Genomic DNA, 144,179 nt, shown 5'->3' with positions numbered 1-144,179 from the left:
CATGAAATTGCTTTAATGAGGAAACTCTTTCCAGTTCCCGCTTCTCCACTCACGTACAGTCGGACAGGCTTCAACGACGTACATGAGCACTCTTTCTTCTCATGACTTAATCCATGATCAATTTGCTTGGTAACTTCGTCATATATTTTCCTCTGCTCAACGTTGAGTTGTCTTTCCAAGTCTTCTAAGTTAACCGCATCCTCCTGAGCATGTGCCATGGCTCTTTCCACTTCATTCATGGCAGTGGCAGCTTCATTTTCGAAAACAGGTCCTCCTAGTGGATCCTGACTCAATGAAACAGAACTCTGACTGTCCTGAGAACTGTCTCTGGCAATCTCGGCTGCAATCGTTGCTTCCTGCTCGATTTCCGCATTCAACATTTCTACATATTTGGGAAAAGCAGGACATTCTATGGTCTCCTTGGCGGCAGTGAAAGAGTCTTCGTAACAGAGGAAATCTCCAAGCAGTTCCTCTTCTGCACGCCAAGGCTTGAAAAGTTGCAAAAGTGCTAAATAGAAAAACTCCTTTTTTTCAGGAGATTCGCCACTCAATTTTCGATGGTTTACCAAGTGGCATTTTCTTTGCTTGACCAGACATCCCTCACTTCCAATTACAGCATACACTCCTTTATCAATATCTTCTTTGATGTTCCTCTTGAATATGTAATTTTGTAGAATCTCATACAGACACACATTCTCAAGGTGACTGCTTCGATTTGGATAATATGTATCCAACATGTTGGTCTTCAAAATGTCAGTACTGTTTGGCTCCTTTTCTGCCAAATACTCAATTTCCCGCACAGGTTTCAGAACTCGATTACGCGTTGCAGCAAGACCAAGACTCGCCCAAACGATACTCCTAGATTTGGCATAGAGACTTGCTGAAGACAACCGGTCAGAACATTCGTAAGCTCCGATTTCTCGATGCGACAACATCTTCAGACTGAAACTGTACAACTTCTTACTGAGGCTCTTTTCATGGGAAATGTCCTCCCACATATCCTTAAATTCTGTCTTTTCTTTTTTGGTGATGTAAGATGTCACATACCGAGCCACAGCCATACAGTTATCAGCCACAAACTGTATATCCATGTTAGCATTCCACATGGACAAAATCACTGGGTTGTAGTCGTTGATGTACTTGGACTCTTCATTACTCTTCAAATTGTATGTGTTTTTAGGTGATTTCTTCATCACATTATTTCGCAGCGAAGACATCAAACTGTTCACTCTTCCATTAGAAATCACCGGTCGTGGAAAGGCGAAACGACATTTGGTGTAGAACTTGTCCTTGTTTCTGAATTTACGACGACAGTACTTTCCGCAACGATGGCTTTGGAAGCGTAGAACTTGTTCTCTTAGGCTTTTGTCCTCCTTTGCGTTTGGAACAGCACATGTAGAATACTGTTCTATGAAACTCATCACTAAGTCTTCTGGATCTGTTCCAAATTTAGGTGCATCCTTGATCCACAGCAGCATATGTATATGAGGAGCACCTCTTGCTTGGTACTCGTTTCTCCAGAAGAAATCCAACACCTCTCCAAGAGGTGGATTCTTCTTATTCATGATGAAAGACATCATAGCTTCAAATCTATGATTAAAGTACCTGCATACATTCACTGGATCCAAAGAGCACAGTTCTCCGGGTGTCTTGAATTCGATGTTTTCGATGTTTCCATTTGCCTCTCGTAGAAATTCAAGTAAGTCTTCCCAGCCATACTCGGCACAGCTCAGAGTGAGGAACCATGTGGGAGTTCCTAAGTTCCTCAGCATACATTTTAAATCACCATGACAACGGTACCAGTACTCATTAGTACCACGCTGACACGCCATGAGATTAATCAGGTGACAATCCAAAATACTGTCTTGGACATTGACTTTATCCATAAAGTCACTTGCCGAGATGTTTTGCATCTGTATACCACTTTTCAAGATGTGGTTCACTGCATATGACAGTCCAGACAGATCGCTTTCAAACAGGAGATGAAACAAATAGGGAATGCATTGTCGAAACCTAGCATCTTCTGCATACAATCGTAAAGTCCGGTATTCAGAAGCAGGAATTTGATGAGGTCGCTCATCATATCTTCCTCCTTGACCTGTTGGAAATAGCTGTGGGAAACACCGAGCTTCCAAACTTTCCTCCCAGACACTAATGGGACTCCCTTTGGCTTGTTTCATTTGAAACAACTCAATAGCATTCCCCATGACTTCCTTGGAATGCAAAGGATGAACACTATAATGTTCATATATTTCTTCACTTTTAGAGGGTTCTACTTTCTCAATTTGACCAGCACACAAATCGCTATCCTCTTCCTCACTTACTTCCTCTTCTGCAACATATACATTCTTATAGTACTTATTATTTTTTTTCAAATACAATGTTGCCTTTTTCACTTTCCTAACATCTACTAAATCTTGCCATATTTTCTTATTCTTTGTCGGAACCCCATTAACTAAGATAACCAGAGGTTCCTCTTCCACTTTTTCTACTCCAATTGTGTTAATGTTTTTCTTCAAATCTAGAGGCAAATAAACAACTCTTCCCTTTAATCCTCCCTGTAAATCTGATGGAGGCAATTTCCCTGTCTTTGGCTCCATTCTTACAATAGCCTGAAAGGGATGGATACTTTGAATCAAAATAGATTCATAAGTATTTAAATCCTTCAATTCAGAAGGAATCTCAACCAATTCCAGATTATTATGAACCGCTCAAGCAGTCATCTGGTTTTGATTTAATTTATTACAACAATAAGTACACACACGTTGATCCGATCCCAAATCAAAACAATTTTCTACCATCAAGTATGTTGCGAAATCCTTCCATTCACTATTATTTTCCCTTTCACTTTTTGCATATAAATCCACTAACTTAGTCTGATTCTTATAATAAGTGCGTCGACAACACACACAAGTGAAATTAGGCCTCTCACTTGATTTCACCTGAAACGTGGCAATTTCCTTCTGAAAATTATCTGTACTGGAAACCTGTACACTATCTTCCACATTACCCTCTTCTTCTGGGTCAATTTCAACATTCTCCTCTTTACTTCCAAAGTAACAAAACTCAATTTCTTCACACATATTCTTCACATCTATTTCAGAACCATGCAAAAGAGCAGCGCATAATTGTTTAAGCATAACTGCTGGACTCTTAGCATAATACAACATTCTAACTAATTTCCTCACTTTATTATGATGCACTGCTAGCATCCTGAAATGATGAAAAACACTCTGGCATACTCTCCTGGAAAGACAAGCCAGTGAATGACCATGCAAACCTGTCACTTCTCTCACTCTGCAAGGATCTAATTCTTGCAACAACTTCATTTTCTGCTTCAAACTTTTCTTATTAAATGTCCGTACAAAATCACAAAGCAAATTGATGGAATCCTGTCGCACACTGCAAATACTACTACACTTCCAGGTGTACACAGGTCCCTTAGGACGTCTTCCTAAAACCTCATTACCTAACATCTCTTCTGCCTCTGTTGTCACAAGTTTTTCTTTTTCAACTGGACAACCATCTTTCACCTCATAAGCTCGACCGCTGGTGTCAACTGCATGCACCAAATCATTATCCTGGAAATAACTCTCCTCATTGAAAAATGCCTCACAACTTGAACTATGCATCCATTCTCCGGAAAAAACGTCACAAAAATTACTACGATTAACTGTTCTCTTCCATCTACTATTTCTTTTGAAATCATAAATTTCCTTGTTTAGCTTTCTAATTCTATTGATTATCAAAATAAATAACTTTCGTTTAATTTCAAATGCCTGATCAATAACTTTCTCAACTTTTTTTTTCTCTTATAAAAAACAACTTTCTGTTGACCTTTCTTAATATTTTTTAACAAATTGCCAATTATCCTGTTGCGGAACATTCGTTTACGAATGTCCCTAAACTGTTGTTTCCTTCTACTATCATGCACAGAGTTATCTCTTGCTCTAGCAGTAACATTTTTGACTGGCCGTTCCTTTCCGTTTAAATTGCTTCTCTTTTTCTGGACAAAAACATTTTCTGTAGTACTACTTTTTTTTCTAGAAATGTTTCTTATGAATGTTTTCGTGGTCTTACCCGGTGCTTTCTTGGTGACTTGACGATTTTTTATTGTAGAGGACTGCTGCAGTAAATGATGGACCTGCTGTCTTTGACGTTTTGTAGCCTTTGTCATTCTATCCTTAGTTGGCATTCTCAAAATTTGAAATGATCTGCAGTTGAATCTGTGGTAAAATATAATAAAAAATGTTATTAACCACTATTACCAAACAGTAAATCAATAACAGTCATCAAAAACTAAACACACTACATGACATTTTTACATAGAATATTTTTTAGTGCTTTGGCAAATTTAGAATACACAAATATCAGAAAAGAAATGGAATTCTTATTCATTTTACCTGTCCTGTTTTATATGTGAATCTGATCTAATTTTATGAGCATATTTTAATATTTTATTGAAGACACTACACATAACCTGTTTTTGAAGGTGTGTTTAATTTTAAATGAAACGGTTTACATTTTTATTTTTCATTTATTGTAAATTTTAAAAATAAATGTTTATAGTTCCATAGGCTCAAGCAAGTCAGCTTCCCACCCTATGTCATACAATTCTGACAAATCGGCATCCTCATCATGTTCTTCATCATCCTCAGGATTTAAATCATCCAAGGGATCTACTTCCACTGACATTTCAATTACAAGTTCAATGATGAGGTCGAGATCAACTGATTGCTGATTGTCACTCATGGTTGATGCTGTCGTTATCTTTAAAGAAAGAGAACAACAATGAGATGTTGCAGAGTAAGAGACAAATCTCAGAGATTATAATAGTAAAATTGTTTAACAAGAGTAACATTTTGCAGCTATTATTTAGCCATGTCCAGCGATGCTGAGGAGGTGAGGCCTATGTCCAACTTTTCAGTGAACAGGACTCATCTCTTCTTAACCTTGGATAAGCCTCACCGACTCTGTGTCCCCTGCTCATACTTAAATGTACAGGGGCAGATTTATGCTAAGTGGCGCCTCCCCACGGATGCACCAGTTAATGTGCACCGCTGCACTGCCACCCATAGTGTGCCGCATTTACAATGTGGAGCACCATTGAGCAAAAACAGCACAGATGCGTCACACATCTGTGCCGCAAAAGCAGCACATTGCAGGAATCTTGCATAAGCGCGACTTGTCTACTGCAATGCACAGGAGGAAGCCTCACATTGCATGGTGCATCACTTCTTATGCCTGTTTCAAACAGGCGTAAGGATTTGATTCAGCAATGCTATAAAGCTGAGTCAGTGAAATCTTGTAAATTTCACTGTGTTAGTTTTACAGGGCTTTCATGCAAATTAATGCATACCTTGCAACAAAACACCTATATGAAAACTGACGCAGGTTTCATGTGGCACAGGACTTTACAGCATGACACATCTGCCTAGATGCATCAAGTTATAAATATGTCGCCACATAGCAAATCTTTTGCACCGCCGCTGCGTCACAAAAGTGACGCAAAAGAGACATACACCTATCATAAATCTGTCCCTAACATTTTAAATGATTGATTCAAGATTACGATAAAGTGTGGCCTATCCAGAGATTTGTTTGAGGTGAGGCCTACTCAGGGTTGCAGATGAAATGTACGCTTGTTGAAGAGTACAGAGGAGATAATACATGTGAAGGCCTACCAATGAAGTAAGTCATATCCACTTCACTCTTGAACAAAGGCGAGATCTCTTCTGTGTCCGTGGACAGGCCTAAACCTCATCTGCACAATTTCATTCGTAAACTTAGGAAACACAGGTGATGTAATTGAAAAATGTGGAGTTTCTTTTCCTCATTTCACAATCACATCACCTGTGTTTCCTTTGCTTAGGTATCTCATAGTGCAGATGGAGTCTAGCATATCAAAGAGTACACAGAAGTTCAGCAGTGTATACAACAATTTTGACATTTACAGAAGATTCAGCTTCTTATCTTGTTGGAGATGAAGTGAGACCTGTCTTGCAACATGATGCATCTTTTGCATCACTGCTGCATCGGTTTCATGTGGCACGGGACTTTACAGCATGACACATCTGCCTAGATGCATCAAGTTGTAAATATGTCGTCACATAGCAAATCTTTTGCATCGCCGCTGCGTCACAAAAGTGACGCACAGTGACGCAAAAGAGGCATTCACCTATCATAAATCTGTCCCTAACATTTTAAATGATTGATTCAGGATGACGATAAGGTGTGGCCTATCCAGAGGTTTGTTTAAGGTGAGGCCTACTCGGGGTTGCAGATGAAATTTACGCTTGTTGAAGAGTACAGAGGAGATAATACATGTGAAGGCCTACCAATGAAGTAAGTCATGTCCACTTCACTCTTGAACAAAGGCCAGACCTCTTCTGTGTCCGTGGACAGACCTAAACCTCATCTGCACAATGTCATTTGTAAACTTAGGAAACACAGGTGATGTAATTGAAAAATGTGGAGTTTCTTTTCCTCATTTCACAATCACATCACCTGTGTTTCCTTTGCTTAGGTATCTCATAGTGCAGATGGACTCTAGCATATCAAAGAGTACACATAAGTTGAGCAGTCTATACAACAATTTTGACATTTACAGAGGATTCAGCTTCTTATCTTGTTGGAGATGAAATGAGGCCTGTCTTGCAACATGGTGCATGTTTTGCATCACTGCTGCATCGGTTTCATGTGGCACGGGACTTTACAGCATGACACATCTGCCTAGATGCATCAAGTTGTAAATATGTCGCCACATAGCAAATATTTTGCACCGCCGCTGCGTCATAAAAGTCACACACAGTGACGCAAAATAAGCTTACACCTATCATAAATCTGTCCCTAACATTTTAAATGATTGATTCAGGATGACGATAAGGTGTGGCCTATCCAGAGGTTTGTTTGAGGTGAGGCCTACTCAGGGTTTCAGATGAAATTTACGCTTGTTGAAGAGTACAGAGGAGATAATACATGTGAAGGCCTACCAATGAAGTAAGTCATGTCCACTTCACTCTTGAACAAAGGCCAGACCTTTTCTGTGTCCGTGGACAGACCTAAACCTCATCTGCACAATGTCATTCGTAAACTTAGGAAACACAGGTGATGTAATTGAAAAATGTGGAGTTTCTTTTCCTCATTTCACAATCACATCACCTGTGTTTCCTTTGCTTAGGTATCTCATAGTGCAGATGGACTCTAGCATATCAAAGAGTACACATAAGTTGAGCAGTGTATACAACAATTTTGACATTTACAGAAGATTCAGCTTCTTATCTTGTTGGAGATGAAATGAGGCCTGTCTTGCAACATGGTGCATGTTTTGCATCACTGCTGCATCGGTTTCATGTGGCACGGGACTTTACAGCATGACACATCTGCCTAGATGCATCAAGTTGTAAATATGTCGCCACATAGCAAATATTTTGCACCGCCACTGCGTCATAAAAGTCACACACAGTGACGCAAAATAAGCTTACACCTATCATAAATCTGTCCCTAACATTTTAAATGATTGATTCAGGATGACGATAAAGTGTGGCCTATCCAGAGGTTTGTTTGAGGTGAGGCCTACTCAGGGTTTCAGATGAAATTTACGCTTGTTGAAGACTACAGAGGAGATAATACATGTGAAGGCCTACCAATGAAGTAAGTCATGTCCACTTCACTCTTGAACAAAGGCCAGACCTCTTCTGTGTCCGTGGACAGACCTAAACCTCATCTGCACAATGTCATTCGTAAACTTAGGAAACACAGGTGATGTAATTTAAAAATGTGGAGTTTCTTTTCCTCATTTCACAATCACATCACCTGTGTTTCCTTTGCTTAGGTATCTCATAGTGCAGATGGACTCTAGCATATCAAAGAGTACACATAAGTTGAGCAGTGTATACAACAATTTTGACATTTACAGAAGATTCAGCTTCTTATCTTGTTGGAGATGAAATGAGGCCTGTCTTGCAACATGGTGCATGTTTTGCATCACTGCTGCATCGGTTTTATGTGGCACGGGACTTTACAGCATGACACATCTGCCTAGATGCATCAAGTTGTAAATATGTCGCCACATAGCAAATATTTTGCACCGTCGCTGCGTCATAAAAGTCACACACAGTGACGCAAAATAAGCTTACACCTATCATAAATCTGTCCCTAACATTTTAAATGATTGATTCAGGATGACGATAAAGTGTGGCCTATCCAGAGGTTTGTTTGAGGTGAGGCCTACTCAGGGTTTCAGATGAAATTTACGCTTGTTGAAGACTACAGAGGAGATAATACATGTGAAGGCCTACCAATGAAGTAAGTCATGTCCACTTCACTCTTGAACAAAGGCCAGACCTCTTCTGTGTCCGTGGACAGACCTAAACCTCATCTGCACAATGTCATTCGTAAACTTAGGAAACACAGGTGATGTAATTGAAAAATGTGGAGTTTCTTTTCCTCATTTCACAATCACATCACCTGTGTTTCCTTTGCTTAGGTATCTCATAGTGCAGATGGACTCTAGCATATCAAAGAGTACACATAAGTTGAGCAGTGTATACAACAATTTTGACATTTACAGAAGATTCAGCTTCTTATCTTGTTGGAGATGAAATGAGGCCTGTCTTGCAACATGGTGCATCTTTTGCATCACTGCTGCATCGGTTTCATGTGCCACGGGACTTTACAGCATGACACATCTGCCTAAATGCATCAAGTTGTAAATATGTCACCACATAGCAAATCTTTTGCACCGCCGCTGCGTCACAAAAGTGACGCACAGTGACGCAAAAGAGGCATACACCTATCATAAATCGTTTTTTTTTAAGCCCTTGCTCCATTTTTAGATCACTTTTAACATGGCTATGTAAGTCAAATAATCAAGATCTAAATTTGCCAAGCACAGATGGGGGATGTATGTACAAGGACCTTGCACCACAGGGAAAGGTCTTAAATTAAAATGGGAAAAATAACATCAGAGAGACTCAAAGGCCTTTTAAATATGCCCCAAGCAACCTATGAACCTCTAGCATTACATATCAACAAACCTAATTGATTTCAAAAAACGTTTTTAAACACAACTTGAAAAGCAATTATATTCATACATTCATGGGGAAGTTACTTAAAATACCCTAAGACACATGAAACCGTTTTTTTAAGCCCTTGCTCCATTTTTAGATCACTTTTAACATGGCTATGTAAGTCAAATAATCAAGATCTAAATTTGCCAAGCATAGATGGGGGCGTATTTATAAGGACCTTGCACCACAGGGAAAGGTCTTAAATTAAAATGGGAAAAATAACATCAGAGAGACACAAAGGCCTTATAAATATGCCCCAAGCAACCTATGAAGCTCTAGCAGTACATATCAAGAAACCTAATTTTTTTCATAAATCGTTTTTAAACACATCAACTAAATCAATTAGATACCTACATTCAAGGGGAAATGACTTAAAATGGCCTAAGACACATGAAAGCGTTTTTTTTAAGTCCCTTGCAACATTTTTGGGTCACTTTTAACATGGCTATGTTAGTCAACGAATTAAAATCTAAATTTGCCAAGCACAGATGGGGGCATATTTACAAGGACCTTGCACCACGGGGAAAGGTCTTAAATTAAAATGGGAAAAATTACATCAAAGGAAGTCAAAAGCCTTGAAAATATGCCCCAAGCAACCTATGAAACTCTAGCAGTACATATCAAGAAACCTAATTGATTTCAAAAAACGTTTTTAAACACATCTTGTAAATCAATTATATTCATACATACATGGGGAAGTGAGTTAAAATACCCTAAGACACCTGAAAGCATTTTTGTAAGACCCTTGCACTTTTTTTGCATCACTTTTAACATGGCTATGTAACACAAAGAAACAAAATCTATTTGTAAAACACTTGACACAAAGCAACATTTTAAATACACAACTTTCTTCATAATTTTCTCCCTAAACCATACTATTCTCTACCTAAATTAAATGAATCTTTTCTCACCTTAGCAAATACTTTATGAGTTTCAAAACAGTCTCAGAAACACACCAAATTGTCTTTAGCAGAGCAAAAGGTATGCACTCCAGAGTCTGCAGCTATGAAAAGCACAGAAATGCTGTAACTCATCACACATATCTCTCATGTCACCCAATCAAAACTCTTCCCTCACTTTTTTCAAATCAACACCCTTCCCCCCTCTGGCCTTTCTGCCTTTTTTGCATAGCAACCACCTCCTGAAAGACCTCTCATGTTTGCAAGTTCACACAACAATGTTTCAATTGAACTCTGCACTCTCAGTGCACCTGCGTATCCAGTGCAATCTTTCATTAAATGATTTTTTCTTAACCATTCAAATTACATCTTTCAAACAACACATCCATGCACCCTAACTTTCTGTTTTCAGCAATCAAAATCCACCAATCACTGCTACTGCTTCCTTAACACAGAAACTCCACAGTTTTTTTCATTTTAAACTCTTATTTTTCCAACTACCATTTCATTGCCACACTTCATCTGACTGCAGCAGAACCTTCTCTCACCATGTTTTCTGTCTGGATTGTTGGACATAGTTACATCTACTGGGCTCAAAGGTATGCTGAGAACAGAAATTTACCTAACCTCAATTTACAAGATGTGGAAATTAAGTGCTTTGGCCACAGAGGATTAAAATGTCACCAATTGATACCATTGGTGAAAACCTTTATGCATTTGCCAAAACCTGACCTGTTAATTGTGCACTGTGGAGGTAATGACTTGGGCACTTTGACTGGTGTAGGTCTGGAAATGCTTTTAAAGGACACCTTTGAGCAATTGATGGCACTTTTTCCTCAAACTGCCTTGGTATATTCAAATATATGCCAAAGACAGAAATGGAGGTGGTCGAACCAATTTTGTCCACAAATTGAGAAGTCGAGGAAGCATGTAAACAAATCTTTTTCAGCTTACATGAGAGACCATGGAATGGGCTCCATGTACAACAATAACTTGCGTTACTACATGCAAGATATCTACAGAGGAGATGGAGTTCACTTCTCAGATGAGGGCAACAGAGTTTTCATTTTGAATTTAAGACTGTGCATTGGTACCTACTTATAAGTACCTAAATGTACCATAAACCCAAAAGCTCTTCTCAGAGCTACCCTACATCTGATCACTCACAATTATTATTTTACTCCAACTTTTTTCACAAATTTTCAACAAAGTACGCTCCCCGGAGCGCTACCCGGTACGCGAACCGGAAGCTAACCGCGCGAAATTAAAAAAAAAAAAGTTTTTTCTCCGCACATATGGGCCTCCTCAGTCACCCTCAGAAAACCTAGGGGGTCAAGATACGTCTACCGTGCCCCCTTCTACCTATTCTGAACATTATTTGCCCTCCATCTTGTATTTTAATTCGACCGAAACACAAAATGGTGGACTCCCGTAACGCTGCAGGTTCGCGTACCGGGGCGCTCACCGGGAAGCGCTCCATCAAAAAAGGTGGGAAAGTAATTTACAGAAGAAACCCTGGAGACACTTTCACCAAATATAGATTTGCTCATACTACATACCAATCCCTACCATTTTCAAAAATTTGGTTGGAATTCCATTCAGCCATTTAGCCTGTAGACCTCTCTAAATACCCTGAGGTAAATTACTTCACAAAACACATCTGAAGTGTTGGAATTCACAACCAATTAAAATGTTACTTTCATTTTCTATTTTTTTTACCTGACATTTGATTGGTTATGTACCTGAATATATATAAAGGAAGAGAAGGAAACACAGCCATTTTGACTACTACTTCCTGGTGTACATTTCAATAGGATTTTCACTAATAACTTCAACTTCTTTGTAAAGGTAAGTTGTTATTTTAAAAACTGAAGTATATTGTGCACTTTAAGTTAATATGGTAAACTTTTTCTGATAGTTATATAGTATCCCTCTGTAGTAGTTATAGATTTAGATAGACTTCTCTGTTATAGTTATGGATGGAGTTACGCTTCTCTTTTATAATTATGAATTTACTTACGTTAAATTACATACACTTTTTTATATTCCTACTTCCACTCTGATACTATACACTGCCCAAAGATAAATTCACTGTTAAAAACTGCCTATCTAAAATTAATCCTAACAGGCCCTATCTCTACTAATATATATTTTTTTAATGCAAATTTCAGACAAAATGGAAGGCGAACAGAAAGTTTCATTTGAAATTGTCCTTGCAGAGACCAACCAAGAAATCATTGATCCAAATGACATTGAATTTATGGATGAAACTTGGGACCAAGAACTACTGCAATGTGTGCAATCAGTAGATGTCCTCCTTGAAAATGAGGACATTTTACACACTCAAACATTACAAGCTATGTTCAATGAAAATAACGACATTTCAGACAGTGAAATATTAGACATTTTAATAAATTTTGAAACACAATGACAATAATAAATAATTGCTTAAAAAATAAAGAAATAAAAAAAAATCAACAAAACAAACAATCAATTAACATACAATATTTGAAAAGTCTATCATTCTTTTTTCCTTATAGTACGCTCCCCAGAGCGCTTCCCGGTGCGCGTACCGGGCGCTCCCCACGCAAAAAAAACAAAAAAAAATTATTCTTTTTTTTTGCCCCGCGGGGCCCTTTTAAAGCCTCCACATCAAACCTAGGGGGTCAGGGAGGATCTACTATGCCCCCTTATGGTCATTTCCCCCTTTGTTTTGGCCTCCTCTTGTCTCTCGATCCTACCGAGAGACAAGATGGCGGCCGCTCCGGACTGTTTAGAATGTTGACAGACACCGGAGAGCCAATCAGCTTCGCTACGCGAAGTTCCGTTACGCGTCAAGTACGCGAACCGGAGCGCTGCCCGGAACGCGCTTACAGATATATATCTTTTTTTGAACGTTAATTTCTCAAAATCCACTGGATCACATATATTGAGACCTAGCAAAGGCACATCGGGCTACCAGTCCCTACAATTTTGCCAAGTTTCGTGCAAATCCATTCAGCCGTTCGGGCTAAAAGTGAGGCCAACCGCCCTATGGAAATTAACATGGGAAAAACACGTTTTGGGACCCCCCTTTTTTCTCAGCCCCCCCTTGACAAACCCCCCCCCCAAATTTTCAGTATCTGCTCAGAAACAAAATGTTCCATTTTCCTGAAAATTTCAGCCAATTCCGTCCACAAACGCCAAAGTTATTAGACATAGAATTTTCAAAAATCCCATAGAGAAAAAATCCTAACTATATATACCTACTGGCGACCGCCAGTAGGTATATATAGTTAGGATTTTTTCTCTATGGGATTTTTGAAAATTCTATGTCTAATAACTTTGGCGTTTGTGGACGGAATTGGCTGAAATTTTCAGGAAAATGGAACATTTTGTTTCTGAGCAGCCCCTGAAAATTTGGGGGGGTTTCGTCAAGGGGGGGCCGAGGAAAAAGGGGGGTCCCAAAACATGTTTTTAACATTGAGTTTCCCATAGGGCGGTTGGCCTCACTTTTAGCCCGAACGGCTGAATGGATTTGCACGAAACTTGGCAAAATTGTAGGGACTGGTAGCCCGATGTGCCTTTGCTAGGTCTCAATATATGTGCTTCAGTGGATTTTGAGAAATTAACGTTCAAAAAAGATATATATCTGTAACAGCGGACCGGGCAGCGCTCCGGTTCGCGGACTTTTCGCGGTACGGAGCTTTGTGAAGCGAAGCTGATTGGTTCTCCGGCGTCTGTGAACATTCCAAACAGTCCGTAGCGGCCGCCATCTTGTCTGTCGGTAGGATCGAGAGACAAGAGGAGGCCAAAGCGAAGGGACAAATGACCATAAGGGGGCATAGTAGATCCTCGCTGACCCCCTAGGTTTCATGTAGAGGTTTTAAAAGGGCCCCGCGTGGCAAAAAAAAAAAATAATAATAATAATCGAACGGCTGAATGGATTTGCACGAAACTTGGCAAAATATTAGGGACTGGTAGCCCGATGTGCCTTTGCTAGGTCTCAATATATGTGCTCCAGTGGATTTTGAGAAAATAACGTTCAAAAAAAGATATATATCTGTAACAGCGCTCCGCTTCGCGTACTTTTCGCGTTACAGAGCTTTGCGAAGCTGATTGGTTCTCCGGCGTCTGTAAACATTCCAAACAGTCCGTAGCGGCCGCCATCTTGTCTCTCGGTAGGATCGAGAGACAAGAGGAGGCCAAAGCGAAGGGGCAAATGACCATAAGGGGGCATAGTAGATCCTTCCTGACCTCTTAGGTTTGATGTACCATTTTGCCAAGTTTGGTGTAATTCCGTTCAGCCATTCAGGCTGTAGACGTATGTAAATGTCCTATGGAAAATTGCATGGGGAAAACACATTTGAAAGTGTTGAAATTTAGAACCAATTAAAATGTTACTTTGGTTTTGTATTTGTGTGTGATGAAAGTTAATTGGTTATGAATATATCTCAAATGAGAGGAAACCACAGCCATTTTGTGATACTACTGTCTGAGGTACATTTGTGAGGAATTTTTGGTGGTGAATTTCTGGTGTTTGATTTACACAGTACTAACACTTCTCCTACTTTTAAAAAGGTGAGTTGTTAATTTGTAAGGGGAACTATGTTGTACACTTGAAGATAATTTGAAAAATGTTTTCTGTTATTTATTTGCAGTCCTTCTGTTATACTAAATACTTGATAAAGTTAGTTTTATATTATGTATTACTAAAAACGATAAATGAAAGTGATTATTTTTTTCTGCAATTTACAGCAAGCAATTTCAAAATAAAATGGCTCACAATGAAGAGACCGTGGCAATTTCTTTTGAATTGTCCACTACATTGATTGAAATTGACAGCACCAATAATGAAATATTGTCACAAGGAGGAGATGACTTGAATGATTCCACTACATTGATTGAAATTGACAGCACCAATAATGAAATATTGTCACAAGGAGGAGATGACTTGAATGATTTTTTGGATCAATCTGTTGATGGCGAATTTATCGAATGTTTGGAGACCATAGAGTTACAAGAATCATCATTGCAGACTTTTAATGAGGAGATTCCAGATGAGATGATTGAAGAGGAAATTACTGATGAGGACATGTTACTAGTTCTTTCAAATTTAGAAAATTCAGAAGAATAAATTGATATTTAGAAATCAAAAATTGTTTGAGACATTATTCATTTTTATTTTTAATTTATGAGGTTGTAGCGAATTGATTGTAGTATAAAATGAGACTTATAGTATAGAGTGCAACATTTTTATGTTACATGGTAAGTTTACTCATATTTACTTCCCTTCTCCCACTATATTATCTCCAATGTGTATTTGACATCTCTTCTTCATCTCCGGCCTCCTTTCTCTCACTGTGTGTCTCTGATGCATCTTATCGATGCTATTTTGTGTAATTACAGAAGAGAGTAAAATAAAATAGTTCGGAACGTGAAAAGGGGGCAAAGTAGAGTACCCCTCACCCCCTAGGCCTTCTCAGGCGGTCCCAAAAGGATCAGTTTCTGCTTTCCTGAGAGATTATGGTATGAGTTCCATATACCACAATAATTTGCATTACAACATGCAAGATATATATCTCCTATTACCAACTTTTGGAGATATTCGCGCTAAACGCGAATATCTCCAAAAACTAACACCTGCCCTGAGTAGTTCTTAGCCATGTTATCCAATGGGAGGTGGATAACATGGCTAAGAGCATTAGCTCGGTAATGCATGAATATCGCTGAGTTTTCAGCGATATTAATGCATTGCGGTCGTTTTTTATCACATTTGCGATAAACCTTGATAATAGCAAGGTTTATCTTCGATAATTTCTGACGATGCTTAGCGGTAAAAAATTCGTTGGTAAGCATCGTTAGCGATAAATATCGCTTAACTTTGGTAATATGCACCAACGTCTGTTAACGTTCGATTCGAAGGAAATGAGGAAGTGTTGAAAAACATTGTTTGCGCCATCTTGCCTTTTTTGAAATGCCACACTTTTGTCGTGCACGGCAGCCATTTTAGATGCCTTGACCAGACCCACTCTCTGCACGCTGTCGATTCGTAGCATGGCTCCCCACCCTCGCAAGCATCTTCCCCAGGCACTGGTCACCCCCGCTCTCTGTGTTATGCATGGGCAATAAACCTCTCCCCATCTGCGCTGCTCTTCCCTGAGAATCACACTCTGTGCCCGCCCGACACCTCCCTTTCGCCCTATTCACTACCGCACCCTCTGACACTCCTCTTCCTCTGTGTCCGATTGTCCAGGCTATCAGCTATCCCTGCAGATGTAGTTTATGGCCCCAGCTGTAAAGAATCACCCCTCTTCAAAGGAGTTATAGTAGATCAAGGCCCACACCCGATGAGATCCGTCACACCACACGTGTTCCTACTATCTGAAAACCATCCTGTATTGTGATTGGGGAGGGGACCGAGCCTGAAGCGGAAGATTCCAGGGATGACTCTTTGTACATCAAAGTTTTTACATGTATGTGTCACATTAAAAATATATAGCACTCCAACAAAGTAGTAGGATTATAAAACTTTAATAACTTATAAATATATACAACAAAACAAAAACAGTAAAAACATTTAAACAACGAAGAGACCGTGGCAATTTCTTTTGAATTATCCAATACATTTATTGAAATTGACAGCACCAATAATGAAATTTTCTCACAAGGAGGAGATGACTTGAATGATTTTTTTGATCAATCTCTTGATGGCGAATTTATCGAATGTTTGGAGACCATAGAGTTACAAGAATCATCATTGCAGACTTTTCATGAGGAAATTCCTGATGAGGACATGTTACTAGTTCTTTCAAATTATGAAAATTCAGAAGATGTTGCCTGGGGGTGGGTCGTCAGTAGCAGTCTGTTGTGCGAATAGTTCCAAGGCAGCAGAACGCGCTGAAATCTAGATGGCACAAAGGTGATGTCTAGTAAGTTGCCGCCCAGCAAATAACGGCGTGGGGCGCCGCGGGGGTGAGTGAGTCCAGTAGGCACCACAGGTATTCTTACCGGCATTGCAGAATTACTGCTGGGGACAATGCCTGTGCTGTAGCAGGGTCACAGCAGAAACAAAAAGGATTCTGTTGAAGATGTTGTTGGTTTTCAATTTGAAAACAGTTCTGGTGTCAACTGCTATGCTAATGTAGTGGTTAATGTTTTGTTTTCTCTAGAAAATGTAAAAGAGGGGGAGGCAGTCCAACGTTCTGGTAAAAGGGCAAAGGAAAGGATCGGTGGTTTGAACTATCAGTCAAAAAGGGGAGGGGGTGCAACAATTTTTCCTACCGGGTCACAGTGTGCTTTCACCGGAACTGAGGTTTGCAGGATTCTAGTAATTCAAAGTGAGGCTGGCGCCAGCATGGGAGCGCCGACGTCCCGCGGATACAGTTTCGTCACTCCACGGGCGATCATGGCAGTCATTCCCCATCGGGGGTGTCTGCGGGGGTCAGAGACTCCCGCGGCTCCTCTAGAATCTTCAAGGTCGTGGAGGACTACTGTGGTGGAGTCAACCAGTGACCGGGCCATTTCTTTATGCTGGGCCCGCTCTTGCCACGTCGATCGCCATTTTGAGAGTTCGGTAGCTACTGGCGATCGCGGGGTCAAATGAGCGGACGGGCTCCACCCTGCCGGGCGAGACGTTGCAGCATCGCCACAGTGGAAGAACCCTTTTCCGGGCGCCTGGAGCGCTGAGGGTGCAGGTGGGAAGCCTCCACTGGGGAGGCGGGAGAGGCCTGTTCGCACCGTCTCTCCCTCCCAGTGCACCCCACGGCGTCTCGCTTGAGATTTGTTATGGCCGGACCAGGCGATGAGGACGAGAGGGGGGGGGGGGGGTCGGAGGCATGTGCAAGACATCCCCCCCCAGTGTTGTCGCAGCCATTATTCAAGAAAGAAGAAGTGTCCCGTCCGTCTTCGGGCCGGGCTTCCGGTGGATGTCGGCCGGACGCCCCTTGCTCTGGCCCCATGAACGGGTTCCTTGGTTTATCGGCTGCAGCCGGATCCCATCGGCCCCGGCCGTTGGTGGCCGGACTAGTAGAGAATGTGGCGGGACTACCTGAAACTGTCAAGGGCCACCGCGGCCGGACTGGGAGAGAGAGGGGAGGGTCGAGGACACGGACATTCCCCCCCCTGCAACTCTCCAGCGTTGTCAATCCCCCTGGCCGGGTCCCGCTGGCCTCGGCCTCGGCCTCTCCTCCGGCTACACCCTACGTGATGATCTCCGAGGCGTGGCAGCAGGACCCGCCTTATATGTGTTGCTTCCGGCTGGGCGTAGCCGAAAACCTGTTGCCCTTTGGAAGTTTCTAGAATGGGGCGGATGTCTGCTGACTTCTATCTTTCCCAGTTTGCCGTTATTTGGCCGTGGCAGGCGGTGGGACAGACACGTTTTGGGGCAGTGAGGGGCGATGTTTTCAGGTTTCTTATTACGGGCTTACTTCTAACGTTTCTTGTTTCTAGGAAAATAATAGGTTTTATCATTACGTATTGTTATCGTTTCTTTGTTTGTTATTTAATAAAAAGTTCATCAGTGGCCTACTGATTTTCGTTTTCCTATTCTTTTCTTTCCAGGTTGTTTCATGCTAAAGTTTCTGTTAACAGGATACAGTAATCACTTCGTTATTATTGCATATGTCCTTTTCACTAGGGGTGCTCTCTTGTTGGGCCAGATATCTCTAGTAAATGGTCCGGGTGAAACAGGTGTATCAATCAGTGGGGAGTAGATAGGCATGACAGATTACAACGGGGGAGAAAGGTCCGCATTACCTACCCTTTCACTACTTGCAAAGATTTTCCTACGTTTATTTGCAAACAGGGAATACCTCCAAAAAGAACTAATTCCCAAACAGTCAATGTTCGGACAATCAATCAATCAATGAGGAATGAAATAGGTACGACGTGTTAAAGGCTTGCGTTACCTACCCTTCACTATCTGCAAAGGGAGAGAGAATATTCCTATTCTTCCTTGTTTGCAGGCAGAGAAGATCCTTAAGAGAACCAACTTCGAACAATTCAATGCTCGATTCAAACAATCAACAAGGGGTACTGTGAACACAAATGAACGCCGCTTATGTACATACACATTGCTATTTTCAACAGGTTGTTCCTAATGTTTCTATTTTAGCGAGGTCAAAAAGAGATCCCATTAGTGGCCTACTGATTTTGCTCGATTCCTTTTGTTTTTTTACACGATTTTTCGCTATCTGCAAAGACTAAACAGAGTATTGCGACTCTGTGCTTGTTTGTAAATAGAGAATGAACCAAAGAGAACAACCAATCAAATGGAGAGAGAAGCAGGCACGACGGATTACAACGGGGGCAAAGGCCTGCGTTAACTACCCTTCACTATCTGCAAAGAGAGAGTACTCCTAATAGAAATGAGGGGTGGGGGGCAGCATTCAAAGCAGATCAGTGTGCATAAACACGAAAATGTTTTTACTTACCACGTACTTGACATTCGACAGCTTATGATATTTGCTATTAAAAAACCATTGAAATTCACTGAAAAAACCATAGTTATAGACCATATATAGTTAGGAATTAGCATTTACAAAACCTTGAAAATTCACTGAAAAAACCATAGGTTATAGACCATATATAGTTAGGAATTAGCATTTACAAAACCTTGAAAATTCACTGAAAAAACCATAGGTTAGAGACCATATATAGTTAGCTGGACATTTTATTGACATAAAACCAATGAAATTCCATATATAGTTAGTTGCACTAACTATATATCGCGCACCCGCAATCCACTGCTGATGATGTCACATATTACATCATTCATGACATGGTCAGTGACATCACTGATGACATCACTGATGACATCTCAAATGACATCACTGATGACATCACTGATGACATCTCATTTGACATCAATGACCACATCACTGATGATATCATTCATGTGACAATACAATGCATCTCCTCACATTTTAATATAACCTCTGTTTCACCCAGTGTTAAATACAGAGTATAATTTTTGAAACCATTGACACACCAATACTAGTTACTACGTACGCACTCACTGATTGCTACGTCTACACACACCTTCACTCATTCACCCATACAATCATTCATACATACAATCACTCATCTTTACAACACTATCATATGCACTCATACACCTATACAGACACTCACAGTCTGCCACTCATCCATGGAGTTACTCACACACCTAGTCAGTCCTGTAAAGAATCAATGACACTTCCATTTTCTTGTCTATACAGTTAAACATAGAGCACCTTACATTTTCAAACATATACTAACACATACTTACCTTCTTATACAATCATTGATACAAGTACACATTGATCTGCACAGAGTCACACACCTCCCAGCTAGCCACACACACACTCAGTCTCCCATACAAATACTTGGGCAATCAATCAATAACCCATATAGTTACTCATATAGCTACTGATCAACACATGCAGCAGTTTACAGAATAACAGACATAATGATGCACAAATTAAGACAGTTTAGTCACTAACCCATGCATTCATTGAGACACATTTAATCACTCACTCATACAGTCAGTCATGCACCTACTAAATCCTTCGTCCAGACACTTACACATCCACTCATTCTTCAATATGTAAGACATATTTAAACTTTACAGAAACAAAAAATCACTGGATGTTGTTATCAGTGATGTCATCAGTGATGTCATTTGAGATGTCATCAGTGATGTCATCAGTGATGTCACTGACCATGTCATGAATGATGTAATATGTGACATCATCAGCAGTGGATTGCGGGTGCGCGATATATAGTTAGTGCAACTAACTATATATGGAATTTCATTGGTTTTATGTCAATAAAATGTCCAGCTAACTATATATGGTCTCTAACCTATGGTTTTTTCAGTGAATTTTCAAGGTTTTGTAAATGCTAATTCCTAACTATATATGGTCTATAACCTATGGTTTTTTCAGTGAATTTTCAAGGTTTTGTAAATGCTAATTCCTAACTATATATGGTCTATAACCTATGGTTTTTTCAGTGAATATATATATATATATTACCTACTGGCGGTCGCCAGTATTTATATATAGTTAGGATTTTTTCTCTATGGGATTTTTGAAAATTCTATGTCTAATAACTTTGGCGTTTGTGGACGGAATTGGCTGAAATTTTCAGGAAAATGGAACATTTTGTTTCTGAGCAGCCCCTTAAAATTTGGGGGGGGTTCGTCAAGGGGGGGCCGAGAAAAAAGGGGGGTCCCAAAACATGTTTTTAACATTGAGTTTCCCATCGGGCGGTTGGCCTCACTTTTAGCTCGAACGGCTGAATGGATTTGCACGAAACTTGGCAAAATTGTAGGGACTGGTAGCCCGATGTGCCTTTTGTAGGTCTCAATATATGTGCTTCTGTGGATTTTGAGAAATTAACGTTCAAAAAAAGATATATATCTGTAACAGCGGACCGGGCAGCGCTCCGCTACGCGTACTTTTCGCGCAACGGAGCTTTGTGAATCGAAGCTGATTGGTTCTCCGGCGTCTGTCAACATTCCAAACAGTCCGTAGCGGCCGCCATCTTGTCTCTCGGTAGGATCGAGAGACAAGAGGAGGCCAAAGCGAAGGGGCAAATGACCATAAGGGGGCATAGTAGATCCTCGCTGACCCTCTAGGTTTGATGTGGAGGTTTTAAAAGGGTCCCGCGCGGCAAAAAAAAAAAATAATAATAATAATCGAACGGCTGAATGGATTTGCACGAAACTTGGCAAAATTGTAGGGACTGGTAGCCCGATGTGCCTTTTGTAGGTCTCAATATATGTGCTTCAGTGGATTTTGAGAAATTAACGTTCAAAAAAAGATATATATCTGTAACAGCGGACCGGGCAGCGCTCCGCTACGCGTACTTTTCGCGCAACGGAGCTTTGTGAAGCGAAGGTGATTGGTTCTCCGGCGTCTGTCAACATTCCAAACAGTCCGTAGCGGCCGCCATCTTGTCTCTCGGTAGGATCGAGAGACAAGAGGAGGCCAAAGCGAAGGTGCAAATGACCATAAGGGGGCATAGTAGATCCTCGCTGACCCTCTAGGTTTGATGTGGAGGTTTTAAAAGGGTCCCGCGGGGCAAAAAAAAATAATAATAATAATAATCGAACGGCTGAATGGATTTGCACGAAACTTGGTAAAATATTAGGGACTGGTAGCCCGATGTGCCTTTGTTAGGTCTCAATATATGTGCTCCAGTGGATTTTGAGAAATTAACGTTGAAAAAAAGATATATATCTGTAACAGCGCTCCGCTTCGCGTAACGAAGGTTTGCGAAGCTGATTGGTTCTCCGGCGTCTGTAAACATTGCAAACAGTCCGTAGCGGCCGCCATCTTGTCTCTCGGTAGGATCGAGAGACAAGAGGAGGCCAAAGCGAAGGGGCAAATGACCATAAGGGGGCATAGTAGATCCTCCTTGACCTCTTAGGTTTGATGTGGAGGTTTTAAAAGGGCCCCGCGGGGCAAAAAAAAAATAATAATAATAATCGAACGGCTGAATGGATTTGCACGAAACTTGGCAAAATTGTAGGGACTGGTAGCTCGATGTGCCTTTGCTAGGTCTCAATATATGTGCTTCAGTGGATTTTGAGAAATTAACGTTCAAAAACAAGATATATATCTGTAACAGCGCTCCGCTTCGCGGAGATAAAATTATATCTGTATTACCTAGCTGTTGCTAACACCAGTTAGCGACGGCTAGTAGGAGATAGCGACCATCTTGGGCCCCACTTTGCATGTGAGTGATATTTATCACTAATGACATGCAAAGTGGGCGTGCCAAGATGTTAGCGACTGGAAACAGTCGCTAACATCGCTATCTCCTATTATCAACTTTTGGAAATATTCGAGATAAGCGCGAATATCTCCAAAAAGTAGCACCTGCCCTGAGCAGTTCTTAGCCATGTTATCCAATGGGAGGTGGATAACATGGCTAAGAGCATTAGCTCGGTAATGCATGAATATCGCTGAGTTTTCAGCGATATTAATGCATTGCGGTCGTTTATTATCGTATTTGCGATAAACCTTGATAATAGCAAGGTTTATCTGCGATAATTTCTGACGATGCTTAGCGGTAAAAAAATCGTTGCTAAGCATCGTTAGGGATAAATATCGCTTAACTTTGGTAATATGCCCCAACGTCTGTTAACGTTCGATTCGAAGGAAATCAGGAAGTGTTGAAAAACATTGTCTGCGCCATCTTGTCTTTTTTCAAATGCCACACTTTTGTCGTGCACGGCAGCCATTTTAGATGCCTTGACCAGACCCACTCTCTGCACGCTGTCGATCCTTAGCATGGCTCCCCACCCTCGCAAGCATCTCCCCCAGGCAGTGGTCACCCCCGCTTTCTGTCTTATGCATGGGTAATAAACCACCCCCCATCTGCGCTGCTCTTCACTGAGAATCACACCCTGTGCCCGCCCGACACCTCCCTTTCGCCCTATTCACTACCGCACCCTCTGACACTCCTCTTCCTCTGTGTCCGATTGTCCAGGCCGGTCCTAGGCTATCAGCTAGCCCTGCAGATGTAGTTTATGGCCCCAGCTGTAAAGAATCACCCCTCTTCAAAGGAGTTATAGTAGATCAAGGCCCACACTCGATGAGATTCGTCACAGCAGAAGCGTTCCTATTATCTGAAAACCATCCTGTATTGTGATTGGGGAGGGGACCGAGCCTGAAGCGGAAGATTCCAGGGATGACTCTTTGTACATCAAAGTTTTTACAATTATGTGTCACATTAAAAATATATAGCACTCCGACAAAGTAGTAAGATTATAAAACTTTAATAATTTATAAATATATACAAGAAAACAAAAATAGTAATAACATATAAACATTTTTAGGGAAAAACAACGAAGTAGCGGTCGGCTGTGCGAATAGTCCCAACGCAGCACAACGTCCAGATTTCCGGCGTGGGGCGTCGCGGGGGGTGGGTCATCAGTAGCAAACTGTTGTGCGAATAGTTCCAAGGCAGCAGAACGCGCTGAAATCTAGATGACACGAAAGTGATGTCTAGTAAGTTGCCACCCAGCAAATAACGGCGTGGGGCGTCGCGGGGGGTGGGTCATCAGTAGCAAACTGTTGTGCGAATAGTTCCAAGGCAGCAGAACGATGGCACCAAGATGATGTGCAGTAAGTTGCCGCACTGGTTTTGGTATCCTACAATGCTGCTCCGAATAACGGCGTGGGGCGCCCCGGGGGAGGCGGCGTGAACGGGCTTCTCCAGGTGGAGTGTCATCTGTTGTAGTGGGGCGCCCCTTTACCGTTTCATTTGCCATTCCGTCCGTTTTTGGTCCACTGTGTCAAAAGCCGCAATTCAGCTGAGTTGTGCCCACTCTTGCGGTGCAGCGATAGGCGGCTGTCACAGGACTCTCAAAATGGCGGCAGGCTCTTTCCTTTTGGGGCCTGGTCCACTGAAATGGCCCTGGGACACCTTGGAAATCGGACGCTTGTCTGCTAGGTCTTGGACCCCATTCTCGAAAGCGTCCCCTCCGCCTTGAGGATTTATCAAAAGTTTTGGGGGCCCCCGACTCCTGTAGGCTTCTGGTGGGGAGCGGTTGCCATGATTGCTCGCGGAATGACCACGACGGAGCTACGAGATGGTGGTGCTCTCATGCTGACGCCAGCTTCAGTCTGAAACATCCAGAAACAAGGTGGGGCTTTCATCGTTTGGGAAAAAAAAAGTTTTCATCCAATGAAAAGTGTTGTTTTTAGGTCATATGATCAAGCCTTCCATCATTAGGAAACCAAAAGTAAAATGAACCAATGAAAAGTTTTATAAACAAGTCACATGACCTGTTATGCGGCATAGGGTATAAAATGCGGAGAAAATACGTTGGCACGTGAGGCGGCGTCAGTAGTGGACCGATGTGCGAATAGGCCGAAGGCAATACAACGCGCCAAGATCCGGATGGCACCGAGGTGGTGTCCAGCAAGTTGCAGCACTGGTGTGGCCATCCTACAATGCTGAAAGTCGGCGTGGGGCGCCCCATTGGCCTGTGAGTATGCGTCAGTAGCGGACCGATGTGCAAATAGGCCGAAGGCAGCACAACACGCCAAGATCCGGATGGCACCGAGGTGGTGTCTAGTAAGTTGCCGCACTGGTGTGGCCATCCTACAATGTTGAAAGTCGGCGTGGGGCGCCCCGTTGGCCTGTGAGATGGCGGCAGTAGCGGACCGATGTGCGAATGGGGCTAAAGGCAGCGCAACAATATTTTCGGAATAGAAGACACCACAAGGCGCTGAGATGCCAAGATCCGGATGGCACCGAGGTGGTGTCTAGCAAGTTGTGGCACTGGTGTGGCCATCCTACAATGGTAAAAGTCGGCGTGGGGCGCCCTGTTGGCCTGTGAGATGGTGTCAGTAGCGGACTGATGTGCGAATGGGGCCAAAGGCAGCGCAACAATATTTTCTGACTGACACCACAAGGCGCTGAGATGCCAAGATCCGGATGGCACCGAGGTGATGTCTAAGTTGCGGACCGATGTGCGAATGGGGTCAAAGGCAGCGCAACAATATTTTCTGTATGGAAGATACCACTAGGCGTTGAGATGCCAAGATCCGGATGGCACCGAGGTGATGTCTAGCAAGTTGCTGTACTGGTGTGGCCATCCTACAATGGTAAAAGTCGGCGTGGGGCGCCCTGTTGGCTTGTGAGATGGTGTCAGTTGCAGACCGATGTGCGAATGGGGCCAAAGGCAGCGCAACAATATTTTCTGTATGGAAGATACCACTAGGCGTTGAGATGCCAAGATCCGGATGGCACCGAGGTGATGTGTAGCAAGTTGCTGTACTGGTGTGGTCATCCTACAATGCTGAAACTCGGCGTGGGGCGCCCTATTAGCCTGTGAGATGGCGTCAGTAGCGGACCGATGTGTGAATGGGGCAAAGGTAGCGCAAGAATATTTTCTGAATAGAAGACACCACAAGGCGCTGAGATGCCAAGATCCGGATGGCACCGAGGTGGTGTCTAGTAAGGTGCACTGGTGTGGTCATCCTACAATGCTGAAACTCGGCGTGGGGCGCCCCATTAGTCTGTGAGATGGCGTCAGTAGCGGACCGATGTGCGAATAGGCCGAAGGCAGCACAACGCGCCAAGATCCGGATGTCACCGTGGTGGTTTCATAGTTGAGAGGCACTTCATCTGCAGTGGGGCGCCGAGATCCGGATGGCACCGAGGTGATGTCTAGCAAGTTGCTGTACTGGTGTGGTCATCCTACAATGCTGAAACTCGGCGTGGGGCGCCCCATTAGCCTGTGAGATGGCGTCAGTAGCGGACCGATGTGCGAATAGGTCGAAGGCAGCACAACGCGCCAAGATCCGGATGTCACCGTGGTGGTTTCATAGTTGAGAGGCACTTCATCTGCAGTGGGGCGCCGAGATCCGGATGGCACCGAGGTGATGTCTAGCAAGTTGCTGTACTGGTGTGGTCATCCTACAATGCTGAAACTCGGCGTGGGGCGCCCCATTAGCCTGTGAGATGGCGTCAGTAGCGGACCGATGTGCGAATAGGCCGAAGGCAGCACAACGCGCCAAGATCCGGATGTCACCGTGGTGGTTTCATAGTTGAGAGGCACTTCATCTGCAGTGGGGCGCCGAGATCCGGATGGCACCGAGGTGATGTCTAGCAAGTTGCTGTACTGGTGTGGTCATCCTACAATGCTGAAACTCGGCGTGGGGCGCCCCATTAGCCTGTGAGATGGCGTCAGTAGCGGACCGATGTGCGAATGGGGCCAAAGGCAGTGCAACAATATTTTCTGAAGAGAAGACACCAAAAGGCGCTGAGATTCCAAGATCCGGATGGCACCGAGGTGGTGTCTAGCAAGCTATGCAGTTGAGTTGTGTGCGCACTTGCGGCGAATAGGTCGAAGGCAGCATAACAATGTTTTCTGAATAGAAGACACCACAAGGCGTTGAGATTCGGTTACCACCGAGGTGATGTCTAGCAAGTTGCCGCACTGGTGTGGCCATCCTACAATACTGCTCCGAATAACGGCGTGGGGTGCCCGAAGGGGTGGGGGGAAGGCGGCGTGAACGGGCCTTCCTAGGTGGAGGCTCGTCTGCTGTAGTGGGGCGCCCCTTTACCGTTTCAGTTGCCATTCAGCTGAGTTTCGGCTGCTCTTGATGCTACAGCGACAGGCGGCTGCAACAGGACTCTCAAAATGGCAGCCTGTTCTTTGGATTTGGGCCTGGTCCACTAAAATGGCCCTGGGACACCTTAGAACTCGGACGCTCGATTTTTTTTTCCTTTCCTGTACATGCAAAAAAAGGTAAATGCCCGGTACGTTACACGCTTCATCTGCCACGATGAACTCTCCAGAGGAACCGAAAAAAAATATAGTTATGGTAACTATACCATGCATCGTCATATGGAGAGGTGGCACCAATTAATTATAGTGCTGCATAAAAGAGAGATTTGGAGGAGAACCCCTGACCTGCTAGTACATTCATCAAAGAAGTGGCACTGACAGCATCAGAGGCAAGGGAAACGGTCCCAAATATTTAGAAGAACTTTGGAAAGATTAAAATGACATGTTTAGATTGTGGCAAATTAATTTCATGTGGACAGATGAGTGTTACTCTAATAAATACAGCATATGAACATCATCATAGTCGATGGTTGGTAGAGACATTTTGACTATATCCTGGACCTGCCCGTCCTCGCCCAAAATGGTGCCGGAATAAATGGGACTCGTAACTCCTTGTTGTGTACTGGTTGCAGAACCTTGAAATCACGAGATACGTATGCAGTTTTGAAGCACATGGCGGGCGGGGACGAGAATTGATTGAGTATTTCGACATCCCTATTGATATTAAGTTCTGATGTGTTATTGATTACTGTACTATTGAAAATGCGAATTAACGTCACCCATGGTACTTGCCCGCAAATGTATATCTAGATAATTTTATTGTAACTGGCCCCGTCGTATTTTAATTATAAAATGTACGTCCACCGATTCCGTAACTGTTAGACACCTTAGTTCTTGCAACCTAATGGCCCGCCCGTTACGTTCCTCTACAGTGTAAATGTCTACTCATCATATACGATTACAGTTTGCTCCGTGGCCGGCCCACGTGGTTATAGGCTCGTATTTGTATAATGAAATTTTCACAATAAAGGTTTTTAAAAGAAAACATGGTAGTAGTATATACATTGGTAAAGTTTTTAATAATAGTCACTGTTTTAGAATCATTAAAAGGCAAGTGAAATAAAGCAGACCAATTACATGAAGGGTAAAAGGTATAATACGAAGGAACGCAGTAAAGATAAATGGTCAAGGGCTGTTGTGTTTTCTATTCCTGCAACATAAAGTGATCGATAAGAATCTCATATTCAGGCGTATCGGCGACTAAGACAGCAGGTCGACCCTCTTTTGCTCAACGGCTCCGTCATGGGACGAAGAAACGCTCTTTTTCTCGAAAAAAGAATATATTTTACTTGCAGGACAGTTGTAAATTTTCCGGGAAAGTACATTAGCCTGGAACATTATAACATATATTTAAGAAAAAATAATGTTCGGAAGTAATAAAAAGCGTAATTTTTAGGTCATATGACCAAGCCTTTCATCATTAGAATAAGAAAAGTAAAATGAACCAATGAAAAGTTTTATTAACAAGTCACATGACTTGTTATGCTTACGTTACGCGCTGCGCGCCCCGGATGACTTCCGGATGCGCTAACGCGGCGCGTCATATGACGCATTACGCGACAACGCAGGTCCAGAATATAGTCAAAATGTCTCCACCAACCAGCGGTCGGAACACAACCCCTTTCAGCAGGCTAAATAGTTCTGTTAAATGACAACAGAAGGGACAGGCAACAAGAAACATCAGTCAAAGAGGGGAGGGCTAGTTCTTCTCTACCGGGTTACATTGGGGCGCTACCGGAACTGATCGAATTGGTAGTCTACAGTGTTTCTGGATGTTTCAGACTGAAGCTGGGGTTAGCATGAGAGCAGTACCATTTCGTAGCTCCGTCGTGGCCATTCCGCAACCAATCATGGCAGCCGCTCTTTATCGTTATTTTGGGCGGGGTGGGTGGCGGAGCCGAGCTGTTTTGCAGCCATCATTGTGTGGAGTTCAGTTCATTTCACTAGTTTTGTATTTGTCATGAGGGGTTGTTCCTAATGTTTCTATTTTAGCGAGGTCAAAAAGAGATCCCGTTAGTGGCCTACTGATTTTGCTCGATTCCTTTTCTTTTTTTTTTACACGATTTTTCGTTATCTGCAAAGACTAAACAGAGTATTGCGGCTCTGTGTTTGTTTGTAAATAGAGAATGAACCAAAGAGAACCAATTCTAAAACAGTAAAGACTTGGATAACAATCAATCAAATGGAGAGAGAAGCAGGCACGACGTATTACAACGGGGGCAAAGGCCTGCGTTAACTACCCTTCACTATGTGCAAAGAGAGAGTACTCCTAATAGAAATGAGGGGGGGGGCACCATTCAAAGCAGATCAGTGTGCATAAACACGAAAATGTTTTCACTTACCACGTACTTGACATTCGACAGCTTATGATATTTGCTATTAAAAAACCATTGAAATTCACTGAAAAAACCATAGGTTATAGATCATATATAGTTAGGAATTAGCATTTACAAAACCTTGAAAATTCACTGAAAAAACCATAGGTTATAGACCATATATAGTTAGGAATTAGCATTTAAAAAACCTTATTTTACTCACACAAAACCATTGAAATTCCATATATAGTTAGTTGCACTAACTATATATCGCGCACCTGCAATCCACTGCTGATGATGTCACATATTACATCATTCATGACATGGTCAGTGACATCACTGATGACATCACTGATGACATCTCAAATGACATCACTGATGACATCACTGATGACATCTCATTTGACATCAATGACCACATCACTGATGATATCATTCATGTGACAATACAATGCATCTCCTCACATTTTAATATAACCTCTGTTTCACCCAGTGTTAAATACAGAGTATAATTTTTGAAACCATTGACACACCAATACTAGTTACTACATATGTACTCACTGATTCCTACGTCTACACACACATTCACTCATTCACCCATACAATCATTCATACATACAATCACTCATCTTTACAACACTATCATATGCACTCATACACCTATACAGACACTCACACTCTGCCACTCATCCATGGAGTTACTCACACACCTAGTCAGTCCTGTAAAGAATCAATCACACTTCCATTTTCTTGTCTATACAGTTAAACATAGAGCACCTTACATTTTCAAACATATACTAACACATACTTACTTTCTTATACAATCATTGATACAAGTACACATTGATCTGCACAGAGTCACACACCTCCCAGCCAGCCACACACACACTCAGTCTCCCATACAAATACTTGGACAATCAATCAATAACCCATATAGTTAATCATATAGCTACTGATCAACACATGCAGCAGTTTACAGAACAACAGACATAATGATGCACAAATTAAGACAGTTTAGTCACTAACCCATGCACTCAGTGAGACACATTTAATCACTCACTCATACATTCAGTCATGCACCTACTAAATCCTTCGTCCAGACAGTTATACATCTACTCATTCTTCAATATGTAAAACATATTTAAACTTTACAGAAACACACAGTCACTGGATGATGTCATCAGTGATGTCATCAGTGATGTCATTTGAGATGTCATCAGTGATGTCATCAGTGATGTCACTGACCATGTCATGAATGATGTAATATGTGACATCATCAGCAGTGGATTGCAGGTGCGCGATATATAGTTAGTGCAACTAACTATATATGGAATTTCAATGGTTTTGTGTGAGTAAAATAAGGTTTTTTAAATGCTAATTCCTAACTATATATGGTCTATAACCTATGGTTTTTTCAGTGAATTTTCAAGGTTTTGTAAATGCTAATTCCTAACTATATATGATCTATAACCTATGGTTTTTTCAGTGAATATATATATATATATATATTACCTACTGGCGGTCGCCAGTAGGTATATATAGTTAGGATTTTTTCTCTATGGGATTTTTGAAAATTCTATGTCTAATAACTTTGGCGTTTGTGGACGGAATTGGCTGAAATTTTCAGGAAAATGGAACATTTTGTTTCTGAGCAGCCCTTGAAAATTTGGGGGGTGTTCGTCAAGGGGGGGCTGAGAAAAAAGGGGGGTCCCAAAACGTGTTTTTAACATTGAGTTTTCCATAGGGCGGTTGGCCTCACTTTTAGCCCGAACGGCTGAATGGATTTGCATGAAACTTGGCAAAATTGTAGGGACTGGTAGCCCGATGTGCCTTTTGTAGGTCTCAATATATGTGCTACAGTGGATTTTGAGAAATTAACGTTTAAAAAAAGATATATATCTGTAACAGCGGACCGGGCAGCGCTCTGGTTCGCGGACTTTTCGCGCAACGGAGCTTTGTGAAGCGAAGCTGATTGGTTCTCCGGCGTCTGTCAACATTCCAAACAGTCCGTAGCGGCCGCCATCTTGTCTCTCGGTAGGATCGAGAGACAAGAGGAGGCCAAAGCGAAGGGGCAAATGACCATAAGGGGGAATAGTAGATCCTCGCTGACCCCCTACGTTTGATGTGGAGGTTTTAAAAGGGCTCCGCGGGGCAAAAAAAAAAATAATAATAATAATCGAACGGCTGAATGGATTTGCACGAAACTTGGCAAAATATTAGGGACTGGTAGCCCGATGTGCCTTTGCTAGGTCTCAATATATGTGCTCCAGTGGATTTTGAGAAATTAACGTTCAAAAAAAGATATATATCTGTAACAGCGCTCCGCTTCGCGTACTTTTCGCGTTACGGAGCTTTGCGAAGCTGATTGGTTCTCCGGCGTCTGTCAACATTCCAAACAGTCCGTAGCGGCCGCCATCTTGTCTCTCGGTAGGATTGAGAGACAAGAGGAGGCCAAAGCGAAGGGGGAAATGACCATAAGGGGGCATAGTAGATCCTTCCTGACCTCTTAGGTTTGATGTAGCATTTTGTCAAGTTTGGTGTAATTCCGTTCAGCCATTCAGGCTGTAGACGTATGTAAATGTCCTATGGAAAATTGCATGGGGAAAACACATTTGAAAGTGTTGAAATTTAGAACCAATTAAAATGTTACTTTGGTTTTGTATTTGTGTGTGATGAAAGTTAATTGGTTATGTATATATGTCAAATGAGAGGAAACCACAGCCATTTTGTGATACTACTGTCTGAGGTACATTTGTGAGGAATTTTTGGTGGTGAATTTCTGGTGTTTGATTTACACAGTACTAACACTTCTGCTACTTTTAAAAAGGTGAGTTGTTAATTTGTAAGGGGAACTATGTTGTACACTTGAAGATAATTTGAAAAATGTTTTCTGTTATTTATTTGCAGTCCTTCTGTTATACTAAATACTTGATGAAGTTAGTTTTATATTATGTATTACTAAAAACGATAAATGAAAGTGATTATTTTTTTCTGCAATTTACAGCAAGCAGTTTCAAAATAAAATGGCTCACAATGAAGAGACCGTGGCAATTTCTTTTGAATTGTCCACTACATTGATTGAAATTGAGAGCACCAATAATGAAATATTGTCACAAGGAGGACATGACTTGTATGATTCCATTAGATTGATTGAAATGGACAGCACCAAGAATGAAATATTGTCACAAGGAGATGACTTGAATGATTCCACTACATTGATTGAAATTGAGAGCACCAATAATGAAATATTGTCACAAGGAGGAGATGACTTGTATGATTCCATTAGATTGATTGAAATGGACAGCACCAATAATGAAATATTGTCACAAGGAGGAGATGACTTGAATGATTCCACTACATTGATTGAAATTGAGAGCACCAGTAATGAAATATTGTCACGAGAAGATGACTTGAATGATTCCACTACATTGATTGAAATTGACAGCACCAATAATGAAATATTGTCACAAGGAGGAGATGACTTGAATGATTTTTTTGATCAATCTCTTGATGGCGAATTTATCGAGTGTTTGGAGACCATAGAGTTACAAGAATCATCATTGGAGACTTTTAATGAGGACATTGCTGATGAGGACATGTTACTAGTTCTTTCAAATTTAGAAAATTCTGAAGAATAAATTTATATTTAGAAATCAAAAATTGTTTGAGACATTATTCATTTTTATTTTTAATTTATGAGGTTGTAGCGAAGTGATTGTAGTATAAAATGAGACTTATAGTATAGAGTGCAACATTTTTATGTTACATGGTAAGTTTACTCATATTTACTTGCCTTCTGCCACTATATTATCTCCAATGTGTATTTGACATCTCTTCTTCATCTCCGGCCTCCTTTCTCTCACTGTGTGTCTCCGATGCATCTTATCGCTGTTATTTTGTGTAATTACAGAAGAGAGTAAAATAAAATAGTTCGGAACGTGAAAAGGGGGCAAAGTAGAGTACATATATTGTAATTCTTAGGTAAATATATGATGGCTACAGAGGAAATTCATACACAGCAATTAATAATTTTCAAGATAGACATTATTTAAAAAGGAATTTTTAAAGAAATTTTCTGTTTTTGTCAACAATTCAACATTTATTAATTAAAAATTACAACCATTTAAAATCATAATAACCTGTACACAAGGACAATTAACTAGAACACAATTTATACACAGTACTAAAAAGAATGATATTCATACAGAGAACCTAATATACATATAAACACACAGCTAAAAAGAAAGTTATTCTGTTTCCTAAATCACGTTATGTTAAAAACTTAACAATTAAATGTTACTAAAACATCTCAAACTACGTGGCATGACATCATATAGTCTCTCGACGCGCGTTTCGGCGTTCCAACAAACGCCTTCTTCAGGAGCCACACAAGTACACTAAAATATACATGAAAAAGAGAAAACATGTATAAGCATATATTTCCACAACTCTCTCAACATACTATACAAAGTATTCTAAGCTTTTTACAAATTGTCAAGTTGCTATTCTTGTGTACTATTATCTTATTCAACATCCAAAAACCAAAAATCATTGGCACTGTTAATTATTTTCAAAACATATCAACATTAAAACAGTATTATCTTTATATACAAAATTAAGTGTCCTCTTTTGAGTGTAGCCATCTCTCTCTGACAACTCATACTAAGGATAAATTTACACACCGATTCCTGGTAACAAAGTTATTTTTTGAGCAGCTGCTAAGCGGTATAGTACCACAGGGGTTTAAGTAGATGTTTAATTTCTAAAGATAAAAAGACAAAGGATCAACTGGTCTGTATAACCACACATTCAACATTGAATGAGCGTGTACGCCAGATAATTAATGCAAACTGGCATGTCCTGAATTGTAATCCTACGTCCCATAGCAAATTACCTAGACCAATGTTTGCTTATAAAAGAAACAGAAACCTGAAAGATAAGATTGTCCATTCTAGATTCAATTCTAAATCTTCAAATGAAATTTTGAATCAAAGATCTCTGCTGACTAGTATTCCGGTACGAGGAACCGTGAAGTGTTCCTCCTGCAAGTCCTGTACCAATATTATCTGTGGGGAATCTTTTACACATAATGGATATACAGCAAGAGCAAACGACATTTGGAATTGCAAAACTACAAATGTAGTTTATTTCTTGAAATGCACATGTGGTCTAGGCTATGTTGGAGAGACTAGTAGATCTATTCAAACACGCTTGACAGAGCACAGATCTGCCGTGAGAACCCAGAAACTCACAGCTCCTCTAGTGAAACATTTTTTAGAGAGCAATCATAAACCTGAGGACTTCCAATGGCGTATCCTCGAAAAGATAAGAACACCTGACAGTAAAGGAGGATGCGCCATTAGGAAGAAAAGGGAAGTCTTCTGGATATTTGTTTTTAACACATTTAAGATAGGATTGAATTGTGACATCCCCTGGGAAAATGCCATCACATAAGGACAGAGTACAAATTTAGTTGTTTAATATGTTATATCCTGTGCAGTTTTTTAATATGAAAAGCGTGGCGAAATTTAGGTTGGAAAGGTAGTATCCACACTTTCCTCCCCTTTTATAATAATCATTAGGAATAGATGTCGTAGTATTTCGTTTAGGTCCAGTTAGATCTTTAAAGAAATTTCGCAGTATATTGTCACACCTTAACGCGAATGTATAGAATGGATTATTATTTTTTGTCCCTTGAATGAGGAAGGATGAACAAAAAGACTGATAGATAGCTGGAGATAGTATTAGCTATGAAGACATTAGGTAAAAGAAAACATGGTTTAACAAAATAAATAAAAATGTTGATTGTTGTTTACGATCCGTTTGAATCCCGCATATAGGGGTCCCATACTGCGGTGTCCGTCCAGAAAGTATTGCCGCTTTAAATTAAATCGACCTTGATATTTTCGGTTTAAATCCTTTACAGACGGGTGCTAGAGCTCCGTTAACAACCAGAGGGCAGTATTACTTTAAACTATTTGGCCGACAACCAACAATAGGCTATTGGCTGAATGTGTCACATGGCCCTTTTTTCGTTTTTTGTGCGCGCGAAAGAGTCCAATAAAAAGGACTTCTCTGCGGCGCGTTGTTAGTATCACTTCTAACGGTCGGGAGACGCCGTCTTGGAATATCTGGCAGCCCCGCTGAACCCGTAACTACCGTTTTTTAGGTAAGAAGAACAAAGCAGATACCTAGTATCGTGTAGAGTAGACTTGGTTAGCCCCATAGGAGTTAAACTGGAACTAATACTAAACGGGTTGTTATATAATTGTTTCCTTAGGGACTAGTGGTGTGTATCCATATCCAAGGATCCACTCGAAAGGAAAACGAGGTGTAAGAATCTTTGACTGCACGTTTCCATATTGTATCAGGAAGGTCCCGGTTAATCACTTTATCTGGAACCAAGAATCGGAGGATGGTTTAGTGAAAGTAGATATTGTAAGTATAAATAGCACCCTTAGAAAGTGTAAAATGTTTGTAAACGAAACAGGCACCTCGAACGAGTGAGAACGGGTTTTTATTATCTTGTTTCGTTTTCTCACTAGCGGAGAAGACATTGTATCCTAAAACGTCCCCGAACTTGGCTAACTATTTACAAACAGTGTAACAACGTTGCAGTAAACCATACAAAAGTAAGTGTAACCAACGTCAATGTAAAGTCTATGCTGAATGTCCAAATAGAGAGACTTCATGGAATAATTAAAATGGTATCCGTTATATTAACAGCTAGAAAAAATGGTTATTTAACAACAACGAGAGACGAACCACAGATCCAAAGAAATCTCTCTTAAATATCTTGGAATCTTTAAACTTAGGTAAGCACTTCTTTAAAAATTATGGACTGTGTAGTAACGGATAGTAGAGTAGAATATAGCGGAAAGATAGTGTTATACCAGAGTTTAGAGTGCATCCCTAACTGGATTTACAAAAAAATTCTTGATAAATTAGCAGCCACTGGGTATGGTGTATGAAGTCCGATCTGCACTGGCGAAATGTAATTGAAGGGCAGTGCGGTACATTATTTTCGGGCCATAGCTAATATGCTGGAATATACTGTATTATTAAGGGGTTTTGCTGTCTCTATGACACATAGTTTTTAGAAACTGAATACAAAACAAGGCGCACTTATGTCCCCTTAAAAAACGTTTCCTAATTCGACAACCCTGTTGGTTGTGGCTTAAATTAAACATCTACTTAAACCCCTGTGGTACTATACCGCTTAGCAGCTGCTCAAAAAATAACTTTGTTACCAGGAATCGGTGTGTAAATTTATCCTTAGTATGAGTTGTCAGAGAGAGATGGCTACACTCAAAAGAGGACACTTAATTTTGTATATAAAGATAATACTGTTTTAATGTTGATATGTTTTGAAAATAATTAACAGTGCCAATGATTTTTGGTTTTTGGATGTTGAATAAGATAATAGTACACAAGAATAGCAACTTGACAATTTGTAAAAAGCTTAGAATACTTTGTATAGTATGTTGAGAGAGTTGTGGAAATATATGCTTATACATGTTTTCTCTTTTTCATGTATATTTTAGTGTACTTGTGTGGCTCCTGAAGAAGGCGTTTGTTGGAACGCCGAAACGCGCGTCGAGAGACTATATGATGTCATGCCACGTAGTTTGAGATGTTTTAGTAACATTTAATTGTTAAGTTTTTAACATAACGTGATTTAGGAAACAGAATAACTTTCTTTTTAGCTGTGTGTTTATATGTATATTAGGTTCTCTGTATGAATATCATTCTTTTTAGTACTGTGTATAAATTGTGTTCTAGTTAATTGTCCTTGTGTACAGGTTATTATGATTTTAAATGGTTGTAATTTTTAATTAATAAATGTTGAATTGTTGACAAAAACAGAAAATTTCTTTAAAAATTCCTTTTTAAATAATGTCTATCTTGAAAATTATTAATTGCTGTGTATGAATTTCCTCTGTAGCCATCATATATTTACCTAAGAATTACAATATATCTATTGTCCCTGTCGTTGGAGTTGACAACGCCAAATCAGGGGGTCCTTGTTTGTTTGACATTGGCAAAGTAGAGTACTCCTCACCCCCTAGGCCTTTTTAGGCGGTCCCAAAAGGATGTTTCTGCTTTCCTGAGAGATGATGGTATGAGTTCCATATACCACAATAACTTGCATTACAACATGCAAGATATCTATCTCCTATTACCAACTTTTGGAGATATTCGCGCTAAGCGCGAATATCTCCAAAAAGTAACACCTGCCCTGAGCAGTTCTTAGCCATGTTATCCAATGGGAGGTGGATAACATGGCTAAGAGCATTAGCTCGGTAATGCATGAATATCGCTGAGTTTTTAGCGATATTCATGCATTGCGGCCGTTTATTATCGCATTTGCGATAAACCTTGATAATAGCAAGGTTTATCTTCGATAATTTCTGACGATGCTTAGTGGTAAAAAATTGGTTGGTAAGCATCGTTAGCGATAAATATCGCTTAACTTTGGTAATATGCCCCAACGTCTGTTAACGTTCGATTCGAAGGAAATGAGGAAGTGTTGAAAAACATTGTCTGCGCCATCTTGCCTTTTTTGAAATGCCACACTTTTGTCGTGCACGGCAGCCATTTTAGATGTCTTGACCAGACCCACTCTCTGCACGCTGTCGATTCATAGCATGGCTCCTCACCCACGCAAGCATCTTCCCTAGGCACTGGTCACCACCGCTCTCTGTCTTATGCATGGGCAATAAACCTCCCCCCATCTGCGCTGCTCTTCCCTGAGAATCACACTCTGTGCCCGCCCGACACCTCCCTTTCGCCCTATTCACTACCGCACCCTCTGACACTCCTCTTTCTCTGTGTCCGATTGTCCAGGCTATCAGCTAGCCCTGCAGATGTAGTTTATGGCCCCAGCTGTAAAGAATCACCCCTCTTCAAAGGAGTTATAGTAGATCAAGGCCCACACCCGATGAGATCCGTCACACCACACGTGTTCCTACTATCTGAAAACCATCCTGTATTGTGATTGGGGAGGGGACCGAGCCTGAAGCGGAAGATTCCAGGAATGACTCTTTGTACATCAAAGTTTTTACAATTATGTGTCACATTAAAAATATATAGCACTCCAACAAAGTAGTAGGAATATAAAACTTTAATAACATATAAATATATACAAGAAAACAAAAACAGTAAAAACATTTAAACAACGAAGAGACCGTGGCAATTTCTTTTGAATTATCCAATAGATTTATTGAAATTGACAGCACCAATAATGAAATATTCTTGTCAGTAGCGGTCTGTTGTGCGAATAGTTCCAAGGCAGCAGAACGCGCTGAAATCTAGATGGCACGAAAGTGATGTCTAGTAAGTTGCCGCCCAGCAAAAAACGGCGTGGGGCGCCGCGGGGGTGAGTGAGTCCAGTAGGCACCACAGCTATTCTTACCGGCATTGCAGAATTACTGCTGGGGACAATGCCTGTGCTGTAGCAGGGTCACAGCAGAAACAAAAAGGATTCTGTTGAAGATGTTGTTGGTTTTCAATTTGAAAACAGTTCTGGTGTCAACTGCTATGCTAATGTAGTGGTTAATGTTTTGTTTTCTCTAGAAAATGTAAAAGAGGGGGAGGCAGTCCAAAGTTCCGTTAAAAGGGCAAAGGAAAGGATCGGTGGTTTGAACTATCAGTCAAAAAGGGGAGGGGGTGCAATAATTTTTCCTACCGGGTCACACTGTGCTTTCACCGAAAGTGAGGTCTGCAGGATTCTAGTAATTCAAAGTGAGGCTGGCGCCAGCATGGGAGCGCCGACGTCCCGCGGATACAGTTTCGTCACTCCACGGGCGATCATGGCAGTCATTCCCCATCGGGGGTCGGAGACTCCCGCGGCTCCTCTAGAATTTTCAAGGTCGTGGAGGACTACGGTGGTGGAGTCAACCAGTGACCGGGCCATTTCTTTATGCTGGGCCCGCTCTTGCCAGGTCGACCGCCATTTTGAGAGTTCGGCAGCTACCGGCGATCGCGGGGTCACATGAGCGGACGGGCTCCACCCTGCCGGGCGAGACGTTGCAGCATGGCCACAGTGGAAGAACCCTTTTCCGGGCGCCTGGAGCGCTGAGGGTGCAGCTGGGAAGCCTCCACCTGGGGAGGCAGGAGAGGCCTGTTCGCACCGTCTCTCCCTCCCAGTGCACCCCACGGCGTCTCGCTTGAGATTTGTTATGGCCGGACCAGGCGATGAGGACGAGGGGGGGGGGGGTCGGAGGCATGTGCAAGACATCCCCCCCCAGTGTTGTCGCAGCCATTATAAAAGAAAGAAGTGTCCCGTCCGTCTTCGGGCCGGGCTTCCGGTGGATGTCGGCCGGACGCCCCTGGCTCTGGCCCCATGAACGGGTTTCTTGGTTTATCGGCTGCAGCCGGATCCCGTTGGCCTCGGCCCCCCGACCGTTGGTGGCCGGACCGGAAGAGCATGTGGCGGGACTACCTGCAACTCTCAAGGGCCACCGCGGCCGGACTGGGAGAGAGAGGGGAGGGTCGAGGAGACATTCCCCCCCCCTGCAACTGTTCAGCGTTGTAAAGGCAATCCCCTGGCCGGGTCCCGCTGGCCTCGGCCTCTCCTCCGGCTACACCCTACGTTAGGATCTCCTGGCCGAGGCGTGGCAGCAGGACCTGCCTTATATGGGCTGCTCCCGGCTGGGCGTAGCCGGAACCCTGCCCCACCTTGGAAGTTTCCAGAGTGGGGGCGGATGTTCTACTGACTTGCATTTTCCCTAGTCTATCGATTTTTTGGGCGTGGCAGGCGGTGGGACAGCGAGGGGTGATTTGGTTTCTCTTACTGTTTTTCTGGTCTCTCACCACTGGCATATTTTAACGTTTTCTTGTTTCTAGGACATTAATAGGTTTTATCATTACGTTATGTTATCGTTTCTTTGTTCGTTGTTTAATAAAAGTTCATGTTCATCAGTGGCCTACTGATTTTCGTTTTCCTATTTTTTTCTTTCCAGGTTGTTTCATGGTAAAGTTTCTGTTAACAGGATACAGTGATCACTTCGTTATTATTGCATATGTCCTTTTCACTAGGGGTGCTCTCTGGTCGGGCCAGATGACGTATCTCTAGTAAATGGTCCGGGTGAAAAAGGTGCATCAATCAGTGGGGAGTAGATAGGCATGACAGATTACAACGGGGGAGAAAGGTCCGCATTACGTACCCTTTCACTACTTGCAAAGATTTTCCTACGTTTATTTGCAAACAGGGAATACCTCCAAAAAGAACTAATTCCCAAACAGTCAATGTTCGGACAATCAATCAATCAATGAGGAATGAAATAGGTACGACGTGTTAAAGGCTTGCGTTACCTACCCTTCACTATCTGCAAAGGGAGAGAGAATATTCCTATTCTTCCTCGTTTGCAGGTAGAGAAGATCCTTAAGAGAATTAACTTCGAACAATTCAATGCTCGATTGAAACAATCAACAAGGGGTACTGTGAACACAAATGAACGCCGCTTATGTACATACGCATTGCTATTTTCAACAGGTTGTTCCTAATGTTTCTATTTTAGCGAGGTCAAAAAGAGATCCCATTAGTGGCCTACTGATTTTGCTCGATTCCTTATGTTTTTTTACACGATTTTTCGCTATCTGCAAAGACTAAACAGAGTATTGCGACTCTGTGCTTGTTTGTAAATAGAGAATGAACCAAAGAGAACAATCAATCAAATGGAGAGAGAAGCAGGCACGACGGATTACAAAGGGGGCAAAGGGCTGCGTTAACTACCCTTCACTATCTGCAAAGAGAGAGTACTCCTAATAGAAATGAGGGGTGAGGGGCAGCATTCAAAGCAGATCAGTGTGCATAAACACGAAAATGTTTTTACTTACCACGTACTTGACATTCGACAGCTTATGATATTTGCTATTAAAAAACCATTGAAATTCACTGAAAAAACCATAGGTTATAGACCATATATAGTTAGGAATTAGCATTTACAAAACCTTGAAAATTCACTGAAAAAACCATAGGTTATAGACCATATATAGTTAGGAATTAGCATTTAAAAAACCTTATTTTACTCACACAAAACCATTGAAATTCCATATATAGTTAGTTGCACTAACTATATATTGCGCACCCGCAATCCACTGCTGATCATGTCACATATTACATCATTCATGACATGGTCAGTGACATCACTGATGACATCACTGATGACATCTCAAATGACATCACTGATGACATCACTGATGACATCTCATTTGACATCATTCTTGTGCTAATACGATAAACCTCTTCAGACTCTAATATAACCTTAGATACACTCAGTGTATACAGACACTCACACACTGCCACTCATCCATGGAGTTACTCACACACCCAGTCAGTTATGCAAAGAAACAATCTCACCTCCATTTCTTCAACTATACAGTTAAACACACCTTACTTATTGAAACATATACTAACACATATTTACTCTCTTATACAATCCCTGATACAAGTTCACAATGATCGATACAACCACTCACTCATTCAGTGGCTCTCATGCACAGTTATTTATATATGCCAACTCTCACATGTACTGTGTTTTACATATGTACTTACTATGACATGTAGCATTGAGATATCCATTCACTCATCAATACACTCATGCACACAGTCAACTGCCCATGTAGCTGTTTCCACATGCACTCTTGAACTCATACACCTAGTGAATAAACTGCTCACACATCTATGCATAGAGTCTCACACCTTCCAGCTACCCCCACACAAACTCAATCTCCCATAGAAATACTTGGGCAACCAATTAATAACACATATAGCCTCTCGTATAGCTAATGATCAACACATGCAGCAGTTTACAGAACAACAGACATAATGATGCACAAATTAAGACAGTTTAGTCACTAACCCATGCATTCAGTGAGACACATTTAATCACTCACTCATACAGTCAGTCATGCACCTACTAAATCCTTCATCCAGACACTTATACATCCACTCAAGACATATTTTAACTTTACAGAAAAATACAGTCACTGGATGTTGTCATCAGTGATGTCATCAGTGATGTCATTTGAGATGTCATCAGTGATGTCATCAGTGATGTCACTGACCATGTCATGAATGATGTAATATGTGACATCATCAGCAGTGGATTGCGGGTGCGCAATATATAGTTAGTGCAACTAACTATATATGGAATTTCAATGGTTTTGTGTGAGTAAAATAAGGTTTTTTAAATGCTAATTCCTAACTATATATGGTCTATAACCTATGGTTTTTTCAGTGAATATATATATATATATATATATTCACTGAAAAAACCATAGGTTATAGACCATATATAGTTAGGAATTAGCATTTAAAAAACCTTATTTTACTCACACAAAACCATTGAAATTCCATATATAGTTAGTTGCACTAACTATATATTGCGCACCCGCAATCCACTGCTGATGATGTCACATATTACATCATTCATGACATGGTCAGTGACATCACTGATGACATCACTGATGACATCTCAAATGACATCACTGATGACATCACTGATGATATCTCATTTGACATCAATGGTCACATCAATGATGATATCATTAATGTGACAATACAATGCATCTCCTCACACTTTAATATAACCTCTGTTACAACCCAGTGTTAAATACAGAGTATAATTTTTGAAACCATTGACACACCAATACTAGTTACTACATACGCACTCACTGATTCCTACGTCTACACACACATTCACTCATTCACCCATACAATCATTCATACATACAATCACTCATCTTTACAACACTATCATATGCACTCATACACCTATACAGACACTCACACTCTGCCACTCATCCATGGAGTTACTCACACACCTAGTCAGTCCTGTAAAGAATCAATCACACTTCCATTTTCTAATCTACACAGTTAAACATAGAGTACCTTACATTTTCAAACATATACTAACACATACTTACTCTCTTATAGAATCACTGATACAAGTACACATTGATCTGCACAGAGTCACACACCTCCCAGCCAGCCATACCCACACTCAGTCTCCCATACAAATACTTGTGCAACCAATCAATAACCCATATAGCTACTTATATAGCTACTGATCAACACATGCAGCAGCTTGCACAACAACAGACATACTGATGCACACTTTCAGACAGTTTAGTCACTAACCCGTGCATTTAGTAAGACGCATTTAATCACTCACTCATACAGTCAATCACGCACCTACTAAAACCTTCATTCAGAGACTTATACATCCACTCATTCTTCAATATGTAAAACATATTTAAACTTTACAGAAACACATAATCACTGGATGTTGTCATCAGTGATGTCATTTGAGATGTCATCAGTGATGTCATCAGTGATGTCACTGACCATGTCATGAATGATGTAATATGTGACATCATCAGCAGTGGATTGCGGGTGCGCAATATATAGTTAGTGCAACTAACTATATATGGAATTTCAATGGTTTTGTGTGAGTAAAATAAGGTTTTTTAAATGCTAATTCCTAACTATATATGGTCTATAACCTATGGTTTTTTCAGTGAATTTTCAAGGTTTTGTAAATGCTAATTCCTAACTATATATAATCTATAACCTATGGTTTTTTCAGTGAATTTCAATGGTTTTTTAATAGCAAATATCTGTAGCTGTAAAATGTATTCTTCTTTCAATCCCAAAATATATTTTATATGTTTATTAATAACTTTTTTATTTTTTATTTTTTTTTCTTCGTTCCCACTTCGCGAATCGGGAAGCTTCCCGTTAGCTGACCTTGATGCCGCGAAATAGACCGCGAGCCAGTAAACGTTTCTTTACCGCAACTGCCGCGTTAGAAAACAACATCGTGACGCCTCCCGTCCGCATGACGTTTCGCGTTGTCGCGTGATACGTCATATGACGTACTACGTTAGCGAACTGGTACGCTTACCGAGTCGCAAAGCACAGGTTTCTGGAAGCAAACCGGAAGGCCCTGCAAAGCGTGTAACATAAACACAGCAGGTCATGTGACTTGGTAATAACACTTTTCATTGGTTCATTTCACTTTTGGTTTCCTAATGATGTAAGACTAGGTCATATAATCTAAAATGAACACTTTTCATTGGTTGAGAACTATTGTTTTTCCCAAATGATGAAAATCCCTCTTTCTTTCCTCACTCTGACTTTCATCATTGTGAGAGAAAGACCCTTTGTTACCAGTGAGCAATGGCTTCTTTAGTAGCTTCAGCTGGTGCTTCCCCACCACCTCCACCACATCCAAGGAAGAGTGGACCGATGTGTGAATGTGTTCACTGTATGCAACAACTTTGACACTTACAGAAGCCTCACCTTCTCCATGCCTCCTACACAGTTCTACATGTACATCATAAATGCAAACAGAACAGAATTAATTATACATGTTAAATGGTTTATTTTTGCTGTTCTCAGAATGTATCAAATTTCACTAAAAACAGTGACTTGAAGGTATTCATCATATAACAGCGGGGGAAAAAAAACACAATCAAAATGATTGTGTTTAAAAAACCCATACAACATAACAAATCAGAATTCAGAACTCCTTAAAGTTAACTTACTTTCCATGACGTCCAAGGATGTCCTATGAACAGCTTACACTCTGTTGTGCTGTTATTACTTTCAACCCGCCACTTTCTGAAAGAAAACCTCCATCGTTTTCAAAAACATGTTACATACAATAAATGACTTCTTGCTCTCTACCACAAGTTTCCACAAGGCCAAATCTTGTCAAAGCCATTTATCACTCTTGGATTTCTTGTAAGCCAATCCCGTCTTTTCGCATTTCCGCAACTTTCAGAATTAAAATGTTGAAGATCATTTACACAATCCTGGACTAGTAATATCTTCCCCTTCTTGCTCAATCATGTTCTACATTTCCTATCACACTGATACTGCTTACTATGAAGCAGACTTACACTACCTTTATGACTAGTACAATTATTTAATTCTCTACATCACTTTTAATCACAAAGCAATGTAAAACAGTAGACAGCATTGCAGACTTACATTCCCTCTACTCCATGTTTTGATTGGCTGCTTCAATTAGCTTATAAAAAGAAATAGTTTTTCTGAACTCATTCAAAGTGCACGTATTTCTCAATGACGTCCAGTGTTATGGTAAAAAGTTATGTCTCTGTACTACACTTATCCTCAAGGCCAAATAGTGTAGGAGCCATGAGAACTTCTTGAAATTCCTCAGAGCACATCCCGAGATTCTTTCCCTAAAATTTTGGTTTTAAAAACACCAGGTAAGAGTTTTTAAGGTCATATGGCAATTTTTTTTTGAAAATTAAAACAGAATCATTGCAGAATGACCAGCCATTTCTACACTTTAAATAAGCTGTATAACGTCCTGATGTTATTGAAGGACCATCATGATATATAATTGCTACAGTTACAAAAGTCCTTCCTGATATTGACAACTGTGAAGCCACAAAAATTTTAATTAAAGTTGTCAATTTTGTTCCATCAGGCCTACATCGTTGGAACTTAAAATGACATACTGGCCATATGTTCGTATAAATAATGTGGACATCATTTCAGATTTACATTGGCTACACTCCATATTGTGATCAGCTGCTTTTACTAGCTTATTAAAAGAGACTGATTTACTGTCTGGCAAAGTTAAATATATAAATCTTTCTGAGTCTACACTAGTAGTACTTGATACCCTACAGTTCTCGCAGTCATGCTGCCATTGATAAGAAAGCCCAAACAGGTGATCTACATCTACACCTTCATCATGCAATACATCAAGCATATACATTAAAAACTCCTGACAATCTTGCTGACTATTTTGAGAGAATTGTGTTTGGCCTGAACATCTGTCTAACAGATTTCGAATTTCAGACACACTTTCTATGTTTGTTCTATCAGTGCTACATTTCTGTAACACAGAATTTAACAAACTGCAAAATCTTTGATCAGAATTGCCCACAATCTCTTCTTTTACATTTTCTAGAGAAAACAAAACATTAACCACTACATTAGCATAGCAGTTGACACCAGAACTGTTTTCAAATTGAAAACCAACAACATCTTCAACAGAATCCTTTTTGTTTCTGCTTATAATTTCAGGTTCATCGACTTTTCGTCTTTTTGCTACAACCTCCCCAGTGTTGGTCACATTTCTTCATTTCCGGCCTACCACACGTCTCTCAAACAAAAGATACTGAGGCAAATGTGGCGCATACTCTCTTCTCAACCTATTGTATTCCTTAACACAATCTAGATCCGCACAAATGTTTGTGACATCACACTCAATCAAGTACAATCCCGATAAAGTCCTAACTCGTGACAATGCCACATATGCCATACCCTCCTTGAACACAGAACTGCCAATATTCACCAATGCACAGTCTACACTTAAACCTTGCGATTTATGGATTGTCACCGCATATGCCAAGCAAACAGGAAACTGCTTACGACGAACATATAAGTCTTTTACAAGCAAAAATCTAGCAGAACAACGAGCAATTAGCTGTACTTCCTCAATGCCATCAAATTTAATTTTTAAAAATTCAATTCCATCTCTATTTCTGTATTTCACAAAATCAACAACATTACCCATTGATCCATTTACCAGACCTCTTTCAACATGTAAATTCCTTCTTAAAATTATACGGCAGTTCAAGCACACATTCAGAGTCTTTTCAAAACCCGCAGTTTTAGATATACTCTTCTCTAATGAATCCAATTTTGTTTTCAGATTCTCAGACAAAATAATTGTTGATCCCATATGCTCTACTCTGTCAATAGCTTCCAATTTCACAATCTCTTGCTTTTCTAAATGCAACATTTTGTTGTTGAATTTGGCACATTCTGCAAGAGTTGGCATCAAACATATTCCAGATTTTTTCTCAGTAACTTTCTGAAAAATATTCTCAGGCACAACATCTTCGTCTGGATATAAATTTGTCAGTAATCGTGCATGTAAAGCTTCTTTCCCATGCTCGGTCACTTTTCCAATTCTAACATCTTGTAGAATAGTCTTGTAAACTTCATCCTTTGCCTGACGCATATTTTCATGCAGTTCAGCATAATTGAAGTTTAACCATATATTGACGTTGCCAATACTCCCTAAGCACTTCCTGGTATCTTCATGCGTGAGCATTTTGAACACAGGTTGCCCTTTCACTGGTGTCAGCTGCAGAAGATCTCCGAAAACAATGATGTGTTTGCCACCAAATAACACATCATACTCTGTTTTGAGAACTTCTTGCATTCTCAAATGCACAAAGGCAAGCATGACATTGGAAACCATGCTTACTTCGTCAATGATAAGAAGTTTCATTTTCCTCAAGACTCTTGAAACTTCAAAACAAGCATCTCCAGATAGCTTGTGATATTCTAATTTGTTGTCATGCTCCACTGGCAGCATCAGTAAACGATGTAAAGTAATCCCTTTAATGTTATGTGCTGCCAGTCCAGTTGGAGCGGTGACAACACAAGACAGCGATGACTCTGTCCTTTCCTGCAAATAACATGAAATTGCTTTAATAAGGAAACTTTTTCCAGTTCCCGCTTCTCCACTCACGTACAGTCGGACAGGCTTCAACGACGTACATGAGCACTCTTTCTTGTCATGACTTAATCCATGATCAATTTGCATGGTAAGTTCGTCATATATTTTCCTCTGCTCAACGTTGAGTTGTCTTTTCAACTCTTCTAAGTTAACCGCATCCTCCTGAGCATGTGCCATGTCTCTTTCCACTTCATTCATAGCAGTGGCAGCTTCATTTTCGATAAGAGGTCCTCCTAGTGGATCCTGACTCAATGAAGCAGAACTCTGACTGTCCTGAGAACTGTCTCTGGCAATCTCGGCTGCAATCGTTGCTTCCTGCTCAATTTCCACATTCAACATTTCTACATATTTGGGAAAAGCAGGACATTCTATGGTCTCCTTGGCAGCATTGAATGAGTCTTCGTAACAAAGGAAATCTCCAAGCAGTTCCTCTTCTGCACGCCAAGGCTTAAAAAGTTGCAAAAGTGCTAAATAGAAAAACTCCTTTTTTTCAGGAGATTCGCCACTCAATTTTCGCTGGTTTATCAAGTGGCATTTTCTTTGCTTAACCAGACATCCCTCACTTCCTATTACAGCATACACTCCTTTCTCAGTATCTTCTTTGATGTTCCTCTTGAATATGTAATTTTGCAGAACCTCATACAGACAAACATTCTCGAGGTGACTGCTTCGATTTGGATAATATGTATCCAACATGTTGCTCTTCAAAATGTCGGTACTGTTTGGCTCCTTTTCCGCCAAATACTCAATTTCCCGCACAGGTTTCAGAACTCGATTACGCGTTGCAGCAAGACCAAGACTCGCCCAAACGATACTCCTGGACTTGGCATAGAGACTTGCTGAAGACAACCGGTCAGAACATTCGTAAGCTCCGATTTCTCGATGCGACAACATCTTCAGACTGAAACTGTACAACTTCTTGCTGAGGCTCTTTTCATGGGAAATGTCCTCCCATATATCCTTCAATTCTGTCTTCTCTTTTTTGGTGATGTAAGATGTCACATACCGAGCCACAGCCATACAGTTATCAGCCACAAACTGTATATCCATGTTAGCATTCCACATGGACAAAATCACCGGGTTGTAGTCGTTGATGTACTTAGACTCTTCGTTCCTCTTCAAATTGTATGTGTTTTTAGGTGATTTCTTCATCACATTATGTCGCAGCGAAGACATCAAACTGTTCACTCTTCCTTTAGAAATCACCGATCGTGGAAAGCCGAAACGACATTTGGTGTAGAACTTGTCTTTGTTCCGGAATTTACGACGACAGTACTTTCCACATCGATGGCTTTGGAAACGTAGAACTTTTTCTCTTAGGCTTTTTTTCTCCTTTGCGTTTGGAACAGCACACGTAGAATACTGTTCTATGAAACTCATCACTGAGTCGTCTGCATCCGTTCCAAATTTAGGTGCATCCTTGATCCACAGCAACATATGTATATGAGGAGCACTTCTTGCTTGGTACTCCTTCCTCCAGAAGAAATCCAACACCTCTCCAAGAGGTGGATTCTTCTTATTCATGATGAAAGACATCATACCTTCAAATCTATGATTGAAGTACCTACATACATTGACTGGATCCAAAGAGCACAGTTCTCCGGGTGTCTTGAATTCGATGTTTTCTACGTTAGCATTTGCCTCTCGTAGAAATTCAAGTAAGTCTTCCCAGCCATACTCAGCACAGCTCAAAGTGAGGAACCATGTGGGAGTTCCTAAGTTCCTCAGCATACATTTTAAATCACCATGACGACGGTACCAGTACTCATTAGTACCACACTGACACGCCATGAGATTAATCAGGTGAGAATCCAAAATACTGTCTTGGACATTGACTTTATCCATAAAGTCACTTGCCGAGATGTTTTGCATGTGTATACCACTTTTCAAGATGTGGTTCACTGCATATGACAGTCCAGACAGATCGCTTTCAAACAGGAGATGAAACAAATAAGGAATGCATTGTCGAAACCTAGGATCTCCTGCATACAATCGCAAAGTCCGGTATTCAGAAGCAGGAATTTGATGAGGTCGCTCATCATATCTTCCTCCCTGACCTGTTGGAAAAAGCTGTGGGAAACACCGAGCTTCCAAACTTTCCTCCCAAACACTAATGGGACTCCCTTTCGCTTGTTTCATTTGAAACAACTCAATAGCATTCCCCATGACTTCCTTGGAATGCAAAGGATGAACACTATAATGTTCATAAATTTCTTCACTAGTACAGGGTTCTACTTTCTCAATTTGACCAGCACACAAATCGCTATCCTCTTCCTCACTTACTTCCTCTTCTGCAACATATACATTTTTATAGTATTTATTATTTTTTTTCAAATACAATGTTGCCCTTTTGACTTTCCTAACATCTACTAAATCTTGCCATATTTTCTTATTCTTTGTCGGAACCCCATTAACTAAGATAACAAGAGGTTCCTCTTCCACTTTTTCTACTCCAATTGTGTTAATGTTTTTCTTCAAATCTAGAGGCAAATAAACAACTCTTCCCTTTAATCCTCTCTGTAAATCTGATGGAGGCAATTTCCCTGTCTTTGGCTCCATTCTTACAATAGCCTGAAAGGGATGGATACTTTGAATCAAAATAGATTCATAAGTATTTAAATCCTTCAATTCAGAAGGAATCTCAACCAATTCCAGATTATTATGAACTGCTCTAGCAGGCATCTGGTTTTGATTTAATTTGTTACAACAATAAGTACACACACGTTGATCCAATCCCAAATCAAAACAATTTTCTACCATCAAGTATGTTGTAAAATCCTTCCATTCACTATTATTTTCCCTTTCACTTTTTCCATATAAATCCACTAACTTAGTCTGATTCTTATAATAAGTGCGTCGACAACACACACAAGTGAAATTTGGCCTCTCACTTGATTTCACCTCAAACGTCGCAATTTCCCTCTGGAAATTATCTGTACTGGAAACCTGTACACTATCTTCCACATTACTCTCTTCTTCTTGGTCAATTTCAACATTCTCCTCTTTACTTCCAAAGTAACAAAACTCAATTTCTTCACATATATTCTTCACATCTATTTCAGAATCATGCAAAAGAGCAGCGCATAATTGTTTAAGCATAATTGCTGGACTCTTAGCATAATACAACATTCTAACTAATTTCCTCACTTTATTATGATGCACTGCTAGCATCCTGAAATGATGAAAAACACTCTGGCATACTCTCCTGGAAAGACAAGCCAGTGAATGACCATGCAAACCTATCACTTCTCTCACTCTGCAAGGATCTAATTCTTGCAAGAACTTCATTTTCTGCTTCAAACTTTTCTTATTAAATGACCTTATAAAATCACAAAGCAAATTGATGGAATCCTGTCGTACACTGCAAATACTACTACACTTCCAGGTGTACACAGGACCCTTAGGACGTCTCCCTAAAACCTCATTACCTAACACCTCTTCTATCTCTGTTCTCACAACTTTTTCTTTTTCAACTGGACAACCATCTTTCACTTCATGAGCTCGACCACTGGTGTCAACTGCATGCACCAAATCATTATCCTGGAAATAACTCTCCTCATTAAAAAATGCCTCAGAGCTTGAACTATGCATCCATTCTCCAGAAAAAACTTCACAAAAATTACTACGATTAACTATTCTCTTCCATCTACTATTTCTTTTGAAATCATAAATTACCTTGTTTAGCTTCCTAATTCTATTGATTGTCAAAATAAATAACTTACGTTTAATTTCAAATGCCTGATCAATAACTTTCTCAACTATTTTTTTTCTCTTATAAAAAACCACTTTCTGTTGACCTTTCTTAATATTTTTTAACAAATTCCCAATTATCCTGTTGCGGAACATTCTTTTACGAATATCCGTAAACTGTTGTTTCCTTCTACTTTCATGCATAGAGTTATCTCTTACTCTAGCAGTAACATTTCTCATTGGCCTTTCCTTACCATTTGAATTGTTTATCCTTTTCTGGACTGAAACATTTTCTGTAGTAATATTTTTTTTACTACACATATTTCTTATGACTGTTTTTGGACTCTTACCCGGTGCTTTCTTGGTGACTTGACAAATCTTTTTGTTAGAGGACTGCTGCATTATTCCATGGTCCTGCTGTCTTTGACGTTTTGCAGCCTTTCTCACTCTTTCTTTGCTAGGCATCCTAAAATCTTGAAATAATCTGCAGTTGAATCTGTGGTAAAATATAATAAAAAATGTTATTAACCACTATTACCCAACAGTAAATTAATAACAGTCATCAAAAACTTAACACACTACTTAAGTATATAATATACTGAAGTCTATCTCCAATTTTTCACTGAACAGGACTCATCTCTTCTTAACCTTGGATAAACCTCACCTACTCTGTGTCCCCTGCACATAATTAAATGTAAAGGGGCAGATTTATATTAACTAGCACATCCTCAGGGATGCACCAGTTAACGTGCACCGCTGCTCTGCCACCCACGGTGTGCCGCATTTACAATCAGATAGGACAAAGCTACATCAAAACCCTGCGCCTGCTTGAAGCAGGCATAGATCTTGACGCAGGTAGGCTGAAAGCTAAAGCAACAACTAAGTGTCGTGTGCAGAAGTTACAAAAAAGGAAAAATGGCGTTTAAACCAGTAATGAGACCATGCTAACGTAACACAGAGTAAAAATATCCAGGATCTACATCAGTTTGGGGTTCACGAACCTGGCAGGTACAAGGCACTGAGGCTTTCCACCGTGCATGTCTCATCCCAAATCATATGTTGTTTGTGAATGAAACAATTTGCCAGACCAAATGCTTTGGATTGGCTACTTCAAAAAAATTAAACACCCCTACTATCCCGGAGTTAGAGGAATATGATGGTTGGAGTAATTTTACTCGTTGTCCATTAAAGATTTACAGGCCCTACTCCGTAATTCTTCCTTTAACATTTCCAGTATAAATCCAAAAGGTTGACTGCTTTGGCAACGTGCCTTATCCACGGTTTAATAACGCTGCCTTTTCCTTTATATAAGTTTTCAAATTGTATGAAATATATACCAATAGGTCGTTATTAACCTTTAAGTAGTGGTTTTCTTCATGAGGTCTGGTCGCTTCCATACACATACAGATTTTCAAAGATGATCAAGAACTTTATCTGAATGGAGAGGAATGCACTGAGACGCCAGATCATTCACTAATGTGTAGGCACATACAGTTACACGGTTCATGCAACAAACACCGACCAAATATGGCTTGCGTGTTGCAAGGCACACCAGTTCCTGCTATCATCCCCACGTTCAAGTTCTTGGAAAATGGTAGTTATTTGATGCTCAATAATGAAGATTGTTCTGGGTTAATTAAAAGTATTCATTTTATCGTAACAGTAAATGAACGGGTTATTTGCTGCAGAAATGTTCTATTTCCTCCCACACATGAACATAGGGAGTTTTCAATCTGGCCACAAATACCAACCTTGGGAGCACATTTCAACGGCATGGCAAGAATAAGAGCTCTTTTATCTCAGAGAGAGGTGGCCTTGAGTTCGACCCGTGAAACTTTCGTGCTTCACATAGCGAACACCCGTACAGAGGTGCAGACCCTTTTAAATACAGATTCGCCTTTCCATTTCAGCAAGATGGTTCGGACTATCTCTAACGCGTCCTCCACAAAGGGCCTGGCGCACTTTTTTAAAGTTGTTACCAGTGGTCTCGTGACTTCATTTGAGAAAATCTTTGGAGTCATCCCTGCTTTCTTTCATTCTATTTTTTCCACTCTGCTTCGTGGATTCCCATTTTTACTTGCATTACTAGCGGACGCTCTTGTGCTTTTTTACATTTTTAAATATGGATGTCCCTCCTGTGCAAGCTCCCGCCCTGCAGCTGCTGACACTGTTCCGCAATCGCATGCTAGAATATTATGGCACAATGCCGTTGGCGATATTAAGCACGGCATATGGATTATCTTTTCGATTCTCCTACTTCACCTGTGTCCATCCTGTATTTCACTGCCTGACCTGTGATTTCGATTGGGCCATTGATTTGTGTCTCTGCGGACCGGTTTCTCCTGACGTCGACTTTAATCAGCTGATGACTCCTATCATTACTCACGAGTTGGTTTCTCCTGGCGAAAGGATTATGGCTGTGGCATTGATGCATGGACTAATTGGTCCCTGGAATTTACTGGCGGCAACACAGTCTTTCTTGGAACAGAGCTTTCTTGAAAACCCACCGAGCTGTCCTCTGATGTTGATAGAGGATCCGGTGCTGGGAGAGCACTTATGTTCTTTTCCGCTTTTAAATTGGATGGCTGAACTCTTTTTGGATGAAGACGGTGACTTCCTATTGGAGGCTGTTGCAGCTTATTTTGCATACACAGTTATGTCATAGACCTTTTTCATGTTTGATATGCTGAGTACTAGCATTTCATTGACAATTCATTGACTTATTTGTCAAGTTTTTATTATTTAGCTTGCCTATTGGCTTAAGACTCGATAAAGTACTTGGCTGTTTTATTTTTCTTTAGCATTAAATTTTCCTAGTTTTTAATGTTTTACCTTGCGGACCGTCCACATATAAAGTTGCAATCTGCTCTCATGAGATGACACTTCTATTATCTTATTCAGTTCGTTTCCGGATCATGGGGAGGTGTCATCTAGGTCCTGGATATCTTTACACCGTGTTAAGTTAGCATGGACTCATTACCGGTTTAAACGCCATTTTTTCCTTTTTTGCAACTTCTGCACACGACACTTAGTTGTTGCTTTAGCTTTCAACCTAATAGTTCATCGGGATTTACATGAGAATAATATGTTATTGCTCTACTATCTGCTTTGCTTCTTAAACTATATCTGTACAGCGAGTGCTGAAGTTTCAAGAACAACACGATACAGAATTGTTATGAGGTCTGATCTCCACGACTTCATACTCATAACATAAGTGCAGCTTCTCCCAATTCTGGGCATGAGGCGGGTTTTATATTGCTTTGCCGAACACACATACACAACACTTGATGCGGTTCACATGAACAGAGAGCTGGTGTATGCTGATGTGATTCCTTCAAATCTAAGACACTAAAGTATCGGCACGCCCTAAACCAACACAAAGAGACCTTCTTAGCAAATAATATATTATGTGTATTAGGGAGGGTGACATATAAGCAGCCGCGGGCCGTGGAGGGAGTTACGGTGGGGCAGGGAGGCGGGGAGGGGGAGGGGCAGGGTGGAGCCCTCTCCACCCTGCCCCCCCCCCCTCCCCGCCTCCCTGCCCCACCGTAACTCCCTCCACGGCCCGCGGCTGCTTATAAGTGTTACTAACTCTTATTCATTTACAGCATGTTAACATACTGTCACCATTCGCTTTTTATGTACTACTGACTATGCTGGTAATTTTGCTACTGATAATATGTGTACTTGTATAATCTAAGATACTACGCCTGAGAAGACGGCATTAGTAAATAAACATTTCAAATACACATGTGTTCTTCTTAACTCCATGTTCTGGTTTCTAAGAAATATATAACGACCGACTGTTCATGAGTTCCACGTATCCTGAGGTACTATAAGTTCATATTCTGGATTGTCTAAACATTGAGAGTTTGTTATATCCAATGTGACACTGTACCTAGCTTGCTAAGGGGTTTTGATTACTAAGGTGAGTTTTGGGACACCCTAATTCGCCGAGGTTCCAATCCTCTGTCCACAGTTCTGTGTGAGAACAGAAACCCTGCGACAGGGGCACCCCTCAGCCTTACTGGAGCTTCATCACACTTGCGATACAACTCCAGCAATGCGCCAACTTTACGGCACAAATACGTCACGCATCTGTGCTGTTTTTGCCCCATGATGCGCCGCATTGTAAATGCAGCACACCATAGGTGACGGAACAGCGGCACAGAATGACTAACACATCCCTGGTGATGCGCTAGTCATCATAAATCTATCCCTATGCTTCTTATCTTGTTAGAGATGAACCGCCATATGTATCATCAAAGTTTTTAGCATTTCCTAAATAGCGAACTTTAAGGAATAAATAGCGATTCTTTACCATTCCTAGTTTGCGATGACCTATTTGCTAATTACAAATTACCCATTCATTTCCATGCAGCAGGAGGCCCATAAGAATGAAGGTGCAATTTGCGATTAGCAATTACCTCATCGCAAATTAAGAATTTTTCCGACGGTGCAGGGGTGTCTCAAGAACACCCTACTGCACCCCTGAAAAAGAAATTTGGGGTCATATGGCGCACATAAATTTTGAAAACATTCCTTTACCTCAAAAACGATTTTCAACTCATAATTTGAAAACACTGCACATGGGGAAATAACTTAAAATGTCCTTAAGACACATAAAAGCATTTTTTGATTGCCTTTGCAGCATAATTCAGTCACCTTTAACATGCCTATTTAACGGAAACATTCAAAATCTAAATTTGCCATGCACAGGTGGAAGCATATTTACAAGCAATTTGCTCCACAGACAAACTTCTTACATTGAAATGGGAAAAATAACATCAGAGACTCTCAATTACCTTATAAAGAAGCAGACACCATTATATCCTTCTCATCAATATTAAAACTATTACTTTTTCTCAAAAACGATTTACAAGTCATAATTTGAAAACACTCCACAGCTCCTATGCACATAAAAGCCCTGTCAGTACTAATACTTCACATTTTCTCCAATTACAATTTCTCAAAGAAACAAAATCAATTTGTGAAACACTTGAGACAAAGCAACATTTGAAAAACACAACTTTCTTCATAATTTTCTCCTTAAAGCACACTATTTTCTATCTAAATTAAAGAAATCTTTTCTCACCTTAGCAAATACTTTGAGTTTCAAAACAGTCTCAGAAACACACCAATTTGTCTTCAGCAGAGCAAAAGGTATGCACTCCAGAGTCTGCAGCTATCAAAAGCACAGAAATGCTGTAATTCCTCACACATATCTCTCATGTCACCCAATCAAAACTCTTCCCTCACTTTTTTTCAAAGCAAAACCCTTCCCCCCTCTGCCCCCTCTCTGCTTTTTCTGCATAGCAACCACCTCTTGCAAGACCTCTCACACAACAATGTTGCAATTGAACTCTGAACTCTCAGTGCACCTGCATATCCAGAGCATTCTTTCATTTAATGATTTTTTCTTCGCCACTCAAAATACATCTTTCAACGAACTCATCCATGCACACTAACTTTCTGTTTTCAGCAATCAAAATCCACCAATCACTCTTACTGCTTCATTAACACAGAAACTCCTCAGTTTTTTTCATTTTACACTCTCATTTTTTCAACTGCCATTTCATTGCCACACTTCATCTGACTGCAGCAGAACCTTCTCTCACCATGTTTTCTGTCTGGATTGTTGGACATAGTTATATCTATTGGGCTCAAAGGTACGCTGAAAACAGGAATTTACCTAACCTCAATTTACAAGATGTGGAAATTAAGTGGTTTGGCCACAGAGGATTAAAATGTCACCAATTGATACCATTGGTGAAAACCTTTATGCATTTGCCAAAACCTGACCTGTTAATTGTGCACTGTGGAGGTAATGATTTGGGCACTTTGACTGGGGTAGGTCTGGAAATGCTTTTAAAGGACACCTTTGAGCAATTGATGGCACTTTTTCCTCAGACTGCCTTGGTATATTCAAATATATGCCAAAGACAGAAATGGAGGTGGTCGAACCAATTTTGTCCACAAATTGAGAAATCGAGGAAGCATGTAAACAAATCTGTTTCAGCTTACATGAGAGACCATGGAATGGGCTCCCTGTACAACAATAACTTGCGTTACTACATGCAAGATATCTACAGAGGAGATGGAGTTCACTTCTCAGATGAGGGCAACAGAGTTTTCACTCTGAATTTAAGAATGTGCATTGGTACCTACTTATAAGTACCTAAATGTACCATAAACCCAAAAGCTCTTCTCAGAGCTACCCTACATCTGATCACTCACAATTATTATTTTACTCTAACTTTTTTCACTAATTTTCAAGAAAGTACGCTCCCCAGAACGCTTCCCGGTTCGCGAACCGGGCGCACTCCACGCAAAAAAACTAAAAAAACTGTATATTTTTTTTTGCCCTGCGAGACCCTTTCAAAGCCTCCACATCAAACCTAGGGGGTCAGGGACGATCTACTATGCCCCCTTATGGTCATTTGCCCCTTCCCTTTGGCCTCCTCTTGTCTCTCGATCCTACCGAGAGACAAGATGGCGGCCGCTACGGACTGTTTGGAATGTTTACAGACGCCGAAAAACCAATCAGCTTCGCAAACCTCCGTAACGCGAAAAGTACGCGAAGCGGAGCGCTGTTACAGATATATATCTTTTTTTGAACGTTAATTTCTCAAAATCCACTGGAGCACATATATTGAGACCTAGCAAAGGCACATCGGGCTACCAGTCCCTACAATTTTGCCAAGTTTCGTGCAAATCCATTCAGCCGTTCGATTATTATTATTTTTTTTTTTTTTGCCCCGCGGGGCCCTTTTAAAACCTCCACATCAAACCTAGGGGGTCAGCGACAATGTACTATGCCCCTTATGGTCATTTGCCCCTTCGCTTTGGCCTCCTCTTGTCTCTCGATCCTACCGAGAGACAAGATGGCGGCCGCTACGGACTGTTTGGAATGTTGACAGACGCCGGAGAACCAATCAGCTTCGCTTCACAAAGCTCCGTTGCGCGAAAAGTACGCGTCCTGGAGCGCTGCCCGGTCCGCTGTTACAGATATATATCTTTTTTTAAACGTTAATTTCTCAAAATCCACTGGAGCACATATATTGAGACCTACAAAAGGCACATCGGGCTACCAGTCCCTACAATTTTGCCAAGTTTCGTGCAAATCCATTCAGCCGTTCGGGCTAAAAGTGAGGCCAACCGCCCTATGGAAATTAACATGGGAAAAACGCGTTTTGGGACCCCCCTTTTTTCTCGGCCCCCCCTTGACGAACCCCCCCAAAATTTTCAGGGGCTGCTCAGAAACAAAATGTTCCATTTTCCAGAAAATTTCAGCCAATTCCGTCCACAAACGCCAAAGTTATTAGACATAGAATTTTCAAAAATCCCATAGAGAAAAAATCCTAACTATATATACCTACTGGCGACCGCCAGTAGGTAATTTATATATATATATATGTATATTTATATATATATATAGGCATAATGGTAGAAATATTCCTGAAGAAGGGGTACACACAAAAAGTAGTGGACGAGGCCAGGAGGAAGGTGAGTGGAGTGAGGAGAGAAACCCTACTCAACCCATGGCCTACACCCAACCAGTGATTAGACTCATCACCACTTTCGATTCCAATTGTGCCAAGGTGTAGGCGATTATCAGAAGACACTGGCACTTAGTCAAACTGGACCCTATTATTGGCAAATTGGCCACCCGAGCCCCAATATCACATACCTCAGAAGTAACTAACTGCGGGATATGCTGGGCCATAGCTTAATGGAACCCAGCCAGTAACATAGCAGCACTTGGTTGAGGGAACTCCCAGGATTCAACAAGTGTGGGAAATGCAAGGCCTGCACCAACAGCACCAATGTCAAGACAGGACCCTTACCCAATGGCAAGCAACATTAGATATGACCCTTCATTAATTGCAACACAGACTTAGTTGTTTATGTTCTGTTGTGTGTTTGCGGTTTGAGGTATGTTGTGGGCACGATCTTTCCGGTGAAAAAACGAGTCTTAAAGCACTTAAGGGCCATTAGAAATAATGATTTAACTTATCCTATGGCTAGACACTGCAACACTGTACATGGCTCCACCACAACTGAGAACTTAAAAATCTCATATTTTGGCATTGACAGGATTCCTGTGAAAAGTCGGGGTGGAAACAGGGAACAAGCACTAAGAAGACTTGAATCTAAATACATAATCAGTCTCAACACGAAACACCTGGGAGGTTTGAACCAGGTTGAGGAGCTTCATGTTCACTTAGGATAATGCCAACAGCAACGCTAGGAACAGCCTCAACACCCACCGACCATGCACGCAACCTTGGGGTCTTCCTCGACTCCACCCTCTCCATGACTAAGCAGGTCAACGCCGTCTCCTTATCCTGCTTCAACACCCTCCGAATGCTCAGCAGGATCTTCAAGTAGATCCCCACCAAAATGAGAAAAACAGTCACCCAGGCCCTCGTCACCAGCAGGCTGGACTACGGAAACGCCCTCTACGCAGTGTGGTTCTGAAAATCTGGATTCGTATAATCGTTCTAGACTCGAGAATTAAAACTTTGTCGAAACATGACGAATTTGGTATCAAAAGACCGAGAATGACGAGCACATCATGTACCTATATTTTCAGCATATTCGAGTGACGATTTCACCTCGAAATCATCATTTTCGTTCTAAACCCTTGGCTCCCATTTATGTGTTGCCCTTTACGTAGGCCTTAATCCAGCTGAATTCAATTCCACAAGGCCACGCACTCCTTAATCGATTTTTCCATGACCTGTGCAAGTTGGAACCATTGCCCCAGGCCGAACTCGTTAGGTCAGTTCCCCTCCCAGTGGCCGAGCAAGATAGCATCTAGGCTCAACAAACCATAAAACCATTTCAGCGCGCACACCTGCCATATCTCGCTCACATCTATCTCCACTCTTTTGCTTCACTTACTTTATGGTGGGGAGGTGCCCGTTTTTATTAGGGGTCCAGTGATATCTGATGAAATGTTGGGCCTTGCCAAGTGATTTGTTGTAGGCAGCACGAAGTGAAATATGGACATGTCATCATGACTCTGCTTTTTCTTTGTACTAGAAATATGTTAACGATTTACTTTACAACCAAGAATGTTTTGCCTGAAGCCCAAAATTGTGTATAAGAAGAGACGCCTGATTTTGCAAAGGCGAGCAGTCTCCTGAGAATATACTTCCATATGTTGTACTTCTAGGACACTTGTTACCTTGGTTGCAGCCAATAAAATCGATCCTTGACTTCACCTAGAAGACTCTGAGTTTCTGTTGGTCTGGATCAGGAAGAACCCGAGGTCTCTGGGTGTACCCTGACACCGCTGGGTTACCGGTTCTGTGTCGGTTCTTAAAAACCCAGTACCTCAGCTGGCGCCCAACGTTTGGGGCGATTCCAGTGGTACCAGTCAGCCAGAGGATCGTGAGGAGCTTCATGTGAAAATTCCGGAGGACCGCCAACCACCTCATCGACCCCTGCATGTCGACGTGGTCCGAAGGTCTTTGCTGCGAGGTTCCCCGCTTCCCGATGGCTACAAGGACTGCTGCCCTGGCTATCGCCCTGATTTGGACCCTTGAAGTTTGGTAGAGCGAAACACTAAGACGAGTCTTCTGGTGACGTCATCGATATTTCAGTTAAGTATAAGTGGAGGGTCTCCCAGTCCTTAGTTGGTCTTAGTTTTGGTATCCTTGGGATAAAAAAAGTTTTGTGTTGGTACTTGCAAGCACCAAAACCGAAGGACTCGTGTATTCACGAGATATATCGTAATCGATAATCCTTTGAAGTTTGGAACTAGACTAGAGAGCGAAGATGCCTGGTCTTAAACTTGGAAATTTGTTTTGTCTTGGTGGTAATAATAGGGACTCCCGATTGGAGGACTCATGTACGGTTCCTCCAGTTGGAACTCCGACTTACGAGCTATATGTGAAACATGGGGTAGGCCCCATCACCTACAACGAAGTATGGATTAAATACACCAGAAAATATGGTGTTCTAAAATGGCCCCAATATGGTAGTTTTGATTCCGAAATCTTAGACAACCTTGAAGTAAAACTCTTTAAAAAGAAAGCCCGGCCGGCGATGTTTGACTCTTTCCGCCTATGGCGTAAAGAAGCCAAGCAAAAGGAAATCAAATTAGCTAAGAAAAATAAGAGAGTAGGGGGACTTTCAGTAATGCAAGCTGCTGTGCAGTTTAAATACAATGAAGAAGAGCAGATGAATGAGCAGTTGCACAGGCAACGTAAAATGGCAATAGATAAGTGTTATCCAGTTTTGCCGTCTCTTCAGCAAGAGGCAGCAAAAGAGCGTGAAAAAGACCCATTAATGTCGCATTTACTAAATTCACCACCCCCTATGCGCAGAATGCCACAGCACCCCCGCAACCTTTAGTTGCGCAAACTATGCCTTCTGCTCCTCCACAGCACCCACCAGCTGTTCTTCAGCTGGCTCCTACTTCTTCGGTGCAGCCTTCTCCAGGCCCACCGACCACCTCTGTTTCACCTGTGTTTTCTACGATTTTGCCTACTGTATTTTTCACGTTGCCTAATGCTCCCTCTACCATTTTGCCTAGTGCCCCCTCTATTTCCCCTGATACCTCTTCTGCTATCTCTGCTCCTGCCTTATCTCACCCCGTTTTTCCATCCGTTCTCCCTTCAGTTTCACCTTCCATTCGGCAGAAAATGGCCAGCACTGTTACTAACCTTCTTTTACCTCTTTTCGGGTCGCCTACTACGACCCCTAACATGGGAAGAAGACAGTTGCGAAGTCCACTGCCTGATTATCAAGAGAGAGATTCACTGAATAATTTAGCACGGAAATGGGTCATGGACACTGTAAAATATGATATACAGTCTGTCATGGAAGTCTTCCATCAATGGGAAGCAGCGACACAGAGATATGTTTTCGAACAGATGTGTGTTTTCCTTTGCGAGGATTTAGAAGACAATGATCAGGAATGCATCCCACAAGAGATGTGTCGTGTACGGTTTAAGTTCGGAGAGGGTATGATTGTAGGTCCAGATGTGGAGAAAGCAGTTGAAATGTTGTTATCATATCGGAGTAAGGGGAGCAGTTCTGAGTCACAATCTGAGCCTAATACATCCAGTAGGAAAAAGGCGCGACAATACCCTATGAGAGAAGTTCCCCCACAATGGAGAGAGGGTGACACGACTGCTGTCCCACCTATTCTGCCACACTTTCAGCGTGTTTGGGTACATGTCCCATGGAAGCGAGCTGAAGTTTTAGCACTCAAACAAACATTACCCAATCCGCGTAAAAATCCTGCAGGGTACTATAAAGAGTTGTCGCAAACTGCTGGGTCATGTATAATGAATTTAGCCGACATCGATATGTTATTTGGAAATGTTGTTCCACAGCCTTTATGGGGTAAAATTCGTCATATAGATCATGACCAGGAATTAGGTGACACATGGGCTAATATTACTGCTGCAGATGCTCGACAAGTTGGTGGTGCCAAGCCTGAGCCTTTGATAGCAGAACTCCCTGGTAAAATAGTGGATTACATGAAAACGATAATGCCTGCAATACGTGTAAATTGGGATAAGTTGTCTGCATGCAAGCAAAAGAAAGAAGAAACTGTTTCAGATTTCTTCACCAGGTTCGAAGAAACATTTGTCGACCACAGCGGTCAAGATATGACCACAGAAGGTGGTCATAGATTGTTTGTCGATAAATTCGTGCACAATCTGCTTCCAGAATTGTGTAAAAAGTTAAAAGATTCAGAAAGTTCTTGGGCTGTTTCGTCTTCAGCACAGATATTGGCCACTGCACAATATTACGAAAATAGAGACAAGGATGAGAAAGAAAGAGCAGAAAAGAAAACTAAGGAACTGAAAACGAAGGTTTTGCTACAGCAAGCATATCCGCCACGTGGTAGTGGTAATCAAAATAATAATGGTCAGAATCACTACCAAAATACTTTTCAGCAGCCTCAACAGTATCAGAGGAACTCGCAAAGAGTCGAGTACACTCAGCCACGTGTATCTGTAGGCCCCAACCAGTGTTTATATTGCAAACAAGAGGGTCATTTCAAGTATAATTGTCCTATTCTATTACAACGTGCAAATGGAGTTTCTGGTGTGAAAGGTCGTGGCAATCAGCAAGCACCTAGAGGTAGAGGGCGTGGAAACGCCCCTCAGAACACACGTCCCCTTCCACCACAAAACTCTATGAACGGGTTTGATCAGCAAAATAACGTATCTGACAGGACAGCTCAATACTACGTTGATGATTATTACACAGAAGATGAGCATTGGGAAGGTAATGATTGCTAGGACAGCCTTAGACAAAGAGAGGGAGTTGTTTCAGTTCCAGTAGATCAGAGTGGACCTTACGTTGAGGTGATTACATCAGGTGTGTCAGAGCCTTTTCTGTTGGATACTGGTGCTACAAAGAGTTCTATTATGCACTCCAAAGTCCCTGGCGAACCTTTGTCTGGCGAAATGAACGTTTCTGTAGGTTTTTCTGGCGCCCCAGTTAGAAATCCAATTTCTGACCCTTTGTCCCTTTCTGTTGGTCCTTGTGAATTAGAAGCACCCCTTATTCTGACAACAGGTTGTGGCGAAAACTTGCTAGGATTGGATTTGCTGAAAAGATTGTATGCGACTTTGTACTGTTCTCCTTCAGGAGTACAACTTACTTTAGGTAAGAAAGTAGTTTCTCCCATGTATTTGTCAAGAGATGCACTTCCAGCAGAATTGTCACTTCTCCCAGATATTCTTTGGGCACTGGTCCTAATGATGTAGGTCTTTTAGAAATTCCACCATATGTTGTAACATTGAAGTCCAATGTCAAAATGCCACGAATTCCCCAATACAAAATATCTAATGAGGGTGAAAAAGCTTTGCTAGCGATCGTTTACGAATTGATTAAAAAAGATGTAATTGAAGAAACACGAGGCAATGTTTGCAATAGTCCTGTTCTGCCTGTTTTAAAACAAACTGACCCTTCTTAGCCACCTGTGTACAGATTCGCAGTTGACCTTAGAGAGGTGAATAAAATAGTTGTGCCACAATTCCCAGTTGTCCCCGACATTACCACATTAGTGACTATGATCCCAGCCTCTGCCTCCTGGTTTTCGGTGATTGACCTGAAGAATGCTTTCTTCAGTATCCCGATTGCTGAGGAAAGCAGGGATATTTTTTCCTTCAGTTTAGGAGGTCGAAGCTTCCGATTTAAACGCGCTCCTCAGGGCTACTGTGAAAGTCCATCAATATACAGTCAAGCTCTAAAAACACAGCTTGATACGATTGTTTTACCTACAGGTGCTACTCTTGTGCAGTATGTGGATGATTTGCTCATCGCTGCAGATACTGAGGAAATTTATAAAAAGGCAACTTTGTCATTATTGCGTCATCTGTGTGATTTACATCACAAGGTGTCACTTTCCAAGCTTCAATATTGCCGACAAGCAGTGACCTACCTAGGTCACCTCTTATCGAAGGAGGGAAGGAAACTGACCCCAGAAAGAATTCAGGCAATAGCAAAATTGAATGTGCCAAGAACACAGAGAGAAGTGCGTGCTTTCTTGGGCATTACATCGTACTGTAGACAGTGGATCCCAAATTTTTCATTGTTGGCCAAACCCTTGGTGGCATTAACGTGTAAAAATACACCCAATCCCATTCCCTGGTCTGAAGAGTGTCAGAAAAGTTTTCTCGAATTACGCACAGCATTATGTTCGGCTCCTGTGTTAGGTACCCCCAACTACAGTAAGCCTTTCACATTGTATGTCCACGAGAAGGAGGGCTGTGTATTGTCTGTGTTGACTCAGTTATTTGGAGGTAGACAGCGGCCATGCGCCTATTTTTCGTCCACTTTGGATCTGGTAGCTAAAGCATTGCCAAGTTGTTTAAGAGCCACAGCAGCAGCAGCTGTTTCTATTCGACAGTCTGCTGGTCTAGTAATGAATAATACACTAATCGTGATGGTCCCGCATGCAGTAGACACATTGTTAAATAGGACCAAGACACAGCACTTAACTAGTGCTCGACTGTCAAGTTACGAATTAACGCTGTTAGCAAGTCATGTGCACATAAAAAGGTGCAGTTACCGCAGTACCTTAAATCTAGCCACGTTGTTACCAATTGCAAAGGAATCAGATGCTTCAGAACAGCACGATTGTTTTCTCAGAACAGAGGAAGAGACAAAAGGGAGAGTAGATTTATCTGACACCCCTCTTGCTGAATGTGATGGTACATTATGGGTGGATGGTTCATGCTTTAAGCTCCCAAATGGGAACGTGACTGCAGCATATGCTGTCACAACTTTGCACACAGTTGTTGAAACTGCACGAATACCACATGGTTCAGCTCAAGCTGCAGAATTAGTTGCACTCACGAGAGCATGTGTATTGTCTAAAGTAATGAAAGTGAATGTCTACACCGACAGCCAGTATGCTTTTGGCGTGGCTCACAGTTTCGGACGATTGTGGAGAGAACGTGGGTTCCTGACTTCGCATGGAGCTAAGATTCAGCATGGTCAGTTGGTGAATGAGCTTCTTGAATCACTGACCTTGCCTCTGCAAATGGCGATTGTGAAATGTAGTGCTCACAAGAAGGTGACTGATGATGTAGGTCGTGGAAATGCATTTGCTGATGAGATCGCGAAAGAAACGGCAAAGAATGTGATGAGCCGAATGTATGTTGCAGGCCCTGAAAGATGGACTGGTGATGTTGGAATGTGTGAGGACACGATAGAGAGTGTGAAGTCCATCCAAGCTGAGGCCACAGAAAAAGAGTTGAGCACGTGGAGAGAAAGTACGGGTAGAATGGATGCAAATGGTTGTTGGATTGAATTGGCAGAGCACCAGAGATGGTTGTTACCCGATGCATATGTGCTTGCAGTGGTTACAATGGCTCATGGAATGGCTCATATCAGCGTGAAAGGGATTCGCGAGTTGTTGGCCCCAGTGTGGAAGAATTCAGGGATTCCCAAGTGTGCAGAGAATGTTGTCAAGAATTGCATGGTATGTCTGAAGCACAATCCTGGTAGGGGAACCCCAACTCCAGCTGGTCATTTTGCACCTCCTACGTATCCGTTCGAGGTTTTGCAGCTAGATTTCATACACATGGAGAGGTGCAACAACTTAAAATACGTGCTCGTTGTTGTTTGTGCCTTCTCAAGATGGGTAGAAGCCTATCCCCTAAAAGACAATACTGCCTTGTCCACAGCAAAACCCCCTGTAAAAGAGTACTTCCCCAGGTTTGGAATGCCTAGAATGGTTTGGTCTGACAACGGAAGTGAATTTGTGGGTCGTGTAATGAAAAGAGTGTGTGAAGGGCTAGGCATTAGGCAGAAGTTCCACGCTGCAAATCACCCCCAATCAGCTGGATTAGTAGAATGTTACAATGGCACTTTAAAACTTAAATTGGCCAAAATCCAAGCGAGCACAGGTCTTAAATGGCCTGACGCTCTACCCTTAGCACTCCTATCCACCAGAATGACTGTGCATTCACGAGTTAAACTCAGCCCTTATGAAATTGTCTTTGGCCGGCCAGCCAACATATGGGGAGTGCCTAGGCCCACGAAGTTCAGTGAGCTAGAACACCCTATTTTGCTTGATTACCTGTATGAATTGACGGCTAAATTGCGTGTTTTGCATCAACAGGTCCACAACACCCTGCCTCCGGTCTCTGAGACTCCAGGTCATTCCATTTTCCCTGGCTCCTGGATACTCGTGAAAAACTTCCAGAGAACAAAGAACGACCAGCCCAGGTGGACCGGGCCACACCTCGTCCTTCTTTCCACGAGGTCAGCCGTTCGAGTGGAGGGGAAGGCCAACTGGATCCACGGGGTCCACTGCAAAAGAATCCCTTCACCTCCACCACATGACCAGTGGGTCCGGAAGGGTGTCACTGATCCAGAGCTTACAACTGTGCCACGTGTCATACCTTTCAGCGATGACCGTGTAAAAGAAACTAACCCTGAATGTGAAAGCGAGAACATTTTTCAAGAGACTGTGCCACCATCAGAACGATTGAACTCTTTGGAGCCTGAACTCCTGTTTCAGGACCAGACAGTACCAGGAAAAAGACGCTACAATTTGAGACCGCGAAAAACGAACTAATAAAAGTGATTCCTTTTTATGATTTGAGACCAAGACCTATGGACAAATAAATATATCTTTTTCCTCCCAAATACTCTTTTTGAAAGTGCAGCTCTCCCATTTTGGAAACTTGCTTATTTTTGTTTTTCGAACCGCCATCCGGGTTCCGCTGCTAGGGCTGCGGTTGATTAAAGTCTTTGGGGTGCAGCTGACGACGTTAGGTCGGTAGTTCTGGTTGGTCCAAGGGAGTTGCCCTAGACTGACAGAAGCATCCTTTAGCAGAATCAACCTCCCACCGCGGGCAGCACCTTAGAGAGGATGGAGTTTCCTGATGTGGAGAGACCTGCCAAGCTAATGAACTTTAAGCGGAGCCTGTGTAACACGATGACAAAGAAAAGTTTTATAATATTGTGTATTTTTATGCTATCCAGCGTAATGATCTTTTTGATAAGTTATGTTTTATTCTCTTTCCATGTAACATTTGTGCCCACTGCATCACCCATACCTCCTCCTACTGTTTCCTCTCATTCTTTCCACCCTCTGCCTGACCACGAATCCAGTAGAAGGTTAGAGTTCATTAATAACTCCTTCGTTCAGCTTTTGCACCAACACCAACTAGTAATGAACACGACTAACTGTTGGGTGTGTGGCCTTATGCCTCACACTACGGATAAAGGTATCCCTTATCTGGTTCTGCCTTTCAGCCGCAATGGTTCTGTGTGGGCATACAGAACAATATTCATATATGCACGAGAAGTCCAACCCCTGCGTTCTGTAAAGGACAACCTCAAGACTAGCGCCCTAGTCAAAGGTATAGTTGACATGATTAAGGAAGTAACTTCTTATGAAGATACTCCGGATGATGAGATACTTGCATATGTAGGTTGGAACGTGACCGGATATGGAACTACTTTAACTGAGAAACAGCAAGCTAAAAGATCCTCCCCAATCTGGATCGTACCCCATCAGGGTCATCTATGTCTGCAAGGTATTGGCAAGAATCCCAGAGCTCAGCTAGGGAAAAGCATCTGTACAGAAACGTATGTTTTTGGATCTCAGACTTCCCCAGCGTTTTTAGCCGCTAAGGGTACTTATTTCATCTGCCATGATAGAGCCTATACATGGTTGCCCCCTGACTTCTCGGGCTCATGTTTTGTTTCATTCCTGTTGCCTCCCACCTACACAGCAGCGGCAGACTACCACTGGACAAGGATAGTTAGAGGTGTCTTGAGTGAAGAGGACACTGCAGGTCAAGAATTTGGTGACTTTGCAATGGGTTTTCTGCCGTTCTGGGGAGCCATGGCTAACAGCAGGAACATAAGGCAATTGACAAGGGTAGTTGAGTCCACCATGATTGAAACTGCTGGTGCCCTTAGTAACCTGACTGCTGAGCTCCAGTCGGATCGACTGATGACCCTTCAAAACAGGGCCGCTTTAGATGTCATACTTGCAGACCGAGGTGGGGTATGCAGATTAATCCAATCTGGTTGCTGTATTTTCATCCCTGATAACGCTCTAACAGTGTACCAGGCCATCTCCAAACTACACAAGATTTCCGAATCTATTCATGTGGATAAAGGAGGTTGGTCGCTAATGGGATGGTTTTGGGAACTGATATCCGCCTGGGGATGGAAAATTCTAATGGTCATTGGGATGGTCTTAGCCATTCTTTTCCTGTTCTGTCTATGCATACAGTGTGCTCCTGCAATATGTGGCCTCTGTGTTACATCATGTGTAAGGAAGCCTGTGTCAAGAGATGAACTAAGCACTAGAATGATGTTACAGCAACATCTCAATGACTTTAGGAATATAGATCTGGACTCAGACTAACATGAGGATAGATGAATTGCCTATGTAAGGGCAAAAGGAGGGTTTGTGGTTCTGAAAATCTGGATTCGTATAATCGTTCTGGACTCGAGAATTAAAACTTTGTCAAAACATGACGAATTTGGTATCAAAAGACCGAGAATTACGAGCACATCATGGACCTATATTTTCAGCATATTCGAGTGACAATTTCACCTCGAAATCGTCATTTTCGTTCTAAACCCTTGGCTCCCATTTATGTGTTGCCCTTTACATAGGCATTAATCCAGCTGAATTCAATTCCACAAGGACACGCACTCCTTAATCGACTTTTCCATGACCTGTGCAAGTTGGAACCATTGCCCCAGGCCGAACTCGTTAGGTCAGTTCCCCTCCCAGTGGCCGAGCAAGATAGCATATAGGCTCAACAAACCATAAAACCATTTCAGCGCGCACACCTGCCATATCTCGCTCACATCTATCTCCACTCTTTTGCTTCACTTACTTTATGGTGGGGAGGTGCCCGTTTTTATTAGGGGTCCAGTGATATCTGATGAAATGTTGGGCCTTGCCAAGTGATTTGTTGTAGGCAGCACGAAGTGAAATATGGACATGTCATCATGACTCTGCTTTTTCTTTGTACTAGAAATATGTTAACGATTTACTTTACAACCAAGAATGTTTTGCCTGAAGCCCAAAATTGTCTATAAGAAGAGACGCCTGATTTTGCAAAGGCGAGCAGTCTCCTGAGAATATACTTCCATATGTTGTACTTCTAGGACACTTGTTACCTTGGTTGCAGCCAATAAAATCGATCCTTGACTTCACCTAAAAGACTCTGAGTTTCTGTTGGTCTGGATCAGGAAGAACCCGAGGTCTCTGGGTGTACCCTGACACCGCTGGGTTACCGGTTCTGTGCCGGTTCTTAAAAACCCAGTACCTCAGCAGGAACATTGGCCAAACGCCTGAGACAACTCCAACGCATCCAGAATGCCTTGGCATGTCTGATCCTCGACATCCCCCGCCATGGCCAATTCACACCCCACCTGAGAGACCTGCACTGGCTCCCCGTCAACAAGAGGGTAACCTTCAAACTCCTCATCCACGCACACAAAGCTCTCCACAACACCGGCCCAGCATACATCAACAGACGACTCAGCTTCTACATCCCCACCCACCAGCTCCGCTCCACCAACCTCACCCTCGCCATAGTCCCCCCGCATCCGAAGAACGACCGCTGGTGGCAGATCTTTCTCCCACCTCGCTGCCCAGACCTGGAACACCCTCCCTACCAACCTACGGCAGAGCCAAGACTTACTGGCCTTCAGAAGACTCCTCAAGATCTGGCTCTTCCATCAGTAGTACTCCGCCCCTCCCCCAGCGCCTTGAGACCCTCACGGGTATGTAGTGTGCTTTACAAGTACCTTCGTTGATTGATTGATTGATCTTTCCCGTGGGTAGCCTGTCTAAAAGTGCTGTTCACTCATTTCTAGGGCTTTGTGTTTTATCCTGCAATGGTGTTTGACCCAGCACACTGCAAATCCTTCTCCTGTCTCCTGTCTCCTCTATTCTCTATCTCTCATTCTCTCTATCTCTCTCACCTGATGCCAGCTGATTTCCAAGGTCACTGGACCAATGAATTTTAATGAAATGTAAAATAAGGATTTTCTTTCTGGGCAAAGGAAGGGTTTATGTAGTGATCTTATCCACTTGCACTTGCAATTCCCTTCTTAGTGCATATTGTCCATTTTTTCACCTTGCATATTAATGTATATATATTAATATATTTTTCTGTTAGGGTGAGGCACCCTTTATTAAATTTAGGTACAAAACGATTTTTTAATTTTCTTTGAAAAAGTTTTGACTTACATAGTCTTTTTTCTTGGTGACTGATGAGTTGGCATTTTTCTGTGTATGCCCAAAGTCTTTTTCCCATGCTTAGTTTTTCCCTCCACTGTGTCTCACTGTATGCCTTAAATACAATGCCACAATGTGTGTTCCCTAGCTTTGACAAAGACCTCCTGGTCGAAATGCGTCAGCAACCCCAATAAACTTTCTTGGACTTACCTGGAGTGCGGGCACCTTTCTTGTGCCCCGGCGCGGCTGCGTCAGCAAGGACCTTCAAGCAAATATATATATATATATATTACCTACTGGCGGTCGCCAGTAGGTATATATAGTTAGGAACGATTTCCATAGGGAAATCGCAACATTCTATTTGGAATAACTTTGGCGCCGGTTGAGCAATCAGGCAGAATATTTCAGCAACTTTGCCTCGCAGCTCTCCGCTCCTTCCCTGAAAGTTTGGGTGGGATTCGTCAAGCGGGGGCTGAGATAAAAGGGGGGTCCCAGAACGTGTTTTCCCCATGTTAATTTCCACAGGGCGGTCTGTCGCAGTTTTAGCTCGAACGGCTGAATGGATTTGGACCAAACTTGGCAAAATTGTAGGGACTGGTAGCCCGATGTGCCTTTGCTATGTCTCAAGATATGTGCTCCAGTGGATTTTGAATAATTTAGGTTTAAAAAAATGTATATATCTGTAAGCGCGCCCCGGTACGCGTACTGGGGAGCGCTCCGGGCGCGCCACGCGACTTGCGCACGGCAAGCTGATTGGTTTTCGGGTGTCTGTAAACATTCGAAACAGTCAGCAGCGGCCGCCATCTTGTGTCTCGGTAGGATTGAGATACAAGAGGTGGCAAAAATCAAAGGGGGAAATGAGCAAAAGGGGGCAGGGTACACCCCCCTGACCCCCTAGGTTTGATGTGGGGGCCATAAAAGGGTCCCGTGGGACAAAAAAAAAAAAAGAAATTTCGATTTTCGCGGGGGGAGCGCCCGGTACGCGCACCGGGGAGCGTACCAGGGAGCGTACTTAGGTGAAAAATAGTGAAAATAATAGTGTAAAATAATCATTTTGAGTGATTACAGGTAGGGTAGCTCTGAATAGAGCTTTTGGGTTCTGTGGCTGTTTTAGGTACCTACAAGTGTGTCCCACACACACCCACATGCACACAACCCCACACCCACACACCCACACACTCCCCACACACACTTCACACATGCACACTTCCACCCACAGTCAAACACCCCACACCCCCACATCGACACCTTACACATCCACAGCCACACCCACATCCCACACACCCACACTCAAACACACACCTCACCCCCCTTCCACCACACACACATGCACATACACACAAATATCTCACAGACACACCCCACACATCCCACACACAAATCTCCCCCCCCACACACACAGAGACAACTCACAGACACATCCACACATCTCATACATACATACACATCCTAAACACATACCTCCCACACCCACACACACCCCACACACACCTCACACACCCACACTCCCACCTACACTCAAACACCCCACACACTCACAACCACACACATACCTTACATACCAATATCCCCACCCACATCCATATACCCCACACACCTATACACCTCATCCCCCCTAGACACACACACACACACACATACACATCTCACAGACACCCCCCGCACATCCCCCACAAACACCTTCCCCATGTCTACACATGGGGAAAACTAAGTGAAATACTAAAATAATAATTTCTCCCCACACACAGTTCACACACGCACATTTCCACCCACACTGAAACACCCTACACCCCCACATCGACACCTTACATATCCACACCCACACCCACATCCCACACACCCACACTCAAACACACACCTCACCCCCTTCCACCACACACACACACACATGCACATACACACAAATATCTCCCAGACACATCCCACACACACATCTCCCCCCCACACACAGAGACAACTCACAGACACATCTACACATCTCACACATACATACACATCCTACACATATACCTCCCACACCCACACACACCCCACACACACCTCTCACACCCACACTCCCACCTACACTCAAACACCCCACACATTCACACCCACACACACACCTTACATACCCATATCCCCACCCACATCCATATACCCCACACACCTATAAACCTCATCCCCCCTAGACAAACAGACACACACATACACACCTCACAGACACCCCCGCACATCCCCCACACACACCTCCCCCACATCTACACATGGGGAAAACTAAGTGAAACACTAAAATAATAATTTAAAGTGCTTAGAGGTAGGGTATCTCTGAATAGAGTTGTTGTGTTGTTTGGGTGTTTTAAGTACCAACATGTAGGTACCAATGCTGAGTCTTAAAGTCAATGTACACCGTCTCCTCTATAGATAATTTGCATGTTGTTACAGAAGTTATTGTGGTATATGGAATCTATACCATAGTCTGTCAGGGAAGCAGAAACAACATGGAGGCAGGAGATGAAAAAGAGATGTCAAATACACATTGGAGATAATATAGTGGGAGAAAGGAAGTAACTATGAGCAAAATTATTATGTAACAGAAATACGTTGCACAGTATACTATAAGTCTGAGTTTATATTATAATCAATTTGGTACTAGTTTATGAATTACATATAATAATGAATAATGTCTCGAACAATTTTTGATTATTAAATATACATTTATTTTTCTGATTCTTTTTCAAAATTTAATAGAACGTCTAACATTTGACTGTCCGATATGTCTTCTTTTTGACTGAACATAACTTCCAACATTTGACTGTCAGAAACGTCCTCATATTGAATTAACAAATCCACAGAATCTACACATTGTAGAAGTTCATGGTCCCGTGATTCATCCATGAATTCCAAGTCAATGGGTTCAATGATTTCCTCATTCTTCATCTCTAGGACAATTTCAAAGGAAACGTTCTGTTCTCCTTCCATTTTTGTGCTGAAATTTGCATTAAAAAAAAATCAGTAGAAATATGGCACTGTTGGGTTTAAGTTCAGACAGGTAGTTTTGATTTTTTAATAGTGAAGTTAACTTTGGGCAATGTATGGTAACAGGCAGGAAGTAGAAATATTAAAAAGTGCATGTGAAGAAGCGTAAGTAAATTCATAATTATAGCAGAGACGCATAAGTCAATCTATAAATATAACAGAGGAGCCTATCTCTATCTATAACTATAGCAGAGGGACAGTAAATAACTATCAGAAAATGTTTTTAAAAAATAACTTGGAGTGCCCCTTAGAAATGATCAACTTACTTTACAGAGAGGTGAAGAAGACAAAATGCGAAAATCCTTTCAAGATGTACCTCAGGTAGTTGTAGTCAAAATGGCCGTGTTTCCCTCTCATTTTTCATTTATATTCATGTATATAACCAATCAAATGTCAGGAAAAAAAATGGAAAATGAAAGTAACATTTTAATTGGTTGTCAATTCTAACATTTCAGATGTGTTTTTGTTATGTAATTTACCTCAGGATATTTAGACGGGTTACAGGCCAAATGGCTGAATGGAATTCCACCAAATTTGGGAAAATGGTAGGGACTGGTATGTAGTATTGCCTATTCTATGTTTGGTGAACTTTTCTACAGAGGTTTTTATGTAAATTAACTTTTAAAAAATTTTGGGAGCGCTCACGGTACGCGCCCCGGTACGCGTACCGGCAGCGCTACGGGAGTCCTCCATTTTGTGTTTCGGTAGATTTCAGACAGAAAATGGAGGACAAACAACGCTGGGAATGGGTATAAGGGGGCATCGTAGGCACTGCTTGACCCTCTAGGTTTTCTGAGGGGGTCTTAGGAGGCCGAAATAGGCAAACAAGAAAATAAAAGTTTTTATTTTTTGCGGGGGGAGCGCCCAGTACGCGCACCGGGAAGCGTACCGGGGAGCGTACTATAGTGAAAAATAGTGAAAAAGTTAGAAAAAGATAATTATTTGGAGTGATCAGAGATAGGGTAGCCCTGAAAAGGGCTTTTGGGTTCTGTGGCTGATTTAGGTACCTACAAGTAGGTACCAATGCACAGTCTTAAATTCAGGAGGAATATTCTATTCCCTTCATCTGAGAAGTGCACACCATCTTCTCTGTAAATATCTTGCATGTTGTAACGCAAGTTGTTGTTGTATATTGAACCCATTCCATAGTCTCTCATGTAAGCAGAAACAGATTTATTCACATGTTTCCGTGCTTTTTCAAATTGTGGACAAAATTGGTTGGACCACTTCCATTTCTGCCTTTGGCATATATTGGAATATACCAAGGCAGTTTGTGGGAAAAGTGCCATCAATTGCTCAAAGGTGTCCTTTAAAAGCATTTCCAGACCTACCCCAGTCAAAGTGCCCAAGTCATTTTCTCCACAGTGCACAATTAACAGGTCAGGGTGTGGCAAATGCAAAAAGGTTTTCACCAATGGAATCAATTGGCGACATTTTAATCCTCTGTGGCCAATCCATTTTATGTTCACGTTTGATAAATCAAGGTTGTGTAAATTTCTGGTACTAGCATACCTTTGAGCCCAGTGGATATAGCTATGTCCAATAATCCAGACAGAATACATGGTCAGAGGAGATTCTGGTGCAGTTAGATGAAGTTTGGAAAAGAAATGGCAGTTGGAATAATAGGAGTTTGCAAAACAAACCTGTGGAGTTTCAGTGCTCTTGAATCACAAGCAATGATTGGTAGAATGAGATAGGTGAAAACTGAAAGTTAGGGTGCATGGTTGTGTTCTGTGTAAGAAGTAATTTAAATGGTTAAAAAAAGTTATTTAAAGAAACCTTACACCAGATAAGCTGGTGTATTTGCAGGTCACACATCCTTGCAGAGGTGATTTGCAACATTGTAGAATACACTTTTAACCCTGGGAGCTCAGTGAGGAGGGAGTTGCTATGGTAACAGGTAGAAAGGGCTGAGGGGGGGAAGGGTGTTGGTTTGAAAATAGAGAGGGAAGAGTTTTAATTGGTTAACAAAAAGGGATATCTGTGTAGAATTAGAGGTTTTCTGTGCCTTTATGGTTTGCAGTGCCTGGAGAACATACCTTTTGCTCTGCTAAAGAAATATTGGTGTGTGTATCTGACACTGTTGTGAATCTCCTAAAGCATTTGTAAAGGTGAGTTATGATTCATTTAATATACATAGAGACTTGTATACTCTATGGAGAAGATTTGGAAGGAAATTGTGGTCTTTACATGTTGCTTTGTGTCATGCTTTTTGATAATGTTTGGTAAAATGTTTTTACTGCATAGAGTAATTGTATTTTGTAAAATTGTGAATTTTTAGTCGTGACATGGAATGCTTCTACGTAGGACTTGTGCTGTGTTTTGTAAATGTGATGTAAAAAACGATTTTTGGGGGAAAAAATAGTTTTTACATTTTTTAAAAGGAATAAAGAATGTGTGCATGTTTAATAGAAATACATTTGACTCTTTACAATGATGTTACCTGTGTTAACTCAGTGTAGGAAACATATTGAGTTTGTTTGCATAGAGGAATTGTAATTTGTAAAATTGTGAAGCTTCATGTGAAAGCTTTTGCCTTAGTCTTATCCCTGCTGTGAGGCAGATGGTTGTACATAGGATCTGTGCTGTGTTTCCTAAATGTGATGTTAAAAACGATTTTGGGGAAATGAATGTTTTTTACATATTTGAGTATATTGTGGCACAGAGGTTTAAAAAGTGACGCATCTAATTACATGTGTCTTTTTTTAAATATGGTGCAAAAAGGTACATGTTTGGGCTTTCTTGGGGAGCGTAGGTGGTGAGGCTTGTGTCTAAGAGTGCAGTGGACTAGGCTTCATGAAGCCTATCCCTGACTGCACTGTTAGACACAGGTGTGAATTTGACTCTTTACAATGATATTACATGTGTTAACTCAGTGTAGGAAGCATATTGAGTTTGTTTGCATAGAGGAATTGTATTTTGTAAAATTGTGAAACTTCATGTGAAAGCTTTTGCCTTAGTCTTATCCCTGTTGTGAGGCAGATGGTTGTACATATGATCTGTGCTGTGTTTCCTAAATGTGATTTCAAAATCGATTTTGAGGAAATAAATGTTTTTTACATATTTGAGTATATTGTGATGCAGAGGTTTAAAACGTGACGCATCTAATTACATGTGTCTCTTTTTAAATATGGTGCAAAAAAGTACATGTTTGGGCTTTCCTGGGGAGCGTAGGTGGTGAGGCTTGTGTCTAAGAGTGCAGTGGACTAGACTTCATGAAGCCTATCCCTGACTGCTCTGTTAGACACAGGTGTGAATTTGACTCTTTACAATGATGTTACATGTGTTAACTGAGTGTAGGAAGCATATTGAGTTTGTTTGCATAGAGGAATTGTAATTTGTAAAATTGTGAAGCTTCATGTGAAAGCTTTTGCCTTAGTCTTATCCCTGCTGTGAGGCAGATGGTTGTACATAGGATCTGTGCTGTGTTTCCTAAATGTGATGTCAAAAACGATTTTGGGGAAATGAATATTTTTTACATATTTGAGTATATTGTGGCGCAGAGGTTTAAGACGTGACACATCTAATTACATGTCTCACTTTTTAAATATGGTGCAAAAAGGTACATGTTTGGGCTTTCCTGGGGAGCGTAGGTGGTGAGGCTTGTGTCTAAGAGTGCAGTGGACTAGACTTCATGAAGCCTATCCCTGACTGCACTGTTAGACACAGGTGTGAATTTGACTCTTTACAATGATGTTACATGTGTTAACTCAGTGTAGGAAGCATATTGAGTTTGTTTGCATAGAGGAATTGTAATTTGTAAAATTGTGAAGCTTCATGTGCAAGATTTTGCCTCAGTCTTATCCCTGCTGTGAAACAGATGGTTGTAAATATGATCTGTGCTGTGTTTCCTAAATGTGATGTCAAAAACGATTTTGGGGAAAATAAATGGATTTTACATTTTTTAGTATAATGTGGCGCAAAGGTTTAAAAAATGACGCATACATGCATCACTTTTTAAATATGGGGAAAAGGCACATGTTTGGGCTTTCCTGGGGAGCCTAGGTGGTGAGGATTGTATCTAAGTGTGCAGTGGACTAGGCTTCATGAAGCATATCCCTGTCTGCATTCTTAGACACAGGTGTCAATTTGACTCTTTACAATGATGTTAGCTGTGTTTTAAAACAGTGTAGGAAGCTTATTGTGTTTGTTTGCATAGAGGAATTGTATTTTGTAAAATTGTGAAGCTCCATGAGAAAGCGTTTGCCTCACTCTTATTCCTGTTGTGAGGCAGGTGCAAGATTTTGCCTCAGTCTTATCCCTGCTGTGAGGCAGATGATTGTAAATCGGATCTGTGCTGTGTTTCCTAAATGTAATGTCAAAAACGATTTTGGGGAAAATAAATGGTTTTTACATTTTTGAGTATAATGTGGCACAGAGGTTTAAAAAGTGACGCATCTACCTACATGCGTCATTTTTTAAATATGGGGCAAAAAAAGGTACTTGTTTGGGCTTTCCTGGGGAGCATAGGTGTTGAGGCTTGTGTCTAAGAGTGCAGTGGATTAGGCTTTATGAAGCCTATCTCTGCTGCATTCTTAGACACACGTGTTTTGAGGCAAAATCGTGCACTTGTCTCCCAACAGGAATAAGACTGAGGCAAACGCTTTCTCATGGAGCTTCACAATTTTACAAAATACAATTCCTCTATGTAAACAAACTCAATATGCTTCCTACACTGATTTAAAACACAGGTAACATCATTGTAAAGAGTCAAATCGACACCTGTCTCTAAGAATGCAGACAGGGATATGCTTCATGAAGCCTAGTCCACTGCACACTTAGATACAATCCTCACCATCTAGGCTCCCCAGGAAAACCCAAACATGTACCTTTTTTCCCCATATGTAAAAAGTGACGCATGTATGCGTCATTTTTTAAACCTTTGTGCCACATTATACTCAAAAATGTAAAATACATTTATTTTCCCCAAAATCGTTTTTGATATCAAATTTAGGAAACACCGCACAGATCATATTTACAATCATCTGCCTCACAACAGGGATAAGACTGAGGCAAAATCTTGCACCTGCCTCACAACAGGAATAAGACTGAGGCAAACGCTTTCACATGGAGCTTCACAATTTTACAAAATACAATTCCTCTATGCAAACAAACTCAATATGATTCCTACACTGATTTAAAACATAGCTAACATCACTGTAAAGAGTCAAATTGACACCTGCGTCTAAGAATGCAGACAGGTATATACTTCATGAAGCCTTGTCCACTGCACTCTTAGACACAAGCTTCATCAACTACGCTCCCCAGGAAAACCCAAACAAGTACCTTTTTGCTCCATATTTAAAAATTGATGCATGTAGGTAGATGCGTCACTTTTTAAACCTCTGCGCCACATTATAATCAAAAATGTAAAAAACAATAATTTTCTCCAAAATCGTTTTTGACATCACATTTAGGAAACACAGCACAGATCCTATTTACAATCATCTGCCTCACAGCAGGGATAAGACTGAGGCAAAATCTTGCACGTGCCTCACAACAGGAATAAGACTGAGGCAAACGCTTTCTCATGGAGCTTCACAATTTTATAAAATACAATTTTATATAACTATATAACTCAATATTTTCTTGGGAATCATAGGTGGTGAAGCCTGTGTATAAGAGTGCAGTGGAGTTAGATATAGGTCTGATCTTCTTTGTAGTTGTGGACAGAGCTGTCTTCCACTATATTTTTCAATACAGTCCTCACCTTTTGTGCACCACTGGAGAATCCTCACCTGATCTGAAACCCTGTATTGATCGTTTGCTTTTTGTCATTGCTTTGTTGTTTGGTAATAGTGGTCTATAATGTGCTACTGTTTTTCTTTAACACAGATTGAAATCGTTATTTGAAGAAAAAGCAAAGATGCCCACAAAGGAAAGGACAAAGAAACAACGTAACCGGGAAGAATCAAAAACAGCAACGGAATTACAGCATTCTTCCACAACAGATACTTCAAAAATCAGGAACAAAGCTCCTGGTAAGACAACTAAGTCTTTTTTACGCAACATATGTACATCCAGAAAAAATAATGGACACCATGTAGAAAAAGAAAATGAGAGAGTAAAATTGAAAAGGAAGGAGAGAACTTCAAAGAATCCTAAAACTGGAGCAGGAGAGAATAATATGTATAGGAATAGAAGGCAGAATCAGTTTAGAGACATTCGTAGACGAATGTTTCGCAATAGGGTGGGTTTAAATTTGTTAAAAAACATTAGGAAATGTAAACAGAGAGCTGCTTTTTATAAGAAAAAGAAATGTGTAGAGAAGATTGTTGATCAGGCTTTTGAAGTTAAGAAAAATTTATTTATTTTAATAATCAATAGAATTAGGACACTTAACAAGACAATTGATGTTTTCAAATCAAACAGTAGATGGAAAAGAGTAATTAATCGGACAAATTTTTGTAAAGTTTTTTCGGGAGAATGGATGCACAGTTCAAGTTGTGAGACATTTTTTAATGAGGAGAGTTACTTCCAGGAGAATGATTTAGTGCATGCAGTTGACACCAGTGGTCGAGCGTATGAATTGAAAGACGGTTGTCCGATTGAAAAAGAGAAACTTGTGCCTAGAGAACCAGAAGAGGTGTTATCTGATGGAGTTTTAGGGAGACGTACTAAGGGTCCAGTGTACACTTGGAAGTGTAGTAGTATTTGTAGTGTGCGACAGGAATCAATTGATTTGTTTTGTAATTTCTTACGTACATATAGTAAGAAAAGTCTAAAGCAGAAAATGAAGTTGTTGCAAGACTTAGATCCTTGCAGAGTGAGAGGAATCACAGGTTTGCAAGGCCATTCACTGGCTTGTCTTTCTAGAAAAGTCTGTCAGAGTGTTTTTCATCATTTTAGGATGTTAGCAGTGCATCATACCAAAATGAGGAAATTAGTGAGAATGTTGTATTATGCAAAAAGTCCAGCACTTAAGCTTAAACAAATAAACAGTGCTCTTTTGCATGGAACAGAATTAGATGTGAAGTAGATTTGTGAAGAAATTGAGATTTGTTATTTTCGTGAGCAAGAGGACAGTGTAGAAATTGAGACAGCAATTCAAGGTAATGTGGAAGACAATGTACAGATTTTAAATACAGAAAAGTTTGAGAAGGAAATTACCAGGTTTAAGGTGAAATCAAGTGAAAGGCCGAATTTTACTTGTGTGTGTTGTCGACTGACTCATTATAAGATTCAGACTAGGTTAGTTGATTTATATGCAAAAAGTGAAAAGATGGATAATTATGAGTGGAAAGATTTAGCAACTTATTTGTGGGTGGAGAATTCTTTTGATTTGAGTTCTGATCAGCGTATTTGTAAATATTGTTATGACAAATTAAATCAAAACAGAATGCCTGCTAGAGCTGTTCATAATAATCTGGAGTTGATAGACATTCCCCGTGAATTGATGTATTTAAATACATATGAGTCTATTTTGATTCAATGTGTCCATCCTTTTCAGGCAATTGTTCGCATGGAGCCTAAGATAGGGAAATTGCCTCCTACAGATTTGCAGAGAGGATTAAAGGGAAGAGTTGTTTATTTGCCCCTAGATTTGAAAAAAAATATTGATACAATTGGTATAGAAAAAGTAGAAGAGGAACCTTTAGTTATTCTAGTTAATGCGGTTCCAACAAAGAGTAAAAAAATTTGGCAAGATTTAGTGGATGTTAGGAAAGTCAAAAAGGCAACGTTGTATTTAGTCAAAAACAATGAGTACTACAAAGATGTATGTGTTGCAGCAGAGGAAACAGCTACAGATGAAGACAGTGATTGTTCAGGCGGCCAAATCGAAAAAGTTGATGTGTCTAGAAGTGAAGAAATATATGAACATTATACTGTTCATCCTTTACATTCCAAAGAAGTAATGGGGAATGCAATTGACTTGTTTCAAATGAAAACAGCAAAAGGAAGTCCCATTAGTGTATGGGAAGAAAGTTTGGAAGCTCGTTGTTTTCCACAGCTATTTCCAACAGGTCGAGGTGGACGATATGACGATCGACCACTTCAAATTCCTGCATCTGAATATCGAACTGTAAGATTATATGCTGAAGATGCAAGGTTTCGTCAATGCATTCCCTATTTGTTTCATGTACTGAATGAAAGTGACTTGTCTTGGCTTTCTTATGCAGTAATCAAAACAACAATGATCCAGACCAAGGGCACTCAATATATTTTCTAAGACTTGGCTCCCTATTGTCATATTCTTTTAACAATGACCACCCATTTCATACTGTGTAGGGTTGGAGGTACACCAGTCAATGACCCATCTTAAAAACACCTGTCTCCTTCTATACAACAGTCCTAATACCCACACCATAATGTGTAGAAAAAATGTGTGAAAAACGTGATAACACCTCACGGGCGCACCACCAATGGGACCCCTGGCTGGTACTCACCAGGATGGCCCTGTTATCATCATCGGTGTTATCACGCTGAACGGAAACGTGTCCAACCAAACCAGTGTTAGTAGTGATGTGTGCAGTGGAACAGACAAACAACACATACATATAGTGAGACAATACTACATATATAAAATCCACAACAAGCATGAACCGACCACTTTTATTCTTGTTCTAATCTGCTTGTTGTACTCAAGTTAAAAAGGTGAGAAAGGCTACTACCTATAGAGCCAATATCAACTTGCCGACATGTTTCATTGCCTTAAAAATTTCAGGCAATTGAGGGAAAGCCGGCGCCTCTCCGCATAGCGTGATTCATCGCGCAAGGAGAAACCTCGAGAACTCACGACTGGAGTTCCGGGGAATTTGTTTTTTTAAAGACCTCGTGGCTGGTAGGAGACACTTTGGCTGATCGAGGTATCTACAACCCTGGTGTCCTAAGCAGTGGCGACTAAAGATATGCCCTGAAGAAATACCCTGAAATTATTAAGGCAATTTGATGTCTTCTCTGCGACATACTGTGACGAGGAAATCACCAAAAAATACATACAATTTAAAAAGAGACGAAGAGTCCAAGTACATCAACGACTACAACCAAGTGATTTTGTCCATGTGGAATGCTAACATGGATATTCAATTCGTTGCTGACAACTCTATTGCTGTGGCTCAATATGTGACGTCTTACATCACAAAAAAAGAAAAGACAGAACTAAAGGAAATGTGGGAGGACATTTCACATGAAAAGACTCTAAGCAAGAAATTACACAGTTACAGTCTGAAGATGTTGTCGCATCGAGAAATTGGAGCGTATGAATGTTCTGATCGATTGTCGTCAGCAAGTCTCTATGCCAAATCTAGAACCATCATTTGGGTGAGTCTAGGTCTTGCTGCAACACAAAATCGAGTTTTGAAATCTGTACAAGAGATAGAGTATTTGGCGGAGAAAGAACCAGAAAGTACAGATATTTTGAAGACAAACATGTTGGATACATACTATCCAAATAGAAGTCATCACCTTGAGAACGCTTGTCTCTATGAAGTTCTGCAGAGATATATTTATAAGAGGAACATCAGAGAAGATATCAATAATGGAATATATGGAGTCATTGGATGTGAAGGATGTCTAGTGAAACAGAAAAAAGGTCATTTGATTAATCATCGCAAATTGAGTTGTGATAATCCAGATAAAAGAGAATGTTATTATTTGGCTCTTTTGCAACTGTTTAAACCATGGCGTGAAGAAGAGGAACTTCTTGGAGATTTTCTCTGTTATGAAGACTCATTTAATGCAACGAAGGATGTCCTGTTTTTCCAAATTATCTGCAAATGTTAAATGAAGAAATAGAGCAAGAAGCCACAATTGCTGCAGAGATTGCGAGAGACAGTTCTCAAGGCAGTCAGAGTTCTGCTTCATTGAGTCAGGATCCACTAGGAGGACCAATTATCCAAAATGAAGCTGCTACTGCCATGGATGAGGTGGAAAGAGCTATGGAACAAGGTCAAGATGATGAAGTTAACTTAGAAGATTTGGTGAAACAACTAAACCTTGAGCAGAAACAGATATATGACGAAGTCACAGAACAGATTGAACATGGATTCAGTCATGAGAAAAAAGAGTGCTCATGTACATCATTTAAGCCTGTCCAACTGTACGTGAGTGGAGAAGCGGGAACTGGAAAAGGTTTTCAGATTAAAGCCATTGCAACTTATCTGCAGAAAAGGACTGAATCACCGCTGTCTTGTGTTGTTACTGCTCCAACTGGGCTGGCAGCACATAACATTAAAGGGATTACTTTACATCATTTACTGATGCTGCCAGTGGAGCATGATAACAAATTGGAGTATCACAAGCTATCAGGAGATGCGTGTTCCAAAGTTTCGAGAGTCCTGAAGAAAATGAAACTTCTTATCATTGATGAAGTAAGCATGGTGTCAAATATCATGCTTGCTTTTGTGCATTTGAGAATGCAAGAAATTCTTAGAACAGACTATGATGTCTTATTTGGTGGAAAACATATTATTGTTTTTGGAGATCTTCTGCAGTTGACTCTAGTGAAAGGACAACCTGTGTTCAAAATGCTCACACATGAAGATACCAGAAAGTGCTTAGGGAGCATCGGAAACGTTAATATATGGTTAAACTTTAAATATGCAGAACTGCTTCAAAATATGCGGCAGGCAAATGATGAAGATTATAAAAATATTCTACAAGATGTAAGGATCGGAAAAGTAAGTCAGCAAGGGAAAGAAGCTTTACATGCACGATTAATTTCAAATTTGTACCCAAATGAAAACATTCTTCCAGAGAACATATTTAAGAAAATTAACGAGAAGAAATCTGGCATATGTTGGTTGCCAACTCTGAAAGAATGTTCCATGTTCAACAACAAAATGTTACAGTTAGAAAATGAAGAGATAGTGAAACTGGAAGCTATTGATAAAATAGAGCATATGGGAGCAACAATTATTTTGTCTGAAAATTTGAAATCAAAATTGGATTCCTTAGAGAAGACTATATCTAAAACTGCTGGTTTTGAAAAGACTCTGAATGTGTGTTTGAATTGTCGTGTCATTTTAAGAAGGAATTTAAATGTTGAAAGAGGTCTAGTAAATGGAGCAATGGGTTATGTTTATTGGTTTTCTGAATTACAAAAATAGAGATGGAATTGAAATTTTAAAAATTAAATTTTATGACATTGATGAAATAGAACAAATTTGTCATTGTTCAGCTAGATTTTTGCTCGTGAAAGACTTATATGTTCGCCGAAAACAGTTTCCTATTTGTTTGGCATATGCGGTGACAATTCATAAGTCTCAAGGTTTAAGTGTAGATAGCGCTTTGGTGAACATTGAAAGTTCTGTGTTTAAAGAGGGTATGGCATATGTGGCATTATCACGAGTCAGAACTTTAGCAGGATTGTACTTGATTGAGTGTGATGAAACAAAGATTTGTGCAGATTTAGATTGTGTAAAAGAATACAATAGGTTAAGAAGAGAGTATGCTCCACATTTGCCTCAATATCCTCTGATTGAAAAACGTGTGGTAGGCCAAAAAAGAAGAAATGAGAGTAATTGCAGTGAGGTATCAGCAAAAAGGCATAACGTAGATAAAAGTGTAATTGTAAAGAGAAACAAAAAGGATTCTGTTGAAGATGTTGTTGGATTTCAGTTTGAAAACAGTTCTGGTGTCAACTGCTATGCTAATGTAGTAGTTAATGTTGTTTTTTTTCTTCAAAATTTACAAAGATAGATTGTTGAAAATCGGGAACAAACATTGTGCTGTTTATTGAATTCTGTGTTAGAGAAATGTAGTAGTGATAGAGCTAAAATAGAAAGTGTTTCAGAAATTAGAAATCTTCTAGATATATGTTCAGGTCAAAATCAATTTTCACAGAATATTCAGCAGGATTGTCAGGAATTTTTAATGTATATGTTTGATGTATTACAAGATGAAGGAGTAGATATAAAAAATCTATTTGGCCTTTCTTATCAATGGCAACATGACTGTGATAACTGTGCTTCATCAAGTACTACTAGAATAGACTCTGAAAGATTTATATATTTAACTTTACCAGACTGCAAATCAGTGTCTTTCAATAATCTAGTTAAAGCAGCGGATCACAATATGGTGTGTACCCAATGTAAGTCTGCAATGCTGTCCACATTATTTCTACAAAATTATGGGCACTATGTTATTTTAATGTTCCAACGATGTAGACCTGATGGAACTAAATTGACAACTTCTATTAAAAATTTCGTGGCTTCTCAGTTATCGATATCAGGAAGAACCTTTGCAACTGTAGCTATTATTTTTCATGACGGTCCTTCTACAACATCAGGGCATTACACATGCTATTTAAAAAGTTGTAAAGGTTGGACCCAATGTAACGACAATCTTTTGACTTTCAAACAACGTTTGCCTTTTGGCTTTATAAATTCATATCTAGTGTTTTTACAGCCAAAATTTAGGTAAAGGTAATTGGCCTATGAAGACGGGAGGAGTACTGATATATACTCATACATCTGACACTATTTGGCCAAATGGAAAGGTGCAGGAATGAGTAAAGAGTCATGACTGAAAAAAGGAGTATATGAAAATATAAAAAAAATATTTCAGATGTTCTTGGAGTTTTTCTTCTAGAAAGTCGATGAAATGGATTTTTTACTGAACAGCAAAGTACTTTGCAACGAGAAAAGGACCTCCATGATATACTATTTGGCCTCAAGGAAAAGTAAGTCAATCAAAGATTAGCGTACATTTGTCGTTTGTCAGTATGTAAGGGTTTTTTAAAACACAATCTTTTAGATTGTGTTTTCCCGCTGTCATATGATGAGTAATTTGAACTCACTGCTTTAAGTGAAATTCAATATATTCTGAGAACAGCAAAAATAAACTATGTAACATGTTGTAGAAATTATTCTATACTTTGGATTGTGTAAATTAAATTGTATTCCCATTCTCTGACATCCACTCTCCCTCGCTTATCTTTGTTTGCTTCTTACTTTTGACCTCTTCTCTCTATTTTTCGTTAACTACTTCTCTGTGCTCAGTGCCTCACTCTACTTGTGTTATTTTCACTTGTGTTTATCTACCTTCTATCACTTCTTTTACAACAACGTCACTGCTCCTCTCTCGTTGTTCTTCATCCCATTTCTTTTACTCTGGTTCCGTTACTATCCATCATTTCCTTTCTTTCAATGTTCTTCTCTTTACTTTCATCACCAAATTATTTTTTCTCAGTGGCACTGTTTTAGTCGTGTTCTCCTCTCTTTCCTTTTTTTTGCTCATTTACTTTTTTTCTTTTCTCACTCATTGTACTCCACCTCACTCTGTTTTTCTCTTAGTGTGTCTACCTTACAACTTCCTCAGTCCATTTCCTTCAATTTTTGTATATTATTCTGTCTCCCTTCATCCTTTCACTCTATGACTGTTCTTCACTTACTCTCAGTTATCTTCTATTCCTCATTCTTCTAAATGCATCATTAATTAGACTGTTTTCTGTCTCAGTCATTATCTTTTTACTTACTTGTGTTTCCTGATTTAGTTTTGCTCACTCACATTGTTTTAGTATCTTTCTTACCTTCAGTTCATTTCTCTGTACTTCTCTCTCTTTTTCTTAGTGAATCTATATGCCTTACTCATTGTAATTTGCTCATCTTCTATTTCTTTTTCCCTTTTTTTGTCCTTCTACCTTAGTTTATTTCCCTTTCTGTGTTCTTCACTCTCACTTTCTTTCTAAATAGAGTGTTATGATGTTTTTAGCTCTTCATTTGTATCTTTTAATTTAAAATACATATTTTACTAATTATAACTTATATATTTTTTCTCTCTTTCACAGATACCAACTGTAGTAAAAAAAATTATAGTTACATTTATGTATGTATGTATAAGCTTTATTCGAGACAATTCTCATAAAAGCACATAAAATCAAAAACAGTTACACAAATACATAGTCACAGAGTTAAAAATTCATTAAACACAGTGCAGCTCATACTACATTACGCATAAATCGAAGTATACCAATTACATAAAAGTTTATTAAAAAGGGAATCCCTGGTTACCTGCTACCCCCCAAAGACCGTCGTCTTATCGCCCAAGCCCAACCCATGTATTTGTCTACCCCCATGACTATCGATTCCTGGTTTGTTGTACATAAAATTCTTAAGGCCACTGTACTATCTCGTGTCCCCAGGTTTTTACATACCGACGAGAGCCATTTTCTCCTCGGATTTGCATAGGCTTGACATGCGAAGAGAAAATGGCCTATGCTCTCCTCGGCATTTTCACAAGCAGGACATAGGTTGTTAGTGGGTCTGTGCCAGCCAGATGTCAGTTTCTTAAGGGGGATAGATCCTGACCTTAACTGAAAGACAAGTTTCCTGTCCATGGGTACCGTGATATTGGCCCAGTAATTTTCTAGGACAGGAAAAATTTTAGTCTCCAGGAAACGACCAGACATAGAATCTGCCCTGGTGTCGTTCAGCATCTTGCCGCCCACCCAATCCCAATATTGCTCTTTGAGGGCTTCTTTACTAGGGAAGATTTCTCCCACGGGGTTGTTCCAAAGATTCGAAAACCCTAGATTTACCAGCATGGTCTTCAGATGTTTTAACCATTTTATCTTATGAAAGATATCTTCCCTAATTATCCACAGAAAGCCCTCTGCGTACTGTCTTATTTCTGGAGTCGTCCAGAGGCGTCTCCAGTAAAGAACTGGTCGCAATCGTGCTCTGTCGACAATCGTACGTCTACCTAGCTCCAAGAACAATGGGATTAGGGGGGTGCTCTGTGGGAGTCCAGTAATCCCTCGCATGAACTTGTTCTCGGAAGTCTGAAGAGCCACCAGACTATTCCAAGCCCATAGTTCCGCGCCATATAAAGTGGCACCCAAAACCTTCGCATCGTACACTGTCATTGCGGGTTTTATAGGTTTTGTTTTTGATTTACGGTGTTCCCCCCTTAGGGCACCTGAAAGCTGCTGGTGCTTTAGGACTACTTTATTCACATGATGCGTCCAGCCAGTCCCCCCAGCGATCTGCACTCCCAAGTACGTGAATTCATTAACTATATCAAGCCTGCTGTTATTTAGGGTTATCTTAGGATAGCTCCTGCGTCCTGCAGAAAAGGCCATTAGTTTGGTTTTTCCTACATTTACCTCTAGCCCGTGCTCCAAGCAAAAAGCATCAAAAATGCTTAATGCACGTTGCAGCCCCATGGGGGTCTTAGACAAAATAAGAGTATCGTCCGCGAACATCAGGATCGGAACCCTGGTGTCCGCTAACGACGGGGCATCTACACTAGCCCTCAACATTCTCTCGACTATCCCGTTAATGAATAGCGAGAAAAGTAGAGGGGCCATGGAACAGCCTTGCCTAACACCCCTTTCCACAGGGAAGTCCAATGTTATCTCCCTACTTCCTCCCCACTGGACTCTAGCAAAGTTGGATTCATGCAGTCGCATGATTAATGTTAGCAGATCTGCAGGGATCCCCAGTTTTTGGAGAACCGACCATAGCTTGTACCGGGGGACTAGATCGAACGCCGCCCGCAGGTCGACGAACGCGACGTACAGGCTGCCCCTTCCCAGTTCGACGGTCTTCCACCGCAATATGGTGAGGCGGAAGACCTGGTCAATGGTACTGGTTGCTCGCCTAAATCCCGCTTGGTATGGGGAGAGGGCGCTATTATCTTCTACCCAGTCCATTAGCTGGTTTGTTACCATTCTCCCAACAATTTTCTGCATGGTGGCTATTAAACTTATAGGCCTGTAATTAGCAGGCAATGAGCGATCACCCTTCTTGTGAATGGGGATAATGGTTGCACCCTTCCAAATGTCTGGGACCACTGCCCCCTTTGCTAGGGCATTTGCTACAAGGAGGGTGCATCTCGCCCATTTAGTCACATCATGTTTGAAAATATCAGGGGGGATACCATCTGGACCTGGCGCCCTCCCACATTTCGCAAAACAGATGGCAATTTCTGCTTCTCTAAGGGAGAATAGATCTTCGGTTGCATAAACCGGTATTATATTGTCAGCTGCCACAGGTTTATTGCTTTCCGCGTACTGTGGCCCGAAGTAATCGACCCAGGCTTCCACTGGTACATTGTTATCAGGTTTTGCTGGGCCCGCACCACTACCCCACTTGATAATTTTCCAGAATAACATGGAGTCTTTATTATCAGAGGCTTCTTTTAATTGGGCCCAATGGTCTTCGTCCCATTTCTTTTTGGCACGATAGATTGCTAATTTGTAAAGTTTCCTATTCTTTATCACTGCAGCACGGTCCCTGTTTCTAATGGCATGCCCCAGGTCAAGACGTGCTGTTCTACAGTGGTTATCAAACCACCTGCCCACTTCCTTAGTTTTCTTCCCTTTTGTTTTCTTATTAAAAAAACATGGTCTCAGAAGGGAGAATAACTTATTGTGGATTTCAGTGATACCGTTGTCCCCTGGAACCACTGGGACTGCTGCTTCAATCGCGGAAATTGCACGATCAACCTCATTGGTAATGTATGTCATGGTGGCCTCATTTGCTAATACCTTGGACCATTTTAACCTTCGCTCATCGTTACTTAAAAGAGGGGTTTCATCATGTGTCTCAATAGGGTTTCCTAAACCGGTATTCCACCACCTGTGGGACACACATAGGGGGTTGTGGTCACTTTCAACCCGGGGCCTAACAGCCATGTCGACAACCCCATTCCACAGCTGGAGACCACACAATATATAGTCAATTCGGCTCCTATTAATACCATTGTCAAAAGTGTAGCTGCCCTCCTTGTCACCAGGTGTCCTGCCATTAAGAGCTCTTAGGCCATGTTCCAAACAAATTCCATTTAGCAATAAAATCTCTTTTGTCCATCGCTTCACAGGTTGTAGGTTTAGAGATGGTACTCCCCAGAGATTATCCTCTTCACTCTCCATAAGGTCATTTGTACAGTCCAAGGGTTCAAAAGTCCTGTTTAGATCCCCAACAATTATCTTTACATTTTCCTGGGAATTGGCCTCCATGGCATCAGACAACAACTCGATAGTGGATAGACTTGTTACTTTGTCTCCTCTCACATAAACATTGTACAAATCTATTGGTTGGCCCTTAGCAACAGAGATTCTTAGTGCTTGTAGATCAATGTTCCCTATGTCTAGGATTTTTATCTTAATGTGCAAATCCTGTCTAACCCAAACAGTTAGGCCACCCTTGGGCCGCCCTCTTCCCCCTTTTGAAGCTGGTATACAATAATTCAAATAACCTAGGCAAAAGAGTGGATCACAAGCCCAGGTTTCTTGGAAACAACAAATGTCAAAACCACTTATAAAATCCACCCAAGGTTCGGAATCCAGCTTGCTAGCCAACCCGGCGACATTCCATGATAAGAGGGTACCAGTATCTACATTTGTCCCATCCCCAGCTTTGACAAGTGGAAATACATGGGCTGACATTGGGCTCTCCATTGGACTAGTCAGCCTTTCTAAATCATCTGTTGGGTCCACAGTTAAAACATCTATTGCAGGGTGTAAGACATTTGTGTTTAGTGTTCCCAGTCTTAATCCACCTTCTTCAGCCACACACCCCGCCTCAATGTTGTTCACCAGTAAGTTTGTAGCAATAATATTACCACAAACATCACGTAACCCTTCTGCTTCTTTTATAATTCCACCTATGCTATCAATGCCAGTATGTCAATACCCCCTGCCCGAATCCTGCCATCCTGTATAGGGATTATAGTATGTATGTGAGGTGTGATTATGACCAGCAGGGGGAGGTGGTAAAGAAATGACTGGCCATGGTACAATAGGGGGGATTAAGGGCTTATTGATTAGACTTGTAGTTACACTTGAGGGTCGGGGGTAAAAAAAGGTAAGGTCCACAATACCAATACCACCCTTATTTGTTCCCCATCCCTGTCGTGTTATCCATCCCACCACCCTAGGATCTTGGAAATTAACCACTATACAGTCCCCCCCCAGGGTTTTTGGTGTGTAACCCATCCAGTCAATTCTCCTTGCCCCTATTATCAGCCCATCTATATCACCCGGCAGAGGACGGTTTTCCTTTAACCAGTGCATGGTCTTGTTTTTAAGCATCTGGAAATTTTCTCTCTGTCCTGGGGGTAAAGATGGTACATTGATAAGAACTGCCACATAGGGGAAGGAGTCAGGAGTAAGATTAATTGGGGGTTTTATATGAGGTGGCTTTAGCAAGGGCGGTGGGATAGATTTGGGAACTTGAGGAACAAGTTGAAGGGCAGGCTTCTGCACCTGTAGTTTATTATTTGCTTGGGACGATGCCAAGGATTTACCAGCCGGCTGGCATACATTAGCCCCATTTCCTCCCCCCGGGATGTTTGGAGGTATGCGTGTATTATTGGTTATGTTTACAGATGTTGGTGCTTTACCCACTTGTTGGCACAAAGTAACCTCAACATTTGCAACGGCCGGTGAATTTTGTATCTGGGCTAGTATGGGCTGTGCAGGATGTGTTAAAGTCGACTGCAATGGTTCAGAACCAGCAGTCACTCTCTCAGCCCTATCTGAAGTTTTTGTAGTGGCTTTGGCTGGAGGTTTGTTTTGTTTGGGAGGTAAAGGAGAGCCATTTCGGGGATTTCTACCCTTGTCCTGCACATAAGGGTTATTTATGACCTGGGGGTTTGTGTTTGCTTCCGCCCTGTTTGCTTTAATCAGGGTTTTTGTAGAATAGAAATTGTCTAATGTTGTCTGCTCGAAGTGGTTTAACCTATCTGCGAGTTTAGCAATTCTATCCTCGATCGGGGTAAGTAGCAGTCTAAACATTTTTTCCAGTTCGGGAAGCACATTTGCAAATAATACAACATTTTCTTTACTTGGTACATTGGAAACAGTACAAGAATTGTTCACTATGTCTTGGCTGTTCTGAGATACAAGAATAGTTGGTATTACACTTCCTGTACTTTGAGCTTGTTCATTAGCTGCCTTATCAATGATCACAAGTTTATGTAACTTCCTGGGTTTTTGTGGGAGTCTGACCACTTTTTTGCATTTTTTTACCGAAGCTGGTCGTTTCCTTTTGAGCCCGATTTTGGGATTGGCCAATGTAACCTGGGGACCTAGATCAAGGTGCGGTAATGAATGGGATTTAATACCACAAGGATTATTTGAATCTGCCACGACACTCTTATTTGTTTTATCGCCCTGAACCACAGAGTGTTCGTATGTGACTGGGAGGTTCACTGATGATAAGGGGGTTACCAGAGTGGGGTAGGCTGCATTTGGAAACTTGTCCGTGGAGTTCTTAAGTATTTCGATGGATAACCTACGCTCTGCGCGCTTCTCAGCCAAAGTTAGTTCTTTGTCTATTGTCAATGAGCGATTAAAAAAGAATTTGTCTAAGGGACCAATGGCCAGTGGACCAGGCTCCGTTGAAAGAGTCATCAAATGGCTGATTGCAGGGCTTGTGTTTATAGTCATTGCCATATTGGTTACAAGATAATGCAGGAGAGTCTATGTCACTTACTGAAATAGATGGTGTATAGCGCTGGCAAGAGGGGTGGCCCGGCCCGGCCTCCTTCGGCCCCGGACGGCCACAGACGGTCCCGCCCTTGTCCCGGGCTTCTCCCCGGCGCCCTCCCGCGCGCTCCCGCGCAGCGGGATCGTAGTACACTAATAAGGGGGAAGGGGTGGGGCAGGGGGCGTGGCGATCAGGGAGAGCGACCCAGGTGTTGTGGGTTGACCGCACGCAGGGGCTCCTGGTAGTTGGAGTCCCTGCTGGTCCGCTCGCAGCCCTGTGCCTGCCTGTTCTCACTTGCCCAATCCAATATCCGAGTCCTGTGGTGCTGCGCCCCTTTGGCACACAGCGCCTCGCACCACGCGGCGAAGCGGGACCCGCGGAGCGGGTCCGGCGAGGAGCTGCTTCTGCAGGGGAGGGTCCAGGTACGAAGAGAGAGACCACGGCAACGGTCAGTGCAACAGAGAGTCCCACGACGTTCTAGGCGGGGAGGGTGTTTTTACCGCTGCTGGGGCAGGGGGCGTGGCGATCAGGGAGAGCGACCCAGGTGTTGTGGGTTGACCGCACGCAGGGGCTCCTGGTAGTTGGAGTCCCTGCTGGTCCGCTCGCAGCCCTGTGCCTGCCTGTTCTCACATGCCCAATCCAATATCCGAGTCCTGTGGTGCTGCGCCCCTTTGGCACACAGCGCCTCGCACCACGCGGCGAAGCGGGACCCGCGGAGCGGGTCCGGCGAGGAGCTGCTTCTGCAGGGAAGGGTCCAGGTACGAAGAGAGAGACCACGGCAACGGTCAGTGCAACATTTATTATATGTAAGTATGACTAAAAAAATGTAGTTTGTTATCACCCTTTGCTTTAAGGTCACTAACATTTTCTCAATCTACCTCACTCCTGTGTTTTTATTCTGCTTCTCTCACTTATTTTTATTCTCCATGTTTACTCCCCTTTCATTATTTACCCTCTCATATTCAACTTCTTTTGATCCCTATTCTTTACTTCACTTACCCTCTGTTCCCTTCCTTTGCTTTCTTACTCATTCTCTTAATTATTTACCTTACTCCTACACATATACCTCATCCCCCTCCCAACACATACACACACCTGTAACATACACCCCACACACACACCACACCTACACATCATACACACAAAACAAACCTCCCACACACTCCTCAAAAACACACACACATTCCATACACACACATACATCGAACACATATACACCCCACACTCATACACTTCTCACACATATTTCACACACCCTCATCTCTACCCACACCAAAACACTCCACACAACCACACCCACAGACACACCTTACACACCCACACTTTGACCTACACCCACTAACTCCCTGTAAGTCACACACACTGCATTACTTATCTTTTTTTGCTGTTGTACTCAAGCCCATTCAGGTACTGTTCCCTTTACTCTCTTTGTCCTCTCTCTTTGTCACTCACCATGTGTTATCCTAATTCAATATTTCTCCCTCTATCACCCCTCTTTACTTTTACTATAGGTAGCGCACCGGGGAGCGTAACAAGGGGAAAACAAAGAGAAACAGTAAAATAATATTTTAGAGTGCTTTGAGGTAGGGTAGCTGTTGTGTTGTGTGGGTGATTTACTTACTGCACTCCTTCCACTCCTTTTCTCAGTACCTCTGTTCTCACAGTTCTTCATTCCCGTTCACTCAGTCCGTCTAACTTACTGTAATTGTCTCTGTCTCTTTACTCTTTCACTACTTGTTCATTATGCTTTCTCCCTGAAGTTCAAGCACACTACGTTATTTACATTTCTTTGCTGCTTCAATTATTCCCTTTCTGTTACTTCTTCTTTTCTTCTTTTAGTTTTTTCTCTCTGTCAATCCACATGTTTTAACTTTATTCGATGTTATCCATCTTATTTCATCCCTCTTTAGTTATGCACACTACTTTTTTCTCTCTCTCCCTTACCAGTGTTATTTAAATCTGGTTCCGTTATTACCTTTTATTTGTACATAATTTTTTCTCTTTCCTTTTACTCTTTACAGCCACTCACATTCTTCATGTGCCTCTGCTTTAATATTCTTCTTCTCTCTTTCTTTGTTTCACAGCCTTATATTTTTTTCATTTTCTCTCTTACACTTTGTTATATCTTTTACACTGTTTTACTATGTATTACACAGTACATCTGTGTTGCTCTCTCTTGCTGTCTGTCTCTTAACATTACTCTCTCTTTATCTTTCTCTTATGCTCTCCTTCTCTTGTTTTTTTGTTCTTTTTTTTTGTTGCGCTAACGGGGCGCTCACCGGTGCGCGTACCGGGAAGCGCACCCATGAGAAAAATGAAGTCAAGAGTGCTAAAATTTTAGTAATTTTTTAAAAATGGGAGGTAGTTCTGAAAAGAACTTTTTTTATGTTTTTGTTGTTTTATATATTTTTTTATTTTTCTGAACATTTTTTTCTGTTGTATTTTTTGCACAATTTTATGTTTTTTGGGGGTTTTTTGGGGGGGAACAACGAAACACAGGCATTAGAAAGGGCTCAACAGGAGCAAAACATTTTTTTTATTTCTTGGGGCGTTTTGAGCACTTGTGGTTTTCAAATGCTCTATTAATCACATTGATACTCATATTCGCACATGAAAGTAGGTCACCACAATAAAGGCACACTAGCTTCATGTGCACAAAATTCTGTTGGATATTTGGGACCGTCTCCCTCGCCTCTGGTCCCGAGAGAGTTACCTGTGCCGATGTACTGGCCACAGGAGTTGGTGGGTTATCTTGGAGGTGACGCATCTCTGCAACGCTGTAATTGAGTGGATGCCACCTCTGCATATGGCGGTGCATAGTATAGTTACCATAACTATACTTTTTATCTGTACCTCTAGACAAAACATCTTTACAAATGAGGCATGTCACATGTCGGGCATTGACCTTTTTTTGGCCTTGAGGGTATGAATAAAATTGCCAAATAAAACTGTCTTTGTGGTGGGATTTCCGGGGCTCTTCAGGCAAGAACTGCCTCCGCTCTACTTCCTCTTCCTCTTCTTCTTCCTCTTCCTCTGGGTTTGGAAGGAACTGCGCAGGTGGTCCTTCCTTCCTAGGTGGTTGTGGTGGGGGTGGGGGTCCACCAGCTGCAGATACTACAGGTGCCATTATTTCAACAAGGAGAAACAGGTCTTCCTCTCACAAAGATGAAAGTCAGAGTGAGGAAAGAAGGAGGGGTTTTCATCATTTGGGAAAAAAAAAGTTCTAAACCGATGAAAAGTGTTATTTACAGGTCACATGACCTGTTACGCTTACGTTACGCGTCCCGCTCCGCGCCCGAAGCGCTTCCGGTGTGCTGCGCTTCGCGCCTCGTTCGCGCACCGGAGCACTTCCGAGTGCGCGAACGTGGCACGTCATAAGACGCATTACGCGGCAACGCAATACGTTGCGCTTACGCGACGCGTCACGATGTTGTTCTCGAACGCGGCAGTTGTGCAAACGGTACGTTTCCCGGTATGCGGACCGGGTCGCGGCATAAAAACGAGCTAACGGGAAGCTACATGGTGCGCGGACCGGTAGCGAAACAAAAAAAAAAAAATATATATATATATATACATAAAAAAATCATATTAAATACATATAAAATATATTTTTCCTTTAAAAGAAGAATACATTTAACAGCTTTTAATATTTGCTATTAAAAACCATTGAAATTCACTGAAAAAACCATAGGTTATAGACCATATATAGTTAGGAATTAGCATTTACAAAACCTTGAAAATTCACTGAAAAAACCATAGGTTATAGACCATATATAGTTAGGAATTAGCATTTATAAAACTTATTTTACTCACACAAAACCATTGAAATTCGCATATATAGTTAGTTGCACTAACTATATATTTCGCGCACCCGCAATCCACTGCTGATGACGTCACATATTACATCATTCATGACATGGTCAGTGACATCACTGATGACATCCCTGATGACATCTCAAATGACATCACTGATGACATCACTGATGACATCTCATTTAACATGACTGATCACATCACTGATGACATCATTCATGTGATAATACGATGAACTTCTTCAGACTCTAATATAACCTTATATACACTCAGTGTAAACAGACACTCACAGACTGTCACTCATCCATGGAGTTACTCACACACCGAGTCAGTCATGCAAAGAATCAATCACACCTCCATTTCCTCAACTATACAGTTATACACACCTTACTTATTCAAACAGATACTAACACATATTTACTCTCTTATACAATCCCTGATACAATTTCATAATGATCCATACAGCCACTCACACATTCACTGGCTCTTATGCACAGTTATTTATATATGTCAACTCTCACATATACTGTGTTTTACATATGTCTTTACTTTGACATGTAGCACTGAGATATCCATTCACTCACCAATACACTCATGCACACAGTCAACCGCCCATACAGCTGTTTCCACATGCACTTTTGAACCCATACATCTAATGAATCAATTGCTCACACATCTATGCACAGAGTCATACACCTCTCAACCACCCACACACACACTCAGTCTCCCATACAAATACTTGGGCAACTAATCAATAACCCATATAGTTACTCATATAGCTACTGATCAACACATGCAGCAGTTTACAGAACAAAAGACATAATGATGCACAAATTAAGACAGTTTAGTCACTAACCCATGCACTCAGTGAGACATATTTAATCACTCACTCATACAGTCAGTCATGCACCTACTAAATCCTTCATCCAGACACTTCTACATCCACTCATTCTTCAATATGTAAGACATATTTAAACTTTACAGAAACATAAAATCACTGGATGTTGTTATCAGTGATGTCATCAGCGATGTCATTTGAGATGTCATCAGTGATGTCATCAGTGATGTCACTGACCATGTCATGAATGATGTAATATGTGACGTCATCAGCAGTGGATTGCGGGTGCGCGAAATATATAGTTAGTGCAACTAACTATATATGCGAATTTCAATGGTTTTGTGTGAGTAAAATAAGGTTTTATAAATGCTAATTCCTAACTATATATGGTCTATAACCTATGGTTTTTTCAGTGAATTTTCAAGGTTTTGTAAATGCTAATTCCTAACTATATATGGTCTATAACCCATGGTTTTTTCAGTGAATATATATATATATAGAAAACAACTTCTGAAGCAGAAAAAGCGAACTCCTTCACCAGGAACGGACCACCACAAAGGTTTTCAAATTTTCAGTGCGTTTTATTAAGCCTCTCACAACATGACGCGTTTCAGCCGGGTTGCCCCGGCCTTGATCACATATATATATATATATATATATATATATATATATATATATTACCTAATGGCGGTCGCCAGTAGGTATATATAGTTAGGATTTTTTCTCTATGGGATTTTTGAAAATTCTATGTCTAATAACTTTGGCGTTTGTGGACGGAATTGGCTGAAATTTTCAGGAAAATGGAACATTTTGTTTCTGAGCAGCCACTGAAAATTTGGGGGGGTTTGTCAAGGGGGGGCTGAGAAAAAAGGGGGGTCCCAAAACGTGTTTTTCCCATGTTAATTTCCATAGGGCGGTTGGCCTCACTTTTAGCCCGAACGGCTGAATGGATTTGCACGAAACTTGGCAAAATTGTAGGGACTGTTAGCCCGATGTGCCTTTGCTAGGTCTCAAGATATGTGCTCCAGTGGATTTTGAGAAATTAACGTTCAAAAAAAGATATATATCTGTAAGCGCGTTCCGGGTAGCGCTCCAGTTCGCGTACTTGACGCGTAACGGAACTTCGCGTAGCGAAGCTGATTGGCTCTCCGGTGTCTGTCAACATTCTAAACAGTCCGGAGCGGCCGCCATCTTGTCTGTCGGTAGGATCAAGAGACAAGAGGAGGCCAAAACAAAGGGGGAAATGACCATAAGGGGGCATAGTAGATCCTCCCTGACCCCCTAGGTTTGATGTGGAGGCTTTAAAAGGGCCCCGTGGGGCAAAAAAAAAATTGTTTTTTTTGCGTGGGGAGCGCCCGGTTCGCGAACCGGGAAGCGGTTCGGGGAGCGTACTATAAGGAAAAAAGAATGATAGACTTTTCAAATATTGTATGTTAATTGATTGTTTGTTTTGTTGATTTTTTAAATTTCCTTATTTTTTAAGCAATTATTTATTATTGTGATTGTGTTTCAAAATTTAATAAAATGTCTAACATTTCACTGTCTGAAATGTCGGTCCGGGGAGCGTACTATAAGGAAAAAAGAATGATAGACTTTTCAAATATTGTATGTTAATTGATTGTTTGTTTTGTTGATTTCTTTTTATTTCTTTATTTTTTAAGCAATTATTTATTATTGTGATTGTGTTTCAAAATGTAATAAAATGTCTAACATTTCACTGTCTGAAATGTTGTTATTTTCATTGAACATAGCTTGTAATGTTTGAGTGTGTAAAATGTCCTCATTTTCAAGGAGGACATCTACTGATTGCACACATTGCAGTAGTTCTTGGTCCCAAGTTTCATCCATAAATTCAATGTCATTTGGATCAATGATTTCTTGGTTGGTCTCTGCAAGGACAATTTCAAATGAAACTTTCTGTTCGCCTTCCATTTTGCCTGAAATTTGCATTAAAAAAAATATATTAGTAGAGATAGGGCACTGTTGGGATTAATTTTAGATAGGCAGTTTTTAACAGTGAATTTATCTTTGGGCAGTGTATAGTATCAGAGTGGAAGTAGGAATATAAAAAAGTGTATGTGATTTAACGTAAGTAAATTCATAATTATACAAGAGAAGCCTAACTCCATCCATAACTATAACAGAGAAGTCTATCTAAATCTATAACTACTACAGAGGGATAGTATATAACTATCAGAAAAAGTTTACCATATTAACTTAAAGTGCACAATATACTTCAGTTTTTAAAATAACAACTTACCTTTAAAAAGAAGTTGAAGTTATTAGTGAAAATCCTATTGAAATGTACACCAGGAAGTAGTAGTCAAAATGGCTATGTTTCCTTCTCTTCCTTTATATATATTCAGGTACATAACCAATCAAATGTCAGGTAAAAAAAAATAGAAAATGAAAGTAACATTTTAATTGGTTGTCAATTCCAACACTTAAGATGTGTTTTGTGAAGTAATTTACCTCAGGGTATTTAGAGAGGTCTACAGGCTAAATGGCTAAATGGAATTCCAACCAAATTTGTGAAAATGGTAGGGATTGGTATGTAGTATGAGCAAATCTATATTTGGTGAAAGTGTCTCCAGGGTTTCTTCTGTAAATTACTTTCCCACCTTTTTTAATGGAGCGCTTCCCGGTGAGCGCCCCGGTACGCGAACCTGCAGCGTTACGGGAGTCCACCATTTTGTGTTTCGGTCGAATTAAAATACAAGATGGAGGGCAAATAATGTTCAGAATGGGTAGAAGGGGGCACGGTAGACGTATCTTGACCCCCTAGGTTTTCTGAGGGTGGCTGAGGAGGCCCATATGTGCGGAAAAAACATTTTTTTTTAAAATTTCGCGCGGTTAGCTTCTGGTTCGCGTACTGGGTAGTGCTCCGGGGAGCGTACTTTGTTGAAAATTTGTGAAAAAAGTTAGAGTAAAATAATAATTGTGAGTGATCAGATGTAGGGTAGCTCTGAGAAGAGCTTTTGGGTTTATGGTACATTTAGGTACTTATAAGTAGGTACCAATGCGCAGTCTTAAATTCAAAATGAAAACTCTGTTGCCCTCATCTGAGAAGTGAACTCCATCTCCTCTGTAGATATCTTGCATGTAGTAACGCAAGTTATTGTTGTACATGGAGCCCATTCCATGGTCTCTCATGTAAGCTGAAACAGATTTGTTTACATGCTTCCTCGACTTCTCAATTTGTGGACAAAATTGGTTCGACCACCTCCATTTCTGTCTTTGGCATATATTTGAATATACCAAGGCAGTTTGAGGAAAAAGTGCCATCAATTGCTCAAAGGTGTCCTTTAAAAGCATTTCCAGACCTACACCAGTCAAAGTGCCCAAGTCATTTCCTCCACAGTGCACAATTAACAGGTCAGGTTTAGGCAAATGCATAAAGGTTTTCACCAATGGTATCAATTGGTGACATTTTAATCCTCTGTGGCCAAACCACTTAATTTCCACATCTTGTAAATTGAGGTTAGGTAAATTTCTGTTCTCAGCATACCTTTGAGCCCAGTAGATGTAACTATGTCCAACAATCCAGACAGAAAACATGGTGAGAGAAGGTTCTGCTGCAGTCAGATGAAGTGTGGCAATGAAATGGCAGTTGGAAAAATAAGAGTTTAAAATGAAAAAAACTGTGGAGTTTCTGTGTTAATGAAGCAGTAGCAGTGATTGGTGGATTTTGATTGCTGAAAACAGAAAGTTAGGGTGCATGGATGAGTTCTTTGAAAGATGTAATTTGAATGGTCAAGAAAAAATCATTTAATGAAAGATTGCACTGGATACGCAGGTGCACTGAGAGTTCAGAGTTCAATTGAAACATTGTTGTGTGAACTTGCAAACATCAGAGGTCTTTCAGGAGGTGGTTGCTATGCAAAAAGGCAGAAAGGGCAGAGGGGGGAAGGGTGTTGATTTGAAAAAGTGAGGGAAGAGTTTTGATTGGGTGACATGAGAGATATGTGTGATGAATTACAGGTTTTCTGTGCTTTTTATGGCTGCAGACTCTGGAGTGCATACCTTTTGCTCTGCTAAAGACAATTTGGTGTGTTTCTGAGACTGTTTTGAAACTCATAAAGTATTTGCTAAGGTGAGAAAAGATTCATTTAATTTAGATAGAGAATAGTATGGTTTAGGGAGAACATTATGAAGAAAGTTGTGTATTTAAAATTTTGATTTGTGTCAAGTGTTTTACAAATAGATTTTGTTTCTTTGTGTTACATAGCCATGTTAAAAGTGACGCTAAAATAGTGCAAGGGTCTTACAAAAATGCTTTCATGTGTCTTAGGGCATTTTAACTCACTTCCCCATGAATGTATGAATATAATTGCTTTACAAGTTGTGTTTAAAAACGTTTTTTGAAATCAATTAGGTTTCTTTATATGTACTGCTAGAGCTTCATAGGTTGCTTGGGGCATATTTATAAGGCCTTTGTGTCTCTCTGATGTTATTTTTCCCATTTTAATTTAAGACCTTTCCCTGTGGTGCAAGGTCCTTGTAAATACGCCCCCATCTGTGCTTGGCAAATTTAGATCTTGATTATTTGACTTACATAGCCATGTTAAAAGTGATCTAAAAATGGAGCAAGGGCTTAAAAAAACGATTTCATGTGTCTTAGGGCATTTTAAGACACTTCCCCTTGAATGTAGTTATATAATTTATTTAGATGATGTGTTTAAAAACGATTTTTGAAATCAATTAGGTTTCTTGATATGTACTGCTAGAGCTTCATAGGTTGCTTGGGGCATATTTATAAGGCCTTTGTGTCTCTCTGATGTTATTTTTCCCATTTTAATTTAAGACCTTTCCCTGTGGTGCAAGGTCCTTGTAAATACGCCCCCATCTGTGCTTGGCAAATTTAGATCTTGATTATTTGACTTACATAGCCATGTTAAAAGTGATCTAAAAATGGAGCAAGGGCTTAAAAAAACGCTTTCATGTGTCTTAGGGTATTTTAAGTAACTTCCCCATGAATGTATGAATATAATTGCTTTACAAGTTGTGTTTAAAAACGTTTTTTGAAATCAATTAGGTTTCTTGATATGTAATGCTAGAGGTCCATAGGTTGCTTGGGGCATATTTATAAGGCATTTGAGTCTCTCTGATGTTATTTTTCCCATTTTAATTTAAGACCTTTCCCTGGGGTGCAAGGTACTTGTAAATACGCCCCCATCTGTGCTAGGCAAATTTAGATCTTGATTATTTGACTTACATAGCCATGTTAAAAGTGATCTAAAAATGGAGCAAGGGCTTAAAAAAAACGCTTTCATGTGTCTTAGGGCATTTTAAGTCACTTCCCGATGAATGTAGGTATATAATTTATTTAGATGATGTGTTTAAAAACGATTTTTGAAATCAATTAGGTTTCTTGATATGTAATGCTAGAGCTTCATAGGTTGCTTGGGGCATATTTATAAGGCCTTTGAGTCTCTCTGATGTTATTTTTCCCATTTTAATTTAAGACCTTTCCCTGTGGTGCAAGGTCCTTGTAAATACGCCACCATGTGTGCTTGGCAAATTTAGATTTTGATTAGTTGACTTACATAGCCATGTTCCATACAGTTCTAACCTTCTGCGTAGTCTTTGATATGCTAGACTCCATCTGCACTATGAGATACCTAAGCAAAGGAAACACAGGTGATGTGATTGTGAAATGAGGAAAAGAAACTCCACATTTTTTAATTACATCACATGTGTTTCCTAAGTTTACGAAAAACATTGTGCAGATGAGGTTTAGGTCTGTCCACGGACACAGAAAAGGTCTGGCCTTTGTTCAAGAGTGAAGTGGACATGACTTACTTCATTGGTAGGCCTTCACATGTATTATCTCCTCTGTACTCTTCAAAAAGCGTAAATTTCATCTGCAACCCTGAGTAGGCCTCACCTCAAACAAACCTCTGGATAGGCCACACTTTATCGTCATCCTGAATCAATCATTTAAAATGTTAGGGACAGATTTATGATAGGTGTAAGCTTATTTTGCATCACTGTGCGTGACTTTTGTGACGCAGCGGCGGTGCAAAAGATTTGCTATGTGGCGACATATTTACAACTTGATGCATCTAGGCAGATGTGTCATGCTGTAAAGTCCCGTGCCACATGAAACCGATGCAGCAGTGATGCAAAACATGCACCATGTTGCAAGACAGGCCTCATTTCATCTCCAACAAGATAAGAAGCTGAATCTTCTGTAAATGAGAAAATTGTTGTATACACTGCTCAACTTATGTGTACTCTTTGATATGCTAGAGTCCATCTGCACTATGATATACCTAAGCAAAGGAAACACAGGTGATGTGATTGTGAAATGAGGAAAAGAAACTCCACATTTTTCAATTACATCACCTGTGTTTCCTAAGTTTACGAATGACATTGTGCAGATGAGATTTAGGCCTGTCCACGGACACAGAAGAGGTCTGGCCTTTGTTCAAGAGTGAAGTGGACATGACTTACTTCATTGGTAGGCTTTCACATGTATTATCTCCTCTGTACTCTTCAACAAGCGTAAATTTCATCTGCAACCCTGAGTAGGCCTCACCTTAAACAAACCTCTGGATAGGCCACACCTTATCGTCATCCTGTATCAATCATTTAAAATGTTAGGGACAGATTTATGATAGGTGTATGCCTCTTTTGCGTCACTGTGCGTCACTTTTGTGACGCAGCGGCGGTGCAAAAGATTTGCTATGTGGTGACATATTTACAACTTGATGCATCTAGGCAGATGTGTCATGCTGTAAAGTCCCGTGCCACATGAAACCGATGCAGCAGTGATGCAAAAGATGCACCATGTTGCAAGACAGGCCTTATTTCATCTCCAACAAGATAAGAAGCTGAATCTTCTGTAAATGTCAAAATTGTTGTATTCACTGCTCAACGTATGTGTACTCTTTGATATGCTAGAGTCCATCTGCACTATGAGATACCTAAGCAAAGGAAACACAGGTGATGTGATTGTGAAATGAGGAAAAGAAACTCCACATTTTTCAATTACATCACCTGTGTTTCCTAAGTTTACCAATGACATTGTGCAGATGAAGTTTAGGTCTGTCCACGGACACAGAAAAGGTCTGGCCTTTGTTCAAGAGTGAAGTGGACATGACTTACTTCATTGGTAGGCCTTCACATGTATTATCTCCTCTGTACTCTTCAAAAAGCGTAAATTTCATCTGCAACCCTGAGTAGGCCTCACCTCAAACAAACCTCTGGGTAGACCACACTTTATCGTCATCCTGAATCAATCATTTAAAATGTTAGGGACAGATTTATGATAGGTGTAAGCTTATTTTGCGTCACTGTGCGTGACTTTTGTGACGCAGCTGCGGTGCAAAAGATTTGCTATGTGGCGACATATTTACAACTTGATGCATCTAGGCAGATGTGTCATGCTGTAAAGTCCCGTGCCACATGAAACCTGAGCAGCAGTGATGCAAAACATGCACCATGTTGCAAGACAGGCCTCATTTCATCTCCAATAAGATAAGAAGCTGAATCTTCTGTAAATGTGAAAATTGTTGTATACACTGCTCAACTTATGTGTACTCTTTGATATGCTAGAGTCCATCTGCACTATGAGATACCTAAGCAAAGGAAACACAGGTGATGTCATTGTGAAATGAGGAAAAGAAACTCCACATTTTTCAATTACATCACCTGTGTTTCCTAAGTTTACGAATGACATTGTGCAGATGAGGTTTAGGCCTGTCCACGGACACAGAAGAGGTCTGGCCTTTGTTCAAGAGTGAAGTGGACATGACTTACTTCATTGGTAGGCTTTCACATGTATTATCTCCTCTGTACTCTTCAACAAGCGTAAATTTCATCTGCAACCCTGAGTAGGCCTCACCTTAAACAAACCTCTGGATAGGCCACACCTTATCGTCATCCTGAATCCATCATTTAAAATGTTAGGGATAGATTTATGATAGGTGTATGCCTCTTTTGCGTCACTGTGCGTCACTTTTGTGACGCAGCGGCGGTGCAAAAGATTTGCTATGTGGTGACATATTTACAACTTGATGCATCTAGGCAGATGTGTCATGCTGTAAAGTCCCGTGCCACATGAAACCGATGCAGCAGTGATGCAAAAGATGCACCATGTTGCAAGACAGGCCTCATTTCATCTCCAACAAGATAAGAAGCTGAATCTTCTGTAAATGTCAAAATTGTTGTATTCACTGCGCAACTTATGTGTACTCTTTGATATGCTAGAGTCCATCTGCACTATGAGATACCTAAGCAAAGGAAACACAGGTGATGTGATTGTGAAATGAGGAAAAGAAACTCCACATTTTTCAATTACATCACCTGTGTTTCCTAAGTTTACCAATGACATTGTGCAGATGAAGTGTAGGTCTGTCCACGGACACAGAAAAGGTCTGGCCTTTGTTCAAGAGTGAAGTGGACATGACTTACTTCATTGGTAGGCCTTCACATGTATTATCTCCTCTGTACTCTTCAAAAAGCGTAAATTTCATCTGCAACCCTGAGTAGGCCTCACCTCAAACAAACCTCTGGGTAGACCACACTTTATCGTCATCCTGAATCAATCATTTAAAATGTTAGGGACAGATTTATGATAGGTGTAAGCTTATTTTGCGTCACTGTGCGTGACTTTTGTGACGCAGCGGCGGTGCAAAAGATTTGCTATGTGGCGACATATTTACAACTTGATGCATCTAGGCAGATGTGTCATGCTGTAAAGTCCCGTGCCACATGAAACCGATGCAGCAGTGATGCAAAACATGCACCATGTTGCAAGACAGGCCTCATTTCATCTCCAACAAGATAAGAAGCTGAATCTTCTGTAAATGTGAAAATTGTTGTATACACTGCTCAACTTATGTGTACTCTTTGATATGCTAGAGTCCATCTGCACTATGAGATACCTAAGCAAAGGAAACACAGGTGATGTCAATGTGAAATGAGGAAAAGAAACTCCACATTTTTCAATTACATCACCTGTGTTTCCTAAGTTTACGAATGACATTGTGCAGATGAGGTTTAGGCCTGTCCACGGACACAGAAGAGGTCTGGCTTTTGTTCAAGAGTGAAGTGGACATGACTTACTTCATTGGTAGGCTTTCACATGTATTATCTCCTCTGTACTCTTCAACAAGCGTAAATTTCATCTGCAACCCTGAGTAGGCCTCACCTTAAACAAACCTCTGGATAGGCCACACCTTATCGTCATCCTGAATCAATCATTTAAAATGTTAGGGACAGATTTATGATAGGTTTATGCCTCTTTTGCGTCACTGTGCGTCACTTTTGTGACGCAGCGGCGGTGCAAAAGATTTGCTATGTGGTGACATATTTACAACTTGATGCATCTAGGCAGATGTGTCATGCTGTAAAGTCCCGTGCCACATGAAACCGATGCAGCAGTGATGCAAAAGATGCACCATGTTGCAAGACAGGCCTCATTTCATCTCCAACAAGATAGGAAGCTGAATCTTCTGTAAATGTCCAAATTGTTGTATTCACTGCTCAACTGATGTGTACTCTTTGATATGCTAGAGTCCATCTGCACTATGAGATACCTAAGCAAAGGAAACACAGGTGATGTGATTGTGAAATGAGGAAAAGAAACTCCACATTTTTCAATTACATCACCTGTGTTTCCTAAGTTTACGAATGACATTGTGCAGATGAAGTTTAGGTCTGTCCACGGACACAGAAAAGGTCTGGCCTTTGTTCAAGAGTGAAGTGGACATGACTTACTTCATTGGTAGGCCTTCACATGTATTATCTCCTCTGTACTCTTCAAAAAGCGTAAATTTCATCTGCAACCCTGAGTAGGCCTCACCTCAAACAAACCTCTGGGTAGACCACACTTTATCGTCATCCTGAATCAATCATTTAAAATGTTAGGGACAGATTTATGATAGGTGTAAGCTTATTTTGCGTCACTGTGCGTGACTTTTGTGACGCAGCGGCGGTGCAAAAGATTTGCTATGTGGCGACATATTTACAACTTGATGCATCTAGGCAGATGTGTCATGCTGTAAAGTCCCGTGCCACATGAAACCGATGCAGCAGTGATGCAAAACATGCACCATGTTGCAAGACAGGCCTCATTTCATCTCCAACAAGATAAGAAGCTGAATCTTCTGTAAATGTGAAAATTGTTGTATACACTGCTCAACTTATGTGTACTCTTTGATATGCTAGAGTCCATCTGCACTATGAGATACCTAAGCAAAGGAAACACAGGTGATGTCATTGTGAAATGAGGAAAAGAAACTCCACATTTTTCAATTACATCACCTGTGTTTCCTAAGTTTACGAATGACATTGTGCAGATGAGGTTTAGGCCTGTCCACGGACACAGAAGAGGTCTGGCCTTTGTTCAAGAGTGAAGTGGACATGACTTACTTCATTGGTAGGCTTTCACATGTATTATCTCCTCTGTACTCTTCAACAAGCGTAAATTTCATCTGCAACCCTGAGTAGGCCTCACCTTAAACAAACCTCTGGATAGGCCACACCTTATCGTCATCCTGAATCAATCATTTAAAATGTTAGGGACAGATTTATGATAGGTGTATGCCTCTTTTGCGTCACTGTGCGTCACTTTTTTGACACAGCGGCGGTGCAAAAGATTTGCTATGTGGTGACATATTTACAACTTGATGCATCTAGGCAGATGTGTCATGCTGTAAAGTCCCGTGCCACATGAAACCGATGCAGCAGTGATGCAAAAGATGCACCATGTTGCAAGACAGGCCTCATTTCATCTCCAACAAGATAAGAAGCTGAATCTTCTGTAAATGTCAAAATTGTTGTATTCACTGCTCAACTTATGTGTACTCTTTGATAGGCTAGAGTCCATCTGCACTATGAGATACCTAAGCAAAGGAAACACAGGTGATGTGATTGTGAAATGAGGAAAAGAAACTCCACATTTTTCAATTACATCACCTGTGTTTCCTAAGTTTACCAATGACATTGTGCAGATGAAGTGTAGGTCTGTCCACGGACACAGAAAAGGTCTGGCCTTTGTTCAAGAGTGAAGTGGACATGACTTACTTCATTGGTAGGCCTTCACATGTATTATCTCCTCTGTACTCTTCAAAAAGCGTAAATTTCATCTGCAACCCTGAGTAGGCCTCACCTCAAACAAACCTCTGGGTAGACCACACTTTATCGTCATCCTGAATCAATCATTTAAAATGTTAGGGACAGATTTATGATAGGTGTAAGCTTATTTTGCGTCACTGTGCGTGACTTTTGTGACGCAGCGGCGGTGCAAAAGATTTGCTATGTGGCGACATATTTACAACTTGATGCATCTAGGCAGATGTGTCATGCTGTAAAGTCCCGTGCCACATGAAACCGATGCAGCAGTGATGCAAAACATGCACCATGTTGCAAGACAGGCCTCATTTCATCTCCAACAAGATAAGAAGCTGAATCTTCTGTAAATGTGAAAATTGTTGTATACACTGCTCAACTTATGTGTACTCTTTGATATGCTAGAGTCCATCTGCACTGAGATACCTAAGCAAAGGAAACACAGGTGATGTCATTGTAAAATGAGGAAAAGAAACTCCACATTTTTCAATTACATCACCTGTGTTTCCTAAGTTTACGAATGACATTGTGCAGATGAGGTTTAGGCCTGTCCACGGACACAGAAGAGGTCTGGCCTTTGTTCAAGAGTGAAGTGGACATGACTTACTTCATTGGTAGGCTTTCACATGTATTATCTCCTCTGTACTCTTCAACAAGCGTAAATTTCATCTGCAACCCTGAGTAGGCCTCACCTTAAACAAACCTCTGGATAGGCCACACCTTATCGTCATCCTGAATCAATCATTTAAAATGTTAGGGACAGATTTATGATAGGTGTATGCCTCTTTTGCGTCACTGTGCGTCACTTTTGTGACGCAGCGGCGGTGCAAAAGATTTGCTATGTGGTGACATATTTACAACTTGATGCATCTAGGCAGATGTGTCATGCTGTAAAGTCCCGTGCCACATGAAACCGATGCAGCAGTGATGCAAAAGATGCACCATGTTGCAAGACAGGCCTCATTTCATCTCCAACAAGATAGGAAGCTGAATCTTCTGTAAATGTCAAAATTGTTGTATTCACTGCTCAACTTATGTGTACTCTTTGATATGCTAGAGTCCATCTGCACTATGAGATACCTAAGCAAAGGAAACACAGGTGATGTGATTGTGAAATGAGGAAAAGAAACTCCACATTTTTCAATTACATCACCTGTGTTTCCTAAGTTTACGAATGACATTGTGCAGATGAAGTTTAGGTCTGTCCACGGACACAGAAAAGGTCTGGCCTTTGTTCAAGAGTGAAGTGGACATGACTTACTTCATTGGTAGGCCTTCACATGTATTATCTCCTCTGTACTCTTCAACAAGCGTAAATTTCATCTGCAACCCTGAGTAGGCCTCACCTCAAACAAACCTCTGGATAGGCCACACTTTATCGTCATCCTGAATCAATCATTTAAAATGTTAGGGACAGATTTATGATAGGTGTAAGCTTATTTTGTGTCACTGTGCGTGACTTTTGTGACGCAGCGGCGGTGCAAAATATTTGCTATGTGGCGACATATTTACAACTTGATGCATCTAGGCAGATGTGCCATGCTGTAAAGTCCCGTGCCACATGAAACCGATGCAGCAGTGATGCAAAACATGCACCATGTTGCAAGACAGGCCTCATTTCATCTCCAACAAGATAAGAAGCTGAATCTTCTGTAAATGTGAAAATTGTTGTATACACTGCTCAACTTATGTGTACTCTTTGATATGCTAGAGTCCATCTGCACTATGAGATACCTAAGCAAAGGAAACACAGGTGATGTGATTGTGAAATGAGGAAAAGAAACTCCACATTTTTCAATTACATCACCTGTGTTTCCTAAGTTTACGAATGACATTGTGCAGATGAGGTTTAGGCCTGTCCACGGACACAGAAGAGTTCTGGCCTTTGTTCAAGAGTGAAGTGGACATGACTTACTACATTGGTAGGCTTTCACATGTATTATCTCCTCTGTACTCTTCAACAAGCGTACATTTCATCTGCAACCCTGAGTAGGCCTCACCTTAAACAAACCTCTGGATAGGCCACACCTTATCGTCATCCTGAATCAATCATTTAAAATGTTAGGGACAGATTTATGATAGGTGTATGCCTCTTTTGCGTCACTGTGCGTCACTTTTGTGACGCAGCGGCGGTGCAAAAGATTTGCTATGTGGTGACATATTTACAACTTGATGCATCTAGGCAGATGTGTCATGCTGTAAAGTCCCGTGCCACATGAAACCGATGCAGCAGTGATGCAAAAGATGCACCATGTTGCAAGACAGGCCTCATTTCATCTCCAACAAGATAAGAAGCTGAATCTTCTGTAAATGTCAAAATTGTTGTATACACTGCTCAACTTATGTGTACTCTTTGATATGCTAGAGTCCATCTGCACTATGAGATACCTAAGCAAAAGAAACACAGGTAATGTGATTGTGAAATGAGGAAAAGAAACTCCACATTTTTCAATTACATCACCTGTGTTTCCTAAGTGTATGAATGATATTGTGCAGATGAAGTTTAGGTCTGTCCACGGACACAGAAAAGGTCTGGCCTTTGTTCAAGAGTGAAGTGGACATGACTTACTTCATTGGTAGGCCTTCACATGTATTATCTCCTCTGTACTCTTCAAAAAGCGTAAATTTCATCTGCAACCCTGAGTAGGCCTCACCTCAAACAAACCTCTGGATAGGCCACACTTTATCGTCATCCTGAATCAATAATTTAAAATGTTAGGGACAGATTTATGATAGGTGTAAGCTTATTTTGCGTCACTGTGCGTGACTTTTGTGACGCAGCGGCGGTGCAAAAGATTTGCTATGTGGCGACATATTTACAACTTGATGCATCTAGGCAGATGTGTCATGCTGTAAAGTCCCGTGCCACATGAAACCGATGCAGCAGTGATGCAAAAGATGCACCATGTTGCAAGACAGGCCTCATTTCATCTCCAACAAGATAAGAAGCTGAATCTTCTGTAAATGTCAAAATTGTTGTATACACTGCTCAACTTATGTGTACTCTTTGATATGCTAGAGTCCATCTGCACTATGAGATACCTAAGCAAAAGAAACACAGGTAATGTGATTGTGAAATGAGGAAAAGAAACTCCACATTTTTCAATTACATCACCTGTGTTTCCTAAGTGTATGAATGATATTGTGCAGATGAAGTTTAGGTCTGTCCACGGACACAGAAAAGGTCTGGCCTTTGTTCAAGAGTGAAGTGGACATGACTTACTTCATTGGTAGGCCTTCACATGTATTATCTCCTCTGTACTCTTCAAAAAGCGTAAATTTCATCTGCAACCCTGAGTAGGCCTCACCTCAAACAAACCTCTGGATAGGCCACACTTTATCGTCATCCTGAATCAATAATTTAAAATGTTAGGGACAGATTTATGATAGGTGTAAGCTTATTTTGCGTCACTGTGCGTGACTTTTGTGACGCAGCGGCGGTGCAAAAGATTTGCTATGTGGCGACATATTTACAACTTGATGCATCTAGGCAGATGTGTCATGCTGTAAAGTCCCGTGCCACATAAAACCGATGCAGCAGTGATGCAAAACATGCACCATGTTGCAAGACAGGCCTCATTTCATCTCCAACAAGATAAGAAGCTGAATCTTCTGTAAATGTGAAAATTGTTGTATACACTGCTCAACTTATGTGTACTCTTTGATATGCTAGAGTCCATCTGCACTATGAGATACCTAAGCAAAGGAAACACAGGTGATGTCATTGTGAAATGAGGAAAAGAAACTCCACATTTTTCAATTACATCACCTGTGTTTCCTAAGTTTACGAATGACATTGTGCAGATGAGGTTTAGGCCTGTCCACGGACACAGAAGAGGTCTGGCCTTTGTTCAAGAGTGAAGTGGACATGACTTACTTCATTGGTAGGCTTTCACATGTATTATCTCCTCTGTACTCTTCAACAAGCGTAAATTTCATCTGCAACCCTGAGTAGGCCTCACCTTAAACAAACCTCTGGATAGGCCACACCTTATCGTCATCCTGAATCAATCATTTAAAATGTTAGGGACAGATTTATGATAGGTGTATGCCTCTTTTGCGTCACTGTGCGTCACTTTTGTGACGCAGCGGCGGTGCAAAAGATTTGCTATGTGGTGACATATTTACAACTTGATGCATCTAGGCAGATGTGTCATGCTGTAAAGTCCCGTGCCACATGAAACCGATGCAGCAGTGATGCAAAAGATGCACCATGTTGCAAGACAGGCCTCATTTCATCTCCAACAAGATAAGAAGCTGAATCTTCTGTAAATGTCAAAATTGTTGTATTCACTGCTCAACTTATGTGTACTCTTTGATATGCTAGAGTCCATCTGCACTATGAGATACCTAAGCAAAGGAAACACAGGTGATGTGATTGTGAAATGAGGAAAAGAAACTCCACATTTTTCAATTACATCACCTGTGTTTCCTAAGTTTACGAATGACATTGTGCAGATGAAGTTTAGGTCTGTCCACGGACACAGAAAAGGTCTGGCCTTTGTTCAAGAGTGAAGTGGACATGACTTACTTCATTGGTAGGCCTTCACATGTATTATCTCCTCTGTACTCTTCAACAAGAGTAAATTTCATCTGCAACCCTGAGTAGGCCTCACCTCAAACAAACCTCTGGATAGGCCACACTTTATCGTCATCCTGAATCAATCATTTAAAATGTTAGGGACAGATTCATGATAGGTGTAAGCTTATTTTGTGTTACTGTGCGTGACTTTTGTGACGCAGCGGCGGTGCAAAATATTTGCTATGTGGCGACATATTTACAACTTGATGCATCTAGGCAGATGTGTCATGCTGTAAAGTCCCGTGCCACATGAAACCGATGCAGAAGTGATGCAAAACATGCACCATGTTGCAAGACAGGCCTCATTTCATCTCCAACAAGATAAGAAGCTGAATCTTCTGTAAATGTGAAATTTGTTGTATACACTGCTCAACTTATGTGTACTCTTTGATATGCTAGAGTCCATCTGCACTATGAGATACCTAAGCAAAGGAAACACAGGTGATGTGATTGTGAAATGAGGAAAAGAAACTCCACATTTTTCAATTACATTACCTGTGTTTCCTAAGTTTACGAATGACATTGTGCAGATGAGGTTTAGGCCTGTCCACGGACACAGAAGAGGTCTGGCCTTTGTTCAAGAGTGAAGTGGACATGACTTACTTCATTGGTAGGCTTTCACATGTATTATCTCCTCTGTACTCTTCAACAAGCGTAAATTTCATCTGCAACCCTGAGTAGGCCTCACCTTAAACAAACCTCTGGATAGGCCACACCTTATCGTCATCCTGAATCAATCATTTAAAATGTTAGGGACAGATTTATGATAGGTGTATGCCTCTTTTGCGTCACTGTGCGTCACTTTTGTGACGCAGCGGCGGTGCAAAAGATTTGCTATGTGGTGACATATTTACAACTTGATGCATCTAGGCAGATGTGTCATGCTGTAAAGTCCCGTGCCACATGAAACCGATGCAGCAGTGATGCAAAAGATGCACCATGTTGCAAGACAGGCCTCATTTCATCTCCAACAAGATAAGAAGCTGAATCTTCTGTAAATGTCAAAATTGTTGTATTCACTGCTCAACTTATGTGTACTCTTTGATATGCTAGAGTCCATCTGCACTATGAGATACCTAAGCAAAGGAAACACAGGTGATGTGATTGTGAAATGAGGAAAAGAAACTCCACATTTTTCAATTACATCACCTGTGTTTCCTAAGTTTACGAATGACATTGTGCAGATGAAGTTTAGGTCTGTCCACGGACACAGAAAAGGTCTGGCCTTTGTTCAAGAGTGAAGTGGATATGACTTACTTCATTGGTAGGCCTTCACATGTATTATCTCCTCTGTACTCTTCAACAAGCGTAAATTTCATCTGCAACCCTGAGTAGGCCTCACCTCAAACAAACCTCTGGATAGGCCACACTTTATCGTAATCTTGAATCAATCATTTAAAATGTTAGGGACAGATTTATGATAGGTGTATGTCTCTTTTGCGTCACTTTTGTGACGCAGCGGCGGTGCAAAAGATTTGCTATGTGGCGACATATTTACAACTTGATGCATCTAGGCAGATGTGTCATGCTGTAAAGTCCTGTGCCACATGAAACCTGCGTCAGTTTTCATATAGGTGTTTTGTTGCAAGGTATGCATTAATTTGCATGAAAGCCCTGTAAAACTAACACAGTGAAATTTAGAAGATTTCACTGAGTCAGCTTTATAGCATTGCTGAATCAAATCCTTACGCCTGTTTGAAACAGGCATAAGAAGTGATGCACCATGCAATGTGAGGCTTCCTCCTGTGCATTGCAGTAGACATGTCGCGCTTATGACGTGATTCCTGCAATGTGCTGCTTTTGCGGCACAGATGCGTGACGCATCTGTGCTGTTTTTGCTCAATGGTGCTCCACATTGTAAATGCGGCACACTATGGGTGGCAGAGCAGCGGTGCACATTAACTGGTGCATCCGTGGGGATGCGCCACTTAGCATAAATCTGCCCCTGTACATTTAAGTATGAGCAGGGGACACAGAGTCGGTGAGGCTTATCCAAGGTTAAGAAGAGATGAGTCCTGTTCACTGAAAACTTGGACATAGGCCTCACCTCCTCAGCAACGCTGGACATGGCTAAATAATAGCTGCAAAATGTTACTCTTGTTAAACAATTTTACTATTATAATCTCTGAGATTTGTCTCTTACTCTGCAACATCTCATTGTTGTTCTCTTTTTTAAAGATAACGACAACATCAACCATGAGTGACAATCAGCAATCAGTTGATCTCGACCTCATCATTGAACTTGTAATTGAAATGTCAGTGGAAGTAGATCCCTTGGATGATTTAAATCCTGAGGATGATGAAGAACATGATGAGGATGCCGATTTGTCAGAATTGTATGACATAGGGTGGGAAGCTGACCTGCTTGAGCCTATGGAACTATAAACATTTATTTTTAAAATGTACAATAAATGAAAAGTAAAAATGTAAATTGTTTCATTTAAAATTAAACACACCTTCAAAAACAGGTTATGTGTAGTGTCTTCAATAAAATATTAAAATATGCTCATAAAATTAGATCAGATTCACATATAAAACAGGACAGGTAAAATGAAGAAGAATTCCATTTCTTTTCTGCTATTTGTGTATTCTAAATTTGCCAAAGCACTAAAAAATATTCTATGTAAAAATGTCAAGTAGTGTGTTAAGTTTTTGATGACTGTTATTGATTTACTGTTTGGTAATAGTGGTTAATAACATTTTTTATTATATTTTACCACAGATTCAACTGCAGATCATTTCAAATTTTGAGAATGCCAACTAAGGATAGAATGAGAAAGGCTACAAAACTTCAAAGACAGCAGGTCCATCATTTACTGCAGCAGTCCTCTACAATAAAAAATCGTCAAGTCACCAAGAAAGCACCGGGTAAGACCACGAAAACATTCATAAGAAACATTTCTAGAAATAAAGTAGTACTACAGAAAATGTTTTTGTCCAGAAAAAGAGAAGCAATTTAAACGGAAAGGAAAGGCCAATCCAAAATGTTACTGCTAGAGCAAGAGATAACTCTGTGCATGATAGTAGAAGGAAACAACAGTTTAGGGACATTCGTAAACGAATGTTCCGCAACAGGATAATTGGCAATTTGTTAAAAAATATTAAGAAAGGTCAACAGAAAGTGGTTTTTTATAAGAGAAAAAAAAAAGTTGAGAAAGTTATTGATCAGGCATTTGAAATTAAACGAAAGTTATTTATTTTGATAATCAATAGAATTAGGAAGCTAAACAAGGCAATTTATGATTTCAAAAGAAATAGTAGATGGAAGAGAATAGTTAATCGTAGTAATTTTTGTGAAGTTTTTTCCGGAGAATGGATGCATAGTTCAAGTTGTGAGGCATTTTTCAATGAGGAGAGTTATTTCCAGGATAATGATTTGGTGCATGCAGTTGACACCAACGGTCGAGCTTATGAGGTGAAAGATGGTTGTCCAGTTGAAAAAGAAAAACTTGTGACAACAGAGGCAGAAGAGATGTTAGGTAATGAGGTTTTAGGAAGACGTCCTAAGGGACCTGTGTACACTTGGAAGTGTAGTAGTATTTGCAGTGTGCGACAGGATTCCATTAATTTGCTTTGTGATTTTGTACGGACATTTAATAAGAAAAGTTTGAAGCAGAAAATGAAGTTGTTGCAAGAATTAGATCCTTGCAGAGTGAGAGAAGTGACAGGTTTGCATGGTCATTCACTGACTTGTCTTTCCAGGAGAGTATGCCAGAGTGTTTTTCATCATTTCAGGATGCTAGCAGTGCATCATAATAAAGTGAGGAAATTAGTTAGAATGTTGTATTATGCTAAGAGTTCAGCAGTTATGCTTAAACAATTATGCGCTGCTCTTTTGCATGGTTCTGAAATAGATGTGAAGAATATGTGTGAAGAAATTGAGTTTTGTTACTTTGGAAGTAAAGAGGAGAATGTTGAAATTGACCCAGAAGAAGAGGGTAATGTGGAAGATAGTGTACAGGTTTCCAGTACAGATAATTTTCAGAAGGAAATTGCCACGTTTCAGGTGAAATCAAGTGAGAGGCCTAATTTCACTTGTGCGTGTTGTCGACGCACTTATTATAAGAATCAGACTAAGTTAGTGGATTTATATGCAAAAAGTGAAAGGGAAAATAATAGTGAATGGAAGGATTTCGCAACATACTTGATGGTAGAAAATTGTTTTGATTTGGGATTGGATCAACGTGTGTGTACTTATTGTTGTAATAAATTAAATCAAAACCAGATGCCTGCTAGAGCGGTTCATAATAATCTGGAATTGGTTGAGATTCCTTCTGAATTGAAGGATTTAAATACTTATGAATCTATTTTGATTCAAAGTATCCATCCCTTTCAGGCTATTGTAAGAATGGAGCCAAAGACAGGGACATTGCCTCCATCAGATTTACAGAGAGGATTAAAGGGAAGAGTTGTTTATTTGCCTCTAGATTTGAAGAAAAACATTAACACAATTGGAGTAGAAAAAGTGGAAGAGGAACCTCTGGTTATCTTAGTTAATGGGGTTCCGACAAAGAATAAAAAAATATGGCAAGATTTAGTGGATGTTAGGAAAGTCAAAAAGGCAACATTGTATTTGAAAAAAAATAATAAGTACTATAAGAATGTATATGTTGCAGAAGAGGAAGTAAGGGAGGAAGAGGATAGCGATTTGTGTGCTGGTCAAATTGAGAAAGTAGAACCCTCTAAAAGTGAAGAAATATATGAACATTATAGTGTTCATCCTTTGCATTCCAAGGAAGTCATGGGGAATGCTATTGAGTTGTTTCAAATGAAACAAGCCAAAGGGAGTCCCATTAGTGTTTGGGAGGAAAGTTTGGAAGCTCGGTGTTTCCCACAGCTATTTCCAACAGGTCAGGGAGGAAGATATGATGAGCGACCTCATCAAATTCCTGCTTCTGAATACCGAACTTTACGATTGTATGCAGAAGATGCTAGGTTTCGACAATGCATTCCCTATTTGTTTCATCTCCTGTTTGAAAGCGATCTGTCTGGACTGTCATATGCAGTGAACCACATCTTGAAAAGTGGTATACAGATGCAAAACATCTCGGCAAGTGACTTTATGGATAAAGTCAATGTCCAAGACAGTATTTTGGATTGTCACCTGATTAATCTCATGGCGTGTCAGCGTGGTACTAATGAGTGTTGGTACCGTCGTCATGGTGATTTAAAATGTATGATGAGGAACTTAGGAACTCCCACATGGTTCCTCACTCTGAGCTGTGCCGAGTATGGCTGGGAAGACTTACTTGAATTTCTACGAGAGGCAAATGGAAACATCGAAAACATCGAATTCAAGACACCCGGAGAACTGTGCTCTTTGGATCCAGTGAATGTATGCAGGTACTTCAATCATAGATTTGAAGCTATGATGTCTTTCATCATGAATAAGAAGAATCCACCTCTTGGAGAGGTGTTGGATTTCTTCTGGAGAAAGGAGTACCAAGCAAGAGGTGCTCCTCATATACATATGCTGCTGTGGATCAAGGACAAAAAACAACAAGTGATGGACTGAATGTGGATCAATGTCACACACTCCCCCAGTCAAAAGATCTGGGCCCAAATCCATTGTTTTTTTGCACTCCACACCACCCTGGGTCAGATAATGGCTTTATGCAAATCAGCTCTGACCCTGTTGCCCCATGGGAACAGTCCAGTCCGAACTACAACAGCCATATCTTTCCCAGACCGGAATCAAGCATCCGAGGACCGGACCGGTTTCGAGGTAACACCTCTCTTCAGCCCGGCTAGCTTGACTCCAAGTGGTGTGGAGTGCCTGGGACCCACGTCTGGGCATCCCCAGCACACTTAGGGCGGCAATTGCAAAAAACAACAAGTGATGGACTGAATGTGGATCAATGTCACACACTCCCCCAGTCAAAAGATCTGGGCCCAAATCCATCGTTTTTTTGCACTCCACACCACCCTGGGTCAGATAATGGCTTTATGCAAATCAGCTCTGACCCTGTTGCCCCATGGGAACAGTCCAGTCCGAACTACAACAGCCATATCTTTCCCAGACCGGAATCAAGCATCCGAGGACCGGACCGGTTTCGAGGTAACACCTCTCTTCAGCCCGGCTAGCTTGACTCCAAGTGGTGTGGAGTGCCTGGGACCCACGTCTGGGCATCCCCAGCGCACTTAGGGCGGCAATTGCAAAAAACAACAAGTGATGGACTGAATGTGGATCAATGTCACACACTCCCCCAGTCAAAAGATCTGGGCCCAAATCCATCGTTTTTTTGCACTCCACACCACCCTGGGTCAGATAATGGCTTTATGCAAATCAGCTCTGACCCTGTTGCCCCATGGGAACAGTCCAGTCCGAACTACAACAGCCATATCTTTCCCAGACCGGAATCAAGCATCCGAGGACCGGACCGGTTTCGAGGTAACACCTCTCTTCAGCCCGGCTAGCTTGACTCCAAGTGGTGTGGAGTGCCTGGGACCCACGTCTGGGCATCCCCAGCGCACTTAGGGCGGCAATTGCAAAAAACAACAAGTGATGGACTGAATGTGGATCAATGTCACACACTCCCCCAGTCAAAAGATCTGGGCCCAAATCCATCGTTTTTTTGCACTCCACACCACCCTGGGTCAGATAATGGCTTTATGCAAATCAGCTCTGACCCTGTTGCCCCATGGGAACAGTCCAGTCCGAACTACAACAGCCATATCTTTCCCAGACCGGAATCAAGCATCCGAGGACCGGACCGGTTTCGAGGTAACACCTCTCTTCAGCCCGGCTAGCTTGACTCCAAGTGGTGTGGAGTGCCTGGGACCCACGTCTGGGCATCCCCAGCGCACTTAGGGCGGCAATTGCAAAAAACAACAAGTGATGGACTGAATGTGGATCAATGTCACACACTCCCCCAGTCAAAAGATCTGGGCCCAAATCCATCGTTTTTTTGCACTCCACACCACCCTGGGTCAGATAATGGCTTTATGCAAATCAGCTCTGACCCTGTTGCCCCATGGGAACTGTCCAGTCCGAACTACAACAGCCATATCTTTCCCAGACCGGAATCAAGCATCCGAGGACCGGACCGGTTTCGAGGTAACACCTCTCTTCAGCCCGGCTAGCTTGACTCCAAGTGGTGTGGAGTGCCTGGGACCCACGTCTGGGCATCCCCAGCGCACTTAGGGCGGCAATTGCAAAAAACAACAAGTGATGGACTGAATGTGGATCAATGTCACACACTCCCCCAGTCAAAAGATCTGAGCCCAAATCCATCGTTTTTTTGCACTCCACACCACCCTGGGTCAGATAATGGCTTTATGCAAATCAGCTCTGACCCTGTTGCCCCATGGGAACAGTCCAGTCCGAACTACAACAGCCATATCTTTCCCAGACCGGAATCAAGCATCCGAGGACCGGACCGGTTTCGAGGTAACACCTCTCTTCAGCCCGGCTAGCTTGACTCCAAGTGGTGTGGAGTGCCTGGGACCCACGTCTGGGCATCCCCAGCGCACTTAGGGCGGCAATTGCAAAAAACAACAAGTGATGGACTGAATGTGGATCAATGTCACACACTCCCCCAGTCAAAAGATCTGGGCCCAAATCCATCGTTTTTTTGCACTCCACACCACCCTGGGTCAGATAATGGCTTTATGCAAATCAGCTCTGACCCTGTTGCCCCATGGGAACAGTCCAGTCCGAACTACAACAGCCATATCTTTCCCAGACCGGAATCAAGCATCCGAGGACCGGACCGGTTTCGAGGTAACACCTCTCTTCAGCCCGGCTAGCTTGACTCCAAGTGGTGTGGAGTGCCTGGGACCCACGTCTGGGCATCCCCAGCGCACTTAGGGCGGCAATTGCAAAAAACAACAAGTGATGGACTGAATGTGGATCAATGTCACACACTCCCCCAGTCAAAAGATCTGGGCCCAAATCCATCGTTTTTTTGCACTCCACACCACCCTGGGTCAGATAATGGCTTTATGCAAATCAGCTCTGACCCTGTTGCCCCATGGGAACAGTCCAGTCCGAACTACAACAGCCATATCTTTCCCAGACCGGAATCAAGCATCCGAGGACCGGACCGGTTTCGAGGTAACACCTCTCTTCAGCCCGGCTAGCTTGACTCCAAGTGGTGTGGAGTGCCTGGGACCCACGTCTGGGCATCCCCAGCGCACTTAGGGCGGCAATTGCAAAAAACAACAAGTGATGGACTGAATGTGGATCAATGTCACACACTCCCCCAGTCAAAAGATCTGAGCCCAAATCCATCGTTTTTTTGCACTCCACACCACCCTGGGTCAGATAATGGCTTTATGCAAATCAGCTCTGACCCTGTTGCCCCATGGGAACAGTCCAGTCCGAACTACAACAGCCATATCTTTCCCAGACCGGAATCAAGCATCCGAGGACCGGACCGGTTTCGAGGTAACACCTCTCTTCAGCCCGGCTAGCTTGACTCCAAGTGGTGTGGAGTGCCTGGGACCCACGTCTGGGCATCCCCAGCGCACTTAGGGCGGCAATTGCAAAAAACAACAAGTGATGGACTGAATGTGGATCAATGTCACACACTCCCCCAGTCAAAAGATCTGGGCCCAAATCCATCGTTTTTTTGCACTCCACACCACCCTGGGTCAGATAATGGCTTTATGCAAATCAGCTCTGACCCTGTTGCCCCATGGGAACAGTCCAGTCCGAACTACAACAGCCATATCTTTCCCAGACCGGAATCAAGCATCCGAGGACCGGACCGGTTTCGAGGTAACACCTCTCTTCAGCCCGGCTAGCTTGACTCCAAGTGGTGTGGAGTGCCTGGGACCCACGTCTGGGCATCCCCAGCGCAATTAGGGCGGCAATTGCAAAAAACAACAAGTGATGGACTGAATGTGGATCAATGTCACACACTCCCCCAGTCAAAAGATCTGGGCCCAAATCCATCATTTTTTTGCACTCCACACCACCCTGGGTCAGATAATGGCTTTATGCAAATCAGCTCTGACCCTGTTGCCCCATGGGAACAGTCCAGTCCGAACTACAACAGCCATATCTTTCCCAGACCGGAATCAAGCATCCGAGGACCGGACCGGTTTCGAGGTAACACCTCTCTTCAGCCCGGCTAGCTTGACTCCAAGTGGTGTGGAGTGCCTGGGACCCACCGCTCTAAGTGTACTGGGGATGCTCAGACGTGAGTCCCAGGCACTCCACACCACTGGAAGCAAGCTAGCCGGGCTGATGAGAGGTGTTACCTCGAAACCGGGCCGGTCCTCGGATGTTTGTTTCCGTTCTGGGAAGGACATGGCTTTTGTAGTTCGGACTGGACTGTTCCCATGGGGCACAGGGTCAGCGCTGATTTGCATATCGCCATTGTCTAACCCAGGGTGGTGTGGAGTGGAAAAACGATGGATTTGGGCCCAGATCTTTTGACTGGGGTGAATGTGTGACATTGATCCACATTCTGTCCATCATTGTTGTTTTTGCAGTAACCGCTCTAAGTGTACTGGGGATGCTCAGACGTGAGTCCCAGGCACTCCACACCACTGGAAGCAAGCTAGCCGGGCTGATGAGAGGTGTTACCTCGAAACCGTCCTCGGATGTTTGTTTCCGTTCTGGGAAGGACATGGCTTTTGTAGTTCGGACTGGACTGTTCCCATGGGGCACAGGGTCAGCGCTGATTTGCATATCGCCATTGTCTAACCCAGGGTGGTGTGGAGTGGAAAAACGATGGATTTGGGCCCAGATCTTTTGACTGGGGTGAATGTGTGACATTGATCCACATTCTGTCCATCATTGTTGTTTTTGCAGTAACCGCTCTAAGTGTACTGGGGATGCTCAGACGTGAGTCCCAGGCACTCCACACCACTGGAAGCAAGCTAGCCGGGCTGATGAGAGGTGTTACCTCGAAACCGGGCCGGTCCTCGGATGTTTGTTTCCGTTCTGGGAAGGACATGGCTTTTGTAGTTCGGACTGGACTGTTCCCATGGGGCACAGGGTCAGCGCTGATTTGCATATCGCCATTGTCTAACCCAGGGTGGTGTGGAGTGGAAAAACGATGGATTTGGGCCCAGATCTTTTGACTGGGGTGAATGTGTGACATTGATCCACATTCTGTCCATCATTGTTGTTTTTGCAGTAACCGCTCTAAGTGTACTGGGGATGCTCAGACGTGAGTCCCAGGCACTCCACACCACTGGAAGCAAGCTAGCCGGGCTGATGAGAGGTGTTACCTCGAAACCGGGCCGGTCCTCGGATGTTTGTTTCCGTTCTGGGAAGGACATGGCTTTTGTAGTTCGGACTGGACTGTTCCCATGGGGCACAGGGTCAGCGCTGATTTGCATATCGCCATTGTCTAACCCAGGGTGGTGTGGAGTGGAAAAACGATGGATTTGGGCCCAGATCTTTTGACTGGGGTGAATGTGTGACATTGATCCACATTCTGTCCATCATTGTTGTTTTTGCAGTAACCGCTCTAAGTGTACTGGGGATGCTCAGACGTGAGTCCCAGGCACTCCACACCACTGGAAGCAAGCTAGCCGGGCTGATGAGAGGTGTTACCTCGAAACCGGGCCGGTCCTCGGATGTTTGTTTCCGTTCTGGGAAGGACATGGCTTTTGTAGTTCGGACTGGACTGTTCCCATGGGGCACAGGGTCAGCGCTGATTTGCATATCGCCATTGTCTAACCCAGGGTGGTGTGGAGTGGAAAAACGATGGATTTGGGCCCAGATCTTTTGACTGGGGTGAATGTGTGACATTGATCCACATTCTGTCCATCATTGTTGTTTTTGCAGTAACCGCTCTAAGTGTACTGGGGATGCTCAGATGTGAGTCCCAGGCACTCCACACCACTGGAAGCAAGCTAGCCGGGCTGATGAGAGGTGTTACCTCGAAACCGGGCCGGTCCTCGGATGTTTGTTTCCGTTCTGGGAACGACATGGCTTTTGTAGTTCGGACTGGACTGTTCCCATGGGGCACAGGGTCAGCGCTGATTTGCATATCGCCATTGTCTAACCCAGGGTGGTGTGGAGTGGAAAAACGATGGATTTGGGCCCAGATCTTTTGACTGGGGTGAATGTGTGACATTGATCCACATTCTGTCCATCATTGTTGTTTTTGCAGTAACCGCTCTAAGTGTACTGGGGATGCTCAGACGTGAGTCCCAGGCACTCCACACCACTGGAAGCAAGCTAGCCGGGCTGATGAGAGGTGTTACCTCGAAACCGGGCCGGTCCTCGGATGTTTGTTTCCGTTCTGGGAAGGACATGGCTTTTGTAGTTCGGACTGGACTGTTCCCATGGGGCACAGGGTCAGCGCTGATTTGCATATCGCCATTGTCTAACCCAGGGTGGTGTGGAGTGGAAAAACGATGGATTTGGGCCCAGATCTTTTGACTGGGGTGAATGTGTGACATTGATCCACATTCTGTCCATCATTGTTGTTTTTGCAGTAACCGCTCTAAGTGTACTGGGGATGCTCAGACGTGAGTCCCAGGCACTCCACACCACTGGAAGCAAGCTAGCCGGGCTGATGAGAGGTGTTACCTCGAAACCGGGCCGGTCCTCGGATGTTTGTTTCCGTTCTGGGAAGGACATGGCTTTTGTAGTTCGGACTGGACTGTTCCCATGGGGCACAGGGTCAGCGCTGATTTGCATATCGCCATTGTCTAACCCAGGGTGGTGTGGAGTGGAAAAACGATGGATTTGGGCCCAGATCTTTTGACTGGGGTGAATGTGTGACATTGATCCACATTCTGTCCATCATTGTTGTTTTTGCAGTAACCGCTCTAAGTGTACTGGGGATGCTCAGACGTGAGTCCCAGGCACTCCACACCACTGGAAGCAAGCTAGCCGGGCTGATGAGAGGTGTTACCTCGAAACCGGGCCGGTCCTCGGATGTTTGTTTCCGTTCTGGGAAGGACATGGCTTTTGTAGTTCGGACTGGACTGTTCCCATGGGGCACAGGGTCAGCGCTGATTTGCATATCGCCATTGTCTAACCCAGGGTGGTGTGGAGTGGAAAAACGATGGATTTGGGCCCAGATCTTTTGACTGGGGTGAATGTGTGACATTGATCAACATTCTGTCCATCATTGTTGTTTTTGCAGTAACCGCTCTAAGTGTACTGGGGATGCTCAGACGTGAGTCCCAGGCACTCCACACCACTCGAAGCAAGCTAGCCGGGCTGATGAGAGGTGTTACCTCGAAACCGGGCCGGTCCTCGGATGTTTGTTTCCGTTCTGGGAAGGACATGGCTTTTGTAGTTCGGACTGGACTGTTCCCATGGGGCACAGGGTCAGCGCTGATTTGCATATCGCCATTGTCTAACCCAGGGTGGTGTGGAGTGGAAAAACGATGGATTTGGGCCCAGATCTTTTGACTGGGGTGAATGTGTGACATTGATCCACATTCTGTCCATCATTGTTGTTTTTGCAGTAACCGCTCTAAGTGTACTGGGGATGCTCAGACGTGAGTCCCAGGCACTCCACACCACTGGAAGCAAGCTAGCCGGGCTGATGAGAGGTGTTACCTCGAAACCGGGCCGGTCCTCGGATGTTTGTTTCCGTTCTGGGAAGGACATGGCTTTTGTAGTTCGGACTGGACTGTTCCCATGGGGCACAGGGTCAGCGCTGATTTGCATATCGCCATTGTCTAACCCAGGGTGGTGTGGAGTGGAAAAACAATGGATTTGGGCCCAGATCTTTTGACTGGGGTGAATGTGTGACATTGATCCACATTCTGTCCATCATTGTTGTTTTTGCAGTAACCGCTCTAAGTGTACTGGGGATGCTCAGACGTGAGTCCCAGGCACTCCACACCACTGGAAGCAAGCTAGCCGGGCTGATGAGAGGTGTTACCTCGAAACCGGGCCGGTCCTCGGATGTTTGTTTCCGTTCTGGGAAGGACATGGCTTTTGTAGTTCGGACTGGACTGTTCCCATGGGGCACAGGGTCAGCGCTGATTTGTATATCGCCATTGTCTAACCCAGGGTGGTGTGGAGTGGAAAAACGATGGATTTGGGCCCAGATCTTTTGACTGGGGTGAATGTGTGACATTGATCCACATTCTGTCCATCATTGTTGTTTTTGCTGTGGATCAAGGATGCACCTACATTTGGAACAGATCCAGAAGACTTAGTGATGAGTTTCATAGAACAGTATTCTACATGTGCTGTTCCAAACACAAAGGAGGACAAAAGCCTAAGAGAACAAGTTCTACGCTTCCAAAGCCATCGTTGCGGAAAGTACTGTCGTCGTAAATTCAGAAACAAGGACAAGTTCTACACCAAATGTCGTTTCGCCTTTCCACGACCGGTGATTTCTAAAGGAAGAGTGAACAGTTTGATGTCTTCGCTGCGACATAATGTGATGAAGAAATCACCTAAAAACACATACAATTTGAAGAGGAACGAAGAGTCCAAGTACATCAACGACTACAACCCAGTGATTTTGTCCATGTGGAATGCTAACATGGATATACAGTTTGTGGCTGATAAATGTATGGCTGTGGCTCGGTATGTGACATCTTACATCACCAAAAAAGAAAAGACAGAATTGAAGGATATGTGGGAGGACATTTCCCATGAAAAGAGCCTCAGTAAGAAGTTGTACAGTTTCAGTCTGAAGATGTTGTCGCATCGAGAAATCGGAGCTTACGAATGTTCTGACCGGTTGTCTTCAGCAAGTCTCTATGCCAAATCTAGGAGTATCGTTTGGGCGAGTCTTGGTCTTGCTGCAACGCGTAATCGAGTTCTGAAACCTGTGCAGGAAATTGAGTATTTGGCGGAAAAGGAGCCAAACAGTACCGACATTTTGAAGACCAACATGTTGGATACATATTATTCAAATCGAAGCAGTCACCTCGAGAATGTTTGTCTGTATGAGGTTCTACAAAATTACATATTCAAGAGGAACATCAAAGAAGATATTGATAAAGGAGTGTATGCTGTAATTGGAAGTGAGGGATGTCTGGTCAAGCAAAGAAAATGCCACTTGGTAAACCATCGAAAATTGAGTGGCGAATCTCCTGAAAAAAAGGAGTTTTTCTATTTAGCACTTTTGCAACTTTTCAAGCCTTGGCGTGCAGAAGAGGAACTGCTTGGAGATTTCCTCTGTTACGAAGACTCTTTCACTGCCGCCAAGGAGACCATAGAATGTCCTGCTTTTCCCAAATATGTAGAAATGTTGAATGCGGAAATCGAGCAGGAAGCAACGATTGCAGCCGAGATTGCCAGAGACAGTTCTCAGGACAGTCAGAGTTCTGTTTCATTGAGTCAGGATCCACTAGGAGGACCTGTTATCGAAAATGAAGCTACCACTGCCATGAATGAAGTGGAAAGAGCCATGGCACATGCTCAGGAGGATGCGGTTAACTTAGAAGACTTGGAAAGACAACTCAACGTTGAGCAGAGGAAAATATATGACGAAGTTACCAAGCAAATTGATCATGGATTAAGTCATGAGAAGAAAGAGTGCTCATGTACGTCGTTGAAGCCTGTCCGACTGTACGTGAGTGGAGAAGCGGGAACTGGAAAGAGTTTCCTCATTAAAGCAATTTCATGTTATTTGAAGGAAAGGACTGAGTCATCGCTGTCTTGTGTTGTCACCGCTCCAAATGGACTGGCAGCACATAACATTAAAGGTATTACTTTGCACCTTCTACTGATGCTGCCAGTGGAGCATGATAACAAATTACAATACCACAAGTTATCTGGAGATGCTTGTTGTGAAGTTTCAAGAGTCTTGAGGAAAATGAAACTTCTTATCATTGACGAAGTAAGCATGGTTTCCAATGTCATGCTTGACTTTGTGCATTTGAGAATGCAAGAAGTTCTTAAAACAGAGTATGATGTGTTATTTGGTGGCAAACACATCATTGTTTTCGGAGATCTTCTGCAGCTGACACCAGTGAAAGGACAACCTGTGTTCAAAATGCTCACGCATGAAGATACCAGGAAGTGCCTAGGGAGCATTGGCAACGTCAATATATGGTTAAACTTCAATTATGCTGAACTGCATGAAAATATGCGTCAGGCGAAGGATGAAGTTTACAAAAATATTCTACAAGATGTTAGAATTGGAAAAGTGACCGAGCATGGGAAACAAGGTTTACATGCACGATTACTGTCAAATTTATATCCAGAACAAGACGTTGTGCCTGAGAATATTTTTCAGAAAATTACTGAGAAGAAATCTGGAATATGTTTGATGCCAACTCTTGCAGAATGTGCCATCTTCAACAACAACATGTTGCATTTAGAAAACCAAGAGATTGTGAAACTGGAAGCTATTGACAGAGTAGAGCATATGGGATCAACAATTATTTTGTCTGAGAATTTGAAAACAAAATTGGATTCATTAGAGAAGACTATATCTAAAACTGCAGGTTTTGAAAAGACTCTGAATGTGTGCTTAAATTGCCGTATAATTTTAAGAAGGAATTTACATGTTGAAAGAGATCTGGTAAATGGATCAATGGGTAATGTTGTTGATTTTGTGAAATACAGAAATAGAGATGGAATGGAATTTTTAAAAATTAAATTTGATGGCATTGAGGAAGTACAGCTAATTGGTCGTTGTTCTGCTAGATTTTTGCTTGTAAAAGACTTATATGTTCGCCGTAAGCAGTTTCCTGTTTGCTTGGCATATGCGGTGACAATCCATAAATCACAAGGTTTAAGTGTAGACAGTGCATTGGTGAATATTGGCAGTTCTGTGTTCAAGGAGGGTATGGCATATGTGGCATTATCACGAGTTAGAACTTTATCGGGATTGTACTTGATTGAGTGTGATGTCACAAACATTTGTGCGGATCTAGATTGTGTTAAGGAATACAATAGGTTAAGAAGAGAGTATGCGCCACATTTGCCTCAATATCCTTTGTTTGAGAAACGTGTGGTAGGCCGGAAACGAAGAAATGTGACCAATACTAGGGAGGTTGTAGCAAAAAGACGAAAAGTCGATGAACCTGAAATTATAAGCAGAAAGAAAAAGGATTCTGTTGAAGATGTTGTTGGTTTTCAATTTGAAAACAGTTCTGGTGTCAACTGCTATGCTAATGTAGTGGTTAATGTTTTGTTTTCTCTAGAAAATGTAAAAGAAGAGATTGTGGTCAATTCGGATCACAGATTTTGCAGTTTGTTAAATTCTGTGTTAGAGAAATGTAGCACTGATAGAACAAAAATAGAAAGTGTGTCTGAAATTCGAAATCTGTTAGACAGATGTTCAGGTCAAACACAATTCTCTCAAAATATTCAGCAAGATTGTCAGGAGTTTTTAATGTATATGCTTGATGTATTGCATGCTGAAGGTGTAGATGTAGATCACCTGTTTGGGCTTTCTTATCAATGGCAGCATGACTGCGAGAACTGTAGGGTATCAAGTACTACTAGTGTAGTTTCAGAAAGATTTATATATTTAACTTTGCCAGACAGTAAATCAGTGTCCTTTAATAAGCTAGTAAAAGCAGCTGATCACAACATGGAGTGCAGCCAATGTAAATCTGAAATGATGTCAACATTATTTATACGAACATATGGCCAGTATGTCATTTTAATGTTCCAACGATGTAGGCCTGATGGAACAAAATTGACAACTTTAATTAAAAATTTTGTAGCTTCGCAGTTGTCAATATCAGGAAGGACTTTTGTAACTGCAGCAATTATATATCATGACGGTCCTTCAATAACATCAGGACATTACACAGCTTATTTAAAGTCTAGAAACGGCTGGTCATTCTGCAACGATTCTGTTTTAACTTTAAAAAAAAATTGCCGAATGACCTTAAAAATTCTTACCTGGTGTTTTTAAAACCAACATTTTAGGGAAAGAATCTCGGGATGTGCTCTGAGGAATTTCAAGAGGTTCTAATGGCTCCTACACGATTTGGCCTTGAGGATAAGTGTAGTACAGAGACATAAGTTATTTTTGAGTATTAAATAGTTCCTGGAAAAAAAGAAGATTTTCTTACAGAAAGTGGTGGGCACAGATTAGTTGAAGGACAACAGAGTATTTCCCAAAGCAAACGGTCTTCTTACCATAACACTTGACGTCATGGAAAAATAACTGCACTTTGAATGAGTTCAGAAAAACTGTTTCTTTTTATAAGCTAATTCAAGCAGCCAATCAAAACATGGAGTAGAGGGAATGTAAGTCTGCAATGCTGTCTAGATTATTGGTCCAAACTTTTGATTATAATGTCATTTTAAAAATCCAACTATATAAACCTGATGAAAGTAAGTCTTCAACTTTAATTACAAATGTTGTGGCTACACAGTAGTTGATTTAGAGGAAGAACATTTGTAACTGCAGCTATTATATGGCATGATGGTCATTTGACAGATCCGCTTATTACACAGCTTAAAATGTAAAAAAATTTGCTGTTTCGGAAATTATTCCCATTTGACTACGATACAATGTTGCCTTTTTATTTAAAAATATTCTTACTTTCTGTTTTCAGAAAAGAGAATTTAGGGTAGGTAACTGGCGTATAATGATTCTAGGGGTTGATATAATTTTATCTACTGTTTTATATTCTTTTGTGATTAAAAGTGATGTAGACAATTAAATAATTGTAGTAGTCATAGAGGTAGTGTAAGTCTGCTTCATAGTAAGCAGTATCAGTGTCATAGGAAATGTAGAACATGAGTGAGCAAGAAGGGTAAGATATTACTAGTCCAGGATTGTGAAAGTGATCTTGAACGTTTTCTTTCTGAAAGTTGCGGAAATACAAAATGACGGGATTTGCTTACAAGAATTCCAAGAGTTATAAATGGCTCTTACATGATTTGGCCTTGTGGAAACATGTGGTAGAGAGCGAGAAGTCATTTATTGTATGTAACATATTTTTCAAAACGATGGAGGTTTTCTTTCAGAAAGTGGCGGGCTGAAAATAAAAACAGCACAACCGAGTGTAAGCTGTTCATAGGACATCCTTCGACGTCATGGAAAGTAAGTTACTTTTGAGGAGTTCTGATTTCTGATTGGTTATGTTATATGGGTTTTTTAAACACAATCATTTTGATTGTGTTTTTTTTTCCCCGCTTTTATATGATGAATACCTTCAAGTCACTGTTTTTAGTGAAATTTGATAAATTCTGAGAACAGCAAAAGTAAACTATTTAACATGTATAATTAATTCTGTACTTTTTGTATTTATGATATACATTTAAAACTGTGTAGGGGGCATGCAGAAGCTGAGGCTTCAGTAAGTGTCAAAGTTGTTGCATGCAGTGCGTACTCTTTCATATGCTGGACTACATCTGCACAATGAGATACCTAACCAAAGGAAACACAAGTGATGTGATTGTGAAATGAGCAAAAGAAATTGCACGTTTTTCAAATACATTACCTGTGTTTCCTAACATTACGAATCACATTGTGCAGATGAAGTTTAGGCTTGTCCAGGGAAACAGAGGAGGTCTGAACTTTATTGGTAGGCCTGCACATGTATTATCTCCTCTGTACTCTTCAACAAGCGTAAATTTCATCTGCAACCCTGAGTAGGCCTCACCTGAAACAAACGTCTGGAAAGGACACACCTTATTGCCATCCTGAAACAATCATTTAAAATGTTAGGAACAGTTTTATGATGATTGTGCACCTCTTTTGCGCTGCCATTGCGTCACTTTTGTGAGACAACAGCAGTGCAAAAGATGCACCATGTTCCAAGATAGGCCTCACTTCATCTGCATCAAGATACTGTTAGTTTAAAATGTATATCTTTAGGACTGTGTAGGGGGCCTGGAGAAGCAGAAGCTTCTGTAAGTGTCAAAGTTGTTGAAAAACTGTTTGTCCTTCAATCTTTTCCCTTGTCTTTTCTAATTTTTAAATACATGTTTTAATATTTTTCAAATGTTTGTTCTCTCTTTCACAGATTGAAAGTATAAAAATAACAAGTGACTAAGTTAACGACAATTATAAGGTAAATGTTTTGTACTCTTTTCATTACATTTCTATCACATTTAACTACTATTAGTTCCACTGCTTCATTTCTTTAACCCTCACTTTCCTTCCTTTGCTACTTCCCTCATTCCTTTCTCTATTACTTACTTACTCTATTCCTTCCACTCCTTTTCTCAGTCCCTCTCTTCTCATAGTTCCTCACTCTTGTTCACTCACTCCGTCTCTATTACTCTTAGTGTCTTTGACTGATCACTCTTTCACTACTTGTTCATTATGCTTTCTCTGTGTAGTTGAAGCACACTAAGGGGCATATTATGAACAGAGCCAATAAAATTATTGCTGTTTTTATCGGCAGAAAACTGCTGCAAAAGCGGTTTTAGCTGCAGTTTTCTGTCGCAAAAGCGGCTTTAGCGACACATTTCTGCCGATAAAAGCTGCAAAACTTTCGTTGCCTATGTTGATAATATGGGCCTATGTTATTTACATTTCTTTGCTGTTTCAATTATTCTTTTTCAGTTACTTCTTCTTTTCTGCTTTCTGTTTTTTCTCTCTGTTATTCCACATGTTTTAATCTTATTTTGAACATTCACTCACATTCTCTAAGAAACTCTTATGTGTTATTCTTCTACTCTCCTTTTTTTCTTTCATTTCCTTATCTATTTTGTTTTTCACAATTATATCCTCATCCATCTTTTCTTCGGTAAATAAATCTATTAAACAGTATCTCTGGTTTAGTCCCTATAGCTGTCTTTCTTTTAACATTACTCTCTGTTTACTTCCCTTATACTTACTCTTCTTTTTTTTTAGAAAAAATGTTTTGGTTCGCTCCCGTTTCGCGTACCGGCGAGCGAACCGGGAAGCGAACCAAAAGAAATAGAGCTTGCCAGAGTGCTAAACATTCTAGCAATTTTTTTATAAAGGGGAGGTAGTTCTGAAAAGAACTTTTTTTTATGTTTTTGTTGTTTTATATATTTTTTTTATTTTTCTGAACATTTTTTGTTTTTTTTTGTATTTTTTGAACAATTTTATGTTTTTTTTGGTTTTTTGGGGGGGGGGACAACAAAAAACAGGCATTGGAAAGGGCTCAACAGGAGCAAACATTTTTTTATTTTTTGGTGCCTTTAGAGCACTTGTGGTTTTCAAATGCTCTGTTTATTAAGTTAATGCTCATATTGGCACATGACAGTAAGGTACCGCAATATAAACAGACAATCTTCATGTGGATAAAGTTATCCTGAATGTTTGGCACTGTTTCCCGTGCCTCTGGCCCCGACAGAGATACCTGTGCCGATGTCCTGGCCACAGGAGTTGGTGGGTTGTCCTGGAGGTCACGCATCTGTGCCCGGCTGTAATTTAGTGGATGCCACCTCAGCATGTGACGGTGCATAGTATAGTTGCCGTAACTATACTTCTTATCTGTGCCTCTAGATAAGTCCTCTTTGCATATGAGGCACGTCACATACCGAGCATTAACTTTTTTCTGTCCTTCAGGAAAAGAAAAAAACTGCCAAATGAAACTATTTTTATGATGAGATACCCGGGGCTCCTCTTGTAAAAACTGTGTTCCCTGTATTTCCTCTTCCTCTTCTTGATCCTCTTCCTCCTCTGTGTTGGGAAGGAACTGTGGAGGTGGTCCTCTCTTCCTATGAGGAGGTGGTGGTGGTGGTGGGGGTGCACCAGCTGCAGCTACTAGTGAAGCCATTTTCCACTGAGCAAAATAGGTCTTCCTTTCACAAAGTTGAAAGTCAGAGTGAGAAAAAAGGTGGGGGCTTTCATCATTTGGGAAAAAAATAGTTCTAAACCAATGAAAAGTGTTATTTTTAGGTCACCTGACCCAGCCTTACATCATTAAGAAACCAAAAGTGAAATGAACCAATGAAAAGTTGTATTAACAAGTCACATGACCTGTTACGCTTATGTTACGCGCTGCGGAACGCGCCCCGGATCGCTTCCGGGGAGCTGCGCTTCGCGCCTCGGTTCGCGCTCCGGAGCACTTCCGGGTGCGCTAACGCGGCGCGTCATAAGACGCATTACGCGGCAACGCGATACGTCGCGCTTTCGCGACGCGCCCCGGATCGGTTCCGGGGAGCTGCGCTTCGCGTCTCAGTTCGCGTACCAGAACACTTCCGGGTGCGCTAACGCGGCGCGTCATAAGACGCATTACGCGACAACGTGATACGTCGCGCTTCCGCGATGCGTCACGATGTTGATTTCTAACGCGGCAGTTGCGCAAACAGAACGTTTACCGGTTCGCGGACCGGGTCGCGGCACCAAATTGAGCTAACGGGAAGCTTCCCGGTTCGCGAACCGGGAGCGAACAAAAAAAAATAATAATAAAAAAAATTATTAATAAACATATAAAATATATTTTTTGATTTAAAGAAGAATACATTTTACAGCTATAGATATTAGCTTTTAAAAAACCAATGAAATTCACTGAAAAAACCATAGGTTATAGACCATATATAGTTAGGAATTAGCATTTACAAAACCTTGAAAATTCACTGAAAAAACCATAGGTTATAGACCATATATAGTTAGGAATTAGCATTTAAAAAACCTTTTTTTACTCACACAAAACCATTGAAATTCCATATATAGTTAGTTGTACTAACTATATATCGCGCACCCGCAATCCACTGCTGATCATGTCACATATTACATCATTCATGACATGGTCAGTGACATCACAGATGACATCACTGATGACATCTCAAATGACATCACTGATGACATCACTGATGACATCTCAAATGACATCACTGATGACATCACTGATGACAACATCCAGTGACTGTATGTTTCTGTAAAGTTAAAATATGTCTTACATATTGAAGAATGAGTGGATGTATAAGTGTCTGAATGAAGGATTTAGTAGGTGCATGACTGACTGTATGAGTGAGTGAATAAATGTGTGTCACTGAGTGCATGGGTTAGTGACTAAACTGTCTTAATTTGTGCATCATTATGTCTGTTGTTCTGTAAACTGCTGCATGTGTTGATCAGTAGCTATATGAGTAAGTATATGGGTTATTGATTGGTTGCCCAAGTATTTGTATGGGAGACTGAGTGTGTGTGTGTGGGTGGCTGGGAGGTGTATGACTCTGTGCATAGATGTGTGAGCAGTTGATTCACTAGATGTATGGGTTCAAAAGTGCAAAGGTTCATCGTATTATCACATGAATGATGTCATCAGTGATGTGATCAGTAATGTCAAATGAGATGTCATCAGTGATGTGATCAGTAATGTCAAATGAGATGTCATCAGTGATGTCATCAGTGATGTCATTTGAGATGTTATCAGTGATGTCATTTGAGATGTCATCAGTGATGTCATCAGTGATGTCATTTGAGATGTCATCAGTGATGTCATCATTGATGTCATTTGAGATGTCATCAGTGATGTCATCAGTGATGTCACTGACCATGTCATGAATGATGTAATATGTGACATGATCAGCAGTGGATTGCGGGTGCGCGATATATAGTTAGTACAACTAACTATATATGGAATTTCAATGGTTTTGTGTGAGTAAAAAAAGGTTTTTTAAATGCTAATTCCTAACTATATATGGTCTATAACCTATGGTTTTTTCAGTGAATTTTCAAGGTTTTGTAAATGCTAATTCCTAACTATATATGGTCTATAACCTATGGTTTTTTCAGTGAATATATATATATATATATATATATATATATATATATATATATATATATATATATATATATATATATATATATATATATATATATATGTATATATTTATATTACCTACTGGCGGTCGCCAGTAGGTATATATAGTTAGGATTTTTTCTCTATGGGATTTTTGAAAATTCTATGACTAATAACTTTGGCGTTTGTGGACGGAATTGGCTGAAATTTTCAGGAAAATGGAACATTTTGTTTCTGAGCAGCCCCCGAAAATTTGGCTGATTACCACTGGGACTGTATTAACTTTCACTAATGCAATGCACAAGGGTGTATAAACAGCGCATTCTGCTGACAAAAAAGCACAAAGGATTTGCCATCACTTACCCAAATGACATGGTGCATTCTGGAAGATGTATGCAATAATCAGTCAGGTGACCGGAACCGTTTTAAATTTGGAGGCACAGACGCTATTGGTGCAATTCTTACCCGTGATCAAGGCCAAAGGGTGCCGAAACTAGTTGGGACGTTAAGAAAAGCTGTGCTGTAAGCTCCATTAAAGGCTTTCTGTTCACTGAAGTGGGCCTCTTGTTTGGTGTTTCTGAGCGTGGAAATTGCTGGGTCTCTCCGTGCCCAGTTTGAAGAGGCCGCCCTGAAGGGTCGGGGGCTCCCCGATCGGAGGTTTTTCCCTGGATATATATATATATATATATATATATATATATATATATATATATATGTATATATTTATATTACCTACTGGCGGTCGCCAGTAGGTATATATAGTTAGGATTTTTTCTCTATGGGATTTTTGAAAATTCTATGTCTAATAACTTTGGCGTTTGTGGACGGAATTGGCTGAAATTTTCAGGAAAATGGAACATTTTGTTTCTGAGCAGCCCCCGAAAATTTGGGGGGGTTCGTCAAGGGGGGGCCGAGAAAAAAGGGGGGTCCCAAAACGTGTTTTTAACATTGAGTTTTCCATAGGGCGGTTGGCCTCACTTTTAGCCCGAACGGCTGAATGGATTTGCACGAAACTTGGCAAAATTGTAGGGACTGGTAGCCCGATGTGCCTTTGCTAGGTCTCAATATATGTGCTCCAGTGGATTTTGAGAAATTAACGTTCAAAAAAAGATATATATCTGTAACAGCGGACCAGGCAGCGCTCCAGTTCGCGTACTTTTCGCGTTACGGAGCTTTGTGAAGCGAAGCTGATTGGTTCTCCGGCGTCTGTAAACATTCCAAACAGTCCGTAGCGGCCGCCATCTTGTCTCTAGGTAGGATCATGAGACAAGAGGAGGCCAAAGCGAAGGGGCAAATGACCGTAAGGGGGCATAGTAGATCCTCCCTGACCCCCTAGGTTTGATGTGGAGGTTTTAAAAGGGCCCCGCGGGGCAAAAAAAAAAAATAATAATAATAATCGAACGGCTGAATGGATTTGCACGAAACTTGGCAAAATATTAGGGACTGGTAGCCCGATGTGCCTTTGCTAGGTCTCAATATATGTGCTCCAGTGGATTTTGAGAAATTAACGTTCAAAAAAAGATATATATCTGTAACAGCGCTCCGCTTCGCGTACTTTTCGCGTTACGGAGCTTTGCGAAGCTGATTGGTTCTCCGGCATCTGTAAACATTCCAAACAGTCCGTAGCGGCCGCCATCTTGTCTCTCGGTAGGATCGAGAGACAAGAGGAGGCCAAAGCGAAGGGGCAAATGACCATAAGGGGGCATAGTAGATCCTCCCTGACCTCTTAGGTTTGATGTACCATTTTGCCAAGTTTGGTGTAATTCCGTTCAGCCATTCAGGCTGTAGACGTATCTAAATGTCCTATGGAAAATTGCATGGGGAAAACACATTTGAAAGTGTTGAAATTTAGAACCAATTAAAATGTTACTTTGGTTTTGTATTTGTGTGTGATGAAAGTTAATTGGTTATGTATATATCTAAAATGAGAGGAAACCACAGCCATTTTGTGATACTACTGTCTGAGGTACATTTGTGAGGAATTTTTGGTGCTCAATTTCTGGTGTTTGATTTACACAGTACTAACACTTCTCCTACTTTTAAAAAGGTGAGTTGTTAATTTGTAAGGGGAACTATGTTGTACACTTTAAGATAATTTGAAAAATGTTTTCTGTTATTTATTTACAGTCCTTCTGTTATACTAAATACTTGATAAAGTTAGTTTTATATTATGTATTACTAAAAACGATAAATGAAAGTGATTATTTTTTTCTGCAATTTACAGCAAGCAATTTCAAAATAAAATGGCTCACAATGAAGATACCGTGGCAATTTCTTTTGAATTATCCACTACATTTATTGAAATTGACAGCACCAATAATGAAGTATTCTCACAGGGAGGAGATGACTTGAATGATTTTTTTGATCAATCTCTTGATGGCGAATTTATCGAATGTTTGGAGACCATAGAGTTACAAGAATCATCATTGCAGACTTTTCATGAGGAGATTCCTGATGAGATGATTGAAGAGGAAATTCCTGATGAGGACATGTTACTAGTTCTTTCAAATTTTGAAAATTCAGAAGAATAAATTTATATTTAGAAATCAAAAATTGTTTGAGACATTATTCATTTTTATTTTTAATTTATGAGGTTGTAGCGAAGTGATTGTAGTATAAAATGAGACTTATAGTATAGAGTGCAACATTTTTATGTTACATGGTAAGTTTACTCATATTTACTTCCCTTCTCCCACTATATTATCTCCAATGTGTATTTGACATCTCTTCTTCATCTCCGGCCTCCTTTCTCTCACTGTCTGTCTCTGATGCATCTTATCGCTGCCATTTTGTGTAATTATAGAAGAGAGTAAAATAAAATAGTTCGGAACGTGAAAAGGGGGCAAAGTAGAGTACCCCTCACCCCCTAGGCCTTCTCAGGCGGTCCCAAAAGGATCAGTTTCTGTTTTCCTGAGAGATTATGGTATGAGTTCCATATACCACAATAACTTGCATTACAACATGCAAGATATCTATCTCCTATTACCAACTTTTGGAGATATTCGCGCCAAGCGCGAATATCTCCAAAAACTAACACCTGCCCTGAGCAGTTCTTAGCCATGTTATCCAATGGGAGGTGGATAACATGGCTAAGAGCATTAGCTCGGTAATGCATGAATATCGCTGACTTTTTAGCGATATTCATGCATTGCGGCCGTTTTTTATCGCATTTGCGATAAACCTTGATAATAGCAAGGTTTATCTGCGATAATTTCTGACGATGCTTAGCGGTAAAAAATTCGTTGCTAAGCATCGTTAGCGATAAATACCGCTTAACTTTGGTAATATGCACCAACGTCTGTTAACGTTCGATTCGAAGGAAATGAGGAAGTGTTGAAAAACATTGTCTGCGCCATCTTGCCTTTTTTGAAATGCCACACTTTTGTTGTGCACGGCAGCCATTTTAGATGCCTTGATCAGACCCACTCTCTGCACGCTGTTGATCCGTAGTATGGCTCCCCACCCTCGCAAGCATCTTCCCCAGGCACTGGTCACCCCCGCTCTCTGTCTTATGCATCGGCAATAAATCTCCCCCCATCTGCGCTGCTCTTCCCTGAGAATCACACTCTGTGCCTGCCCGACACCTCCCTTTCGCCCTATTCACTACCGCACCCTCTGACACTCCTCTTCCTCTGTGTCCGATTGTCCAGGCTATCAGCTAGCCCTGCAGATGTAGTTTATGGCCCCAGCTGTAAAGAATCACCCCTCTTCAAAGGAGTTATAGTAGATCAAGTCCCACACCCGATGAGATCAGTCAAACCACACGCGTTCCTACTATCTGAAAACCATCCTGTATTGTGATTGGGGAGGGGACTGAGCCTGAAGCGGAAGATTCCAGGGATGACTCTTTGTACATCAAAGTTTTTACAATTATGTGTCACATTAAAAATATATAGCACTCCAACAAAGTAGTAGGAATATAAAACTTTAATAACTTATAAATATATACAACAAAACAAAAACAGTAAAAACATTTAAACAATGAAGAGACCGTGGCAATTTCTTTTGAATTATCCACTACATTTAATGAAATTATCTCTTGATGGCGAATTTATCGAATGTTTGGAGACCATAGAGTTACAAGAATCATCATTGCAGAGTTTTCATTAGGAGATTCCTGATGAGATGATTGAAGAGGAAATTCCTGATGAGGACATGTTACTAGTTCTTTCAAAATTCAGAAGATGTTGCCTGGGGGTGGGTCGTCAGTAGCGGTCTGTTGTGCGAATAGTTCCAAGGCAGCAGAACGCGCTGAAATCTAGATGGCACGAAGGTGATGTCTAGTAAGTTGCCGCCCAGCAAATAACGGCGTGGGGCGCCGCGGGGGGGGGGGAGGCAGTCCAAAGTTCAGTTAAAAGGGCAAAGGAAAGGATCGGTGGTTTGAACCATCAGTCAAAAAGGGGAGGGGGTGCAACAATTTTTCCTACCGGGTCACACCGTGCTTTCACCGGAACTGAGGTCTGCAGGATTCTAGTCATTCAAACTGAGGCTGGCGCCAGCATGGGAGCGCCGACGTCCCGCGGCTACAGTTTCGTCACTCCACGGGCGATCATGGCAGTCATTCCCCATCGGGGGTGTCTGCGGGGGTCGGGGACTCCCGCAGCTCCTCTAGAATCTTCAAGGTCGTGGAGGACTACGGTGGTGGAGTCAACCAGTGACCGGGCCATTTCTTTATGCTGGGCCCGCTCTTGCCAGGTCGACCGCCATTTTGAGAGTTCGGTAGCTACTGGCGATCGCGGGGTCAAATGAGCGGACGGGCTCCACCCTGCCGGGCGAGACGTTGCAGCATCGCCACAGTGGAAGAACCCTTTTCCGGGCGCCTGGAGCGCTGAGGGTGCAGCTGGGAAGCCTCCACCTGGGGAGGCGGGAGAGGCCTGTTCGCACCGTCTCTCCCACCCAGTGCACCCCACGGCGTCTCGCTTGACATTTGTTATGGCCGGACCAGGCGATGAGGACGAGGGGGGGGGGGTCGGAGGCATGTGCAAGACATCCCCCCCCCAGTGTTGTCGCAGCCATTATAAAAGAAAGAAGAAATGTCCCGTCCGTCTTTGGGCCGGACCTCCGGTGGATGGCGGCCGGACGCCCTTTGCTCTGGCCCCCTGAACGGGTTCCTTGGCTCATCGGCTGCAGCCGGATCCCATCGGCCCCAGCCCCCGGCCGTTGGTGGCCGGACCGGGAGAGAGAGTGGGGGGACAACCTGCAACTCTCAAGTGCCACCGCGGCCGGACTGGGAGAGAGAGGGGAGGGTCGAGGACATAGACATTCCCCCCCCTGCAACTCTCCAGTGTTGTCAATCCCCCTGGCCGGGTCCCGCTGGCCTCGGCCTCTCCTCCGGCTACTCCTTACGTGATGATCTCCTGGCCGGTTGGCAGCAGGACCCGCCTTATATGTGTTGCTTCCGGCTGGGCGTAGCCGGAAACCTGTTGCACTTTGGAAGTTTCCAGAATGGGGCGGATGTCTGCTGACTTGTATCTTTCCCAGTTTGCCGTTATTTGGCCGTGGCAGGCGGTGGGACAGACACGTTTTGGGGCAGTGAGGGGCGATGAAGCCTCGTTGCCTTGTGGCCGTTGCAATGTCACACTTGGTTTCTCTTACTGTTTTCAGGTTTCTTATTACGGGCTTACTTCTAACGTTTCTTGTTTCTAGGACAATAATAGGTTTTATCATTACGTATTGTTATCGTTTCTTTGTTTGTTATTTAATAAAAAGTTCATTAGTGGCCTACTGATTTTCGTTTTCCTATTCCTTTCTTTCCAGGTTGTTTCATGCAAAAGTTTCTGTTAACAGGATACAGTGATCACTTCGTTATTATTGCATATGTCCTTTTCACTAGGGGTGCTCTCTGGTCGGGCCAGATGACCTATCTCTAGTAAATGGTCCGGGTGAAACAGGTGCATCAATCAGTGGGGAGTAGATAGGCATGACAGATTACAACGGGGGAGAAAGGTCCGCATTACCTACCCTTTCACTACTTGCAAAGATTTTCCTACGTTTATTTGCAAACAGGGAATACCTCCAAAAAGAACCAATTCCCAAACAGTCAATGTTCGGGCAAACAATCAATCAATGAGGAACGAAATAGGCACGACGTGTTAAAGGTTTGCGTTACCTACCCTTCACTATCTGCAAAGGGAGAGAGAATATTCCTATTCTTCCTCGTTTGCAGGCAGAGAAGATCCTTAAGAGAACCAACTTCGAACAATTCAATGCTCGATTCAAACAATCAACAAGGGGTACTGTGAACACAAATGAACGCCGCTTATGTACATACACATTGTTATTTTCAACAGGTTGTACCTAATGTTTCTATTTTAGCGAGGTCAAAAAGAGATCCCATTAGTGGCCTACTGATTTTGCTCGATTCCTTTTGTTTTTTTACACGATTTTTCGCTATCTGCAAAGACTAAACAGAATATTGCGACTCTGTGCTTGTTTGTAAATAGAGAATGAACCAAAGAGAACAATCAATCAAATGGAGAGAGAAGCAGGCACGACGGATTACAACGGGGGCAAAGGCCTGCGTTAACTACCCTTCACTATCTGCAAAGAGAGAGTACTCCTAATAGAAATGAGGGGGGGGGGCAGCATTCAAAGCAGATCAGTGTGCATAAACACGAAAATGTTTTTACTTACCACGTACTTGACATTCGACAGCTTATGATATTTGCTATTAAAAAACCATTGAAATTCACTGAAAAAAACATAGGTTATAGACCATATATAGTTAGGAATTAGCATTTACAAAACCTTGAAAATTCACTGAAAAAACCATAGGTTATAGACCATATATAGTTAGGAATTAGCATTTACAAAACCTTGAAAATTCACTGAAAAAACCATAGGTTATAGACCATATATCGTTAGGAATTAGCATTTAAAAAACCTTATTTTACTCACACAAAACCATTGAAATTCCATATATAGTTAGTTGCACTAACTATATATCGCGCACCCGCAATCCACTGCTGATGATGTCACATATTACATCATTCATGACATGGTCAGTGACATCACTGATGACATCACTGATGACATCTCAAATGACATCACTGATGACATCACTGATGACATCTCATTTGACATCAATGACCACATCACTGATGATATCATTCATGTGACAATACAATGCATCTCCTCACACTTTAATATAACCTCTGTTACACCCAGTGTTAAATACAGAGTATAATTTTTGAAACCATTGACACACCAATACTAGTTACTACATACGCACTCACTGATTCCTACGTCTACACACACATTCACTCATTCACCCATACAATCATTCATACATACAATCACTCATCTTTACAACACTATCATATGCACTCATACACCTATACAGACACTCACACTCTGCCACTCATCCATGGAGTTACTCACACACCTAGTCAGTCCTGTAAAGAATCAATCACACTTCCATTTTCTATTTTTTCCATTTTCCATTTAAACATAGAGTACCTTACATTTTCAAACATATACTAACACATACTTACTCTCTTATACAATCATTGATACAAGTACACATTGATCTGCACAGTCACACATCTCCCAGCCAGCCACACACACACTCAGTCTCCCATACAAATACTTGGACAATCAATCAATAACCCATATAGTTACTCATATAGCTAC

The sequence above is a fragment of the Lissotriton helveticus genome, chromosome 11, assembly GCF_964261635.1.
Source record: "Lissotriton helveticus chromosome 11, aLisHel1.1, whole genome shotgun sequence".
Taxonomy (NCBI): Eukaryota; Metazoa; Chordata; class Amphibia; order Caudata; family Salamandridae; genus Lissotriton; species Lissotriton helveticus.
The sequence above is the reverse complement of the archived record's forward strand: the minus strand, read 5'-3'. Positions refer to the sequence as shown.